This window comes from Phascolarctos cinereus, unplaced genomic scaffold (genome assembly GCF_003287225.1).
Source record: "Phascolarctos cinereus isolate Bilbo 61053 unplaced genomic scaffold, phaCin_HiC Scaffold_726;HRSCAF=1367, whole genome shotgun sequence".
In the NCBI taxonomy this organism is placed as follows: Eukaryota; Metazoa; Chordata; class Mammalia; order Diprotodontia; family Phascolarctidae; genus Phascolarctos; species Phascolarctos cinereus.
Genome location: NW_027556098.1, coordinates 375,229,963 through 375,373,524, shown reverse-complemented (window position 1 = coordinate 375,373,524; position 143,562 = coordinate 375,229,963). Strand labels below are relative to the sequence as shown.

General features: G+C 45.0%; 1 protein-coding gene and 1 non-coding gene across 2 annotated transcripts; one reads left to right on the top strand and one right to left on the bottom strand.

Annotated features, from left to right (window-relative positions):
• Positions 1 to 27,494: 27,494 nt before the first annotated feature.
• Positions 27,495 to 122,653, top strand: CLIC4 (chloride intracellular channel 4). Its single transcript, XM_020983128.1, has 6 exons — positions 27,495 to 27,737; positions 80,827 to 80,936; positions 99,513 to 99,638; positions 112,469 to 112,575; positions 120,548 to 120,729; positions 122,298 to 122,653. The coding sequence occupies exons 1-6, from the start codon at positions 27,666 to 27,668 to the stop codon at positions 122,460 to 122,462; spliced, it is 762 nt and encodes a 253-aa protein (XP_020838787.1). The 5' UTR covers positions 27,495 to 27,665; the 3' UTR covers positions 122,463 to 122,653.
• On the bottom strand, positions 101,091 to 101,218 carry LOC144454689 (U6atac minor spliceosomal RNA). The gene has a single exon (XR_013483199.1). It is a non-coding gene; the product is annotated as a U6atac minor spliceosomal RNA (small nuclear RNA).
• Positions 122,654 to 143,562: the final 20,909 nt, after the last annotated feature.

The window sequence follows — 143,562 nt, the reverse complement described above, 5'->3', positions numbered from 1 at the left end:
CTCACAGGATTGTCGTGAGAATCAAACAAGATAATTGTAAAGTACTTAGCTTAATACCTGGCACATCAGAGGCACTATATAAATGCTAGCTGCTACTACTGCTGCTGCCTTTGCTACTATTACTACTGCTGCTGCTGCTGCTGCTTCTGCCTTGCAGGCACCCAGGAGATACTTGGGGATGGGGGAGGCAGGAGAGGAGCAGAAGCCCAATGGGTGTCTGCAGGAAGGCAACCTGGGATTCTGAACTGGCTGCTGAAAATCCTCTTGTGCCCTAGAGCTGAGAGAAGTTCATGAAAGCTTACCCTGGGCTCACACAGCTGGAGTCCCATCCTTTGGAGGCCTCTTAATAACAACCAAGTAAATGGCTCAGCACACACACAGACTCATAGTGGCTGAATTTTGTCTCCCTGATTCTTCCTGCAAGCTATGAGCCTTACAAACACTTAACAAAGACTAAAAGGGGGCAGGGGAGGTAGAAATAACTCCCTTTACCTCGAGGTCCCTACCCCCAATATCCCAGAACTATGACCTTGTCATCCTCAACTCCTCACTATCACTGCCCCCATATCCAAGCTGTTGCCAAGGCCTGTGGATTTCACCTTCACACCATCCTCCAATATGCCCCCTCCTGTCCTCTGACCCTGCCACCACTCTGGTGCAAACTTTCATCACTTCAAACCTGGACTATGGCACTAGCTGCTGGTAGGTCAGCCTGCCCCACCCCATCTCCATTCTGCCACTAAAGTGATTTTCCTAAAGCTCGGGCCTGACCCTGTCAATAAACTCTAATGGCTCGGTATTGCCTCCAGGATCAAATGTAAAACCCTCTGTCATTCAAAGCCCTGCCTAATCTAGCCTTGTGCTACCTTTCCAGTTTCCTTATCCTTACTCCCCCACCTAAACTCTTTGGCCCAGTGACACCGGCCTGGTTGTTCCTCTTAGTTGCGGGCATTTTCTCTGCCCGTCCCCTATGCCTGGAATGCCCTCCCTCCTCATCCCCATCTCCTGGCTTGCCTGGCTTCCTTCAAGTCCCAACTAAAATCCCACCTTCCCACAAAGCCTTCCTTTCCCAATCCCTCTTAATTCCACTGTCTCCCCTCTGTTAATTATTTCCTATTTATCCTGTATATAACTTGTTTGTATACAGTTATTTGTTGTTTCCCCCCTTAGATTGTGAGCTCCTTGCAGACAGGGGCTTTTTGCATCTTTTTGTATTCCCACCACTAAGCACTGTGCCTGGCCTGCAAGTGTGCACGCACACACACACACACACACACACACACACACACACACACACAGAGTAGATGCTTAATAAATGTCTGTTGACTAACTCAGAATCCCACTTAATCTCAGTCTGCCCCAGGGTCTCAAGGGCAGAACCAGCATCTCTCAGGGCTACCAGCATCAGGGATGCCCCAGACCACTGAAAACTCCTTTCGAAGTCCCGACCTTCTGTCTGGTCTCTGCTTTCTGGAGTTGGTCAGTTTCACCAGGCCACCTCCTCCTCGTCAGTTTCAGTGCAATGGTGCTCCCTTGCCTTTTGCCGGAGCCATCACTGCCCCAGTGGGTTCCTCTCTGCCTTCACTGAGAGGGGGTTCTCTGAGACCCTCTGCCCAGCTGCTGGTGCTTGGGAGGAAAAATCCCCCTCTCATTCTCTATTTCCCTCAGGGCCCTGGCCCTACCTGCAGTTGCAGCTGTTGCTGAGTCGGGGTGGTGGGAGGGGGGAAGTCCCTATTCCCACACCCAGGTATGTACAGAATACCTCTTCCCATTTCCAAGTAAAGGGCTGCTCTTCCCATAACCACTGGCTACCTTACTCTTTGGCAGAGTCACCCAGTCCTCCCTAGCCATCTCCTAAGGGCTTTCCCAGTTGTGGATTAAACCTCCTACTTACTCCTGTGAAGCTGGTGTTGTACCCATTTTATAAATGAGGAAACTAAAGACTCATGCTAAGGGACGGGCTCAGGGTTCAGTCTACTCTTTGGCTTGCTAGGATGAAAAAGAGCATTTCACTTCTCTGGGACTTGGAGTCAGGGGACTGTAAGAGTTCAGATCCCAGCTGTCCTGCTAAGGCAGAGCCTTCCCCATCCCTGTAAATTCAAATGCCTTCTCTCTATTGATTATTTCCCATTTATCCTGTCTACAACTTGTTTGCACATAGTTAATTGCATGTTCTTCCCCCTGCAGCTCCTCAGGAGCAGAAATGGCATTTTACCTTTCTTTTTATCCCAAGTACTTCACACAGTGCCTGGCACACAGTAGGAACTCAAGAAATGCTTATTGAATGACTGTCCTATAGGTCCAGAGGTTGGACCTAGAATTTCATTGGCTCACCAGAGAATTACCCCAAAGTAAACTCCCTCTGCCAAAGCAGATCGGCACCTTCTTTTCAGCTGCTTCCCCAGCACTGAAAGATTCAATGATTTACCCTGGGTTACACAGCTAGTGTATGTGCCTGAGGCTGGATTTGAACGCAGGGCCTCCTGACTCCAGGGCTGGTGCTTATAGTGGTTTTTATATAGTTGTTGTTTTTATAGTTTATATAGTCTCTAGTTGTCATTGAGTCATTTCAGTCGTGTTCAACTCTCTGTGGCTCTTTCTTGGGATTTTCTTGGCTGAGATACTAGAGTAGTTTGCCATGTCTTTCTCTAACTCATTTTACAGACGAGGAAATTGAGCCCAGGGTCACACAGCTATTATGTGTCTGAGGTCAGATTTGAACTCAGGAAGATGAGTCTTCCTGATTCCAAGCCCAGTGCTTTTTTCCCAGTTCACTTTAATTTAATTCAGTTCAACATGATAGAGTGGAAAGAGATCCTGGCTTTGGACCCAGGAAGACCTAAGTTCAAACGTGGCCTCAGACACTTATTAGCTGAGCAAGCCACTTAACCTGGGCAAGTCACTTAATTCCAGTTGCTTCCCCCCCACCAAACCCCCTCCCTAAAACAAACAAACAAACAAAAACAACCCACTATAGAAATGCAAGGTATTGTTATTTCATTTTTTACTTTTCCCCAGCTTAAGGCAAGAAGTTTATTGGGGGGGGAGGGCGGGGAATGACAAATGAATGAAAAAGGGAGTGAGGAGAGGCAGGACAAAGATGCTCAAGAAAAAGAGTCAAAAGTTCCTGGAGAGGCAGCTCCCCCTCCCCCCAGCTCCTTCTATAGATCCCCAGGGAGGAGGGAAACAATGCCTTCATTGAACAATGAACTTGTTGCTGCAAAGGAGGCTTTCCTGCAGACAGAAGGGCTGGTTGTCACAGTGAGCTCATTGAGGAGGCTGCTTGGACCCAGGCCGCCTGATGCCTACGGCCCACGGGGGTGATGAACGGCTGGCTGAGAAGGCGGGGTGGGGCTGATGCAGGACTGCCATATAAGGATGCCATCTTGAACAGAGGCTTTGTATGAGGCAGCTCCCATTTGCCAATGCCTTGTACTTCACTTGCCAACGCTCCTAAAGCATTTAGACAGCTGCTTCTGGTTTGCGTTTCCCAGCTGTTGCTCAGACTTCTCTGGCTTTGTGTACCCAGGAGGGCTTTTTTATTCGATTTTGGATTTAGGTTTGCCTTTTCATCTCACATCTTGGATTGTCACCTTCTTTCTATCCCCACCTCACCCCCAAACTCTCTTGCCCCTCGAATTTTCTTTCTCATAACCTATCACTTATTTCTGATCATCAGGATGGGTCAGCTGGATCCCCTTAGGAGCTAGGGACCCATCCCTCAGGAAAAAAAAAAAAGCAATTCTAGAACATTTCCAATTAGCATCTGCTACTGGGGCCGGTCTCTGAAGCCTTCTATAATCAACTGTGCTGACCGAAGACATTAACTCTGTCTTCCACCAATTCTAAGCACAGTGTCTTGTATTTAAGTGTTTAAAAACGCTGAATGAATGAATAATGGTTTTATTATAATTCATGTAGAGTGCTGGGCCTGGAGTCAGGAAGACCCCAATTCAAATTTAGCCTCAGACACTTACTGGCTCGGTAGGTAGCCTTGGGCATGTCACTTCACCCTGTTTGCCTCAGTTTCCTCATCTGTAAAATGAGCTAGAGAAGGAAATGGCAAACCGCTCCAGTATCTCTGCTAAGAAAACCCCAGATGGGGTCACAGAGACTCAACAGGACTGAACAACAAACTTTCCTAGTTAGAATGTTAGCTCCAAGAAATATCTTTCTACTTATATTTGTATTCCCAGCAGTCAGCACAGTGCCTGGTATACAGTAAGCACTTAACAAACGCTTGTTGACATTACTTGACTTCTCAGTCTCTGATAGATTGTCTTCCTTCTCCCATTCCCTAAGGTTCATTCCTAGTGCTATCCCTGTTCCAGTGATCTCAGCAGTTCCTGTGGATTCAATGATCATCTCCATGAAGACAACTCCCAAACCCATAGAACCAGCCATAGCCTATTTCCTGAACGCCAGTACCACATCACCAAAAACCGTCATATCCAAAAGGAAACTCATCGTATTTTCCTCCAGACTCACCCCTCCCCCAAACTTCCGCATTTCCGTAGAGGGTACCACCATCCTTCCAGTCACCCACGTTTGCAACTCGGGCTTCATCCTTGACTTCTCCTCCTGCATCTGCCAGAGCCGATCAGCTGCCAGATCTCATTTATCCTATCTTCACGTCTCTTGCATTTGTCCCTTCTCCTCCACTCCTAATGCCACCATCCTTGGATAGCCCCTCATCACCTCTGAGCCCATATTATTGCAATAGCTCACTGGTTTTCCTTTCTTTCGGTCCCTTCTCTCTCTAATCCATTTTGCCTACCTGCCAAAGTGATGTTCTTAAAACACAGATCTGACCCTGCCCCACCGAAAAAAATCTTTATTGAGCCTTTATTGACTCAAGGATCAAGTGTAAAATCTGTCCTGGTATTTAAAGTCCTTCATATTCCTGCTAGTTTTCTAGTCTCATTTCATTTTATTCCCCTTTACACATTCTCCAGTCAAAGTGACCTGGGCTACCAGCTGTTACTCCATACATGATGACTCTTTTTCCACTTTCATACCTTGGCACAATGGTCTAGCATGTCTGGAATACACTCCTTCCTCACCACCACCTCAACAGAGTTCTTAGCTTCTTTCAAAGTACAGTCCAGGTGCTCCATCCTATGTAATGCTTTTCTTCCTTTAGTAATTAGAATTCTCTCTCTTTCCTGAAATTACTTTGTATTTGCTCATGTGCATATTTGTCGTATTCTACTACCCTTAGAATTTAAGCTTCTGGGGGTGGGACAATTAAACATCTGCCTTTATATGCCCACTGGGGGACACAGTGCTTTGTATACAGTAAGTGCTCAATCAATGCATGTTTAATTGCACTAGAGCATGAAAGAAATCCTAGTCTCAGTGGAGGGAAAGAACAGCTGGTCACTCTGCCTATAATACCCTCTTCTGCCCTTGGCTTCCTGTTCCCTAGGATGAACAATTCTAATCTCTGGTGCAGTTCAAAGTGAAATGGGGGCATCTTGCTGGCGCCATGTATAAGTGGAATGCGAAGGGTTCCTGCACCCCAAATATTTGACCTCCCAGACATCAGAGGCATTTTTAGAAGGGGATACGCATTTGACCTTCCACAGCCTCAAGGCCTACAGCAGGAATTAGTCTATCAGATTACTCAATCACTTTGCTGGGGCCGGAGAGAATAGGGTCAAATGTGTGTTGATGGGAGTGGAAGGAGGCTGGAGGGAGGAGCTGGGAAAGTCCATGAGCACTGTCAAAGAGAGGACAAGGAATGGAGGAGAAAATTCACAGAACAGCAGAATTTCAGGCCCGAAAAGAACCTCAGACACCGGACAATTCAACTGGTGCCTGGCAAGGGATTCCCTCTACAACACACTCCAGCCTTTGCTTGAAGACGCCCAGCAAAGGAGATGTCTGCCCCAGGCAGCCCATCCCCCTTGGGATTGGGACTGGACCTGTGATTTCTGGCCCAGAGAACTCCCAAGTGAGGGAACTTCCTCTACCAGTGTAGGTTGCCACCCTCTCCATTACCCATTCTCTTAGTTGCCAGGAGTGCTGATGCGGCCCATGGTTACATAACCAATATGCTTCAGAGGCAAGACTTGAACTCAGGTCTTCCTAGCTCCAAGGCCAGATCTCTTTCCAGTTTGCCACAGTACCTCTCTCATTGTTCTAATTCCTGGGAAATTTCCTCTTGACATCAAGCCTAAAATTACCTCTGCAATTTGTGGTCTCCCTCATTAGCCTGTGAGATCGTTAAGAGCAGGGCCTGTCTTTTGCCTTTCTTTGTATCCCCAGTGCTTAGCACAGTGCCTGGGGTAGTAGGTGCTTAATAAATGCTTGTTTCCTTCCTTAGCCCAATGCCTGGCACATAGTGGGGGCTAAATAAATGCTCGTTGACACTACAAGGGCTTGAGTGTATGCAGACTTGGATTCAATTCTGAATTACAGGAATAAACCTTTATTTAGCACCTACAATGTGGCAGGTACCGTGCTAAGTGCTTTACAAATATTTACAAATATCTCATTTCATCCTCACAATCACCCTGGGAGGTAGGTGCCGTTAGTACTCCCATGTTACGGCACAGGAAACTGAAGCAAGCAGAGGTTTAAGTGACTTGCCCAGAGTCACGCAGCCAATAATCATATGAGACCAGATTTAGACTCAGGTCTTCTTGACTCCTGGCCCAGCGCTCTATCCACTGTACCACCTAACTGCCTTTAAGTTGGGAAGGAGGATGGAAGTCACAGTAAGCTCTAGACTACAGGAGCCTTTGTATTATTTTTCGAATTTATTTTTATAATTTTATTAATTTTTAAAATTTAAATTTATCAAAATTTTATTACATTTTTAAAATAAAATTTTATTGATCTTTTGTTTTTTATGCCACCTCCATTTCATTCCCTACTTCCCCTTTCAGAGAGCCACCCTAACAAAGAAGAGAAAAAGGAGAAAAATGTCATCAAAACTAACCAACATATCCATAAAGTCTGACGCTATGGGCAGTGTTCCACAACCATGGCTCACCACTGCCATAAAGAAGCCAGAGGAGGGGTCTTCTCCTATCACTGGGCCGAGCTTGGTCATTACCAACTGAAAACATTCTGTTTGGATTATTTTGTTGTTGTTTTCCATCTTCATTGCCTATATTCTGTTCCTGGATCCGTACTTCACAGCACATCGGGACACGTAAGTCTCCTGACTTTGTACTCGTTATAGTCATCATTTCTTACAGAACAGTAATATTCCATGAGCTTCACATCTGACAAGTTGTTTAGTTGTGCCCTCATCAGTGGACGTCTACTTCGTTTCCAGTTCTTGGCTGCCCCCCAAAAAGCGCTGCTATAAATATTTTGGTATATATGGGGCCTTTATTTTTGTCACTGACCTTCTCTGGGTATGTAACAGGGATTGGCCCCTCTGATGGCATCTCCCCATATGAAGGAGCTAGAGGGCCTGAGCCTGGGAGAAATGTGATGAAATGTGATAGAAATATCTTGGAGAGACATTGGAACATATAGAGATATCCTGCAACTGATTACAGCCTATTAACTTCATGGTTAGGAGAAGTCTTGTCAATTAGTGATATAGCCAGAAGCCGCAGGGCCTTCGAAGGGATGCTAATGACCAGAGGCTGGTCCACTTTCTTTCAGATACTCTGCTTTTGGAGAAAAAAAAAATGAACAGAGCCTTTGACGCAGGGCCTTGAGAGACTTCCCAAAGGTCCGAGGGGCAGCTGTCCAAGGGTGGGGGTCCATAGCAGAGTGTGCCAGCAGCTGAGCACACTGTCTGATCCAGCCTACCTTCAAGAATCAACAGTGAGCGTAGTGAGGCAAGTGCTTTGTAGCAACTGATTCAGATCTGAGCCCACTCTCCCTAGGTACTGAGTCGGTAGGGGGGAGACTGAGCGCCCTACTGGGGAGCAAATTTTTATCCAGTGGTTCTCACTAAAACTTTTCAGTAAGCATTCCCTCGTAATAATCACTAACTGACATTAACTAATTTGCCAGTCACTGGGTCAATCAATGATATAGGAGAGATAATAACTATAACTGATAATTGATATTAGGAAGGATACACTGGAATGGGGGTTCAGGCCTATAGCTTTAGGAAAATCACCACAACCCTGTGCGGTCACCTCTATAACCCTAAAGCAGAGACAGAACCAGTCAAGCTTGGGGGACCTGCCAGCACCACTGTGAGCATGAGATGGGAGGACCCCCCAAGCCATTTACCACACACATACACACATATTTCTACATATACATACACACATATGTGTATATATGTGCATGTGTATACACACACACACACACGCATACACATGTTGTGTCTTTCCATCGAACATAAACTTTTTGAGAGTAAGGACTGTTTCCTTTCTGTGTCTATATTCTTTTTTTTTTTTTCCAGGAAATAGGTGTTAAGTGACTTGCCCAGGGTCACATAGCTAGTAAATGTCAAGTGTTTGGTATCCACTGTGCCACCTAGCTGCCCCTCTGTGTCTATATTCTTAGCACCTAGGATAATGTCTGGTACATAGTGTAAGCTTAATAAATAGTTTGATTGGGTCCTCTGAGCTCCATATCTATCCCCCTCCTTTTCACAATGCCATGTTACCTGATCTTTTTCTTTTAATCCTGATGTAGCACCCCCTCTAGGACTACTTCCCCAGCTTTCCCTGGTGCTGGTAAAACAAGTCCCTGAGGATGGACTACTCCTAACTTCAGGGTTCTATAAGGTAGGTCTGAGGGGCTGAAGTTTCTAGTACTGTCCTTCACAAGCCCCCACCAGTGTGTTTTCCACTTTAATCAGCCAATAAACATTAGTTAGCTTTTTAGCAAAGGACATTACTTACTTGAGTGGTATAGTTTTACAAAAACATTTCCTTCCAAAGTCTGAGGATAGGTTCTCTCATAAATACATGCAGGGTCTATTGTGCCGGGGGGGGGGGGAGGTGAGCACAAATTTAAGGTGCAAAAACATGTGTCACAGAGATAACTCGTAACTCCTAGTTACCTGAAGTCCTTTACTCCCTTCTTAGACTCCCCATGAAACTCCTCTTAGGGAGAGCTCTCTGTTGGGGTTCAATGGTCAGTGCTTCTAGAGAGTTCATAGTGCTTCGTTTTTCTACCATGAGGGGTCATGTTCCCTGAAGCTATTTCGTCTTTCAGCTGTCCATCTTTTTACGTTTGGATTTGTCCTTAGAGAATCCCTGAAATGTTTGTCTCTCACACTGGTGGAATGGCTGTCTCCTCCTGGTTTGGTCTCCAATATTATGAGCATGGGAGTGAAGTGGAGTATGACTACTACTTTCTCACCCCCCACTCCCACCCCACCCCCATTCCCATTTTACTGCCCTTTGGCACAAGGATCTGATCTCTCAAAGCACTCTGGAGCCTGGAGTCCTCTACTGGTTGATTGCAGTGACTGAGTGAACAATGAAATCTGCTCTTTAAAAACCCTCCAGAAGTGTGGTCAGCTTGTTCGGCTAGCCAATCGTATTAATCTCTTCTTGACCCAATCAAAGAGATTCATATTTCATAAAGAGATAACAAGGTATGAACTAGCCTGTTCACATATTTAAATCTTCATTACAGCCTCTTACAGAAATGCATTACATTAATGAGGTGGAAGTGGGTGGGTGGTGGAAGGGGGTGAAACTCCATCCCTGATAGTAGAAATAAAAAGAATTGTAAAAGTCAGAGCTGGAAGGAGCCTTAATAATAGCTGACATTTATATACTATAATACTTTAAAGGTTTGCAAAATGATTTGCATATATTTTCTCATTCCATCTTCTGAGTGATCCAATGAGCAGCTAGGTGGTGCAGTGGATAGAGCACCAGGCTTCCTGAGTTCAAATCTGGCCTCATATACTTCCTAGCTGTGTGACCCTGGGTAAGTCACTTAACCCTATTTGCCTCAGTTCTTCATCTGTCAAATGAGCTGAAGAAGGAAGTGTCAAACAACTCCAGTATCTCTGCCAAGAAAACCCCAAAAGGGGTCCCAAAGAGTTGGGCATGACTGAAATGCCTCAACAAACAAAAGTGATCCAGAGCCTTCGTAATAATGAGATGCTGGAGGTTCTACAGTCATCATGATACCTATTTTGTAGATAAGGAGACTGAAGTTTATGTTAAATGACTTGTCCCGGGGTAGCTAGGTGGCGCAGTAGATAGAGCACCAGCCCTGGATTCAGGAGGACCTGAGTTCAAATCCAGTCTCAGACACGTAACACTTACTACCTGTGTGACCCTGGGCAAGTCACTTAACCCCGTTGCCTAGCCAAAAAAAAAAAAAGATTTGTCCAGTGTCCAACAAGTGTCAAAAGTGGGGTTTGACACATCTCTCTCCTGACTCCATGCCCAGCACTGCCCTAAGATATACTTCCTCTAGAATGTTAGAATCTAGAATATTAGAGATGAGGAAATCAAAGTCTGGAGAGGAATTATAGGTGCTTAAGAGGACACATAAGACCTTCTCACAATTTATTGCTTTTGGTTTGCAAAGCAATTTCACATATGTAGCATCTGATCAACTATGCTCAGACAATTGCCTGCAGAACAGCCTATGACTTTGCATACTGCATACTAGAAGGGAGATGTGACTCCTGATTGGCTGAAAAACTTCTGAGAGAGTAGAGGAGGTAGAGTCAAGAGAAAGACTTTTAATGTCTGAGTGGAGCTGCAGATATGTAGGGTAAACTGGCATCCCACATGTCTGTCCCTTGGTTCCCGGTGCCCGTACTGCCATGGCCTGACAAGATGAAATCATTCTCTCCCTAGTTGAGCTGAGATTCCATCTCTCTCCTGTCCCAGAGCTCCCTGACTTTACCCAATCTAATCTGTATAATTTACCTATTTACTGCTTGCTTTGATAAATGTTTGCTTGTCATCTGTGATTGTCTCTTTTGTAATAAACATTTGGTGGGAGGGGATCGAAGATGGCCAAGTTTAAGCTGTTCCCCTTATGGTAGTGGACTATTTCCCACCTAGCGTGATTATATCCTGAATTCCCCCAAAGCCCCATATCTCTTCACTATAAATATCTGCTTTGTGAATTCTAGCCCAGTTCCATTCCTGAAAGTAGGATTACTCAGTCACAGTCCACACTGTTCACAAAGGTGAAAATTTCAGCCTCCCTTGGAAGTGAAATGGGGCAAATAATGTATGTACAAATATGCCTATACCCTTGGCCGCCCTAGGGTTGTAGCCCCACTTAAATTCTTAACCATACATTTAACCACATTATTTTCCAGAACCAGGAGACAGGGCAAAGGTTATTCTCCCTATTTCACAGATGAGGCAAGTGAAGTGACCTACCCAAAGGCCCACAGCTAGTTAACACCAGGTTTTCTGACTCTCAGTCTACCTTTAAGCCCAGTGGATAGAGCACTAAGCCTAGAACCAGAAAGACCTGAGTTCCAATTTGACTTCAGACATTTATTAGTTATATAACTGTGGACAAGTCCCTTCACCTCTGTCTGCCTCAGTTTCCTTAACTGGAGATAATGACAGCACCTACTTCCCAGGTTTGGTGTGAGGATCAAACGAGATAATATTTAAAAAAAATTTTTTTTTTAGGCAGTTGGGATTAAGTGACTTGCCCAGGGTCACACAGCTAGTAAGTGTCAAGTGTTTGGTCCGAGGCCGCATTTCAGCTCAGGTCCTCCTGACTTCAGGGCCGGGGCTGTATCCACTGCACCACCTAGCTGCCCCTGAGATAATATTTTTTAAAGTTTGTTTGTTTTGTTTTTTGGCTAGGCAATGGGGTTAAGTGACTTGCCCAGGGTCACACAGCTAGTACTCGTTATGTGACTGAGGCCGGATTTGAACTCAGGGTCTCCTGAATCCAGGGCCGGTGCTCTATCCACCATGCCGCCTAGCTGTATATATTTTAAAAGTGATTAGTGCAGTGCCTGGCACACAGTAGGCACTTAATAAATGCTCGGCTTTTTTTTGCCTTCCCCTCAACTCTGGAATCACGGGATCTGGGTTCAGACCCCTGACTCAGATGCTCACTCCCTATGTGGTGTTTACTCAGTCCATCTTCCTGGGCCTCAGTTTCCTCCAATGCAAACAGAGGAGGGCCATTAGACCAGACAGCCTCTCTCAGATTTAGTAGGTGATCCCAAACTCTTCCCTTGAGCAGAGGGCTGAGCCCTGGCTCAGGAAGGCCGGGCACGTGTGTGGGAGGGGGTGGGGGAAGGGGCAGGTTTCGCCTTCAGGGGGCTGGTCTGAGGGGAGGATCGAGTCACTGGATTGCTATGAAGATTGCTTCACAGAGCGTGGGCTGAGGGGCACCAACTCACTCATCACCTCCCAGCGCATGACTAACCCCTTCCCATCCTCCCCCTGCCCCCAAAAGCCTGCTGGGAATCTAACCCATTCCATTCACTTAGACTCTGTCCTGTTCCTGTCTGAAGCCCCCATCTTCTCTCCCAAACAAACAGGAGTTTTCTGTCCTGGGCAAGAGATCCTGGCAGCGGTGCCGGCTTCCCTTGAGTTTTCCCTTCCCCCAGGTTCTTCCTCCCTCCCTCTCCCTCCCTGCTGAGGTCCGTGGCAATACAATGCAGGGCCCAGGGAAGGCTGGGATCTTTCTTGGTGAATTGAGCTATTGTGAGATCAGCAGGGCGGGAGCTCTGTCAGGGCCAGGGCGCAGCAGCCAGGCCACTGGGCCAGCCCTGAGTGTTCTCCAAGGGAGCCAGCAGAAATTCCGAGGTCCCCCCGGGCCAATGCTGCAGGGATGGGAAGGGGCTGGCTCCGGGAGTGGGAGGTGCTGCCTCCGAGGCATAGCAGAAAATTTCAGTTGGATGAGGTCTTGGGGATCGCTACCTGACTCCCTGAAGAGGGGAGAGGGCTTCTCCTTTTCTCTCTACTTCCCTTCTCTTCCTCTCCCCTTCTTTCACTCTCTTCCTTCTCCTTCCTTCTTTCTTCTCCCCTGTTTTGCTCTTTGTTTTGTCTCCCCCCTTTCTTCTTCTTCTTCTTCTTCTTCTTCTTCTTCTTCTTCTCTTCTTCTTCTTCTTCTTCTTCTCCTCCTCCTCCTCCTCCTCCTCCTCCTCCTCCTCCTCCTCCTCCTCCTCCTCCTCCCTTGCTCTCTGGGTCTTTATGTTCCATAATCATTCTTTCCTTTTCTGATTCCTTCAAAAATTTTTCTTTCTCCCTCTCTCTTGCTATGTCTACATTCCTATCCCTCTTCTGTATCTTTTCTGACTATGTTTCTGCTCTTTCTGTACATTTTCTCTCTCTCTCTCTCTCTCTCTCTCTCTCTCTCTCTCTCCTCATCTTTTCCCCTTCTCATCTCTAAATCTTTATCCCTCTCTCTCCCTTTCCCATCTTCTTCCTCCTCCCTCTCCTTTTCTATATCCTTGGGCTACTAAAACCCAGCCTTGTTGGGTGCAGTGGTAGCTTCAGTAGAAGAGGGGGATATAAGCCTGGACTTGGGGTGAAGTGAGCCTGCTCATTGGCCTGGGGGAAGAGAAACAGACAGACAGACACCTTCCCCCACCCTTCACATCCTCCTGCCCTGGAGCCTGGGGAACCATGGAAAAGGGCCAGAATCTCCAGGGCTCTGAATCCAGCCAGAGTTGGCAACTCTACAACCCTGGGTCGTTTAATGTTGGCCAGCAGCCCTTAGAAAGTGTCCCATGACCTTACTCAGTGTGGCCAGAGCCCTTTGGAGCCTAAGCCTGTTTCAAGGATCCCCCTTAGAGGGGAGTCAAGTAGTGGATGTCGGGAAAGAGAAGGAGGGAGGTGGGGATAGGACTGTTTGCAGCTGAGAAATTCTTGAATTTTTCCTGTAAGCCAGCTGGCGTTCTCTGTAGGCAAAAGTGTAGTCAAGGTCCTCAACAGCTCCACTTTCTTTCCTCTCCTCCCCTCTCCCTACCCCTGCCCCCAGGCTTCCAGTGCTCTCTGGCCTCTCTGTCCCTCCTCTCTAGGAGAAAAGGGGATTTGAGTGGAAAAAGAAATGCAAACCTGAAACCCTGGACGCCAGGAGGCTTGGGTTTCTTTTCCTGCTTCAGCCACTGGCTTGAAGATGACTCCAGGTGTGTCCCTTCCCCTGCCTCGAGGGATCTTAGAGCTAGAAGGGACCTCAGGACCATTCCAGCCTCAGCGATAACTATGCAGTCAGTATTTCCAACAAGGGGGCACCCAGCCTCTACCTGAAGACATTCATTGATGGGTAACTCGCTCCCTCCAAGAACAAGCAGCCATCAGTTATAGGTAGCTAGGTGGTGCAGTGAACACAGTGGGATAGGTCAAAAAGACTGGCCCCAGGCATTTACTAGCTGTATGACCCTGGGAAAGGTCGCTTAACTTGTCTGGTCCCTTCAGAGTCCTCATCTGTGAAATGAAGGTCATGACGCCAAGGTTGTTGTGAGGCCCAAATGAGATCCTATTTGCAAAGTGCTTGGCAAGCCTTAAAGGGCTCTGTAAATGCTGGGTGTTGTTATTATTGTTAGCCCTCATCAAGGGAAAAATGGGCATGCTAATGAGCTGCTGGTGGAGTAGTGAACTGATCCAACCATGCTGGGAACCGATTTGGAACTATGCCCAAAGGGCTATAACACTGTGCATGCCCTTTAACCCAGCAATAGCACTCCTAGGGCTATGTCTCAAAGAGATCAAAGAAAAGAGAAAAGGACCCACATGGACAAAAATATTCATAGCAGCTCTTTTTGTGGTGGCCAAGAATTGGAAATTTGAGGGGATGCCCATCAGTTGAGGAATGGCTGAACAAGTTGGGGCATGATTGTGATGGAATGCTATTGTGTGGTAAGAAATGAGGAGGGGGATGGTTTTAGAAAAACTTGGGAAGATTTATATGAACTGATGCAAAGCGAAGTGATGAGAACATGGTGCACAGTAACAGCAATGCTATAACAGTAATCAATTGGGAAAGATTTAGCTACTCTGATCAATACAGTGATCCAAGACAATTCCAAGGGACTCATGATGATAAAATGCTATCTGCTTCCAGAGAGAGCACTGATAAACTCTGCCTGCACATTGAAGTATAGTTTTCTCATTTTCTTTATTTTTCTTGCTTTTAAAAAAATGGCTAATATGGAAATGTTTTGTATGGTTGATATATTGTTTCTCTTCTCAGTGGTTGTGGGAGGGAGGGAGTTTGGAACTCAACGTTTTAAAAGAATGTTAAAAACCAAATCAATAATAAATTAGAATGTTAAAAAAAATCCCTCATTGTTAGATTTTTCTTACACAGGGCAAATCACTTCTCTGCAATTTATACCCATAAAGCAATGGATGAATGAATTTTAAAAATCGTTATGCACTTACAATGTGCCAAGCACTTGCTAAGCTCTAGAGATACAAATACAAAATCCAAAGAGTGCTTGCCCTCAAGAAAATTTCATTCCAATGGAAGAGATAATATATATATAGGGGAGTGCTGTCCAGGGAGGAGCGTTTTGCTTTGGGAAGACATAGGGGATGATGAGTGGAGCAATAGAGCAATTGATTAACACCCCTTCACCAGAAGCAAAGGCATTGTTCATTTGATAACTTTCACAATCAATCAATCAATCAACATTTATTAAACACCTATTGTGTGCCAGGCACTATGGTAAGCTATGGAGAGATAGAAAGGGGACTGGGTACAGGGTCCATGGACATGGTGGACAGGGCTGGGAATCATGGCCAAGGGGTCTAGGTCTAGGACTAGCCAGAGTGGATTCTTACCAATCTATACAGTCCAGCCCTAGGAAGGGAGTTACAAAGCCTAGTGGCTTAGTTACTCTAGGACATTGTCTCTGGACTGGTTTGAAGGGTAGAGCAGCAGCAGAGTGGGTGGCAGGGAGATGGCTGGAGTGAAGAGCCCCGGGCCCAGTTCTGCCTCCTGGGACCCACTGAACAAATGGAATTCCCTATTTAGCAAGTCGTGTGGACCCTGCTTCCACAGCATCTTTGCACCTTGCGTGGAGTTTCCTATCCCCGCTGCTCCTTGCTTTGTATGATCCCCTCCTAACCTAGTGCCTGTATCATTGCAATGGCCTCCTGACAGATCTTCACTCTTTACTTCCCTCTGGCTCTCATCCGCTCTTCATACCAGGCCAGAATAATTTTTCTTACCCATATGTAGATCATCTCCTGCATTCTTCTGGCCAAAATCTCTGATGGCCTAGGAGTGAAATTTACTGGCAGAGAAAGGTTGGCATTCCAGCCCTTCTATGATAACATTCTGTTTGAGCTTTATTTCATACATTACTCTCTTCTCACACTCCATGCTTCAGTCAAACTGGATAGCCCTTTGCCTCTACTTACCCATCCTGTGATTTGCTACTTCTATGACTGGCTCATGCTGTCCCCACGTGTGGGGGCTCCAGCTCCTTGCCTTCTGAACTCTCCGTTTCGATCACCACCTCCCTTCTCTAATCCCAATTCAAGTGACCGTCCTCCTCAGACCACACAGCTGTTTGCCTCCCTCTAATACATTTATGATTTAACATCATGGATTGTGTGTTACTAAACTGTGAGTTTGCCTAGCACAGTGCTCTACATACAGTACACATTTAATGTTCACTGTTCAACATGGCGGTCCCTTATTTACATAACCCTCTTGGGTCCTCACCCCTCTAGACCAATTATTTTTAATTCCTCATTCATTCCCCATGTGGCCTAGTTTTTTCCCGTAAAAATCCTGGTCATCTCTCTCTGCACATATTACAGATCATTAATGATCTTCCCAAATGTGGCATATGTGGTTGGGGATGTCGCTTCTGTGTATCACTCAATCAGGGGTTGAAACTGGGAGGGAATGTAAGAAATAGGGTTTTTTTTTATTTCCACGAAAGTCAAGTGGAACCTTAAGGAATGCAGTCTAGGGGCTAGGTAGAAGTTGAACAAAGGCAGTTATATTAGAATAAGAAAACACTCTTTGTGGCGAATAGACTAACCTGCAGAAAACCAGTTCTGAGGTTAGTTAAAGATGAATATATCCGCATCCCAAGCAGAAGGGGTGTGGGCAGACCCAAATAAGGGCAAAAGAAAATAAGAGCCGGGTCTCCGTATTGTGGGGAGTGGGAGATGTAAACAGGGCGGACCGCACTAGGGACGTTGAGCCCTTTGGATGGGCTGTAACCTCTATAGTACCCAGCGAATGGGGAACAGGGGAAGGAAAGTAAAATGGGGAATAGAGAATAAAAAGGTGTGCATTGTTGATGCATGGCCTCACATGCATGCTCTCACACATGCGGGACACCCAGCCTTTCCAGGTCCTTAATAAAGCTTCTTCCTGATTCCACAATGGCTTCATGGAATTGGCAATGTGGATAACACCGAATTGTGGCATCCGGACCCAAAAGCAGGGTGGCTTAATGAATAGGACATTGACTTAAAATCAGAGAGTCCTGGGTTGAAATACCACCCTAGATTGTGGCTGTGTGACCCTGGGAAAATCATTTAGCATCTCCATGCCTCAGTTTTCTCATCTGTAAAAGGGGTTGGATTAGAGAATGTCTAAGGTGCCCTCTAGGTCAGGAGCTGGGATCCTAGGTCTGAACAGGGCAGGAGCCAACAGAACTTATATTTGGTTCTCCAGAACCCTTCCACCAATGTAACCCCATCATCAGTCTAGCTCCCTTCACTGCCAGGTCACAAAATGGCAGAGGGGGACTAAATGGAGACTACTGGGAAAAATGGAGAAATTAAAGCTGGAACGGCCTTGGTCTCATTTTACAATGAAAGCCCAGGGAGGGCCCAAGGTCATACCTGTAGTAAATATTTGGCAGAGCTGGATTTGAACCTGGGTTCTCTCCAAATTCTTTCCACTATTCCAGCCAGGCTGGGATCTAATGGCTTAATGGAAGTCTCAGGTGTAATCACCCTGGGTCAGGAGCAGGAGTGCTCTAAGGCTCCAAAAGAATGGAATGGGGTGGAGATTTTGGCCAGAGGCTCCTTCCAGAACTCAGCTCAAGGGTGTTCCAGCCAGCACTAGGGGCTATGCTGGCTCCGGAGGAGGCAGAGGAAGAGGGAGCAGTAATACCTGTACCTTGCCCCGCCCCCAAAAGAGGAGTCTTCCTGGGAAGCAGGATTTGGGAGCTCCTGGGGAGCTGACAGGTGGACCAAGGAGTCATAGGAAACAGTGAACAGTAGGAACCAGGCTATTAAGCCCCGATTAGTCAGTGCAGATGGTGGTAGTGGAGGACACATCAGGCCAGCTGTGAAAGCAGCCTCAGACAATGGAAGGAAGCAGCCCTTTATTCTGGCCACCACAGGGGCCCAACCTCATTGTTTGGGCTCAGGATTAGACAGGAGAGACCCAGGTACTGAGGCCTTGCCATAGTCCCCCTGTTCCTGCATTTACCACCAAAAGGCCACAGCCTTTTGGGAGGAAACTCACGCCCTGTTGAGCTTTTGCCTGCTCTGCTGGGAGCCGGGGTGGGGGCTGGGGGCTTCTCCTTTCACCCTGCCTCTGAGGTTTGCAAGAAGAGCCCCAGCCCAAGGCTTCTGTCTAAGGAGGAGTCAGGCACCTGGGCCCAGGAGGGCCCTTGGCCAAGCTGGAAAGGGATCCGCCTTTGTCTTCTGGCCCTCCCCTTTCCTTTCAGTATCTCCCCTGGAGCACCCACCTAGGGCCCTGAGCCACATCCTGAGGTGAGCAGACTCACTGTGCTTCCTCTCTCATACCGAGGGCACTTACTGCCTGGTCTCTGAGATCCCTCCCGGCTCTCGATCTCTGACGTCTGTGTCAGTAACTGCAGATCTACGTATTCAGCCCACGTTACCTGCCTCAGTGCTAGATCAGTGGCACTGACTGCCCTCATCTCCATGAGGGTGCCTCATAGACCGCACCCTAAATCAGGCCCTCATCACCTTTCACCTGGACTATTGTAACACCCTCCCAATTGGTCTTCCAGCCTCTCCTGTCTACTCCATCCTCCACCCGGCTGCCAGATTGATGGGTCTGACCATCGATCCTCTGTTCAGGAGACTCCCTCTTCTTTCTAGGGCAAGGGGTCCCAACTTGGGATCCATAGATAGATTTTAGGGGGTCCTAGAATGCAGGGAAGAAAATGACAGCTTTATTTTCACTAAGCTGTACCTGGGATTGAACATTTCCTTCGGTTATGAACATAGGCAGTCAACCACAATAAGGTTTTGCCGATCTGCAAAGGCATCTGTGCCACACACAGAAAACTAAGAAGCCGTTGTAAGATCAGACCCAGACTCCTCTGTTTGACATTTAAAGCCCTTCACAGTTTAGCTCCAACCTGTCTTTCCAGACTGATTTCACAATACCGTATTTCCTAGAGCTCTTAATTCTAGTCAAGCTGCCAGCTTGCTGCTTCCTGCAAGCCAGCCCTCTCCAACCTCTGCCTTTGCACAGGGCTGTCACCCATGCCATGCATGTGCTCCTTCTTCCCTTCTGCCCCTCAGAATCCCTAGTGCCCCTCGAGGCTCAGCTCACGTTACCTCCCACAGAAAGCCTTTCCAGAGCTCCTCAGTTCTTAGAGACACCACCTCCTAATTACTCCATTATCCTAGCACTGAGCCTGGCAGGATGCTTCTTCTGCTTGGGGCTGGGCCTCATGGGGAGATCAGCGCCCGGGAAGGGGCTCCCCTGCCCCCTCTCTCCACCCTCCAGCTGGAGTCTGCAGCAGCTGGCAGGCAGGGCCTCTCCCATCCAAAGCAGGCTGTCAGCTTGCGTTCAGCAATTCTCTTTAGGGCTCCCTCCGCTGCTTGGGCAAGAGACAGAGGAGGCCAGAGATGCCCAGAAAATGGTATCTGGTTGGATCAGGAGCTGACTGGCAGGAAAATGCTAGGAGTGCCAGGTTTCATTAGTTTATGGGGGGGCAAGAGAGAGCCTCTCTCTCCTTGTTGTTACTGAGGAGTCTTTCATTCTGAAGAATGGGGCTTAGATTGCACTTTGTAAACTGTAAAGTGCCATAGTAGATGATTAATAAATGCTCATTGCCTGACTGATTGAATTCACCTAATAGCCTACTTCTTTCTATATTTTCTAAAAGAATGGAATGAGAGACTCTATCAAATGCATGGCTAAGACCTTGGGTAAATTGCATTTAGAATGTTTCCCAGTTTAGTAACTTGTTGACTAAGGAAACAGAGTTAGTATACCGTCCTTGACGAAGCCATGCTGACTCTTTGTGATCACCAGTTTGCCAAGTGCTTTCTGAACATTATCTCCTTTGCTCCTCACAACAACCTTGTGTGTTATTACACCTATCTAACAGATGAGCAAACTGAGATCCAGATAGTAAGAGCCAGAGGCAGTAACCTAATCCTGGTTTCTCAACCATTCCACTACTCCATACAGCCTGGATGTTTGCTGACCATCCCTTTAACTATACATTCTAGATTTTGCCACCAATCAGCCTAAAATGGATCAGGCCCCATTATGTTCTCCTCTGGAAAACCAAGACAACAACTGTTTTTTTTTTTTCCTAGTCTCTGTTACTTTCCCATTCTCTGAGACCCTGACAATGGCTCAGCTGCCAAAGCTGTCAGTACTTTCGACCTCCAAAGACGTCCTTCACCTGGGCCAGGTGACGTGGACTCATCCAGGGCATCTTCGAGCTCTCTTAGGCTTTCCAAGACCCAGAGAAACTCAGAGAAACCAGTTTCACCAGCAGATGTTTTCATTTCACAGATCAGGACACATTGGGAGCTATTTTGTAGAAACAACTTTCGGGTTAAACATTAGTCAAACCTTCATTAAGCCACAATTAGTACAGTGAAAAAAGGAAGCGAATTCATGCCTCCTGGAGTCAAGAAAAGGGACAAGGCACAACGGCCATTTCCTACACTCAGTTCGTAAGCTGCAGGGGCAAGTGAACGCCTGAGTTTGGGAGGCCCTGGAGAATACAAAGAATGAAACAACTACCGATGGCCTCCTAAATAAAGCCCAAGCTTGTTAGGCTGTCATTCAAGGCCCTCCGGTGTCTTCCCAGCATTAGCTCATGTTACTTCTCTCCTCGGACTGTGCTCTAGACAAACTGAGATGTTACATACTTTACACCTGGCATGCCTCACCACTACCTGCCACTTGTTTAATTAATTAACTAATTAAACAAATCAACCATTCACCAGACATTTATCAAGTGCCTGTTACAGTCAAGTACTGGGGATAGAAAGATAAACTGAACCAGGCTGCCCTCTGGGAGCTGGCATTTTGGAGGGGATGGACTATGTGAACAGGGGGTGAAATGTTCATGAACACGAACTCACAAGATGAAAGAGTGCAAAATATACAAAAAGGAAATAACCAGGTCATTTTACAGCACTGTCTCGAAGGAAAGCAAAGATTTCCAGAAGAACTCTAGGATTTGACAATCTACCTGGGGACATAGGTAGGCATTCCTTACTACATGGAGCTACATAACCAGTGGGGTGTTGCCCGAGCTTTGTCCCAGGCTGACAAGTGGACACACTTCCTTCTCCTGTGGTTTGGAGTTTAATGTCCCTATGCCTGGAAATCTTCCACCAGCCTGTACCACACCCCACTCTCTCTTCCTCTACAGGTACAGGGGAGGAAAAACCAGAGGCATGAACAGGTAGAGATTAAGGAATGAGATCAGTTACCCGTGGTCAAACTCTGTGCTGTCATGTTGCCCTACTCCCTTACTCTACCCCCCCCAACTTTCCTTCGGCCACCCTGCCCACCCCCTTCACCTCAGGACTTCAACACCAGGCCCTAGCTGCCCTATCATCTTGGAGCTTCCCCAGTGCCTGGAAAGGAATAGCCCTTCCCTTCTTCCATTGGTCAGTTCCTTTGCCGGTCTTCATTTTGGGGACTGATCTTCCGTCATTCTCCTCCTGGCTCTGTTTCTGACTCTGTTGCTTTCATGCCCTGCTGGGGGTACCTTCCCTCCCCCTTCCCTTTCAGCTCCTTTTTGTGTATTTTCCCCTATTAGAAGGTAAGCTTCTTGAGGGCAGGGGCTGTCTTTCTTTTGGCTTGTATTTGTGTCCCCAGGGCCTAGCACACTGTCTGGCATGTCGTAGGTGCTTAATAAATGTTTCTTTTCCTTTCATTTTTGGACCTGGGTGAAAAAATTCCTATTTATACTACCGATTAGACAGATACTAGGTCAGGGGATGTGAGTCCTTCTTCTATCAGTGCACCCCACAACCTTTCCTCTCCTCATCCTGTGATTCTAAATGTATATCTTTCTGAAAATCTTCTGTAAAAGATTCACCCACTGCACAGAAAGACTTTCTTTGCTTCTTTCAAGATTTCAGCGGGACCAATGTAATCAGTGCAATGCCCGTCTCTCAATCTCACTGCATAATTGGCCCATGTAAGACAGCGAGAGCAGTGAAGATCAGTCTTTTCTGTAATCCTCTCAATTCATGATCTGCTTATGTCTGCTTTCAGTCACACAAGTCTTCAATTTTGTCCTTCAAGCTACTTCTCAAGGGCAAGTCATTGTTGGTAACAATCTACAGCATGATTCCCCCTACCATCTTTCCATTGTCTATGAAGTTTTGAACATGTGTGTAACCCCTGCTTCAAAGTCCATTTGCAAAAGACTCTCCTCACTGGTGGAGAACAGATTGCTCAATGCTTTGCCCCTCCGGTATCTACCAATGAGGAGAACTACCTTTGAACCCCACCTTACATATGTATATCCCATTTTTTCTTCCCTGATATAGGAATATAGAAAATAGAATATAAATATATATATGAAATAGATATAGGAAAAAGGATATAGGAAATAGAAATAGGAAATAGATATAGGAGATAGGAAATAGAAAAAATAGGTCAAATAAAAGTGCATACAATATAATACAAGGTAGTTTAATACATGAAAGACAGCTGGGCCCACTGGAAAGAATGATGAATCTGGAGATAGAGAGAATCCTGATTCAAATCTTTACTCTGATACTTATTATTTATGTGACCTTGGGTATATCAAGTTACCTATCTTATTCTCATCTATAAAATTAAGTTGGTGCTGCTGGGCACATATCTTCAGGAGAACAATGACTGGAAAAAAAAGCTCCATATTCATACCCAAATATTTATAGCAGCGCTTTTTTTGTAGTAGCAAAGAATTGTAAATAAAGCAGATGCCTACTGATTAGACAATGGTTAAACATGCATATGAATGTAATATGATCAGTACAGAGAAACATGAGAAGATTTACACAAACTGAAAAAAAAACAGAATCAGGAAAACAATATGTGCTATGACTACTATCTCAATGGAAAGAACAACCCCAAAATTGGAAAATGAATATTGCAAATTTGTAAATAACAAGCTTGGCCTCAGAGAAGAGCTGTGAGAAGACATTTCTCCATCCTTTTGCAGAGGCGGGAGATTCACACGGGGATGTGTGGGTAAATGTTTAATAACTGCTTCTCCAGGAAAAAAAAAGTATATAAAACATGCTTTTAAGTCTAATCTGAAGCATTAACATTTTCTCCATCACTTTCTTAAATCTGGATAATCAACCAAAAAATAACTCAAGTCCTGATTGGTAGGTTGCTCAATACTCATCTCTTTTTGGTAGGTTTTCAAAACTCATATTGAAAATTAAACAATTTCCTCTCTTGATCTGGTATGAGCTGGCTCCAAAACATCTCCAAGGTCATGGGTGCACAACATTGCATACAATGTCATATTTTTTTCAAATGTATTGATTAGTTTGGCTGATTTTTCCCCCCTCTTCTTCCTCTTTTACTTAAAAAAAATTCTTTGTTATACAGCATGATTTTCTGGGAGAAAGGAAAGATGGGATATTGGGAAAATCTAGGTGACGTGAAAAGAAAAGCTACTAATAAAATTTATTTTTTATTCCTTTTCAGTGAGGCAATTGGGGTTAAGTGACTTGCCAGGGTCACACAGCTAGTAAGTGTGAAGTGTCTGAGGTTGGATTTGAACTCAGGTCCTCCTGACTCTAGGGCCAGGGCTCTATTCACTGCCCCACCTGGCTGCCCCTAAAATTTATTTGTTTTAAAAAATGAAGATATTGAACTAGATTGAATTCAGTTCAACACGCACTTATGATATGCCAGGTGGTACTGTGTTAGGCTCTAGGGACATAGAGATGAAAAAAAACCAAGAAAATGAAACAGTCCTTGCTCAATTCTAAGGATCAGAAGAGATGGGAAGGGGGGAAAAGCTTGATATCTGAGGTGTCTATCCCCCTAAGTGTCAGGGGAGCTTGCAAACAGTAATTACAAAGTTCAGAAGACGAAGAAAATAGACAGACAGATAGGCAGACAGACAGACAAGCAGATGAGTCAAGTAGTCTTTTTCAGACATGGAGAGGACAGTATGGGCCAGGATCTTCAGGGAGGGCTTCCCAGAAGCTTTGGCACACCCAGAATCTGGTAAACTTGGCTCCGGGCAGGGCTTCATCATTACAAGAGCCCAGAACCAATCTGTTCCCAGCTTTCTACCTCCCAGTGTGTGACTCCAGCTGGGACTGGGAGACTCCAGTCTGGCTTTGGGTCCCCTCCCGCCTCTACCATGCTCTGGAAGCCAACAGCCCCTGGGGGCTCTCTAGAGCAAACCTGCCTGGTGTGAGAAGAGGGAAACTGTTTGGAGGGGGATGAGCAGGCATCCCTTGCATTCCTGCCATTGTTTCATCTCTAAGATATGTTTAAATAACCTCTTCAGACTCATTTGCTATGAGACCCCAGGCACACCTGGGTCAGTTGAGGCCTCCTCCCCTTAATTGGCTTTCAAAGCAGGACAATAGGAGAAGCATCACTTAGATTCAGGTCAGCTTGGAAGGCTCTTAGGCCATCCCATACTTGTTGGATTCACTAGCTTAAGAAAATAGAAAGGCTTTGTTCCAGTTTGAACTGGTTTGCCCATTTTTTTTAAACTTTGGGTTCAGTAAAAACATTAACATGTGAGGTCAATTCAGGGCTTAGTCAATTAGGGCAGTTTATTCTGACATTTTTTGTGGTTGTTATTTGTTTTTGTCCACAGTTCACTTTGGTTCAAGGCCTTGTCTGAAAGGCATTTAAGCCTTCACTTGGGGTCCTGGTTTAATTGGACACCCTGTAGTGCTGCCTGGAAACTAAAGTGAGCTGTGGATGGCTATAGAACCCAAGACAGGCAGTTCTAGTGGACTACTTAGTAGGCCTATCCAAGGAAAAACAAGATGTCAGACTTTAGGAAGAAGAGAGCCCAGGAGCTATGAAGTTACCCCCTCCTGAGAATTTTCTGAAGAATCATAGAGTATCAGCCCTGGGAGGTACCTTAGAACATTGAATGGCAGAGCTACAAGGGACCTCAGAACACAAAATGTCAGAGCTGGGCAAGACCTACAATACAGAAGATCAGAAGAGCTGACAGGTGCCTTAGAACTAGAATGTTAGAGATGGAAGTGGCCTTAGAACACAAAATGTCAGACCTGGGAGTGATTATTGCTCTTTCTTTCCCTTTCTTAGACTTATTTGTGAACAGGTTATATTCTTGTCCCATGACTCCCAACTCCCTCTTCCTCTCCCATGTGAAAAAAAAGAGCAAAGGATCATCAGTCTTATTCCTGTTCAGTAAGTATGATCAAACTGTTCTGTACAAGGTTGGGGGTACAAAGATGAAAACCAAACCAGGGCAGTCCTAATTCTGAAGGACATTTTAGGAGGAATGCAGGGAGGGTAGGACCAGAATCTGAGGAGGGAGAGAACAGGAACAGCTAGCGAAATCCAGCAAGGCTTCCAAGAGGAGGTGACAGCTGAGCTGAGCCTTGATGAAATCCAAGTATTATAAGAGGCAGAGATGGGGAGCTAGTGAATTTCAGGCCGGTGGGATGGCAGCCTGTGACCAATCTGGCTTTCTTTTTCCTTCCCCGGGATGTGTGTCCATCCTAAGGAGTGCCGAGGGCAGTGCTAGCTGCACGAAAGCGATACTCTCAAAAGCAAAAAAAAAAAAAAGCAAAAAAAAAAGAAAAGGAAGGGTGGAGAAGGGCAGGATGACTCCGCAGGCAAAAAGCCACATTCGGGAAGGGGGTGGGCTGGGGTTACTGGGCTTAAAGAATTCCTAGGGTCTCAGGTTCAGCGGGTGGTGGCGGAAGGAAAGGGGGGAAGGGGGGGGTGAACAGCTTCTTCCTCGGCCAGGAGGGGCCTCCTCAGACATGAGGTCACTGGGCACAGCCCCAGCAGCAGCTGCCGAAGGAAGGGCGGGCGTTGCAGCTGAGGGCAGAGTTAGGCTCCGGGCCGTTTGGGGAATTTCCCTTCCACTCCCGGGGGAGAGGCGGGAGGGGGACTCCAAGAACTGGCCCTCTCACCCCGAAAGCATTGCCCACCCCTCTGCTAGGGAGGGTCCACACCCCTAAGGAAGGGGAAGGGGAGCAGATGCTCCGGGCAGCTCCTGGGAGCCAGCTTGGCCCTGGAGAACAATAGCGCCAGAGCGCCGGCCCCACCCCTTCCTCTCTATAACGGGGATTGGGATGGGGATGGGGATGGGGAGGAGAGGGACCAGCGCTGGCTCCCGCCGCAACTCCAGGAGACCACGCCCCTTCTGAGCCAGGAGGGAGCTGGGAGGGACCGGGGAAAGGGAAGGGGAAAGAAAGGAGAGGATGGTTAAGGAACAGAGAAAATCTCCCCCAGTCCCCAGCTAAAAGTGATCTCTCCTGTTTTTCTAGACATTTTGTCCTTACCTCTCCCATCCTACCCTACTTATATTATACTTAGCAGTGTACAAATTGTACCCCTTCCTGTCAGTCAACAAGCATTTGTTAAGTGCCAGGCACTGTGCTAAGGAGCGAAACAAACATTTATTAAGAGTCTGCTACGTGCCAGGCACTGAGCAAAGCGATGGGGATACAAAGAAAGGCCAAAAAAAAAACACACAAAAAAACACCAAACCAAAAAAAAAATAAAGAAAACAAACCAATCCCTGCCTTCAAAGGCCCTCCCAGTCTAATGGGGGAAACAGCAATGTATAAACAAGATAAATTGGGGGTAGTCTCAGAGGGAAGGCATTAAAATTGAGATACGCGAAAAGCTTGCAGAAGGCAGGAGTTAGAGAAGGAGGAGGTCTGAGAAGGAAGGGAGAGAGAGAGAGAAACAGAGAGGGAGAAGAGGCAGGTCCTGGCTTTCTTTTAGCTTGTATTGGTATCCCCACAGCGCTTAGCACAGTGCGAGGCACATAGTAAGCTATTAACTCTTGTTGACTGAGAAAAAGAGAATGAAGGAAGTGTGTAGAGGGGGAAAGGAGAGAGGAAGAGGATAACGGAAAAGTGGTGGTGGGAGTTTGGGAAAGAGGATGAGGAGAGGGAGGGAGACGAAGGGGAGAGCCGGGAGATTGTGGAGGAGGAAGATCGAAGGGAATGGGGATGGCGAGCGTAAGGGAGAGTGAGGAGGGGGACGTGGAGGGGGCAAGTGGAGCCGAGAGGAGGAGAAGGAGGGGAGGAGGACAGGAGGGGCGGTACCGAGCAAGGAGAGGGGTGTGGGCGGGACCAGAAGGAGGATGGGGCGGGGCTCGGAGGAACCTCGGCGTGGGGATAGGCGGAGGGGCGGGTAGCACGAGGCGCACTGGCCCCGCCCCCGCCGGCCGTTAGAGTGGGCATAAACGCCGGCCGCCGCCTCCTTTCAGTCGCGCTGTGCAGGCAGAGCGTCGGGTTGGTCCGGGAGGGAGTCCGAGCGGCCCGGAGGGAGCGCCCGAGCGAGTGCGAGTGCGGGAGCTCGAGCGGACGGAGGCGCGCGGCCGGACCAGTAGCTAGCAGCTCGCGGAGCCCGAGGACCCGAGCCCGGCCATGGCGCTGTCGATGCCGGTGAACGGGCTGAAGGAGGAGGACAAAGAGCCCGTCATCGAGCTCTTCGTCAAGGTGAGGGGCGCCCGGGACCCGGCACGAGAGACGGGACGGGAGAGACCCTCGGGGAGCACGGCGTGGGGCCCAGCGGGGCCCCTTCCGAGCCCGCTCGCCCGCCCAGCCAGCCCATTGTCTCTGCGGGGCCGCCCGCCCAGAGCAGCTCCGGGAGACCCAGCCCGGCTCGGCTCCTGCCTCGGAGCGTGGGGGGCCCCGCTGTGCCTGCCCCCGGGGCCTCGTCCCTCCTGCCCTCCCCCATTGAAGGCTCTTGTCCGACGGGAGACCACCGGGGATCCCTGGACTCGTGGGCTAGAGGGAACCTTTGTTAGAACGTGGAGAGAGTGTGTGTGTGTGGGTGGGTCAGAGAGTGTCAGAGCTGGGAGGGCCCTTAGGACATGGGATGTCCGAGCTGGGAGGGCTCTTAAAACGTGGGTGTCAGAGCTGGGAAGGATCTAAGAACATGGGATGTCAGAGCTGGGAGGGGCCTTAGAACATAGAATGTCAGGGATGGGAGGGCCCTTCGAGCACAGTATTAGAGTTTGGATAGCCCATAGAACGCAGACCCTCAGAGGCAGAAGGAGGGCTCTGGCACATAGAAGTTAGGAGCTGGAGCTGGCAGGAAGCTGGCTCTGAGCCAGAGCTGAGTGAGTAGACCTTAGCTATTAGTGTTAGAAGTGGAAGGGCCAATAGAGTCCATTATCCCACCTTTCGCACTTCCCCCATTTTGCGCATGCTAACCTTGTGACTTCAGAGGTATCAGTGACTTTTCCCAAAGTCACAATTAATCAGTGAAAAAGAGATTCAGACTTTGGTCTTTTAACACAAAGTTCTAAACTCTTTCCGCTGTGACAGAGTTGTGAGGGAGGTTTGTGGGTGGGTAAGATTCTTTCCCCAAATAAGAGTGTTTAAGGTGAGATTCTATTAGGAGCACCTTGTGGAGATGGGAAAAGCCTCTGTGATAAAACTGTTCCCCAACCTCTCCTGGTCCAGCCCTCTCCTGAGGCAACTGGGCCTGGAGTCAGGAAGACCCTGAGTTCAAGTCCAGCCTCAGACACGTACAAGCTGTGTAATCATGGGCAAGCCATTGCACTCATTGCCTCAATTTGCTCAACTGTAAAATGGGAATAATAACAGCACCTACTTCCCAGAGTTGTTGTCTTCAGTTCAAATGAGATCTCTGTAAATTGCTTAGCGCAGTGCCTGGCACACAGTAGGTCCTTAATACACGCTTGTTTTCTTCCTTTTCTCCCTTCCCGCTGTTTTTCTGAGAGCCCTTCTGTGCAGGGTTCTTCCATGGCTTGTTTTCCTTTTCCTCTGGTTAGGGGATTCCCTGTGGTCCTTAGCCCACTCTCTGCTTCTTTCTAGCTTTGCTGAAAGTCACTAAAGCTAAAATGTGCATTTCTTGACAGCTCCTATCGCCTTGGAACCAAGGGGAGCTTAAGATAGACACAGAATCGGTAATATCCAGCCAAGACACTTGTGAGGCGAGAAATGTTTTTTGAGAACAAAACATTTTAGGAAATGGCTATCTCGTGGAAAGATTTCTAGGTTTAAAGTCAGGAGACAGCTGAGTTCTAATCTGGCTTCTGACACTTCCTAGCTACATTACTGAGCTGAGTCACTTGACTTCTCTGAACCTTCATTTCCTCATCTGTCAAATGGGGATAAATGATATCTCAGGTTTCTACTTCATGGGGCTATTGTGACCCTCAAATGAGATAAAGTCTATTCAGAGTTTTGTTGACCTTAAAAAGCGCTGTGTAAATATAAGTTATGATTCATAGCATTAGAAAAAAAAATAGTAGCTTCCGTAGCTTTCTTATTGAGCTATTTTGGCTGGCTGGGATTAAAATATAACTTTTTGAAAAATTGCTATAAAATTGATTCATTCCCTGGCCTCTGGAAAAGATAATAGAACTTTGCTAGTTAATTCTTTGACCATCTGGTTTTCTTCTTTCTCAAACATCGACTATTTGCATGATTCAACATTTTGGCCATGGTAGCGTGTGTTGCTATCACATGACCAATTGTGTGCTGTCTTTTGTTTTAGCAGAGAAATTGTGATGGCAAAAACATCCTTAGCCACTGTGGATGGGGGTTTTACACTATTATTCTTTTTCCCTTGTTGCTTCACAATTTTTTGCAGTTTCTATACTACCTGAATAATTATTCATAACATCTCTTTTTTTTTTTTCCCCAGTTCTTGATATTTTCACTCTAAAATGGGAGGGGAGAGGATTTTTACAAGTGTCCGGGTCTGGGGTCAGCCTTTTTAAAATCTTTGAGGTTTTTAGCCTAGTTTGTTAGAGAACAAAAGATTTACTTAGATGTTAACAGCAATTAATTCAACATTCACTCATTCAGCAGACTTTTATTAATGATGGCCAGTTGTACACCAAGTTGTGTTTTAGGCCATCTTAGGAGGGAGATGTAACATTTAGATAACTCTTTCTGCCCTCATAAGGCACAGGTCACTGTAATATATATCACATGACAAATAAGTTCAGACCTAGTGCTGTGAGAAGATGGCTGGGGGACAGGTTATGCAGGCTGGCCATCATAATTCCAATGACAACATAATTTGAAATTTTGAATTTATATTTCTCCCTCTCAGGAATTTTCTGAGTGAAAAGCAGGGAAGGAAAAAAAGGGAAGAAAAAAAAGAGTGAAAGGTTTGGGAGAGAGGGTGCTGTTTTGCAAGTGATACAAAAGTCCTCAAATGGAAGATTTTCTTTCAGATATGGTTTTACCTTTTGGTTCAGAGAAGGACCAGCCAGTTAAGCAGCTCCAGGTCACTCCATGGTTTTGGAGGTATTTGGGGTGGCAGTTCTTCCCTTCAAAAGGATCTGAAATTAGAGAGAAGGAAGTGTTTGGAAGGAGGACAGGGACAGGTTCTGAGCCTGGATTTGGAGACAGAGAATTTGGTTCCAGTTCCAGTTCTCTGCTACTTATGAGCTGGTCAAGATACTTTCCTGAGCCCTAGCTTCTTTATCTGTAAAATAAGGAATAATAATAATTATCCTGTCTACCTTGTAGCTTACTGAGGAGCCACTGACTTAGTTCTGTGAACTGCTGCGTAAATGCCACCTATTTAGGATGTAGAACTAGAAAAGACTTCAGGGCTCTTATTTTTACAGGTAAGGAAACTGAAACACATGGAAAGGAAGTCCTAGGCATCATCCTAGGATCAGGAAGCTTGGAGCTGGCAGGGGCCTCAGAGGTCTCAGCCTCATTCCCTCATTTATAGTGGGAGCAGACTTAGAGAAGTAAGGTGAATCAGGAAATGTACATCAAGGAGGAAGAAGGAGGATTTGAATACAGGTCTCTGGATCCTCTGTCTTTAAATCCTGTCTTCTTTTCGTTATTGATGAATGAATGAAAAAGGATTTTAAAATGCTTACTATGTATGTGTCAGGCATTTTGAAATTTTATTTTTAAAAATAGTTCCCAGTTACATGTAAAAATCTTTAACATTCATTTTTTAAAATTTTGAGTTCCAAACTCTCTCCCACCATCCTGACACTCCCTCCCTCTTCCTTGAGAAGGCAAGCAGTTTGGTATCGATTATACATGTGAAGTCATGCAAAACATATTTCCATATTAGCCATGTTGCAAAAGAAAAAACCCTAGGGGAAAAAATAAAAACAAATCATGCTTCAGTCTTCATTCAGAGTTCATCAGTTTGCCTTCTGGAGGTAGGTAGCATTTTTCATCATGAGTTCTTTGAAATTGTGTTGGATCATTACCTTAATCAGAGTAGCTAAGTCTTTCACAGCTGATCATTGTATAATACTGCTGTGACTGTATACAGCGTTTTCCTGGTTGTGCTTATTTCACTTTGCATCAGTCCATATAAGTCTTCCCAGGTTTTTCTGAAATGATTCTGCTCCTTATTTCTTATAGCATAATAGTATTGTATCACAATCCCATATTACAACTTGTTCAGCCAATCCCCAGTTGGTGGGCATCCTCTCATTTTCCAATTCTTTGACACAAAAAGAGCTGTTATAAATATTTTTGTACAAATAAGTCCTTTTCCATTTTCTTTGATCTCTTTTGGGATACAGGCCTAGTAGTGATGTTGCTGGATCAAAGAATATGCACAGTTTTATAACCATTTGGACACGGTTCTAAATTGTTCTCCAGAACAGTTGAACTAAGTTTACACTCCACCAACAATTCATTAGTATCTCAGTTTTTCCACAGCCTCTCCAGCATTTGTCCTTTTCGTTTTCTTTTAGCCAATCTGATAGTGTGAGGTAGTATTTCAGAATTGTTTTAATTTGCATTTCTTTAACCAGTAGTTATTTAGAGCATTTTCTTCATGTGACTATTGAGAGCTTTGCTTTCTTCTTCTGAAAACGGTGTCTGCCATTTTTCTAAGTGAATAGAAGCAGGTAAGACAGTTCTTACCCTCAAGGAGCTTACATTCTAATAGGGCAAGACTATACAGATTGTGGAGTAATGGTCTTTATATTAGGAACTAATATGGATTTAACATAGAATTTAGACATTTCTCATTTTAAAAATGAGAAAACTAAAGCTCAGATATCCATTGAGGGGAAGTCTACTCTTTTTTTTTTTTAAGGCAATTGGGGTTCAGTGACTTGCCCAGGGTCACATAGCTAGCAAGTGTCAAGTGTTTGGTCTGAGGGCAGATTTGAACCTCAGGTCCTCCTGACTTCAGGGCCGGTGCTCTATCCACTTCGCCATCTAGCTGCCCCAAAAACCTGTTCTTTCCCAAGGATGCCTGTTCCACTCTGGCTGAGATAGCTCCACTTCTTATACCAAGCCACTATCTTAATTTCACCAACCTTTACCTGTTTTTCCTAGTTTTGCCTTCAGGAGGCCAAACAGACCAAGTCTAATCCCTGTTGCACGAGATAGTCCTTCAGATGCCCTAAAGTGGTTCTCGTGTCCCTGGGACATCTTTTCTTTTCCAAGCTTCCTTCAGCCCAACATGGCTATTTCCACATAGAATAGTAAGGCACCAGTGCAGTCAGTCAGTACAACCCTCCTTCATTAAGTGATCGCTGTGTCACTGAGGAAGACAGAAGGTACGTGAGAAGTAGGCCATCCTCTGAAGGGGGAGTTAAGAGTCTATTACCCAGTTCATGTGGGCTCTTTGTGCCTGACCTGTGGTGGAGCGTTCCGAGCCTGCATTGGTCTGATCAGCCACAGTTGGACACACTGTACCTTGGCTCTAGCTTAGTGAAGTCATTTTGGTCCTCTTTGAGAACGAAGGACACCCAACAACCCAGTATTACATGGACAGTAAGTGTATTGGGTGACCTTTAGGCCTTCCTGGCTTGTGCTTGTTCAAGGGGATAGAATTCTCTAGGCCTGCATGGACTTCAGGCCCTCACCATCCTGTTTGCCCTGCTACGAACATTCTGCAGCTTATCAACGTCCTACCCCAAGCATTGTGCCCACCAGTGACCACCATACTCCAGCGGGGGTCTTGCCTGGAAGCCACACATCTCCCATTGCACCCCAAGATTGTGCTGTCTTTTTGGGCGGCCATAGCACCTTGTTACTCCTGAAGCTTTCAGTCCAAGATCCACAGCCCTTTAACTGCAGATTAACTGCTGTCTAACCACATCTCCCCATCTTTTACTTGTGAAATTGAGTTCTTGAACCTGAGTGTTAGATTTCGCATTTGTCCCTGTTGAATTTCATGTTAATCGGTTTATGAACCTGACTTTTTAAATAATAACTTTGATTCTGTGCTTCCTCAGCTTTGTGTCATTTGCAGATTTGAAATGCGTGATAAACACCGTGACCAGCCCGGGGGCCTGCCCCCAGCAGCCTCCTTTGCGGTTGCAGCCTCAGGATTGCAGGCTTGGGGGTACTTTGAAGTCTTCCTCCCTCATGGTTTGTCACTTGTACCTCACTAATATCTCTTGCATCCAGCACCGAGTTCAGGTCCTCATTCCCTCTTCCCAGGACTGCTGCAGTAATCTAATTGGTCTTCTTGCTCCCTAGTTCATCTTTCACACTGCTGCCAAAATAACTTTCCTGGGACACAGCTCTTCTGTATCACTTCCCTGCCTCAGAGTCTAAGGTGGCCCCACGGTGCCTAGGACCAGACAGACTCCTCCGCCTGCTGTTTAAAGCTCTCTAGATCTGCTTCCAACCTACCTTTCCAAATGTAGCTCCTCTTTTCTCCTGCATGTACGGCATTTCAGCTCGGTTAGCCTGATGGCTGTTCCCCACACTCCTCATTCTGTTTCAGCTGCCTTTGCTGCCCATGCCCAGAATACATTCCCTCCTCACTGCCTCCCAACCTTTCCCCCCAGTCAGGGGACCCTGCATTCTCCTTCCCTAAATTGTCTCGTATTTGCTTGTCTGAATCCACATGATTTCCCTCCACTAGTAAAATGTGAATGCCTTGAGGTGAGAGACTTTCCTTTTTTGTCTTTATGCAGTCCATGGTACACCCTCATTTCGCCTAGTGTATGTGCTTAATAGATGTTTGTTGAATTAAATTGAACTGAGTGCCTAGGAGGGGGCAGACCATTCAGAAGAAAGAGGAAAAGCCAAGAATGGCCAGGGGGCTGGCTCTTGATATCAGTTAGAGGCAGGAAGCTGGGGCAGGATTGATAGCCTCGTAAGGAAGAAGGCTGAGGATGGGAACAATTCAAACTTGTGGTGCCGGCCAGGGCTGCCGACGACTTGGAAAAACCTCCCTCAGCTCCGTGGCCCCAGTCTCAGGGTGCGGCCTGCTTTCTGGATCTCTTTTCCTAGACTGTCCTGGTCACTAGCAACTAGGACTGCACAAATGGCTGGAGCAGACAGGACTTTACCAGGCCCTACCCTATCTCAGTGATGAGGGGATGGGGGCAGCTAGGTGGCAAAGTGGATAGAGCACTGGCCCTGAAGTCAGGAGGACCCGAGTTCAAATCTGGCCTCAGACCAAACACTTGACACTTACTAGCTGTGTGACCCTGGGCAAGTCACTTAACCCCAATTGCCTAAAAAAAAAACCCACCCCAAACCCTCCCCCGCCAAATGATTGAGGGGATAAAAATCTCCTGGGAGAAGTTGGTGAAATAACTGAACCGAAGACACCCAGGTCAATTTAAGAGAATGTTACCTTGGAGTTTGGCAAACTGTTACTGAGCTTCTTGAGGGAAAATTCAGGCTTGTAAGCTTTGTATTTCGTGCTCCTCAGTGGGAATGGCAAGGATCTTTTTTTTTTTTTTGCCTAGACTACCTTTGAAAGATTATCGGTGGTTCTTTTAATGGAGCTAAAGTACAGGATTGGTTTTTTAAAGGTGGGAGAACTCAGGAGAAGAAAAGGTTTTAAACTCTCATTCAGTTTAGTGAATTGTGAATTCACCATCTCAACATTAGAGCTGGACTGACCTTTGGAGGTCCTCCAGTCTGTTGCTTTCACTTTACAGATGAGGAAACTGAGGCCCAGAGCTATGACAGAGACTTGCCCAAAGTGGCAAGTTCATTCTAAGTCTTGGAAGCAAAATAACAAATGAGAAAATTTCTCTCCTGCCCCCATTCTATTGAAAATTTCTAGTAAAGAGGTAAGTAAGAGGAAAACCTGGATATAGTGTGCTAAATGAGACTCATGAAGGGGGGGCTTATAGGAGGCAGGAGGGTGATGACTGACCTGCCCACTTCCTGTGCGCTTGGAGCTGTGGAGTCACAGTGGCTTGGGTTTTCTTGAAGAGGGACTAGAAAGGCCATAAAAGGGAATTGCATTAGGCAGGACAGGAAGTGATTAAGGCATGAATAAAATTTTCTTCCAAGTAGGGGGGAAGTCAGGATGGGTTTGGCAGTTCTAGAACTGAACCACTAAGCAGCCTTGCAAAGGATGCAAATATCTGATGGAAAGTAGCAGCCAGCAGCCAGGTCATGATTGCCTTGGTTTCTAGCTATAAACTGCCTGTGTGTGATTAAATAGGTGATGCAGTGAATAGAGCACAGGGCCTGGAGTCAGGAAGACTCAACTTCCTGAGTTCAAATCCAGCCTCAGACACTTACTAGCTGTGTGACCCTGTCATTTCACCCTGTTTGCCTCAGTTTCCTCATCTGCAAATGAGCTAGAGAAGGAAATGACAAACTACTGCAGTGTCTCTTCCAAGGAAGCCCCAGAGGGAGGCATGGCGATGTGTCCTTAGCCTGACTCCCAAGTCTAACTTTTTACCTTGTCTCCATTTTTTTTTAAATCTGAAAATTAGCTTTAACTAGCCTCAGATCCCAGTCCCAGACACTGGTAGTGGAAATAGCAGTTAGCCCTATTTGAGTCCTCTTTCTGCTATTCCTTCATTCCCTTTTCTCTTCTGGTGGTGTTTTTTTAAAAGCACAGCTCATCTAATTGCAGCCTTGTGAGAGCACTGTTCAGTGGCAACAAAGGAACCTGCTGGGAAGGGCCATTTGGGTGCTGGGGAGGCCTGGAGGAGCTCTGGCCTGAGCCCAGAATGCTGTCCAGGCTGACCAACCCCCCCCCCCAAGAGGGAGCTCTTACTGTCCCACCTTCACAGTGTTCACGTTCCGAGCTGGGGAGCAGCTCCTGCGGCCTCTGCCCTTCTCAGCAGCCTTCTGTGTCTCCACGGGATTCCTGAGGCATCCGTGCTGCCTTCTCAGCTGCCTGCAGAGGGGCTTGCAAAGGTCTCCAGTTACAGTCACTTAGCTGTGGAGGGTGCACATTTATCTAGCATTCGTGGGCAAGATGTCAGCTACTGCCCTCCCACTTGTCCTCCTTCTTCACAAGTTGTGACTGTGTTGGACTGATTGCTAGTACTCTCTGGTCAAGTTAGATTCTGACCTATTCACAGAGAGAAATCAAGTCCGTTAGGGGACATAGAGGGCAGAAGTGGGGGGAACAGGGGGAAGACGTAGAGGTGGATGATAAAGTCAACATGAAAGGGCTTTATCGCTTATGATTATTTGGAAGTACTTTCCAAGGGAAGCTTCAGGAGAGAATAATGATTCACAATTTTAGGTTTACAGTGTGTTTGTCCCACAACACTCCTTCGTGTTGTCATCCTGAGTTTGACACTTGCTTTCCCCTTTAGTAACTGCGTGACTCTAGGCAATGTCACTTTACCCCTTCTAGCCTCAGTTTCCTCATCTGAAAAATAATGGTACCCACCTCCCAGAGTTGTGAAGATTGAAGGAAAGGCTGTTTGTAAAGGGCTTAGCAAACTTGCAAGGACCGCTGTTCTCTTTTACTCTACCTCACTGCCTTCTCGCTCCTTGGAGGGCTTTATGCTGAGGCTAGATTCTTGGAGCATTCTTACTTAGGAGTGATTTGTACTTTGAGGTCCCTTCAGATGCCAAGATTTTATGGAGCTCTGACCAGGAAGTGAAGTTGTGTGGGCCACCTGTCACTGAGGTGGTATAGTAAATGTGGGGAGATAGGGAGGAGGAAAGAGTCTGAACAGTGAATGGAAAATCAAGTAATTGGATAGATGCTGAAGTAATTAAATATTTTTAAGTGGCATCTACTGGAGGAGCACAGATTTAGGGCTAGAAGGTGCATGTAAAAGGTCGTTTAGTCAAACCCTGGTATTTCATAGATGAGAAACCTTAGGCCTGGAGAGCTTCAATGATTTCCCAAGGTCATGGAGTCAGCAAGGAGGAAAACTGGGATTTGAATCTGAGTAATTTGCTTTGGGAGGACAGGTAAGGAGAGGAAGATCAACGTGGAATTTTGCTAGAATAGGAGATTGCCCTTGGAGAGCAGGGACTGTTTTTTTAATCCTTGTATTTTCAGAGTCCAGCCCCAGTGCTTTGCCCATAGTAAGTGCTTAGTGTGTGTTTGGTTTGGATTGTATTGAAAAACAAAGTCATGATACTGGAATTTTCTTTGACCCCTATGTTAAACCAAAGGAGAAAGAGCTGGCCTAGGAGGCCAGAGACCTGGGTGTGAATCCTGGCCACTAGTTAGCTGCAGAAGGAGGGAGCCTAGGGATCCTCTAATCTAACCCCCTCATCTAGCATGTTGAAGTGACTCCCCCAAGGTGACAGAGATAGAGAGCCACAGAGCTGAGATTATGCTCCAGGTCACTGACTCCAGAATTCAGTGTGCTTTCTTCTACTCCCATACCTCCTAAGCTTTAGTTTCCTTGTGTGTAAACGAGGGCCTTGAATGATGTATTATCCCTGTGATCCCTTCTCTCTCTGATGACAGATGATTCTAAGCTAGTGGAGCCAGAAATGCAGAAGGGATGCCCAGGATTGCTGCTCGTACCATGATGACAAATAAACCTTCTTGGTTTCTTTCCCTCCTAATTTAATTATGGGAAGGCTTAATTTAAAAATTTTTTTTGGGCCCTGCTCTGATTTGGGCCTACACTCTGGTGTAGATGACTCCTCTGTGGCCATGACATTCACACCTGAGGGTTAGGGTTGCCCAAGGACTCTCAGCAGGTTAGGTGACCTCCCCAGGGTTCTTCAGCCAGGACATATCAGAAGCCTATTATCACTGTCCCCCTACCCAGCTGATGCCTCTTGGCAGTTGGACTAACTCACCTTTTAATTACTGAGTTACATATTGGCTCATCATATCTGGCTTTCCCTAGAAAAGTGATGGCGTATTTCCCTCTGCTTTCTAGCCTGGGAACAGGTATGTAGTATTAACTGAGAGTTTACTCAAAATATTTGAAGGCTTCTCCAGGTGAGAGTGAATGGAGAAAAGTAGCTAGCACAAGAAAAGAGGGAAGAACTCAGTTAGATGTGGCATGGTGGCCCATTCAGGACATGAGCTCTTCCTTCTTTTTTATCCAGTCAATTGATTATTTCACCGAAAATTTTACAGTTTCTTGTTTAAAGATGAAAACATGTATGAAATCGAGGTGCAGTCTGGATGGGTTGGGATTAGTGTTCAGGCTACTTTAGGTGGGCTTTGGATGTGTGGCTACAGATCTGCTCTTTGGACTGGAGAGGATTTTTTAGGCCATCTCCGCCAGTCTGGAGGGGAGTTTGGCGGTCCTGACAAATGGCCCTCCAGGTTTTGTCTGAAGATCTCCCGGCTCTCTCTTCTTTCCCAACTGAATTAAAATACCTTGCTTTTCTGATGTTTAACTGGCTGTGAAAATGGGAATTACAGCCTGGAAGATGATTGACATCTTTCCTCATTGTCTCGGGAGAAAGGAGAGGTAAAGGAGTTCAGGCTTTTTAGTTAAGGCATTTATTTACAGACACGCTCTTATTTCTTTGGGCAGCACAATTTTACTGCATGAAAAACAAAACACATGATGTCCTTTAAAAAAAAAAAAAAGACAGCCTAATGGCATAGGACGAGTATACCAACCGTAAATGTCCGGCTTGACGAGATCACTGATTTCGAGCTGGACGGGCCTTCAGAGGCCACCGAGTCCAACCCTTTCATTTCACAGTTAAGAATGCTTTACTTCAGTGGTGCTGAGCCAAGTTACAGGCTCTGATTTTTATTTAAGCCCAATTTAGTCTGCTAAGCATCTGTTTCATAGGTTGCCATGTCAAAAAACAAAAGCAAATTTCCTGGTAGTCAGCCGTTTGGCTCTGCTGACATTCTGCCTTCTGTAGGAGGCTGTCCTTTCTGAGATCACCTTCCATGTACTCTGTCTAGATTCCCAATGGCCTAATTATTTCCATGGCGTTTGCCCTTACAGCATTAGGGGCTTGAAGGCAAGGACAGTTTTTTGCCTTTTTTGTGTGTGTCCAGGGCTTAGCAGAGTTCCTGGCTGTTATTAGATGATTAATAAATGCTCTTTGACAATGAGGTCAGATGATGGATAGGGTCTGGGCACATTCTTGGGCCCTTTCCTTTTGGTAGAATTGACTAGAGCTCGGGCTTGAAAGTCAGTCCAGGGCCACCTCTGTACCCTTCTCCGGCCTGATATTGAGGGTTGTAATCTGCCAAGTCTAAGCAGCTGCCCTCCCTGATGAAGTGACTGTGTTGGATGTGGGCCTATATGCTCCCCGCCCCCCAGTGACAGAGATAGCAGACCACCCAAGTAGTCTCATCTTTACTACCGTTGTCCATTTTATTTTGTTTTATTTTGGGGGAGGGGGATGAGGGAGAGGAGATAGAACCAGCTCATGATTCCCAGTGAGGAGATGCAATCTCTGCAAATGATATTGGTACTTACTTTGCCATTTCTAGTTTTAGAGTTGCCTAGGTCCTGAGAAGGGTTAGGACTTGCCTGGAGTAACAGTGCCCTAGTTTGAAAGAGTTTGGACTTGAATCTGTTGGTGATTTCCTCCCTGTAGGTAGCCTTCACCTAGGAATTGCCCCTGACAGGCTTTCCCCCCAATAAAACGAAGTGGATCAGGGTCGTGAAGGATGAGAATAGTTGAGTGGTTTACAATCTGGGGGGAGGGGAGCCTGAGCCCCTGGAGTTCTGACGGATGTGGACCCATATTTGACAGCCTCCCTCTGACTCTAAAAGGCTGTGCCAGGGAAGCCCAGAATCTTCTTTGCCATTTATTGGTCATTTTTTTAGAGTTATCTGGGCACTGAAAGGTTAAGCTGCTTATAGCCCTGGTATGATTATGAGCCAGGACTTCGCCCCATTTCTTCCTGCCTCAGAGGCCTGCTGGAACTGACACCTCTTGTATAGTATACATACAAAAAAATCCACAGTAGTTTCTTTTGGTGGAAAGAAATTGCAGCTAGTAGTGATCAGGAAAGACCTCATGTCAAAACTGGCACCTGGGCTGAGTCTGCAAAGTGGGGCCCCAAGGTGGGGAAGAGAGAAGGAAGGGAAACCCAGGTGTGGGGACCGTTTCTAAGAGCTAGAACATTTTTGTTTTGAGCCAAAATTCTCTTAACTTCTATCCTCAGGTTCTGGTTCTCCTCTCTGGGGCCAAGGAGAACAGATTATATTCCTCCTCTTGAGCAGGCCAGCTCTTCAAATGCTGGACTACAGCTATCATCTCCATCTCCTGCACCCCCCCCCCCAATTATTTTCTTCTTCAGGCTAACCCTGAATAACCCCATTTCCTTGAGTTGATACTTTTAGGGCCTGATCTCCAGACCTCCTGTCTTCCTGGTTGCCCTCATCTAGACGTACCCCACCCTGTTGACATTCCATGTCCTGATGACTTGAACAAAACAGCTTTCCTTCATTCTGGATTCTGTTCTTCGTTTTCTCAGAGGGTGGCTGACCCTGACTTCTAGATTGAATCAGTCAGAGGCAGGAACTTTTAATGGAATCTCAGACTTGGCCCGCTCTTCTGGCTGCCATGTTGTGCTGTTGATGTGCTTTGAGCTTGCCCAACCTGCCTCCTTGACCTTTTCAAGGTTTTCCTTGAGCTAAGTGTTGGGAAGGTTCATTCCCTCTGGCCAGATTTCATTTCCCCCCCCCTCTGTTTCCTCTCTTATTTGCTCTCAGGTGAACTAAGGAATGTTTGATCCTCATTCTCTGTGTTTTTAGGGATGCTAGGAAATGATACCCACACTTATTTTTCCTGATTCTGTGCCCAGCGTTGCCTCTTCTTCACATCCACATGCCCTGGGCCAGTGAAGTATATGGTAACAGAATGGTAGAATGTGGCTAGAAAACATTAGCTGGATAGGAAATGACTTGTCCAGGGCTCTAGAGCTAGCAAGTAACAGAATGAGAATTTCAAGGGAGGTCATCCGTTTAAATTGTGGGAAGACCCAAGTAAAAGTTTAGCTTTTGTGCAGGAAACAGTTGATCAAACCTAACTTCTATTTTCCCCCATCCCCAACCTTCCTCTCCCCAACCCCCCAAGCTAGTCACATAATTGTGAAGTTACAGGCTTAGTGTCGACTGGAAAGGAAGGAAAACTATGGCCTAGTGACTCTGCTGTATTCTTAGCATTTATCAGAGGTAACATCCTGGCCCGATGCTGTTGGACTTAAAACCTGTTAAGAGTAAGAGCCTTCACTACTACAGAGACGGAACTCATTTATTATTGTTCTTGAAAGCGTGGCCTGATTCCTTCTTGCACTTAAGCTGCTTCTCTGGATAGGGCTCCTTGCAGATGCTGTGTGCCTTCTCCTGAAGTTAGTGCCAGACTCTGCTCTTGAAGATAAGCTTATCGTGGAAGAAGGGCATGACACAGTCTTTTCTTGGGGAGGGCTCTTAGTTCGAGGATAATCTTCTAAGAATAATGTCTTTCTGCACCTCAGAAATGACACTGGGTCATGGGTAAAATGAATCTGTTTGACATGTCTTCCTAAGATATGTGCTGTCTTCTTTGCTGACACCTTGGAAGACTTCTGATGTTTCTGGTGCCTGTTTTTCCTGCCTCTTTGTTTCACCAGTCGTTGTTACCATCATCATATTAATAATTATATAGTGCTTTCACATAGAGGTCATCAATTTAAATTGCAGGAAGACCCAAAGTCAGAGTTTGGCTTTTGCGCCAAAAACAACTGACCAGACCTACCCTGTATCCTTTAGTCTAACCCTCCCCAACCCCCTCCCCTCAGAGAAGAGGAGTAACTGGCCCAAGATGACAGAAGTGGTAGCACCAAGACTTGCTCTGAAAGCCCTGGAGAAATGGCAGTTACCATGTTGCCTGAGATTTCCTGAGGGATACCGATAACTGCTGGAGGGCTAGAATCACGTCTGGGAGAGCTGGAAGAGACCTTGGAGACCACTTGATGTGGATTCTGAGAGAACTCTCCTTATCCCTCCGGCCCCAATGTGTGCTGCAGAGGGAAGTGAGGGCAGGGAACAGAAGATGAAGATGCGTCGTTCAACTCCCCCAGCATTTCTTCAGCACTTGGATGCCAGGCACCGTGGTAGGGACCAGGGACTCAGTCACCAAACAGCGCCCACCCTAAGGCACTTCTTTAAACATCTAGTAGAGGCCTCTGGGAGTGCTGAGTCAGGGGGCAAATGCTGGGCAGGAGCTGAGGCTGGTGAGGGGAGCTCAGGAGGGCCAGAAGGGATTTTCTGGCACTCCGCTGGGGGCCAGAGGACCGCAGGAGGGAGAGGAGAGAGCTGCCGACAGAATCAGGGCCCAGCTGCTGATCCCTTATTCTGAGTCTGGCTTCTTTGCCAAGGAGAGTGATCTTTGGACCAGAAAGGGCAAGCCAAATGGCTGACTGGGAATTTTTATGCCCAAGATAAGTGAGGAGACATAGTAGTGGGAGACTTAGTAGCCTTTGATGAGTTCAAGTCATGTGGCCTTGATGAACTTCACTGAAAGAACTTCTGGGTATGATTTGAGTCATTCACTCTTGGTGATCTTTGAAAAACTGGAGAATGGCAAAGGTCCTTTTGATGGGTGTCCAGTCCTAATTTTCATAAAAGGGAAGAAAGTGGAATCTCTAATAGACTTCTGAGTTCTTCCGAATCCACCTAGCCTCAACAAAGCCCAGCTCTGATTTCTCATTTTGGTGTGAAGGTTCCCTTGGCTTATTGAAGGCTATGCTAGCAACATGTAGGTTCTGGGGGGTTTTGTCATAGGAAAGGGAAGAGAATAAGTATTTGTAGAGTGCTCGTTGTGTGCCAGGCACTGTGATAAGTACTTAAAAAAACGTGTCCTCTCATGTGGTCTTCACAGTAGCCTTGTGAAATAGGTGCTGTTATTATCCCCCCTTTACAGTTGAGGAAACTGAGGCAAATGGCAGCTAAGTGACTTTCACAGGGTAGCACAGCTCAGAAGTACCTCAGGCTGGATTTGAACTCGGGTCTTCTTATTGCAGGCCCAGAATTCTATCTGCTACACCATTTAGCTACCCCTTTGAGTAGGGGAGTGCTACCGGATTGTTTTCTAAGGACCAGCTTAGCTAGTACAGAGAGGCAGCTTAGCAGGAGGCCAGCCACTTGAATGAATCCTTTGGACATGTCCCTGAGGAAATAAAGAGAAATCCAAAATAGCCTCTAGCTAGCATCGTGGACTTCTGTAAAGAGGGCTGCAGGCTGGTAGAAAAGTAGACAGTAGTTGCTGAGAATCACTTAGTGTGAAATTTAGACTCTGCACAGACGTTAGCTTTGCAGTTGCTGCTCTAAATGTGAGATTCCTTTTTCATTGACCAGTGTGTGGCTATGGAACTGGAACATGACAGAGAAAAGATGCCCCTAAAATCTCAACAGGTTCGAATGCTGGCCTGAACCTGATAGAGTTAAATGTAGATACACAATTGTGTTCACAAAACCGACTCTCCAAGTACAAGGTGGGGAAGACACCACTGGACAGTTGGTCATCTGAAAAAGATGTGTCCCTCTGAGTGGCCTGCAGGCTCAGCGTGCAGTTAGTGGTGTGCTAGGGCCTCACCAGAGCGAATTCAGTCTTGAACCCGAAAAGCGTCAGCCTGCTGGACTCTGTTCTGGACCTGAGGCCAGAGAGCCTAAACTGGCTTGGCCAAGGTCAAATAGCTTTTCATCCTTAGAAATCTTAGGGCCAGATCTTGAACCCAGGCCCTTTGACTCCAACTCTGGCATGCTTTCTGTTGTGTCTGCTGTATCCTGCTGCATCAGACAGAGGTTCCTTTTGCCAATTAATTACTAGTATTCGAAACCTCAGATGGAAGTTAAGAAGGGGAAATCTTTTCTCCAGCCTACCTGCTTTATTTGGAATGGATGGGTTCTACATAAACTTGTACATTTTCACTGCATTTCTTGCTAGTGTGAGATGGGGTTAGGGCAGAGAGTCTCTTTAATGGTATCATTCCAGTGGGGGTTGGGAGAAAGGGAGAACTCATGATTGTTTGAGAATTGCTGCTTGAATGTGCCCATTAACTTCATTTTGTGTTGGAGGCCAAAGCAAACAGCTGAGCAGGAATTGCATGGTGATTTGTACAGTTTAAATGATAGATGAATGTTTGTCTTAATGAGTCTTGATTCTAGCCCAAAGGGTGGGACGGGGGGGGGGAGAAGGGGAAACCTCCTTTTCTGGTTATCCAGATTATCTTCCAGCCTTTGAGATGAAGGAATATGGGTGCACAACAGGCAGGTGACCGAACTGCACCCTTGTGTCCTCCAAGCCAGGAGAGCCCAAAGTCAGCACAGTCTTCTCCTGCATTAATGTAGGTGGAATGAGGGAGGTGATGGTCCTCGTCAGACCTCATTGGGAGCAAAGTTTACAGACTAGCAGCTTTAGCAAAGGATGGCTGGGATTGGGAGAACACTTTTTTTAAATTTTATTTTATTTTTTAATTTTATTTTATTTTTTGTATATAAATTTATTTACTTTTACCACAAGATTTTGAATTCCATATTTTCACCCCATCTTGCCCTTCCCCCACCCCAAGATGGCATGCATTCTGAATACCCCTTCCCCTAGTCTGCCCTCCCTTCTATCTCTTCCCCCCCTTCTCTTATCCCCTTCCCCTTCTGTTTTCCTGTAGGGCAGGATAGATTTCTGAACCCCATTTCCTGTATTTCTTATTTCCCAGTTGCATGTGGAAACTTTTTTAAACATGTGTTTTTAAAACCTTGGGTTCCAAATTTTCTCCCTTCCTCCCACCCCACCTCCCCTCATAGAAAAAGCAAGCAAGTCAATACGAGCCATACATGTGCAGTTATGCAAAACACTTCCATAGTAGATGTGTGGTGAAAAACTAACTCTATTTCCCATAATCCTATCCTGCCTCCCCCCATTTATTCTATTCTTTCTTTTGATCCTGTCCCTCCTCAGAAGTACTTCCTTCTGATTACCCCTTTCGCAGTCTGCCCTTCTCTGTATCATCCCCCTGCTCTCTTGTCCCCTTCCTCCCCTATTTTCCTGTAGGGTAAGACAGATTTCCTTACCCAATTGAGTGTGTATGTTATTCCCTCCTTTAGCCAAATCCTATGAGAATAAGATTCCCTCGTTTCCTCTCACCTTCCCCTGTTTCCCCACCACTGTAAGAACCTTTTCTTGTCGGTTTTGTGCAAGATAATGTACCCCATTCTACCTCTCCCTTTCTCTTTCTCCTAATATAATACTCTCTCACCCCTTAATTTTATGGGAGAACACTTAAAACAGCATTCTAGAGAGAATCTGTTGGAATCCCTGGGAATGTTCAGGCTGAGGAAAGGAAGCTGTGAAGGATTGTTGTCTTCAGGCATTTGAAGAGTCGCTGTGCAGGAGAAGGGGTAGCTTAAAACTCATTCTGTTTGGCTCCAGAGGTTAAAACTAGTAGATGGGATCTGTGGTGAGGCAGATTTAAGCTCAATGTAGGGTCAAGTCCAGCGGCCTTTTATGATAGTTAGAGCTGACCCTCAGTAGAATGGTACTGCTTTGTCACTGAAGGTTTTCAAGAGGAAGTTGAGTGAAGAACTATCAGGTTTGGGGAAGCGGGGACAACTCACACACGTGTGTGTATATATGCACACACTTATGTATGTATATAATGTTATATGTCATGTGTATAAATCAATATCTTTATATAAACTAGTGGACTCCCAGGTCCCTTCCAATTCTGAGACTTCTGACTTGTTTCTGATAGTACGAATTATAGGCCATGCCCTCGAAGCTTCCTCCAAGTGGTCAATAGAGGACCCTGTTCTTAGAACATTGCTTTTTTAGGGCTAACAACCTGATAGATGCCAGCATTTTTTTTTGCTTTGTTTTAAGAAAAACACAGATAAAGCAATCTATGAGCTCTCAACTAATGGAATCAGAGCATTCTTCATGGAGGATGTGGCATTGAGTTGAGTCCTGAAGAATGAGGACAGTTTAACAGAATTGGAAGGTGAGCATTCCAGGCATAGCTGAATAATGTAAGCAAAGGTTTGGTGGCAGGAAAGCACAGGATTAAGGGGGATTGAATAGTAGTTGAGTCCAGCTGGAGCATGAAGTACGTGATGTAGTATGGAAGGGAGCCGTGAGTGAGATAGGCCAGAGAAGGCAGGTGGCACCAGATTGTGAAGCCCCCAAGATGGCAGCTAAGGAGAAGCTTATGATCTGTGATCCAATAGGTACTTAAGAAATCATTATTAAGAAATAAGAATACGAAACAGAAATCTGTTACGAAGCCTGCATTGGTGTAAGCGAGAGACTGGGGCCAGGCTGACTGGATTTTGTGATAGTTGAGTAGTCTAGTTAGGCAATGATGGGATAAGTTGAGCTAGAAAGGAGGAGGCATGTGTGAAGGGGAACACCATGGCCTGCTTGGAGTGGGAGGGTGAGGAAGGGCGAGGAGTCAAAGGTACATCAGGTATGAGCAGACAAATGTGGTAGCTATTGAGAAAACTGGGAAAAACCAAAGGAGGAGTAACTTTTGGAGTCAGGGAGCTCGTGGTGCATTTAGGGTTTGAACATCTGTCTGGTGGCTCTCCAGGGGGGTTGGGTATAGATTTGGGAGATACAGAGTTAGGCATTTCTGATGTGAAGGAATGTTTGTGATCCCTGTGTAAGGTCCTTACGCTGTCAAGATTAGGGATCTGTAGACTGAAAATTGTTATACAAACTTACTGATTGTTCATTTCTCTGGCAGACGGGATCTGGAGCTATGTCATGATGCGTGAGGCTACCACAGGCCTATAGGAGAGTGTCTTGAGGGAATCAAAGGTTATCTTGGTGTTGGGCTGGTATTCACTTTACCTGCCCTTTGTATGTGGGATGATTCAGGAGAAGGTTCCCTGGAGAGGATATTTTTGTTGCTGTTTCACAGCACTGTGGGTTCTTTTGGGCTTTGAATAGAAGTGTTTAGGGAGTTTCCTCTACTCTGAATTGGAGCAGATTTGAAGGCTCAGCACAGATGAATTCCTGGTTCAGTCTTGTACATATTGCTGATATGTGGTTTGTAAACCCTGACCCATCTGGTGCTCATTAGGTTGCTTAGGAAAGCAAAGTTAGGTTGGAGTCTGCAGCCTCCCTTCCTAGGGCAGCTGCATGGATGGCTCCTTTAGACCTTGTAGCAAGGGATGAAAACATCAACCGTTAGTTTAATCGGCAGGGTGGTAATTTTCTCATAACGAGAGAACAAAAGAGAGAAACCTGGCATGTTCAGGCCTTGTCCAGTGGCTTGCTTGTAGCACGTTGGGGGAGTAACAGCTCACCTATCTGTCTTACTTGATAGCTCACAAAAGAATTATGTCTGTCCCCCTTCTGAGGTAATTAGTACATTTTCTAGGTGGAGAAACTGAGGTTTTGGGAGAGGAAGTAACTCTAGGACTTGACCCAGCGTGGCATAATTCCAAGGCCAGTGTCCTTTGTCAGCTGCATGCCTGGCCATTCTGGGGGCCCTGGCTTTGGAGCCAGAAGGTGAGGGCTTGAATCCAGGTGCTCTTTTTTGTCAGGCCCCTCTCTGACCTTCAGTTTCCTCATCATTAAAATCATGTGAAAGCCTTGCCTGACTTACCTCTCAGGGTGGTTAGTGGGGCCAAATGAGATAATCTGTTGACAGCCATTTTGTGAACCTTAACATGCCATATAAAAGTGAGTGTCATGATGATAGGAATGGTGGCGATAGCCCTAATGATAAAAAGCCTTGAGTCTATTGAGCCTACTTATGACCCTGAACAGATCACATTAGATAACTTGGATCTATCTAATGCCTTTTTTCCCAAGGCACCCAGGCATCTAAAACACTTCCTTCATTCTTAACATCATAGTATGTTAGGGTGAGGTCAGATTCTCTTAGCCGGGATTCTGAAATTCCTCTCTCTGATCAGAACCTCCTACCTTTCGATTTCTTCTTCCAGACTGACTTTCCGACTGCTGTTATTCCAGACTTCTCCACCCCCCACCCCCTAAGGGCATGTCTTCTGGAGGAAATAGGTTCTTCTTTAATTAGTTCATTTTCTCATTCCCACACCTGGAAGCTCCTCTTCATCACCATCTTTTGCTCCAGCCTCTTTGGAAGAGGTGAACCTTTTCCTTGTCAGGACTAACCCTTTCTTGGGTTTTGATCCCATCTCCTCCTGGCTCCTTGCTTTCTAGGCTTCTGTAGACACTTGTGTTTGCACTCAGCAGCTCGTTGATGCAGTGAATAGAGTCAGGAAGACCTGTGTGTGTTCAAATGTGGTCTCAGACACTTACTGGGAAAATCACTTAATCTGTGTCTCAGTTTGCTCAGCTGTAAAATGGAGATAACGTTCACATAGTAAATGGAGATATTTCTCAGTATTGTTGGGAAGATCAAATGAGATACTGTTTGTAAAGTGCTTAACATAGCTCCTGGCACATAGTAAGCACTTAATAAATGCTTGTTTCCTTCCTTTATCAGAAAGGCTTGAAAGTCTTCTGTTCCACTAAAAGTCTGTTTTTGCCCCTGTGAGATTTGTCTCTGGCTTGTAGGGTAGGTTATTCTTGGTAGTAAGACACAAGCCCTTTTCTTTTGTATTTTTTTTTTTTGGAATATTATATTCAAGGATTTCCTCTCATTTATAGTAGAAGCTGACAGGTTTTGTGTAATCCTGATCGTCACTCTTTGGTACCCTCCCTAAAAATACTTCACAGTATTTTTTCTTTCACATGTGAGATCTGGATTTTGGCTGTTCCTGCTGGTCTGTTTTTTCTCAGACTTCTTTGTTCATCATCTTCTTCCTCTCCATCAGGATCTCTGTCTAGGCCCTCTCCTTCTCTCTGTGCATCCTTCTGTATGTCTTGTATGTAGGTGTGATGGTCTTCGTGTCTGTTGGCTCAGTAACCTGTGTGAGGGGCCTCCCGAATCTCTAAGCCATGTTTTCTCTTTCCCTTTGACTCTTAGTTTCATACCACCACTGGCCTTGCTGGAAAGCTCTGCCTGGACATTTTGTTAGCGTCTGAAGCTCAGCATGTCCAGGGTAGAACTCATCATGTTTCCCTCTGACCTGTCCCTCTTCCCCATTTCTCTGTTTCTGTCAAAGTCACTACCACACTTCTAGTCACTGTAGTTTACAGCCTGATTGTTATCCTTGACTATTCCCTCTCCCTGACAGTTAGTTGCCAAGGCTTGCTGATTCTTCCTCCCCCGGATCTCTTGGATTCATCCCATTTTTTTCCATCAGTACAGTTACTGCCTACTGGTTCTCATCACTTACCACTCACAGCTGTAATAGCCTGCTAAGTGGTATCCTTGCTTCCAATCTCTCCCATCGCTAATCTCCCTTCTTCACATCTGTCGTCTTTATATTGCTAAAAGTCTGATCGTGCTTGGTCACCATTCCCTCTCTTGCAAGACTTCAGTGGCTCCCTGACATTTAAAACCCTACACAGTCTAGCTCCCATAGATATTTCCAGTCTGATTTCCTCTGCAGCACACTCAGACTGTTTAAAGCAGACTGTTTCTAGCACACAGGGGCCTCGTCTTGTTCTCTGGGTTGTCCTTGTAATGCCCTCCATCCTCCTCTCCACTCTTGAACTCTCTAGCTGAAGACTTGAAAGCCTTTTCTGACCCTCTAGTCAGAAGGAGTAGTAGTTAGTACTACTCTTTATCCTCATGTGACTTTTTATTTACATGTTTATGGAGCATGTATTGATTCCTGAGAGCATATCACCTCTTTATTTTTGTCCTTGCATTCCCAGCATGTTGCACAGTTCAGGCACAGAGGCACTTGATCAGTGTTTGTTGATTAATTGATTGTTTATCCAGTCAAAGTCTAGGCCAGGTTGTTTCCCCCCTAATGTGTGTGTGTGTGTGTGTGTGTGTGTGTGTGTGTGTGTGTGTGTGTGTGTATGTATTGTTTTTCTCTAAATATTTGTTTGAATCTTGAATTTTCACCTTATTGGTGCTCTCTTAATTTTATTTCTCTTACTGGATCATTGCAAATCATATTTGGAGGCCCTGTGATTTTATTGGTAGAAGTGTTCCTTTTGCCAGTGTAAACCCCTGCATGTGTTGGTCAGTTTTCTTCAGAGTTCCTGTGGCTAGTCTGGGGATGAGCCCTTCTGAACTCAGCTGGTGTGAACCACTAATGCCAGCACATGCACATTCTTCGTCAGATCTATGGTCAGAATCTTCCAGCTTTTCCAGAACCACCAGAACTTGTGTCTGACTGGCAGAGCCACAGTGAAGCATCAGAGAACTTTGGTGAAGGCTAAAAACAGGAACAAAGCACCAAGGCCTCATGAAAACAAGTCAGGAGAGTGTTAAAGCATTCGCTGGCTTAGGCGAATGGTTGGCGGCTTCTTTGGTGGCTAAGGAAGCCAACTGGAAAATTCCATTACTTTGCTTGTGTGTTCCCAAGGCCTGGTTAATTAGGGTTTTGTAAAGGCCTTTTAAGTACGTATAAAGAGACTGGCTAGTAGCCTCTACCTTGAGTGTGGGATTTTCATTTGGTGGTCAGGGTACTGTCTTTCTGACTTGGAGATGTGGGGTCTTGCTGTGGGAGGGAGCTGCCTGTTTATTATTGGCAATCTTCTCTGCAGGGTGTTCTTCTGAGGAACTCAAGCTTAATCCTTTTATTGTTGACAGAGAGCCAAGCAGTTTCTTTTTTTGGATGGAGGAAATGCCTATCAGTTTGGGACTTTAAATATCCATATTAGGTATAAACTAAATATAGGAGTGTAGTCCGGGGTGAAGTCACATCTGTGAAGTTTCTTGAGCTTGGCTAGTGAGATCAGTGGGTACTTTTGGGTCAGCTTCAGATGTTTGTCTCCCCTCCTTTTGGCTCATTGCAAACATCCCCAACCTGGTGAACCCTAGAGTCTGATTCCTTCTATTGCTTCTTTGGGGAGAATAAAAGAAAGAGAGGAACCAAAAGGGAAAATCCCCAGAGTAGATTTTAGCAGCCTGGTCTAGGGGCAGGAGCACCGCTCAGACAGGGAGCCCAGGTGCCAGTGCAAGTACTCTGTCCTTGTGAGTGGGCCCTTACTCAAAGCCACTTCCTTTAGATGTCGGGGTCCTGGGATAAATGGTGTGCCCTTTTTAGTTCTGATAGTTTCCAAGTCAGAGCTCCCCTCTGTTGTGTCCACATCACCACATGTTTGAGGTTTGTTTTTAGCTTTGTTGGATTTCTTGGCAGTTCGGTTTCCTGTCAGTCTGGGCACTCCTGTTTTGAGCAAGCAGCATTTGTGCTGCTCAGTGGTGCTCTTGAAATCTTGTTCAGATTTAGGCCCTCAGTGTTGCTAAGTGAACGCAGCATTCTCCTGATGTGGCTGGTTGATCAACTAGTTAGAATTAGAAATTCTGCTGGAGCAGAAAGGCAGTGAGCCTCCCATCTGGAGTCAAAGCATATATGCTACTCAGCTGGCACAACTCATTCTGTTACAGAGCTCCTCCCCTTTTATAAGCTTGCTAGAAGTTGCAGGATATGCTGGTGTTATCTGAAGAGCTGCCAAAGTGGTGGGAGGATCCCTGGCCACTGCCATGACTAGTGAGTAGGACCTTGGGCCAGTCATTTTATTTCTGGGTTTGTCTCTTCATCTCCAAAGTGAGGGAGTTATCTTAGGTGGTTCTCAAAGGGCCTTTCTAACTCTGCATGATTTTGTGACCCAGGATTAACAATTCCTGCTCTTCCCTGCTCTTAGGGTGTTGTGAAGAAAGCTCTGGGTAATCCATCAGTCTCTAGAGCGCTCCACGAATGTTAGCTGTGGATGGGATTCTGAGAAGTGTAATAGCTTGTTGTGTCTGATTTGCAACATGTATATGAACTTGATGAAGCCTTTAGCTGGGCGTCTTCCCAAGCCTTTGGCACAGTGCTTTACACAGAGGCACCTAAAGATGTTTGTTGAGTGACTGACTGAATCTTATTTCAAGGACTTCCTGGGGACCATTGAGAAATTCCACCAGACCCTTAGGTCAGCCTTTATGTGATGTGAGGGAATGGTGAGAGTTTCTCATTTTTAAAAGGTGGAGGACATAGTTCAGTGCTGGGAATTCTTCATTTCAACCCTGTGGCCTTTGAATGGTTTAGGGCACAAGGAAGGAGTAGGATTGAGTTCGTTGAACTTAGGAGCCATGCAGTTTGGGTTTTTATGATTACTTTTATGTCCACTGCTCTGGCACCATTGGCATAGTGGGCCCAGAGGCTGAACACAGCCCTTCTTTCAACCATCACTGCTTTCCTTTTAGTTTTTCATCTGTTTTATGGAGTAACATTGAGGGTGTTTTTCTGTCATCGGATGATGGATGATCGTGTAATAATGTTGTCTTTAATTTATGTACAAAAGCAAGATTGCCAGGAGGCAGTTGGTGTAGAGAGAAGAGACTGCTTTGGAGTCGGGCATTTTGTCCAGAGTCTTGGCCACACTACTTGGCAGCTATGTGACTTGGGGTTCTTCTGGGCCTCGGTTTTCTCCCGAGAAAATTAGGTTAGGTCAGATGGTCTTCTTCTAACTCTTAAGTTTTATGTTCTGGAGGAACTGGAGGAAGTTCCCTCCGGTTCTGCTCTATCTAGAGCCAGAGTCCTAGTCCAGGCCCTCTATGATGGCCTTTTGCTCACTGCACTCCATCTTCCACTTGATTGCCCAGGTGATTTTCTTACGGGGTGTGTAGGTCTGACCATATGGTCTAAGAAGACCAGTAAACTCCACTACTATCTATTACCTCCAGAAGAATGTCCACTGTTGGGTGTGGAAAGCTCTCCGGCACCTGGCTCCATCCGACTTTGTCAGCTTCACACTGTCCTGGCTGGGCCCTCTGTCCTCTTGTGCTCCAGCAGCACCGACCTCCTTCGGTCCTCCCTTCCCTAGTCTTGGCACTGGCTCTCCCCATTCCTGGAATGTGCTGCCTCTTCACCTTCCTCTCTTAGTTTTCTTGGCTTTCTTCAAGACTCAGTTCAAATCCCGCCTTTTGCAAAAAGCCTTTCCAAGACCCTTCCCCCTTAGGTGATCTTCCTTTTGTAAGCACTGAATGTCTCCTCCATTAGAATATAAGCTGCTGGAGGGCAAGGACTGTTTTTGCCTTTCTTTGTATCCCTGGTGCCTAGCACAGACTCTGAAGTAGAGACCTGAGCTCCCAGAAAATCAAATTGTCATTAACGTCCACATAGTCCTTTAAGATTTGCCACGCACTTTCCCAGTAAGTTTCTCAGCTAGATTTCTTGGCGTCCTCACGTAGTTCATGGCCACTGTTTCCTGCAGACCTCAGTGTTCGCCACTGGCATCTTTTCCACGGACTGGTTAATGCAAACAACCCGTTAGAAATGGGCCCTTTGGAAGCTTCCTCCAACAGAAGAGAATGTTTGCTGCTGTGGAGGCTCCCTCAAGAACAGCTTGTTTGTCCTCAGGAAATAAGCTAGCGGAGGCATGGCTAGTTAAAGAGTGGGTCATCTCTGGGAGAAGACATCTAAGGGACGAAGCCTGGACTGGATACAGCCATGACCCAGGCAGGGTATGAGCGGAACCAGAACAATACAGTGGAAGGGCCCCAGCCCTGTGCCCCCAGGACACCAGGCAGAGCAGTCAGTGCTGTTGGGGGCTTTTTGGACGGTCTTTGGTCAGCATTGCTGTGGCACCGTGTGCTGGTCCAGTGTTGGAGGGCCCTTCAGCTTTTGGAGTTATATCAGATTTGTCTCTTTTCTGTCATCATCACTATGTCATCCTCCAGCATCAGCCCCCTCCTTTTAATTCATTTCTAATCTGTTGTGGGATAGAAAACCAAATCCCTAGCTTGTTAGAATTCTTACTAGGTCAAGAATAAACACAATGGGAGGGCCCCAGGGATTTTTAGGGACTTTGGTGCCTGGCCTTGGTGGCATCTGGTTTGACTGCTCATAGGGTCTGGGCTGTTCAAGCTCGGTGAGATTGCTTTATAGATGCCACCCCCACCCTGAAAAGTCAGGTATTATTATATTAGGTTGTATACTGAAGAGTTCTTGTTCCTTTCTTTTCCTGCCTACTAATTTAGGGGCAACTAGAATTTGAGAACTTTCCCCTGGTCCATCCTTCCCTTCAGAGCAATTTGTAGGGAAGCACCATTTTTCCTATGGGATTGGTGATGATTGGAGATGATTCCTGAGGCCCAGCAGCCCTGCTGAGGAGAGGTGGTAGTCACCACAGGGGGCCTTCGTCTCCGGGGCTCATTCCAGGATCCCATTAACTGGTTCCCAGACCTTCTGGGAGACATTTTGATTAGAGTGAAGCATAGTTATCTAGGAAGGGGAAATTACATGAAGAGGTGGGGGGGATGGGAGGAAGGCTTTCCTTTTTCTTTGCCCATATAAAATATGTATCCTCCTCAGAAAACATAATGGAGATGGTTTTGTTGGTTGCCCTGCTAGTCAGGCTTTTGAGGTGATCTTGTGGGTTGCAGTTTTGCTGGTGTTTAGATTATAAATCCAGTTATTATAAAACTGGAATTTTTGCTTTTAAAAATGTTTCTGGTCAAAGCCTTTCAGATTGTTAGGGTTGGTTTTTTTTTTTTTTTAATTGTGGACTGGGCTCTTTTGTTGTTTTGACCTTTAACATCTTCCTTACATGGTACAGCAGAGAGTTCTTTTAAGTTCTCAATGGTCTCGGCCTCTTGTGTCATTCATTTTCCATCCCAGGTTCTTGAATGTTTATGTTTAACATTGTGCCAAAGGCAGCGAGTGACATTCAATGCCATTCACCAAACGCCTTTTTTAAAAGCACCTACTGTGTGGAGTGTTGTGAATTTGGAGGTGGGACCCTGGAACAACAGGCAGAGAGAAGTAGAGTGGTTCCTGTCTGTAAGAGGGACCTCCCGTCGAGAGAAGACCTGCAGGCTGGTGGGGCTAAGGATGATGGCCCAGGGAGAGGACGGGGATTCTTAGATAAAATAGCACCTGGCAGCTAATGAGATATGAAGACGGGGAGAAGCCAGCATCATCAGCTGCAGGATGGGGCCAATGACAGAAAGCCAGGAAGAACATTTCTAGGGGGAGAGATCGGCAGGGCCCCAGTCCCCCGACAGCAATAACATCACAATAAAGAAAATGGAGACAGTATGTAATAAAGCACATAGCACAGGGGGCTCGGGCTTTTGTTTTGTCTGGAGTTGTGATTTTTATCACTGTGGGTAGCTCCTGTTTTGGAAACTTTCATGTAAATCTTCAACTGAATTGTAACTTAGGTTGAGTCATCGAGCATTAATTATGTGCCAGGCCCTATGCTAAACTGGGGATATAAGGAAAGGCACAAACAGTCCCTGCCCTCCAGGGCCTCGCCTCTGATGAGGGAGACGTCCCAGCTAGCTATAGACAGGATAAATTAGGGATAATCGGCAGAGGGAAGGCCCTAGTGTTGAGGGGGATCATGATTAGTTTCTGGTGGAAGGTGAGACTTTAGCCCTGGAGGGAGCCAGGGAAGCCAAAAGGCCAAGATGAAGAGAGAAGATGTTCTAGGCACAGGAGAAACCAGGAGCAGTGAGAGCTTATTGGAGTCAGAGGCAGGACCTGAGAACCCAGGTCTTCTTGACTCCGTGGCTGGTCCTCTCTTTACTCTGACATGCTGCCTGCCCTTCACTGTATGTGCAGAAGAGTGGGAGGTAATTATGAAAGATTGATTGTTAGCCAATTCGAAATTAAAATGCTAGCGTATTAACCATGAGAACCTAAGCCATTGGTCTAGAGTGTCATGTACCAGGGCCCCAGTACAGGGGATGAGTTGACAGCAGAATGATAAAGGGGCTAGTGTGCACAGATCTTTTAATTTGGTTCTTTTGAATATTGCTGATGTTACAAACATCCAAGAGCAAAGTCTCACAGTATCATGAGGAAAAGAATTGTGTCCAAAATCAACTGAGTAGCAAAGTGACCTTTTGAGAATGGGGGTGGGAAATTGGAAATTGGTTGGGGTTTTCTTTTACTGTTTTAGTATTTTCCTTACTCTTTTTCACGGTGGTAGACATTCGTCAGGCAGGGCTCTGAACAATATTAATGTGTCTCTTCTGGTTTGCTAAGTTTGCTTTCTCCAAGGTGAGGGGGTGAAGCTTTAAATTAAGATTTAGATTTAAATACCAAGCAGAAAGAATGAATTGAATTAGCTTTTATGTTAACAGCATATTGCTTGATATTTCTTTAAGGACGTCAGCATAGTACTTTGGAAAAAGTGTTAGATTTAGAGTTAGAAGACAGGTTAAAATCTTGGTTCTGCTGCTTACTCCGATTTCTGGCAAATTACTAAAACCTCCTGGGGCCTCAGTTTCCCCACTTGTCCAATGAATTCTTTGGTCCCTTTTATTTGTATCAATAATAATCTCACATAATCCTGTTTGCTGAACACTGTGTTTATCTGAGATACATCTTCTATCTTCTAGCATCTTCTATCAACAATATGAAACCCTACAAGATTGGTTACCTAAGACAGTCCACTGCTTCATGTGACTTATCTATTAAACTTTTTAGAAAAAGTTATAATAACATGTTACCTCAAATGCAGTGTTCGATTAGAAAACATCTCTATTTTCTGATATCTTTGAATATTGTTTTAATATATGGTAATACTCTCTGTTTAAAAGGCATTTTATGAGAAAGTTAAAAGAAGCCCATGAGTTTTTTGTTTTTTACTTGTAGCTGCCCAAGAGCACACAGAACGGCATTGCAAGTCTGTTGAACATACAGGGTTGCTGGGAACCCTGCCCCCTGCTATGGGATTTTTCTGGGGCTGGGTTCTTTTTTTATTTTGTTGTGACTGGGCTTCTTATGCTATGTTATCAGCAGCCTGTGTTATGGGAGCTGCAGACTAGAATGATCATGCCATGGCACTTGACATGTCTGTAAATGGATCCCTGGGATTCTCCTGGGTTTACTGAGATGGCTTGTGTTGTGCGCAACTCTTAGCAGGATCAGCACTGAGTACTGTTAATTTTGCTTCCAAAGGTTCTTGCCTATGGTGTGAGTTTGAGGAGAGTGCCTCTGGATGGCACTAAAATAGGGCATTTGTCTTCATCTGGCCTGAGGAGGGACAAGGCACTTGTGCCACCATGTTGGGCTGGTCAGTGGAGGCTTTGAGCCTTCCCCCGACACCTGCTCTGCATTGATGTCATTTGTGCATCATCTGGACCGTAGAAGATGGTGTTCATGAGATGCTAGAGCTGAAAAATGTGTTCTCCTGCAGGCAACCTAGCCGTGAGCCTCTCTGAGCTTAGCTCAGCTGGTCTGCAGGGGACAGAGGTACCTGGGTTTGCGGCCGCAGCCAAGGCCAGACTGGAGGGGCTTGCAAATCTATCGACCCTGCTGGAGCTGGGCTCCATTGGCACAGCCTTTTGGAAAACCCAGTTGCCTCCACATATTAAGGAAGTTTTGGAGGAAAATTTTATTGTGGAATACAATTTGACCTTTCACAAAATAAATGCTTACACACATATCTTGGAGAAAATAATTTTTTAGTGCATTTATGTTTTAGAAAGGTAATATTTAAAAGTGTTCCTCGTTGCAATCCCGGTATGAGTTGCTGTGGACATCTGTCTCCTTTTCCCGCTGATGCCTTTGCATTTGGGCTTAGAGGCTGGTCATTTGTTCCTGGCTTGCCTTCGGCTGAAAACAGCTACTACGAAGAGAGGGAGATGTTCAGGTCGCTGGACAACTGAGCAGAGTCCAAATGGTATCAGGAGGAATTCAGAGTTAATGAATAAACCCTCTGCCATTTCAAATGCTTTTGTTGCGTTTTCTTCCTTAAATCTGCCTCTGTCAGCCTCCTGCCCTTTTGTAACGTTGTCTTCCATGTTCCTGTGCGGCCTCTTTCTGCCTTTCACCATGCCTCCTGGCTCTCTTCGCTCCCAGCCCTTTTCCACATATGAATGTTTCTAAAGCACAGCTGTGACCACAGCTTTGCATCCTGGATAAAATTCACACTCTTCATGGAGTATTTAGAGACCTTCACAGCCAGGTTCCAGGTCTGTTGGATGGCCAGAACTTCCTCTATGCTCCCTAACTTACTGCAAAAGTGTCCTGCTTGCTGCTCCCTTACCTGGCCTTCTCTCTCCCCTTTGTGTGCCTCTGCACACACACGGCCTCTCCTTCTTCAGGGAGCCTGCTCCCTCACATTTTAGGGCTGCTCCTGATCCCCCCCCCCACATTTATTTTTATTCATTTTGTACATGTGATCTTTATTCAGCTGTGCGCTGTTGTGCACAGGAGCACCCTCTCTCGGCTTCATGCCCACCCCGATGATCTGTGACCTCTGGGGCAGGATGAGTGGTCTCTTATTAGCCTTTGGTGCCCCTTATACCTGGCACAGAGCCTGCCACAGAATGGGGGCTTGAGGGGTGCTTGCTGAACTAGTGGAGGACCTTGGGCATTGTGAACATTTGATTGCAGGCATATTGATGATGACTTAAAAGTTCATTTTCACATAATTCTTTAAGGTTTTCAAAATACTTTCTTCACAACAGCCTTGTAAAAGTTGTGGGTTTTATTCTCCTTTTACAGATGAAAAAACCGAGTCTCAGTGTGGTTAAAATAACTTGCCCAAGGTTATGTGGCTAGTGACTGGTGCAGAAGGGACTTGAAACCAGGCTTTCTGTTCCCCAGTGTGGTGTTCTTCCCACTGTACATTTCTAATCTAGATTTTGGGCAGAGTAGAATTTACCCTTGTGTTTCCTCTCAGAGTTGTGTTGTGGAAAGTGGTTTTGGAACGCCAAAGCATAAACCTGAGTTATTCTGCTTTCTTATATTTAGACTCCTAGCCACAAGAGCCTGCAGGGCAGAGCACATCCCTGGCCTGGATGAAAGGGAAGCACTCAGCCTTCCCTGGGAAGGATGTGAGAGTCCGTTCAGCCCAGCCACCACTGCATTTAACAAGTGTCACCCACCGTGGGGAGCCCTGGGCCTCCCAAGTCCACTTCTATTGTTGTTCCTAAGTGTTAGGAAATATTTCCTTTCCCCTTCTTGTACCTCGTTCTGAGGGCTGGGCAGAGCAAAGCCACCCCCAATTTCTGGTAGCAGCCCCCTAATTACCACTGTAAGACCAGAGAGTAAGACTAACTTTATATTTCTGCTCTTCCTGTTCCCGCGCCCCCCCCCACCTCCCCAACACACACTTTGTTTGGATTAGAGGCAGCTGACCTCTTCATCAGACCCCCCTTCACGCTGCTCGTGGCTCCTGTCAGTGCAACCTAAAGTCTCGTTTATCCACACAGACCTGTTTTTCCCACATTGCTCTAAACCAATCAGAAGGATCACCCGAATTTAATCCCCTATGTTCTTTGACTTGTACCCCTCTTATCTGGCAGGCTGGCCTCGCTTGGACATGGCTGTCCGAGGGCTTTGCAGCGTCCTGCCTTTGGCTGTGTGTGGTTTACACTGGGAAAGCTGGGATATGGAGATTCTTCCATTCTATGCATGCCCTTTGACTTCTTCAGTATTTATTGGTTACTTTTTATGATTTGCTTATGGTAAGAAGACAATGCCTCCTTTGAGATAATGGCCACCCTTTCCTTCCTTTATGAGACTTGTTAATCTCAAATGAGAGAGTTATTTTTTTTTTCTGAAAGCACATGCCCCAGTTCAGTTTTTTAAAATGTACCAACAGGGCAGTGACTGAAAACCCTTTTTTAATCCAGCAAGCATTTATTGAGTGCCTAGTGTGTGCAGGGCCAAATAAAGGAAAGGAAGGACTGGGAGCTTCCTTCTTGTCTCTGACCCAGCAGGTATGATTAAGGATCATGGACAGGAACTGAAGCCCATGTTCCAGGAATGAATTCTCTGTGGCAGGCGAATAGTTTGGAGAGCCTGCAAGGCTGACATTCTGAGTTCTGCACAGATAGAATCACAGGGTTTCAGAAATGAGGGGGCCTCAGATCTGAACCTGAAAACAGATTTCCTCTCCCGTATGCTTGACTAGTAGTCAGCCATTTGTTCAAAGACGTCAAGTAAGAAGGAAGCTGCTTTCTCCTGAGGCAGCCCTTTCTACTTCTGGATGGCTCTAATTGATAGGAAGGGGCAACTAGGTGGTGAAGTGGATAGAGCACCAAGCTTCCTGAGTTCAAATTCAGTTTCAGACACTTACCAGTCCTGGGCCTGACCCTGGGCAAGTCACTTAAACCCGATTTGCCTCAGTTTCTCATCTGTAAAATGAGCTGGAGAAGGAAATGGCAAACCACTCCAGTATCTTTGCCAAGAAAACTCCAAAAGGGATAATGAAGAGTTGAACACAACTGGAAAGGGCCAGAGAAATGGTGCTTTATCACTATCACTATTATTTTCACTCACATTTTAAAAAACATTTTATGGTTACAAAGTTCTTTGCATATAAATATTTTGTTATAACAAGTGTTTGGAAACCTAACAACCCAGGTAGCTAGATGTTCTGGTGGATGGACCACCAGCCCTGAAATCAGGAGGACCTGAGTTCAAATCCAGCCTCACTTACCAGCTGTGTGATGCTGGGCAAGATGCTTAACCCTGTTTACCTCACTTTCTCATCTGTAAAATGAACTGGAGAAGGAAATGGCAAACTACTCTAGGATCTTTGCCAAGAAAACCGCAAATGGGGTCATGAAAACGGAAACAATTGAACAACAGCAGCAAAAATTGTTAGGAAGCTTTTCCTTGTGTCCATTCTAAATTTGCCTCTGTGGAGCTTCCACCCATTGACAGCTGAACAGAGCTCAGTTGGGTTTTTGCCCTGGGCAGTAGAGTGGACTGGTCTTTCTGGGTTCTCTGCATACATATATCTAATAGCTACGTTGGCCCGGACAGTTGATGGTGCTTTTAGCAGTCTGTGCCACTTGCTGCCTCCCAACTGGTCAGTGGCAGAGCTGGGATTTGGCCCCAGATATTGTGGTTCTAAACTCACTGCTTTTATTTTATTTTTAACTGTATCACATTGCTAGTACAGAATGGAAGAGAAAGAGAGATTCTACCTGTGTGATCTTGGTCAATTCACATTGCCACTTTAGGACTCAGATCTTTTCATTTGCAGTTCTATTGTCTTTAAAGTCCTGTCAATTCTAAATCACACAATCCCAGGATCTTTTGTCTTGGTTTGAGAAAACCCATCTAACTGCATAGATACTTCATTCCCCTGTTCAGTCCTGAGCTTCTTTCTTCCTCCTTTCGTCTCCTTCCCTTCCTCTCCCTTGCCCCACAATATTTTAACCTTTCTTGATAGGTTAAGCTCAGTTTTCCAAGTGAGCAGTCCTTTAACCTTGAATGAGTAAAACATTAAAATATTTATGGCATCTACTAGTGACCCCCTCTGTACTCTGGGCAGTGCTGGAGTTAATCCATTGGCCTTTGGTTTCATCCTAGTATTGTGCAAATTTGAGTAGGTATTACAACATCCTTTGGAGAGTGTGGGTGGGTTAGAGTTAGGACTGTGACCCTGACAGTTAGTGGGTGTCAAAGAGAAAGACCATGCGGAAAGATTTTTGAATTCTTCTTTAAGTCCTAGGAATCCAAAAGAATAATAGAATCTCAGAGTGGAAAGAGACTTTAGAAATTATCTAGTCCCTTACATGAAAAAGACTCCCTTGGACAACTTCCTTGACAGTGAGCCTTTGCTGTGAAGGCTTCTGGTTATGGGGAGTCAGTTATCTCTAGTGGCACTCCCCAGTCCACATTTGGACAGTGATGATTGTTAGGAAATTGTTCTTTATGTAGATCTAAAATCTGCCTCCACTGTGGCCCCTGGGCCACGCTGACCACGTCTCATTGCACTTCTGTTTGGCTGTCCTATTCCAGCTTCCAAGCCCCACTGAGTAGTCTTCATTCTCACTTCCCGCAGAGTTTCTAGCTCTCTCACTGTCCTGGTCAGCTCTTCTTTTTAGCTGTAAAAGATTATTGATATCTTTTGTTTTTACATTGTCCGTATTTCCCACAGTTTCTCCCAGAGAGCTATCCCATCTGATGAAGAATTTTAAAAAGGAAGAAATCAGAGCTCAGCCCAACTCGCCTCTATCATTGTGGAGGTGTTTCACAGCTGTGCTCCCCTGCCTCTGTGCAGAAGCAGGGAGAGGTGACTTTGTGACCAAGGGTATTTATTATACTTTGGTAGCATTCGGTTTCCGTTGTTTTGTGGTGGTTGTTCTTTGCATTTACATTGTTGTAGTCATGAGTGTATTGTTTTGCTGTTTCTGTCCACCTCACTTTGTATCCGTTAATGGTAAGTCTTCCTCTGCTTCTCTGCCTTCATTGTAGTCACGGCTTCTTACAAAACAACAGTACTCTGTTACATTCATGGACAACAGTTTGTTCCAGTATTCCCAAGTTGATATGCATCTTTTTCGTTTTTAGTTTTTTGCTACCTCAGTAGGTGTTACTGCAGATATTTTGGCATTTATGGGACCTTTTTTTTAATTGACTTCCTTGTATTATATGCTGAACAGTGAAATACCTAGTCACTCTCTTGGCCTAATTCTAATTTGTTTTCCAGAATATTTGGATCAATTCACAGTTCTAGCAACAGTTCATTAGTGTTCCCATCGTCCCTCACCTACTCCAGTGATTTAGCTTTTTAAAGTTTTTTACATTGTGGCATAAACTTGGCTTTTATTACTGCTCTCCCTCCACTTTGTGATGTAGCCTCATTTGCCCTTCTTGCTCTTCCTTCCCCGTGACACTCCCATCTCCTGGATCCCTGCCTTTGGACTGGCTGTCCCCTGTGTCTCAAATGTACCCTCCCCTCGCCTCTATCTTTATTTCCTTAAAAGCAGTGCTCAAATGATGCCTTCCAAATGAAACCTTTCCTGATGTCCCTCTCCAGCTTCCAGTGCCCACCTCTTGTGCTGTGTCCCCTAGCAGAATGTAAGCGTCTTGAGGGCAAAGGCTATTTTGCTTTTCATTTTTGTCTTTGTATTCCTAACACCAAGCAGAGCACTTCCCAGCATACAGTAGACCTTTAATAAATGCTGGTTGATGAACTGATGAAGCCCAGGGGTTGTTTGAACCCAAGTATAAGACTGAATGCCTATTTCTCAATTCTGACTTATTAGAGAGTCAACCTAGTTTTTTTTAAAAAAAAATTCTGGCTGTGTTGAAGATGCTAATTTTCCCTTCCAAAACCTTTAAAAAATTTGAATAAATAGTAACACAGTTTTCTTAAATCAGAAAGTGTTTTTAGGCCCCGCCCCATAACTTTACACCCCCAAAATACTATTTCAAAAAGAAAAATTTGGATTTCAAAGTGTGTTGATAGTAAGACTAGCAATAGGTCACACTTTCAGTGCTTCATACCATAGCAGTCATTTTCCTCATAGCTGCCTGCTGAGAAAAGGAGATGGGTGGGCCATATTGGGGTCACAGGTCCAGGCATGCCAAGTGTCTCTTCGGTGGAGGACTCGAGGGTAGCCAAGGGCAGAAACACACGTAGCACAAAGCAGGGCTGGGTCACGCTCTGCTTGGGAGAAGAACACGCCCTGAGCAAGGGATACAGCGTTCTCTACCCCCCTGCAGCTCTAGGTGCTGCCCATGGGATTCAAGTTTGTTTTACGGATGAGAAAGTGTCCTTGTCCTCAGTCACATGCTGGGGCCCAAATCCAGGTCTTTTACCTGGAGGACGATGCTCTGTCCTGCCGGCGTCTAGGAATAGGGAGCTGGAGTTTGTTCCCAGGCTTACTCTTGGCTCAGACCAGATCTCTCTTCCCTGCACTATCTTGACCCTGGGGACCCAGCAAAACAGTGTTTGAAGGGTTTTGTTTTTTCCTTTGCCTTTGCTTTTAATCTCCACCTGATCACATCCTCAAACTCACCCTTTCCCAATGCTGGTCAGGCATGTGACAAATCCAGATCATAAAACGAGGGCCCTTCTTAGGGCTCTGAAACTTGACTTCGGAAGAGGCAACTTTCCATTATCTGGAAATAGAACTTTGGATCCTGGGCAGCATTTCAGAAAATGGATGTTTATTTGGGCTAGAAGCAGAATGCTGCAACCAAAGAATTGTTCTACAAGTTCTTAAGCACTATTGTTCCCTTTTAAACAAATGCCATTTATGATATAGGCTTTTGTTTAAGAGAATTATTTCCAGGGCTCAGCAGCCAGCCTCTGGTAAGAACTGCTTTGCTGATGGGATGTCAATGATCTTTATAAATAAAAAGTCCTGTAGGGCAGACAAATATAGTAGCCCATGCTCTATTGGGGAAGATCCTCTCGTGGCTGGTTTATTACTTGTTTTTTTTTTCTGTTTTTAAAATAAATTTTTTTCAATTTACATGTAAAAACAATTAAAAAAATTTTTTGAGTTTCCAAATTCCTCCTTTCCCTCCCCTTTCCTGAGATGGCAAGCAGTTTGATGTAGCTTATTATACACATGCAGTCACGCAAAACATTTCCATATGAGTCATGTCGTAAAAGAAAACACAGATCAAAAAGGAAAGAAAGAAAGAAAAGAAAAATTAGAATGCTTTAGAATGCTTTGATCTGCATTCAGACTCCATCAGTCCTTTCTCTGGAAGTGGATAGCGTTTTTCATCATAAGTCCTTTGGAACTCTCTTAGATCACTGTATTGCTGAGAAGAGCTAAATCATTCGCAGTTGATTGTCACGCAGTATCGCTGTTACTATGTACAGTGTTCTGGTTCTGTTCATTTTGTTATGCGTTGGTTCATGTAAGTCTTTCCGGGTTTTTCTGAAAGCATCCTGCTCATCGTCTCTTATAGCGCAGCAGTGTTTGTTTTTTTAAAAATGTATTTATTATTTATTTTTAACATTCTTTTCTTTTTAAATTTTGAGTTCCAAATTCTGTTCCTCCCTCATAGACTCCCCCTAGCCATTGAGAAGGCAAGTAAAATGATATTAATTCTACATGTGGAATAATGCAAAACATGTTTCCCTATCAGTCATGTCACAAAAAAACGAACAAGGCAGAAAACTTACACCGTAGTTTGCATTCCGAGTTCATCAGTTCACGCTTTGGCGGCAGATAACGTCTTTTCGCTGAGAGCCCTTTGGATGTTTTGGAGCATTGTATCGATCAGGGCAACCAAGCCTTTCGCAGTCGATCGTCCTTACAACATTGCCATGACCGTGCACCGTCATCTGCTGGTTCTCCTCACTTCACTTTGCATTAATTCGTATAGGTCTTTCCGTGTTTTTTATAAGGCCACCCCTCATCATTTTTTTATGACACAATCATATTCCATCACAATCAGATGCGGCAGCCTGTTCAGCCATTCCCCAATTGATGGGCGTCTCCTCAATTTCCAGTTCTTTGCCCCTGCAAAAAGAGCTGCTATAGAGATTTTTGTACATACGAGTCCTTTTCCTTCTTCTTTGATCTTTTATTTTGGGGGGGGGTAAAGACTTTTTTTTGGGTCAGAGAGCATACATAGTTTTATAGATCTTTGGGCATAGTTTAAATTCTTTTCCAGAATGGTTGGATCAGTTCATAACCCCACCAGCAGTTTATTAGCGTACCTATTTTTCCCTCATCCCCTCCAGCGTTTGTCATTTCTGATAGGTGTGAATTGATACATCAAGAGTTGTTTTAATTTGCATTTCTGTAATCATTGGAGATTTAGAGTATTTTTTCATATGACTATAGATAAATTTGTTGTTTTCATCTGAAAACTTCATGTTCACATCCTTTGACCATTTATCAAGAAGGGAATAAGAGCCATTTTTCTCAGTTCCTTAAACGTTTGAAAAATGAGGCCTTTATCAGAAAAACTTGTAAAATTTTTTGATACTACTTCAATGCTATGGTACCTTTTATCAAAATGTAGTTTACCTGATTATCTCTTGTAATTAATTCTATTTTTGCTTTTTCTTTGTCTGAGATTATTACCTTTGCCTTTTTTTTTAAAGGTCAGGTGAAGAATAATAGATTCTTCTCCAGCCCTTTATTTTAACTTTGTGTCTTTTTGTTTCAAGAGTGTGTCTTGTAAACAACATATTTTTGGATTCTGGTTTCTAATCCTTTCTGCTATCTACTTCTGTTTTATGGGTGAGTTCATCCTATTTGCATTTACAGTTATGATTACCGTGTATTTCCCTCCATCCTACTTTTTTCTATTTATCCTTCTTTCCCTTTTCATCTTGTTGCTCCTCAGAAGCCCATTTTGCTTCTGACCACTTACTCCCTTAATCTGCCCTGCCTTTTATCACCCTTCTTGTACCGGCGCCCCCCCCCCCAATATCTCTTATCTCCTTCCCCTTCTATTTTCCTGTTGGGTAAGATGGATTTCTGTACCCAGCTGAGTGCACACATATAACATTCCTCTTTGAACCAGTTTAGATGAGTGTGGGGTACAGTCGCCGCCCCTCCTTTCCCCCTCTTGTTGGTGTGCTTCTGTTACGTGAGTAAAACGTCCCTCTTCTGCCTCTCCCTTCCGCTTTCCCCCAGTGCACCCCTCCTTCTTGCCTCGTTTTTTTGAGACCGTTCTCACATAATCAGTTCACACCCATGCTCTCTGTCTGTGTAGATTCCTTCCAACTGCCCCAATAATGATAAAGTTCTCTGAACGTGCACGTATCATCTTCTCATGTAGGAATATAAACAGCTTAACTTTATTGAGTTGCTTATGATTGCTCTTTGGTGTTTACCTTTTTATGCTTTTCTTGAGTCTTCTGTTTGAATATCAGATTTTCTATTCAGCTCGGGGCTTTTCATCAAGTGTGCTTGAAAGTCCTCTTTCATTAAATGTCCATTTTTTTTCTCCTGAAGAATTATACTCAGTTTTGGTGGGTAGGTGATTCTTGGTTGTAATCCTAGCCCCTTTGCCTTCCAGAATATTATATTCGAAGCTCTCTGCTCCTTTAATAGGGAAGGTGCTAAATCTTGTGTGATACTGATTGTGGCTCTACAGAATTGTGATTGTTTCTTTCTAGATGCTTGCAGTATTTTTCCTTGACCTGAGAATTTGGCTTTAATATTCTTAGGAGTTTTCATTTTTTACCTCTTTCAGGAGGTGATTGGTGTATTTTTTCAATTTCTATTTTACCCTCTGGATCTAGTGGCAGTTTTCCTTTTAATTCCTTGAAATATGATGTGTGGCTCATTGTTTTTTTATCATGGCTTTCAGGTAGTCCAATATTCTTAAATTATCTCTCCTTGATCTGTTTTCTAGGTCAGATGTTTTTCCAGTGAGATGTTTCGCATTTTCTTCTATTTTTTTCATTCTTCTGACTTTTTAAAAAATTGTATCTTGAAGTCGCATGGAATCATTAGCTTCCACTCGCCAAATTCTAATTTTTAAGGAATTATTTTCTTCAGTAAATTTTTGTACTTCCTTTTCCATTTGGCCTATTCTGCTTTTTAAGGAGTTCTTTACTTTAATGAATTTTTGTGCTTCTTTTACCATAAGATCAATTCTATCTTTTAAGGTGCTGTTTTGTTCAGTACTTTTTTTGTGGTGCTCTTACCAAGCTGTTGGCTCTCTTTTCATAATTTTCTTGGATCCCTCTCATTTATTTTCCCAATTATTCCTCTACCACTCTGTATCTCTTTCTTGAACTCTTCCAGGCATTCTTGTTGGGCTTGGGTCCAATTAGCATTTTTCTCTGAGGCTTTGCTTATAGCTGTTTTCACATTGAGGTCTTCTGAATTTATATCTTGGTCTTCCTGCCACCACAGTAACTTTTTATGGTCAGATTTTGTTGTTGTTGTTGTTGTTGTTGTTTGTTCATTTTTTCAAGCCTATTTATTTTTTTACTTTCAACTTTGTGTTAAAGCTGGGCTTTGCTCACTTGGGGGTGAGGAGGCACTGTCCCAGTCTTCAGGCTTTTTTAGTGCTGCTGTTTTCAGAACTAGTTTTGGGTGTCTGAAAGTTTTCAGTGCTTCCAAGGTGGTATGATCTAAGGAGAGATGTGGTCACTGCTCTCCTGGTCTTTGCCCTGGTCTCTACCTAGGAAGAGCCCCTGCTCTCCTACACTAGCATTTCTCTTGGCCCTGGAACTGTGGTTAGGTTCCCTGTTCTCCTGCAAGAAAAGAGAACTTGGCAAAAGATGTACAAAACCTTACCAAATAAAATAACTGCTTGAAAATTAGAACTGGCCAAATGGAAGCTAATGACTCAATGAGACAGTAAGAAATAATAAAACAAAATCCAAAGACTGAAAAAATAAAAGAAAATGTGAAATATCTCATAGGAAAGACAATTGAATTAGAAAACAGATTGAGGAGATCTAATTTAAGGGGTCACTGGTGAGCCTACATATCATGTTTCAGGAAATCATTAAAGAAAACTATCCTGATATCTTAGAACCAGAGGGCAAGTAGAAATGGAAAGAATCCATTGGCAATCTTCTGAAAGAAACCCTAAAATGAGAACTCTCAGGACTATCATAACCAATATCCAGAGCTCCCAGGTGAAGGAAAAAATACGCAAGTAGCCAGCAAGAAAGATTCCAGGTACTGCAGAATCATTGTCAAGACCACACAAGATTTATCAGCTACCATTATGTGGGAGCTGAGGGCTTGGAACTGGGTATTTCAGAAGGCAAGGGATCTAGGCTTGGATCCAAGAAATATTAATTGCTTATGGGTAGGCCAAGCCAATATCATAAAAACAACAAACTGCCTATATTAATTTACTTATTCAGTGCCTTACCAATGAACTACCAAAGAATTACTTTATAGAGCTAGAAAAAATAACAGAATTCATCTGGAGGAATAAAAGTTCAAGAATATTAATGAAAAAAAATGGGAAGGAAGGGTACCAGATCTCAAATTTTACTACAATACTACAATGCTGTAATCATCAAAACTTTTTAGTACTGGGTAAGAAATAGAGCGGTTGATTAGCAGAACAGATTAGATATACAATATATAGAAGTAAATGAGCACAGTACCTTTGTATTTGATAAACCCAGAGATCCCAGCTATCAGGGCAAGAACTCAGTATTCAACAAAAACTAGTAGTCTGGCAGAAATTAGGCATGGGCCAACACCCGACACTACACATCAAAATGAACTCGGAATAGGTACATGATTTAGGCATAAGGGATGACATCATAAGCAAATTAGTGCAACATGAAAGAAATTATCTGTCATATCCATGGATAAGGAAAGAGTTCATGACCAACCAAGAGAAAAACATTCACAGGAGACAAAAATTATTTTGATTACATAAAATTAAAAAGATTTTGTACAAACAGAACCAGTGCACCTAAAATTAGAAGAAAATCAGGAATGGCAGATAAAAACATCTAAGGTACATTTGTCACCACTATATTGCATCTCCAAAACTGGACTGGATTAATATTAAAAATAGTTGTAAATTGATGGGTTGAATTAACCACATGGCTGCTTTAACATGGGTAAATTTTCCTACATTGTTGGGGGAACTGAAGCTTTCTGAAGGGCTCCTCCAGGTCACCTAAGGACTCCTGGCCTGTGTCTGATGAGAACTTTGCTGCCCTTTCTCTTCTGTCCCATCTACCTCCACCTCATTCTCAGACAAGTTTCCAGGTTTAGAAGAGAAGAGGGAGTTTATGTCTCTGGCCCTTGACAGTTGGCACAGTGGTTTCATCCCAGTCCTGTGGGGAAGGGAGCCAGGGAGGGGAGGAGGGGGAGCGGTGTTTACTGAGTGGCTCATCCTGGGCTTGCTAGTCTACTATGTGCCCATTCCTCTTTCCTTCTTTCTCTGGTAGGCAGTGAAATGCAGTGGAGAGCATGCTGGACTTGGCACCAGGAGACCTCGGTTAGAATCCCTTCTCAGACCCTTTCTAACTCTGTGCCTTCACGAATTTGAGCCTCAGTTTCCTCATTCTCCAAAATGAGGGTGATGAACTGCTCCTAAATGCCTGACCTCACTGAGTCAGGTGAGGAAAGCACATGAGCATCTTTAGAGCACTATGATCATCGAGTATTATGTTTGCACACGTTCAGTGGAAGGGGAGAGCCTAGGGCTCCTTGTTGTGGACTGGGACACAAGGAGTTGATAGGACCAGCGTAGCTTTTTGCTGGGTCGAGAACTGTTTTAGATGAAAAGTTGTTGGAGAGCTTGTTTTCTCTTGGTGAGGACATCTAGTGAAAACATTGATGCTGTTGGGTCACGTGGTGGGGTGAGAGAGAGAGAGAGAGAGAGAGAGAGAGAGAGAGAGAGAGAGAGAGAGAGAGAGAGAGAGAGAGAGAGAGAGAGAGAGAGAGAGAGAGTGTGTGTGTGTGTGTGTGTGTGTGTGTGTGTGTGTGTGTGTGTGCGCGCGCGGGCGCACACACAGGAGGCCCATGCAGGATTTGTGGGCTACGACATGCTTTTTGTTTTGTTTCCATTGGATGTATATGTACATGTGAAAAGAAGGCTGACCTGCTCAGCTACTCTTCAGTTTGAGTATGTTGTCAGAGTTTCTTTTCTAGTGTTCATTTTGTCTCCCAGCAAATGTACTTTTAGAAAAGAGTTTATTTAGAAGAGTCTAGGGAAATTTAATCACTCTCAGCATAAAGGATGATAGAGAATGGATTGTTAAAAGTGTACTCAACAATTTATTTCTTCTTTTTTTCTTTTCTTTTTTTTTGGTTAGGCAATGGGGTTAAGTGACTTGCCCAGGGTCACACACAGCTAGTAAGTGTCAAGTGTCTGAGGTCAAATTTGAACTCACGTCCTCCTGACTCCAAGGCTGGAGCTCTATCCACTGAGCTACCTACCTGCCCCCCCTCCAAGGTTATTTGAAAGTTGCTTGTGCAGCTACAGTTTGAACTCGATTCTGACAAAGTTGATGTGCCTGGAGGGTATTTGGAAGTACTAGACTCAGTGTTGTTGAGAGGTGACATTCTGCATTTGTGGTATGAAAATGCTTTGGTCATTGTTAAAATGTTAAAAAATAGTAATGGCTGTATTGTTATTAGCCAAAAAGTTTTGGGATATGCTTCTGGATCAAAAGCAGACCAGTCTGACCCTGTATACTGTCCCTTTCAGTGCTTAGATTTTCTGAATCTGTGAACATTTCCTCAATGAAAAGTTTCAAGTATCCAAGAGTTGGTGTCAACAAATCTCACACATATGCTATAACATTCACTGTTTCTTTTATGTGGGATCTGTCATATGCTGGTGGTATCTGGTCCAAAACATCATTTTAATAATGATCCTGATTAATTCTGTGGACACTGAGTCCATTCATAGCATCAGAATTTTAATTCTCTTTTAGGACCTGGAGTATGTTTCTATTTCATATGAATGGGGAGAAGTTTTATAGGTGGAGTGAAATGTTTTGGGTAGGAGTAGTGCCGTGTCCTACACCTAGGGTCCTTTCACGTTTATCCTCATAACTCTGTGAGGTATATGTCCAAGTGCACAGTATAAAGAGAATCAGATAATAGAGACCTCTCACCTACTTATCCAGCTGTGTGGCGTTGGGCAAGTTCTTCACCAATCTGGGTCTCAGTTTTCTCATCGGTAAAATGAGGGGGATTGAATTTCTGGCATCTTCGTTTCAATCATGCCTCCAAACTCCTCCTCTCCCAGTGTGAACGCTTCCACACTATTATGACATGGAACAGGCAGATGTTATTTGTATATGTAAGTTGTAATAACCTTGAGTTATCTGCAAAATTATGGACCAAGAATTAACATTATCCAGTTCCTTTTCTTCCTGTGACTGAGTAACCTTGAGGAAGGTATCGTGCATGATATAGAATAATTTTTGTAAGGCTATTAAGAGAGCAACTTTAGTAGTTAAGCTTTAGGATACTTTTTTAATGTTGTATTTCAACAATTAAGTGATAAACCAGAACGAAGCATTTGTATCTCTGAGAACCACAAAGTGGTGTGAGATGAACATTTGGCTTCTTGGTTCAGTGATTGGCCAGCTCATGTGGGAAAGGCTGCTAAACTGAGGTAACCATCTTTCCCTTCCCTAACTTGTTAAACTACTTAGCTCATTAGGACTGCCTGTGGTAGAAGGGGAGCAGCAACTTTGAGGGCCTCGTCTTGAGTGTAGGGTGGTTGTTACATGGGATAATCACTCAATCAACCAAAGAGAATTAAGCTCCTGTGCAGGGATGTGGCCCTAACTGACCACTGTATGGTTTTAGGCTATCATCTCCCAGTAAACCATTTCAGGGTAAGATGCAGTTATCAGTCTGCATTATTTGGGAAACAATTCTGACAGACAAACAGCCAGATAGTCACAGACAAAGTGGCAGCAAGATAGAGGGGAAAAACCACTGGGCTTGAAGATGAGCTGCCTGAGTTTGACATTACTAGTTGTGTGACCAGCTATAGGCAGAAGGAAAAATTAACTAGGTAGAATAGATTGCAAGGTGGGTGAGAGAGAGAGAGAGAGAGAAGAGAGAGAGAGAGAGAGAGAGAGAGAGAGAGAGAGAGAGAGAGAGAGAGAGAGAGAGAGAGAGAGAAGGAGCCAAGGAATGACTGAGGCTGTGGGCTTGTGTAAGAGGGATATTGACACTGCCATTGAAAAAGATAGGGAACAATTTTAGGGGCAAATCTGGTGGTCCTTGCCCTCATGAAACAGCAGATCTATAGAACTGCAAATTGTAGACATTACAATTAAGAAAAAACATAAAATGTCCAGTAAAGTGCCTAGCACATTGCTTATCACAAAGTAGGTCCTTAATATTGGTTAAATGTAATCAAGTCAGTCTGCAAGCATTTATGAAGCATCTACTACATGCCAGGTCATGTGCAAAGCCCTGAGAATACATAGGAAGGCAAAAGCAGGGACTCACATTCTAATGGGGGACAACATGAAAAAATGGTAATGTACAAGATACACATACAAGAGATATGGGATATATATGTGTATGTACATGTATATATATGTACATGTGTACATACACACACACATACATAGGAGGAAATTTCAGAGAGAAGGCACTAACTCTAGCAGAAGGTGAGATTTGAGCTGAGTCTTGAAGAAAGCCAGGAGCTAGAGATGAAGAGGGGAGAGCGTCCCAGGAAAGGGGCACAGCCAGGGCGAAGAGAGGGAGTCTAGAGACGGTGTGTCATGTTTGAGAAGCTCCAAGGACGCTGGCTTTGCAATGTGTGGTGGGGAGTTAGGCGTAACAAGCCCAGAAAGCTGGAAGAGGCCGGGTTGGGAAGGATGTGAAATGCCCACCAGAGGTTGTCAGGTTTGATGCTGGAGATAATAGGGAGCCCCTGGAGTTTATTGACTGCAGCAGGTGTTCCACGGTTAGCCCTGTGCAGTAGGAAGGTCACTTTGGCAGCTGGGTAGAGAATATGTCAGAGTGGAGAGAGGCGAGAAGTGTAAAAGTCTACAAACATGTGTTAAGCACTCACAGCATGCCTAGCGCTGTACTAAGTGCTGGGAGGACAAATTAAGCAGAAAGAAAGAGTGCCTCAACTCTCAAGAATCATACATTCTACTAGGAGAAGACAGCACATGAAAAAGGAAGGGGAGGGATGAGAAGGTACCCGTGCCATGGTGGAGAAGACTGGATTGTCAGGAGCAGACCTGGGAGAGGAGTAAGGAGTGAACATGGCTGGCCTGCGCACTTCCTCAAAATGGTGGCTCAGTTAGGAACTTACCAGTGAGAGGATGGGGCCTCCAGGGTGGAGGGATCTTCCAAGATGAGAAGGCAGCTGGGCATGATGGAAGGCTGTTGCAGTAGTCTAAGCAAGAGATGAAGACCTGTACAAGGGTGATTGCTTTGTGAATGGAGGAAAGGTCATGTGCAAGAGAGATACTGTGAAAGTAAAAAATGACAAAACTTGGCAACAGATCGGACATACAGGGTGAGTAAGAACGAGACATCGGGTGACTCTTAGGTTGTGAGCCTGGGTGACTAGGAGGAAGGTGGTGGCGCCCTCAGCAGTTAGAGGAAAATTGTGAAGAAGGTGGAATTTGGGAGCGTGGTTGGGGAGAAGGAAATAAGTTCTGTTCTGCACATGATGAGTTTGAGATGACTGTTGACTGACTAAATGTAATTAATTAGGGAACTGTGTGCCACTGGTATTGCCTATGGCTAAGATGATTCATAGGCTGTTCCAACTGACAAATGTATTGGGTTCTTGCAGTTCATTTGTAAGATAGGTATTTGGAATGCTGAACACATTTCCGTAAACAACATCCTAAATGGTGGCTAGCTTCCCAGCCTAGCCTACAAAGGCTACAGAGAACACTGTATATTTGCTGTTTGGAGGAGAAGAACCTGGTAGAAAACAATACAGTGGAAGGCACCCTTTCCTTTTAAACACATAAAGCATGCTTCCCTCTCCTAAAAACACTTTCCAATGGCTTTTCATGGTGTGGTGGTAACTGCTTTCTCCAAGGCTATGGCAGCAGAGTGCAGCGTTTGGCATTTCCTACCAGGCTGCAGAGGCATTAAGTGTGGACCCGCGACAGACTGTATGTCTCCCCTTCTGAAGACCAGCCTAGCTCGGCTGGGGAAGTGTGTCCAGCTGTGTGAGCTTGGGCAAGTCACTTACCTTGTCTGGGTTGTGATTTATGGTAAGATGGGGATTGGATGAGTGGGGGGATAGAGCAGGTTTGGGAGAGATCTCCATGGTCTCTTCTAATTCTTATTCCTTTGATCCATATCATGGGCTGCTCTTGAGGTGAATAGCAGTGGTCGCTGGGTAAGCTGTGTTCCCTGTAGCCCGGGTGATGGAGGAAATTCCCATTGCAGAGGAGATTTGTGTTCATTTTGTAAGAAGGAGAAGTAGAGGCTGGACTTTGGAGGGGAGCCTAGGGGGGCCCACCCAAGGGTTGGCCATAGAAGCAGCCCCTTATTGGTATTTTGTTGCCACTGAAATGGGGTATGGAAACAGGTGGTATTTTTACTGACCCATCTCATTTGCAGCTGGCCTGTGTTTCATGGGTATAGTTTAGAAGGGGCTAAGACCTGCATAGACAACTAAACTTAAGCTTATACAATTATCATGGGAAGATAGTTGTGAATTACAATTAATAATTAGAGCAGCAATAACTCACCACTGCTCTTATTTGTACAATGTAGCTCTTTACTATGTTATTTTATTGGCTCCCTTGACCCGGCTTTTTTAGTTTAAAGCCTTTTTGATCAGATCTGCGAGACTCCAGGCAATAAGAGTATTTAAAACAAATTTTTTTTTTGCTTTTACATCATCTGTATTTCCCAACTCATCCCTCTGTCTTATCTCTCCCAGGGAGCCCTCCCTTTTAATGAAAAAGAAAAACATTTTATTTTATTTTTATGTACGTTTTAAATTTATTTATTTTTAGTTTTCAACATTCACTTCCACAAGATTTTTTGAGTTCCAGATTTTCTCCCATCTCATCCCTCCCCCACCCCAAGATGGCATGCATTCTGCATACCCCTTCCCCTAGTCTGCCCTCTCTTCTGTCTCTCCCCATTCCTCTTATCCCCTTCCCCTTCTGTTTTCCTGTAGGGCAGGATAGATTTCTATACCCCATTTCCTATAAGGAAAAACATTTTAGCAAAACTGACCAGCACATCAAGGAAGCTGGACATTTATCTGCAGTGTGCCACATACCTTGTCCCCCCATCTTTGTAAAAAAGGGAGGGAAGTGGCTCCTCACACCTCTTTTTTGGGTCCAAGTTTGGTTATTATAGTATTCAGTTTCAGTTATTTAAATGATGTCACTGACAGCCTTTGTTAGGTACCCTCCGTCTCTGGCAAGGAGTCTGTTGTTTTTGTATTTTAAGTCTTGTTCCAGATATCCAAATCTCATTTTTAGCCACATCTTCTCAGATAGTTTGTGTTCTTCCAGTTCCTTCCTCCAGAGCTTTTCTTTTTCTTTTTTTTTTTTTTAGGCAGTTGGGGTTAAGTGACTTGCCCAGGGTCACACAGCTAGTAAGTGTGATGTATTTGGTCTGAGACTAGATTTGAACTCAGGTCCTCCTGACGTCAGGGCCGGTGCTCTATCTGCTGCTTTTATTTCTTTTTAAATCCCTTAGTTGAATTCCAGAGTTTCCAAGGTCCCCATCCCTGTCGCTGGACATGGTGAGAGACAGCAGTCTGGTTTGCCTGGGCGGGTGCTGCCTTTGGTGGCTTCTTTTCCTTGTGCTTGTGAGATTCTGGTTGTCTTGTTGTGTAGTTCTGGGGTAAGAGAAGTCACCTATTGCAGTGTGCCATTGGGTTTCTCTCTTTTTAATTTAAATCTTATTTACTTTTGTTACATTTCAAGTTCCAAACTGTCTCCCTCCCTCCCCCTGCCCCCTCACCCCACACTAGAGAAGGCCATCATTTGACAAAGATTTATAAATGTGTGTAAACCACGCTGTTCACACTTCTGTTTATCAGTTCTCTCTCTGGACGTGGGCAGCATCCTCCTTCATAGGTCCTTTGTAGCCGGTTTGACTACAGCTCAGTCGTTCACAGTTACTCTTTGAACAGTATTGTTTGAAATAGTATTGCCCTTACTGTATGTAGTATTTTCTTGGTGCTGCTCATTTCACGCGAGTCTTTCCGTGGTTTTCTAAAATCAGCGTGCTCATCATTTCTTACAGCACAGTAGTATTCCGTCACAATTGTATGCCACGATGTGTTTAGCCATTCCCCGATTGATGGACTTCTCAATTTCCAGTTCTTTGCCACCAAAGAGAGCTGCTGTAAATATTTTAGAACATGTAGATGCTTTTCCTTTTTTCCTGATCACCTTGGAAAACAGGCCAGAAAACAGCAATAGTGATATTGCTAGGTCAGAAGGTATACACAGTTTTATAACTCTTTGGTCATAATTCCAGGTTGCTCTTTAAAATGGTTGTTATCAGTTCACAGTTCCACCAACAGTGTATTAGTGTCCCAAGTTTTCTTTTTAAAAATTTTTTTTGTTAATTTTTTTTGATTTATCAACAATCACTTCCATAAGCTTTTGAGTTTAAATTTTTTCTCACCATCTCTCCTCAAAATGGCATGCAATCTGATGTCGGCTTTAAATATACATTCTTATTAAATGTATTTTCACATTAGTCATGTTGTAAGGAAGAATTAGAACCAATAGGAGAAACCACCAAAAGAAGAGGAAACAAAACAAAACAGAAGAAAAAAAAGAGCAAATAGTATGTTTCGATCTGCTTCAAACTCCATAGTTCTTTCTCTGAATGTGGATAGCATTTTCCATCAGGAGACTTTTGGAGATGTCTTAGATCCTTGCATTGCTGAGAAGATCTAAGTGTATCAAAGTTGGTTACTGCACAACATGGCTGTTGCTGTGTGCAACATTCTCCTGGTTCTGCTCACTTCGCTCAGCATCAGTCCATACATCAGTCTTTCCAGGTTTCTCTGAAGTCTACCTGCTCATCATTTCTTATAGCACAATAGTATTACATTACATTCATATAACACAACTTGTTCAGCCATTCCCCAATTGATGGGCATCCTCTCAATTTTCAATTCTTTGCCACCACAAAAAGAGCTGCTATAAATATTTTTGTACATGTGGGTCCTTTTCCCATTTTTATGATCTCTTTGAGATACAGCCCTAGAAGTGTTATTGCTGGGTCAAAGGGTATGCACATTTTTGTAGCCCTTTGGGCACAGTTCCAAATTGCTCTCCAAAATGGTTGGATCATTTCACAACTCCACCAACAATGCATTAGTGTTCCAGTTTTCCCATATCCCCTCCAACTTTGTCATTTTCCCCTTCTATCATTTTAGCCATTCTGTTAGTTATGACATGATATCTCAAAGTTGTTTTAATTTACATTTCTCTGAACAATAATGATTTAGGGCATTTTTTTCATATGATCATATATAGCTTTGATTTCTTCATTAAAAAACTGCCTGTTCATATGCTTGGTGAATGACTATCATTGGATTTCTTGATCATTATTTGATTGGGTACAAACTTCAGGGTTTTGCTGGATTAGGCTTCTGGGAGCTGGGTGGCTTCCATCCAGGTAGTGGTCTTGGCTAGAAGTCCTTAACAAACCATTCACTTCCCAGTCTGCTTTTCTCCTCTGTGACCCTTGTTTTGGTCAGAATCAGTGTTGAAAACACCACCTGTGCCCCTAAAGAGGTTCAGCTTCTCTCCAGAGACTTTGATTCGTCCTTAGCAGTGAGTTCGAGTATTCGTAAAGCATGTGGCTGCACTAAAGGCGAACTTGAAAAAAGTCATTTACTCCAAAGAGGTTGAGTGAGATAGAATTATTGATTTATAAATACCCCACAGCTTTCATTTGTACATTCTTTAGAGGGAGCAAGAAATATGCTAAGGAACAGTTCTTTCCCATCAACTCAACTTGAGAGAAATTTCCTAAAAATCACAGTGGAGTAAGCTTCATGAATTTTCCCACTGCTGAGCCACCGCCATCACCACTGCATCAGTGAGGTGGACGTGGAATACCAAGAGTAGGTTTGCTGCAGGAGAAAGCAAGTCCTGCCCAGTTATCATGGTAGCTTTTTGTTGTTCAGTGTTTTCTCACACAAGGATTGCTAATGGCACGAGTGTTATTGTGACAGTTCCCCCAAATATTTAGTATTGAAAAGGCGTCCTCTTCGTTGGCGTGGTGCAAAGAATTCCAGAATTCCAGTCTGGAGACTGTGTTTAAACACAGACACTTAATAGCTGTGTGACCAAAGTCACTTAACCTCTTTGCATCTGTTTCCTTGCCTGAAAATGGAAATAAAATGAGGATAATAATACAGGCTAAAGGCCTGCCCCAAGTGAATTGTAAGCTCTGGCCATTCCTACCAAATTGGAAAGTCTTCAACGGCCTAATGGGGGACTGGATCAACCTAGCTAAGTTGAGGCTGCAGGATGGTGTAGTTTCCAGCTCCAGCAGCTTTCGCTGACATCACCTACTGAGCCTAGGGACCATGGAAGGAGGACCCTCACAGCCAAGCCTTCAGGTGGGGGCATAACAAAATTCCTACCCATAGTGAGGAAGGTGCTTTATAAAATCTTAAAGCATAAATGAGTTTTTGTTTGTTGTTATCTTAGCACAAGGAAAAGACAATGGGTAACTTAGTCTTTATATGGCACATGCAATTACATTGCTGCTTCATAAAACCTAAAAATACAGTTCTTGCCCTTAGGGAGATAAAAAGCATGCCCAGAATGGCCAGACTTGGTTTTTACGCTCTCCCCCTGTTTATTTACATCTCTCGTAACTGGGGAGTGGGAGGAATGGCCTGGATCTCCCACCCTTCCTTCCTCTTTGTCTTCTCTCTGTTTGCTACTGTTCCCTTAAACTTGATTAAACTGACTAAGAGGCAGCATGGTGTGGCATCCTGGAGAGAAAGCTGGCCGTGGAGTCAGGAAGACAAAGGCTCAAGTGGGACGTGACACGTGTTGCCTGTGTGGCTCTGCAGAGGGCCCCAGGCAGCTCTCCCCAACTAAGCTGCCAAGCCAACTGATCACCATCGGTGGAGACAGTTCCCTACCTGGGCATCCTGTAGAGAGGAAATTGTAAATCACAAAACAAAACACCTCGACCCCTATGACGCAGGCCATTCCTTCTGGTTTCTTTTCCTCTTCCTTTCCTGTATACCTTACAAAAATACTGTACAAGTGATCTTCTGTCAACTTCAAGGATGACAATGTGACTCTCTTAGTAAAAAAACTCTCTATGGTTCCCTGTTGTCACCAGATAGAATTCTTATTTCATCGCCTGGTATTCAAGGCTTTCATAATCTGGGGTCACTTTGCCTTAACACACACTGTTTCCTTTCACAAGCTGGAATGGTGTGATACTAAGTTTTGAACTTGAACTAAGCCCTGAGACCTAAGTTTTAATCCCATCTCTGACTCTTAGTCACTTAATCCCTTTGAAACCTCAGTTTCCTTATCCATAGAAGGAGAGGGTTAGACTGGATGTTTCCTGAGTGCCCCTTCTGCCTCTGATTCAGGGGTTCTTGGCCTTTTTTTTTTTTTTTTAACATTTTGGCAGTCCGGTGAAATCCGTGGACCTCATATCAAAGTAATGTTTTTTAACTCATAAAATAAAACACATAGGCTTCACAAAGAAAACCAATTCTATTGAAATACAGTCATCAGACTATTTTCAAAAAACAAGACAAGTTCACAGACCCCAGGCTAAGAACCTAGCCCCACCTCTGATTTTATGATGCCCGAACATATAGCATTCTTTTTCATCTCCATGTCTTTGTTCATACAACTCCTTACGCCAGCCATGGATGCCCTCTTCTCCCCAGACCCCTCTCCTGACCATCTTTGCCTGTTGACATTACACCCATTTTCCAACTCTAATGTCACCATTTCCGTAGAGCTTTTCCATGCCTGCCCCACCCACTTAAAACCTGGCAATAAATTTTCTCTCCTGACTCATGATCTCATGGCACATTGCGTTACATTTAAATGGCAATTGTGTTTTAATTTGGGTCTCTTTATCTGTGCGTACACTTCACCTCCCCCGTTAGAGTAGAAGCTCCTTGAGGACAAGAGTATATTGCAGAGATAATCCTTGTTCAGGTGTAGGTTGGACCAGTTGCTGGCCCCTGAGATTCCTCTGAATTCTGAGGTTCTGGGTTTTGTCTGTCTAGAATGCAGGGTAGACTTGTAACAAATGGTGGAATTGTGTTATTGTTGCTCTGAATGTGCTGTCTCCTTTCCCCTTAATCCGGTGGTAACTTTTGACCTGATCTTGGTCTCTTGTGTTTCCCAGGCTGGCAGTGATGGTGAGAGCATAGGAAACTGTCCCTTCTCCCAGAGGCTCTTCATGATCCTTTGGCTCAAAGGAGTGGTGTTCAGCGTCACGACTGTAGATCTGAAAAGGTAAGGAAGCTCGGCACTTTTCTCTAATAAACTTCAGCTCTCCTGAGTTACTTCACAAACATTGCTTGGTTTAACATCACAGGAGGACCGCTTTGCACGGATTGGAGCCTCTTGGATGCAATCCCGATTCAGTCTGCAGAATCAGCCACTCATACATCTCCTCCTGCTAGAAACTGCTCTGGTTCTGGCCCAGTTTTATCGAGCAGCTCTTTGGAGCTGAGTTTGAGCTTGAAGACCATGCATTCTTTTCGAGGATACTTTCCAAGGACAGCAGGGAACCCATAAGAAAGTGGCTTTCTTGCCAGGCTCTCTGGACACTCCAGCAGAGGCTGTGAGCTTCTTATACATCGCCCTTGTGTCCCTGGAGCTCCTTACTAAGGAACAGAGGCCAGGTGGTGTGGTGGGAGAAGTACTGGACCTGGACACCCGAGGTCTCCCTCGTCCTGGCCCTGCCACTCATTGGCCCTCTGGGACTTTGGCTGAGTCACCCCTCCTCCCTGGGCCCCACCTTCTTCATCTGCAAAATTGTGGGGGGGCTTGAGGAATTTCTTGATCGACTCCATTTCTAAAATGTGCAGATGGAGAAAATGAGGACTGGGTGGAGTATAGCCAGAATTATCTAACCTGTGACTTGAAAGGGGTTTGGCTTGTGTATGTCATGTTCAAATAAGAGTCCCTATCCGTGGTCTCACCGATCATGTGGAGGGAGCTATTTTTAGCGCCTCCTGGAAGGGTCTTGGCAGTTAGTCAGGAGGCACGTGCAGTCCGCTGAACAGTGGGTCTGTGTGCTTAGGGGCTTGTCCTGGTACAATCTGGTAGTAGACAAGCTTGAGGTGGGAATGCGGGCAGAATCCCAGGGCAGCTTCCAACTGGCCAAGACCACTGTAGCCATCAGGGACTGTGTCCAGAGGGCCAGCTGTGCGAGACACCGCATTCATGTCAGCCAGCTTTTTGAAGAATGGTGAATGATGAATGCAGAAGTGCACACTGGGACACTGTCAGTGTGTCTGTGACAGTTGGGGCATGTTCTCGTGGGGTCTCTCTCTGGCTTCAGTCTCGTTGTGTCATCTTCTTGCTGTAAGGACATGCTCTGTGAACCCTCACATCATCTTAAAATGGGTGTGGTGGTTTGAGCTGTCCCAAGGTGGGGTATGTCATGCCCAGCTGTCCTGTGTCACCCAGAACCTTTGTTTGTAAAGCTTGCTATAATCAGGCTGTCCGGCACATAATCACCTGCCTTCCCTCATGTTTGGCAGATGGGAAATTTTATTTACAGCAAATGGGTGAGGAGGGCTTGCAGGTAGTTTATTTTTATGGCAGTGATTTAGTGGCTCAGTTTGCCCTCACTTACCTAATGCTTTTCCTTGATGCTGCTATTGGGAGTCCTGGGAAGAAATCTCTTCTTGCTGTTACTCCTGCTTTCACAGGAAGGCAGCCTTGGGTTGTAGAAATGGAGAAGGACTCCGAAGGGCCTTTATAATAAAGACAGCCACGGAACGAGAAAGCGTGGAGTCTGTGAGGTGGATCAGAGAAAACCCTCTGTAGAGCATCAGGGGCAGGCGGGCCTCAGAGAGCTTTCCTCCTCCCAGCTCCATGAAGTTCTTGATGCTGCTGTTAGCTCACTTTTACAGATGAGGAGAGTGGCTGGGGTCATGCAGGTCTGAGCCTAGGCTCTGTATGCTGGGGTCTGGGCCGAGCCACGGGTGGGAAAGCAAGCATTAACCACCCGCTGCCAGAGGGGGATGACCTCACCGTGGAGCTCTTGGAGGAAGGCAGCCATCAATGTGGCCACCCTGCATTTGGAGTGAGTTTCCTCTACGTTCAGATCGTTCAGGGAGACCCTGAGTAGAACTGGACAGATCCCAGCCCCAAAAGGAAACATCCCAGGACAGCTCCTAAGAATAGACACTGCTGCCAGGCACACGCCCTGACTGCGTCTGAAAATACTTGGATTTTTCCTATCCCATTTTTGGCCTGGAGCAAGTGAATGGGCTGCTTTACTCCATACAGTGCTTGATTGTGATACTTTCACCAGGAACTCTTAATTGAGCTATGGAAACCCACAGCTCCAGAAAGGACGTGGCCCCAGCCCTGGCCCAGGTGTTTGAATAATGCTGCCCTGGCCTCTGTGTTCTCCACCCCTCAGGTAGATGAGGCAGCACTAAAATAGGGGCGTATTTGTGTGCTCAGGAACTTGCACAAATGTTTCTAACAGGAGAACACTGTATTGGGGGAAGTACAGCTTTCTAGTGGCTTTTCCCCTTTTTTTTTTTCCCTCAAATTCTTGGCTTTGGAGATCTTTCTTTTTCCTGGTACACTCACAAAGTAGCTCTTAAGCACAATGTGATTTCCACAGGAAAAGTGAAGAAGTAACTAACACACACACACACACACACACACACACACACACACACTCTGCATTGCTTTTAAAATCCAAATTCAGTGAAATCATTTAAGAGAAACAAACTATCTCATTGCCTTCAACTGCTCCAGTATATCAGTGCAGTGTGGTTCCCTGATCCGTGTGCTCTTGTGTCCTTGGCACATCTGACCCGTGTCCTTCTCTCAGTCTACCCATTGAGTTTTCTTCTTGTTCTTTAATGGGGGAGGAGAGGAGCTGCTCATCTATTATCCCCTCCTTTTCAACACGCGATTGACCTTTTCTGAATAATCGTGTCTCTGGTAAGGCCCTTTACATCACAGGTTAGGTGCAAGGTATCATTGGTGATGTATTACCAGTATGGCCCTTTGGCTTTCTGAGATCATGATGGACCATGATTTGCAGCCATGGTAGTATTACTAGGAGAGAATACTGATTTTAAGGAGATGAACTTTTGCATCAGTGAGGACTTTTGGATTATTGAAAGTGCTGTACAAAGAGCCTAAAATGTCTTTTGTAAAATGTCTTGGGCTAAAAAAATTATGACTATTTTTTTGCAAGTGTGTGGGTGAAAAAGGTCTATGGTGTACTCATTTTCCTGCCTTTAAGGATAAGTGCTCACTTCTAGAGGGTTTGAAACAAAAACAGTCCCCTAAAGAGACCGATGGGGAGTATCGGGCTCTTAGAAATCAGTTCTACATGTGGATAAAATGAATGTCACATGACATCTTATCTATAAGAACAAATCATTTCCCAGCTGTGGTTGGCCCTGTGGGACATCTTTTTCGAATTGCTGTCTATGCTAATAGCTCTGCTGGTATTCGTAGAACCCTATGGAGTCTTTGAATTAATTTCCTTAGCTTGATTGCCAGTATAAACATGACTGGTACCTTGAGTGCTTTTGTGGGAGTTGTTTCTATGAAAAAGAAAAAAGTAAATCCAAACCTCATTTTCTGTTCATGTTGCATACTGTATTTAGAGAACTGAGAGGGAAAACAGATCTTAAAGAATCAAAAGCTCCAAAAGAATTGAGAGTTCCCCTGACATGATCAGAATCTTAGGCTGCCCTTGGCTGCAGGAAAAAGGGTAAAGGGACACAAGCTGCCGGATGCTGCCTGCCCAGTGTTCTCCCAGTGCTGTTAGGCTTTGGCAAGTCTAGAGCCCTGGGCTCTCAGAAGGATCAAACTTGTGGACGACTCCAGTGGTTGACATGGGCTGGGCTGTAGCATGTCACCAGGGAGGATTCGTGTATGAGAATGTTCAGGATATCTGTGTTGAGGATCCGTAGGACGAGAAAAGTAGGGGGGGCTGGGCCCCACAGCCCAGGAGGGAGGCTTCTGGTCCCTCCTCTGTGAAAGGTTTGGGAGAAGGAACAGGGAGACTGGACGTGCCTGGTGGGAGAGCACTCACACCTCTGCTCCTGCATCCATCAGAGTGTTAAAGCATGAGGGTGAATATTACTTACTTTCCTCAGATGTTGTAGCAGTACCAGGGCTGTACAGGACTTGAGCTTTGGTTATCAAATGAGATGATATCTGTAAGGTGTTTAGCACTGTGCCCGCACAGAATAGGTGCTTAAAGTGCTTGTTTCCCTCTGTCCTTTCCTTCTTCCTTCCTCCCTCCCTCTCTCTCTCTCTCTCTCCACCCATTCCTCTCTTCCTTCCTCCCTCCCTCTGTCCATTCCTTCCTTCCTTCTTCCCTCCCTCTCTCCATTCCTCCCTTCCTTCCTCCCTCCCTCCCTCTCTCCATTCCTCCCTTCCTTCCTCCCTCTCTCTCTCCATTCCTTCCTTCCTTCTTCCCTCCCTCTCTCCATTCCTACCTTCCTTTCTCCCTCCCTGTAGTTCCCTTCCTTCTGACAAGTGTCCATGGCAGTGATCCAAATTTGGGCTCAAGCTCTTTATACAGCACCCTGCAGCTTCCTGAAATTCTCCACATCAGTTATCAGTAGCCTTTTTATTATCTTTAGTGTCACCAGAAGGCACAGATGAGTACTATTGACAGACTTAAGAGAAAGAACTACGACCACTGGGTAGAAGCTACAAGGGGACAAACAAAAGGGGGAAAAATCCTTAAAACTTAGGAGACGTTCCATAATGAAATGAGCTGCCCAAGGATGTAGAGCATTCTCTCTCCCTGGAAGTTTTCAAGCAGACTCTGGATACTGGGCTCTAGGGGAAGCAGAGGAGAGTCTTTATTTAGTTAGGGTCTGGGCTAGGCCCCTTTTAACTGAGAGTCTGATTCTAAGAAAATCCTAACACTGCCTTGCATCCCTAATTAATAAAGGATTTCCCTTGCAATAGGTTAGGGAGTGCAAGGATAGTTCTTTTTGGAGAGGATAAGGAGGTTGAGACCTCCTGGGGTTGAGTGTAACTAGTCTAAGGTCATTGAGCTAGCAGGAGGCAGAACTAGATTTGTATCCAGATTTTCTTACTCCCAAGGCCAGGGGATAGGGGGAAAGGTCAGGGCCCAGGGAAGAGCTGCTAGGACATGGTGGAGGGATGGTCTTATTGGATCAATTACACTGGTTTTGAGAAATGAGGATTAGAATGGCAATTGTTGTGTATACAAGAGATCCATCCTCTTTCAGAATTGTTGACATGTATGCCATTGCTAATGGGAAACTTTCTTTTGTTGTTCCAGATTAATCAGGATGAATAAGGGAAGAAGTAATAGGGTTGTTTGGTTTGGGTTTTTTTGGTGCAGAATCAGAAACAAAGCTGGCAGAGGCCACCTCTTTCAGTGTTATCTCTTTGCATGGGCAGGGCAGTGGAAGTGGGAGAAGCTGGAGGGAGAGGTGATCTCGTCCTCTTTGCCATGCCTTGGACTTCCTTCCTCTCTAAAACCAAACATCCCATTAGAGACTCCTCGGTGCATGGGCGGACCAGTTGTTTCTGCAGTAGTAGGGTCAGGTTCCAGTTGGCTTATTTGAAAGGTTACTCATCTGCCCTAAATGATGATCACTTTAAGGTGCTTCTCTTAGGGTTCATTGCCTCTGTCGTCATCCCAGCTGGTTCCCTGGTGGGTAGGGGCAGGACCCTCTGAGTAAAGGAACTGAGGTGCGAAGGAGGATGTTTTCAGTGTGAGCCTTTGTGAAGCACCTACTGGGGATGTGAAGGTAGACACACTAGATGCTATTCTCGAGGGGCTTGTGGTCTAATGGGGTGGGGAGGCATGATGGCATGGGACAGGGGGCTAACTGTAGAGGGGAGGCCCAGGGAGAGAGCAGGGAAAAGTGTAACAGAGGGGTGAGGAAATGTCCTTTCCTGATGTGGGAATGAGTAAAGGGACAGAGATAGGACAGGGCAGGACAAAAACAAGGGGTAGGAAATTCTCGTGTGTTTGGTAAGGGGAGAAGTATGAGCATGAGGCTGAGGGATAAAATTGGAGCCAGATTGGACAGGGCCTTGAATGCCAGGATCAACTGAAAGTTCATGCATTATTGAGGAGGATGTGAAGAGCCACTTAAGGCATTTGCCTGCTGATCGTCTAATAATTCTAGCACTCCCAGAACTGCTGGAACAAACAGGAAAGCGCATGGCATTCCTTTCTTGTGTGAACCCTGCAGGGAGAGTCAGTGAGACGGCACACAGCCGCCTTGCAGAGAGACTTCAGCTTGGCAGCACACAGGCTCCATTCTTCTCTCAGGCACAACTGCTTGTTAGGGCAGTCATAAAATCCCCAGCAAACATACTTCATAACTACATTGGGAATCGCCACCCCGTTTTGGGTATGCAGCTTTCACAAAGTCTGCATTGTGCTTTCACCTGCTCCTGGTCCCAGAGGTGGTATTTATTCCAAATCGACACGTCCGGCAGAGGTGGCTGGGATGCCGGAGGGGAGGGAGCACTCCACAAATTCCTTTTTTCAGTGCTTCTCCTGCTGGCCTGAAGAAGCAGTGTCTCCAGAAAGCAACCAGAGTCCAGCAGGGAGGCAGAGTGCTGTAGAGGGAAGAGAAGACCAGGCTCCTTGGCCCAATTCTGCTGCTTTTTGGCAGTGTGACCCTGGATACATCACTTACTTTCCGAGACTTGTTTTCCTCATCTGTAGAACGGGGATAATCCCTGAACTGGACAGGATTGAGGGTGAAATGAAATAGCGTGTATAAGGTGCTCTGCAACTCTAACACTCAGTGACTTTTCGGAGGGGGATTCCTTGCAGAGATAACAATAACAGTGGCAGAGAAGACGTGCAGCTCACTGGAGCAGAACTGGAGGAGGTGCCTGGGGCCCTCCCTGCGCAGGGAGGGCATTCTCTCTGATTAGGCCCTGCTGGGCAGCACCGTCCAGAGAGCTCAGTTCCCATCTTTGGTGTCAGTGACTCCTCTGGACAGCAGTGCCTGTGCTATGTCAACTTGTGAAACTTAGACAAAAGTCAGTAGGAGATGGCTTCTTGTGCCAGATGGGGTGCTCTGGATTCCATCTGCTTGTGACTGACGGACGAGATTGGAACAGTGAATTCCTGTAGAAGATCAGGCCCCATCTCCCAGTGACTTGGGGCCTGGCCTTGGGAAGCACACAGCCAGTTTCCTGTAGCCATACAGAAGGCTCCTCTGACAGTGTTTTGCAACAGACGGCATTCATGGCAGTGTCCGGGTTCCTTCTTAAAGGCTCCGTGAGGGCATCGATGCGGTGCCTGCAGTGACGCCACTCCTGGTGGCCGGAGGAGGGTCTCTGACCCATCACAGGCCCCAAGACAAGTCCTTTACAGCTTGCCTGCCAGAGCTTTGGCTAACCTCCTCCTGTTTGAGACATTACTGATATTAGTCAAAAAACCCGTAAAGTCAGATCTAAGTGTCTCAACAAGAAACTTCACCGTCTTTTACCATTCTGAATGCAGTTGCTTCTGATTGGTGAACTCCCCCACGGAGAATTGGTTTCCATGTACAGGGCTCGGTTCTTGTTCATAAGTAGCTGCCCAGCAGGAGCACAGTTAGAATTCAGGAACCAAGGGCCTTAGTGGAAATGGCTCTGAAAGCCGGGCCGTTTGTCTCCTTTTGCCGCTTGCAGGGTTTGTTGCTTTATGAGATTTCAGGGTTTTTGTTAGTGTTTCTGAGTTAGCCAGATTTTCTTGGAATGTTAGAGCCAGAAGGGACCTTAGAGATCTTCCAGGCCAACCCTCTCATCTTATATGTTTGCTTAAATTCTAAACTTGACCACCAGATGAAATCAATATTTCCACATACACTTTAGAACAAGAGATTGTACATGAAATTGTGTTTTGTTTGCTTTACTTTTAAAGTATTATGTAGATCATCCCCTCAGCATCCCCTCACCACCCCCTCACCACTCCCACCCCCCAAAAGGGGACAAACAGAAGGAGGACCAGAAGGAATGACAGTCAGGACAGCTTTGTCCAAAGGTGGAATTGGCCCTTTGAGAATGGTAAGAGCTGCCCGACTTCCCTCTGATTCCCCCTGGTGTTCCTTCTGCTTTCTTCTCTCTTTGGGGAGGGGCCCAGCTGGAGAAAAAATAAAAAGAATAACAGAGCTCTTGTACCAATATTCATAGTCAGGCAACGCGTATCCAGGCGGTGGCTGTGTCCACCAGCAGGGCTTGTTCGGCATCGTGAGTCTGTTGCCGTCAGGAGGTGGTCCCTGTCCTTCCTGGTCCAGCCTCTGGAGTGGCACTTGGTCAGTGCCCTCACTGGGCAGAGCTGTTTTTCTTTACAATGTATTTGGTCATAAATTGTTACGGTTCTGCTCAGGTCACTGCACCAGTTTACACGAGTCCTAGTTTTCTCTGAAATATGTTTCTTTCATCGTTGCTTAAAGCAAAGTATTTGTCCATTCCGTTACTGCGGCCGTGCTTTCTGCAGCCTCTCCCTAGTGGATGGACAAAGAGCTGCTGAAAGTAGTTGTGTACTCCTTCATCTGACAAGGAGAAAGCAGGCCCAGGAGGGGCTGGGGCTGCCGTAAAACGACTTGACAGAATCGATGCTATGAGGGAGGTAGCTGAGCTGGGCTGTAACGGGAGGCCGGTGTCCTCTTCACTGTCTAACGTAGCTTCTTCAATGAGCCAAAGTTGGTCCCCGGCCTCTACCTGAGGGCCTTTGGGCAGGGGAGTCTCAAGGCAGCCCTCGCAGGCTTGGATGGCTCTCAGCGACAGGAAGTCTCTGTCGATGTCAAGCCTATGGTGGCTTCTCTGCAGCTTTCCCCTTTTCTTGCTGCTCCTGCCTCCCAGGGCCGAGGAGAACAAGCTTCATCTCTCTTGGAGGGGCCTCTGCTGTCTCAGCCCTGCTCCCACGGGGAGTGAGAGTGTAAATGCTGATGTGTTCAATGAGAAAGCTGAGTGTTAGAGAATGCTCCCATGGTGGCCGCCGAGGCTGTCACTGACTGTACACAGAGCAGAAGAGTCTGAGCAGCGCGTCTGTTTGGCGGTTGGTCGGAGGCTCTTTAAAGGTGCTAGACTGATGCTGAGACTGATGTATCTCAATGAAGCATTGCACGTAGCCTGCTGAGAGCTCTTCTGACATTGCCCTCTCCAGGCCTTGTTCCTGCTGCTTGTCCCTCCCCTGCTTTAGAACATCGCTGGCTTCCTCTTTGTAGGTTAAATGGAAACTGAGCCCAGCTATTAAGGCTCTCCATACCTTTTCAGGCTTTTTCTTTCATGCTTTCTTGATTCTATTTCCTTTCTAACATCTTTGTCCCTTCTCACTGACACTTTGCCCTCAGACAGAACCATCCTTTGTTACAAATAAATCGAGTCAAGAAAGCACAAGAGCACATGGACTGTGCCTGGGATGCTTTCCTCTCCCCAGGCATGTTGCTCACCTGTGGTGGCAGGCGCTTTCCTCTGTAGTCAGGACTCTTTAGCTTTATTTCCAGCCACACGGGACTACTCACTCTTTCTCTGGCTTGGCACCCTAGCTCTCATTTCCATGTCTTTGCATAGGCCTTCTCAGTTTCTCAAAGGTTCTGCCTCCTTACTTCAGCCTATAGAAGTCCTTTTCTGTAGATGTCACCTCTGACCTGAAGCCCACCTCTTCTTGTCTCCCCACAGAAAGCATCATCTCCCTTTTCCTGCATCACTTTTGTTGAGATCCATCTTTCTTCATCACGTTCTAGAGCCCATCATGCTTATCTGTAGTCATGCTCCAATAGATTCTCAGCTTCTGGGCAGGAACTGTCATTCTTTTCATCTTTATGGTGGCATTTATTGTACCCTCAGCAGTGTGCTTAGATTTGGTTAAAATCTGTTAACACCTTTAAAAGTTATCTCGGAACAGATGAGTGCAAAATGCATTTTGATCCCTTTGAGACAGACGTTTTTTCAGTACGATCACTTACCAAAGCCCTCAGTGGAATCAGGATGTTGGATGGATGACTTAAGCAATAGAAATAGAGTGCTTTTGCACATTAGTCCTTGAGTCTAGGGTCCTATTAACTTTTGTGTATCCATTGTTTTAGTGGGTTTGCTTTTAAGATATGGAAGAATTAGGATGGAAAACATCCCTATTACATTACGTTAAGTGTTTGTCTTTCTTCATTTGGAGGACTGATCAGCTTCATTAGAAGGCTTGGAACTGGACTAGCTGAAATAGGACACCTGGAAGAGTGCCCCCCTCACAGCAACTTCTTGTGATTGGTAGAAATACCCTGAGCTGAGTTTTCATTGAGCTGACATTTTCTAGCCCATTGCTCTCCACCTCCTTCCCCCACTCTTTTTTTGCCTTTCCATCTTTGGGCTCCCCCTCCTCCATCCTTCAGTCTCTTCTTCTACTTCTGTTGACTTTTCTTAATCTTCCTTTCTGCCTCATTCTCTGGCTATTCTTCCCCACCCTCAGTCTCTCCTTTCTTTTATTCCAGAACCAAAGCAAAGGGAAAAGGATAATTTATTCTTCTAGAATTTTAAAACCAGGAACAGCCAGACCATGGGAAGTAGCTGTGCTCTTACTTCAAGGCTTGAGTTCTCCTCCCTGTGTCTTTAATAGTTGAGACACTGATAACAATAACTCACACTGCTGTATCACTCTAAGGATTGTAAAGTGCTTTTCCTGACCCTAACAATAACCCTGTGAGATGCAGAATCTCAGAATTGGGAGAGTGCTAACTTGAAACAGATGCTTTCTGGTCTAACCTGTATCTGAACAGATTTGCCTTCACAATATCAGAAGCAGAAATGGCCATCCAGCCTGTCTGAAGCCTCTATGCCATGGCCCCCAGGAAGGGAGAACCTTATTACCTAAGTCTCTTCCTTAGGTCAAGCCTAAATCTGCTTGTTGTCAGTTTCTACCTCTTCCTCCTAGTTCTGTGCCCTAGAGCCAAGCAAAACACATCTAGGTCCCTGTTCCTCATGACAGTCCATGCCCAGGTCTTGTTTTCTCCAGGTTAAACATCCCTGGTTACTTAAGCCAATCCTCATAGAGCTTGGGATGAATTCATCGCCTCCTCAGGCCCTTGTCACCTCCTACCAAGAGACCTGCTGATTGGTTTTCCTTCTTCCAGCCTTTCCCATTACCAGGATATCTTCCACATGGGCACCAGTATTATCTTCTCAAGTCACAGGCCTGACCATATCTCTCTCTCCTGCTTAAAAACCTTCAGGGCCTCTCTTGTATCAGTAGGTAAAGACCAACTAAGCTGGAGTTTAAGGTCCCTCTCCCAAGTCTGGCTCTATCCTCATTTCACCTTATTCTCTTCACACACTAGTCATTCCAGCTTACATGTACTGCTAGCTGGTTCCCAGACTTTGGAGCTCGTGAATGTGCCTATAGAAGGAGCATGGGAGCATTTAACCTGGAGAAGATAAACTTCGGGGTATGAGAATGGCAGAATGTCTGAGGGGTTGTCATATAGCAGAGGGGTTAAAGGAATGGGTGGAAGTAACAGAGGCCGAAGCAGATTCGATGCCAGGAAGAATTCCCTGCCTAGAAGCTCTGTCTGAACATTAAACGAGCCACTTTGAGAAGTAATGGAGACGCTGTTGAGGAGCTCAAGTGGAGGCTGGACAGGCAGCTCATGAGGTGGACACGAGGACCACTCAGCCTCCTTCCGACTTTATAAAACACTGCTGTGTCTAACAATGTACCTTGCACGGAAGAGGGCTTTAGAACTGGTCCAGAGGTCCCTCAGCATGGGTATGTACATAATGTAGATATCATTTTGCCTCTTGTCCTAAAAAGAAGAATTTAGGTGTTATTGTTCCCGCATAGCAAATTCCCGACCAAGCTGCAGGTGAGTGAGTATAAGCCGTCAGACCACATATCCGACGATGACCCTTCGATGCTGCTTGCTTCTTAGGGAAGATCACCTGAGTGTCCCACACATGGGAGAAGTAACAGGTCACATCCCAGCCAGTCGGCCCTAGACGTGTCGACCCTCCTCTTTTCCAGGAGCATTCACATTCGCGTTGCCAGGAGCCGGAGGGCTGTCCTTATCGCTCCAGAAATCCTCAGACCCTTCTAGTCTAGTTCCATTGGTGCGATTCCAACCTGATTCCTGAGCCCGCGGTAGGAACTCGCCTTGGCTGATGTTGAGCTGTGCACACCAGTTGACAGGCTCATATGTGTATTTGTCTCTTCTTTCATAGGCTGATAAAATCACAAAATTTCCAGCAGTCCTCAATGTTACTTTCAGGGGCTAGATTACAGTTTTCCCAGCTACGGTTTTCCAAGCAATCTTCTAGCCCACCCTCAGTGGATAGATCGCAATATACCCAGCTTCCATTTGGCAAGCGAATATGAGTCGAGTTCCATTTTCCCCTATACTGAGCACAATGAATGTGCTTGCATCCACTTTGCACACATTCGCACTCCAAGCTGTAAGTCCAATTACAAATGTTCCTTCCTACTTTGGGGCTGAGGCCGGTTTGATTAAGACAATATTTGCCCACGGTGCTGGAGGTAAGGGGCCGTGTATGTTCTTCTTCAGGCCATTTGGGGGTAGCATTAACCCTGACTTCAGTCTTTTTACTCAGAAGCTATTTTGGGGCCAGAGGGAAAGCCACCCATGGCCACTTATCCTCTGTTGGTCCCCTTCCCCCAACAATTAGTCAGGTTAAATGCACCAGCCAAGGCCTCCTCAACATGTAAGAAGAGATTTTGGTTCCCTGTTGAAGGTGGAGCTAGGGGTGGGACTGGGATACAGATCCCATTTGTGATGCAACTCAATAAGAGAATCCAGGTAACTCGAACCATTTTCATCTTGGGACAGTAGGTAGGCCTGGTATCGACTATCCATTGGCAAGATGAGGAAGTTGGTTTCTTCGAACCCTACTCTTCACCTTATCATCCAGTAACACTCTCTACCTATTCTTATGTCTGCTACTTGGACAGCTTGGATGTTCACTAATGCCCCACTAGGTCTTTCAAGGGGGTCCAAATTAAGGAATACTTTGTATTTATATCTAAGCTCTTCCCAAGCCTCCTGGCTACAGAATTCTGGGCCAATCGTCCAGCTGTCTGGAAGCAGAGAGAAAAGTTCTAGGACTCTCTCCCACGAGGTCCACCTGGGATTGTCTTTCAATCTAGGGTTCAAATCCCATCAATAATTCCCTATGAATTTACAATGAAAATGGTTCCAATTGTTGGGGAAAAAGGCAATTATATTCCAGAGCCCACAAGATAGTTAAGACAATGCTGACAACTAATACTAAAGCCGATTCCAAGCCCTCACTCCCTACCATGCTCTTACTAACACTTTTTGATTAGAGGAGTCTCCTCTGTTTGTGGTTCTGTTCTATGGCAGTTAGATACTAGAAACAAACAAAAAAGAATTAGCAAAGCAAAGTAAAAGTGATAGAATAAAAATAACCAAGACTCCATCTTCAGGCATCCCCTTTTCTCCTTCCTCAGGATAACCTTAAGTGGATCAGGATGGCTCTCCACCAACTGTTCTTGGGGTTCCTCTACAGGTCCTTTAACTCTTGTATAATTAGTCCAACCTTTCTCCACCATCTGAATGGCAGTGTCAGTGGTCAATAACACCTGGCATGATCCTTCCCAATCATGTAACATGGCTTCCTTCCAGGACTTGATCAATACCTGATCTCCAGGTTGGTATTGGTGCACCGCAAAAATCAAAGGTGGAGTCTGTGCCAATAACCTCCTCTGTCTTAGTCCTGCAAGAATATTAGATATAGCCAGCACATAGTTCTTTAGGAACACATCTTTACTCTCAGAGGGAGGGAACTCTCCCCTCCTACCCATATTAGGAAGTCCAAATAACATTTCATATGGGTATACTCCAATGTCAGATTGAGGGGTTGTGTGGATTCTTAATAAGGCTATAGGTAAACATTTGGTCCTTGGCAATTTAGTCTCCAAAGCTAATTTAGACAAATGCTTTTTCAAAGTTTGATTCATCCTTTCCACCTTCCTTGACAAAAGGGGGTGCCATGGGGTATGGAAATTCCAGTTAATATCCAATCCCTTCATGACATCCTGCAAAACTTTAGAAGTGAAGTGACTCCCATTATCAGAATCAGTGCCTTCAACTAGGCCATATTGGGGAATAATTTGTTCTAGCAGTATTTTTGAGGCCCCATAGCTGTGGTATTGGACAGGAGGTATGCTTCCACTCAATGAGTCAAATGATCTATTTATAACTAGAAGATATTTGAACTGCCCCACCTTCAGGAATTCAGTGAAGTCCAGCTGTATGCTCTGAAATGGTTGGAGGTCAGGACTCTGCCCTCCTGCAGCTGATTTCCTCATTACTTTATTATTTACTTTTCTACAGATTATACACCCCTCACAAATTTGTCTTGCCACTGTGTAGATACCTATACATCCATACTCTCTTTTTAAAAATTTTTTATTTTTATTTTTTTTATTACACCCAAGAACCCCAGTGGCCATCTTGGTGGAGAATCTTCAACAGTTCTCTTGCCACAGCTTTATTAATCATCTTCCTTCCATCTGGAAGGATCTATTTCCCTTTTTCAGTCTCAACAGCCCCAGTTTCCCTTAAATGCTCTTTTTCTGATTCTTTGAAAGAAGGAGTCATCCTAATTTCTGATATGTGTGGAATTAGGACTTGCATTTTTGTAATCTCAGCATCACTGGCAGCTTCCTTAGCTTTTTCATCCTCCAGTCTATTTTCTTTTGCCTCAAAGCTACCTCTCTTTTAGTGTCCAGGCGTATGCACAACAGTGCAGCTTCAAATTTTTCAACACTTCTTTGATCATTTCTCCATGTACCAGTTCTTTCCCTTTGCTAGTTATGAATCCTCTTTCTACCCTAAATATTCCAAAGACGTGCACCACCCCATATGTATATCTGGAGTCTGTGTATATGGTTCCCTCTTTGTTGTTTAAGAGCCTCAAGGCCTGATTTAGAGCAAAGATTTCACAAGTTTGAGCTGACTACGAAGCTGGCAGTTTCCCCATTTCTTTTACTGATCTACCCATTCCATGTATAACTACATATCTCGTCTATCTTTTCTCTTCTGCTGCCCAGGATGACCCATCCACAAAGAGACGTTCCCCAGCAGGGAGGGGACTGTCTGCTAGATCAGGTCCGACGTTGGTTTGATAACAGATAATATGCAAACAATCATGCTCTATGTTTGGTGGAGTACCCCCTCTCCTTGACAGAGAGGAGTCCAGATTCACGTGAGATTCCGTACTTAACACTAAATCATCCTTTTCAATCAAAATGGCTTCATATTTTAGGGTCCTGCCTGCCTTTTGTTTCAAAATATTACTGACTTGATGGGGAGTGGAGACTATTAATGCTTCCCCAGCTGTTAGCTTTCTGCTTTCTTCTACTAGGGTGGCAATTGCTGCTACTGTTTAGACACATTCTGGCCATTCTCGGGAGACTGGATCTAGCATTTTTCTACCAGTCTCCTCATTCCTCCCCAAGTTTGGGCCAACACCCCCAATGCTATTCCTTTTTCCACCATCACAGATAGGTCAAAAGGTTTATCAAGGGAAGGGAGATCTAGAATGGGACTTGGGTTAGAGACTGCTCCAGGTTCTTAATTAGTTCTAACTCTACCTGATTAGATCTGGTTCTTCATCTAATAATTTAGAGTATAATGGCTCGGTTCTCTGGGCATACCAATCTATCCAGAGCCTATAATACCTGACCATTCCCAACAACTTCCTGAGTTCCCTCTTGGATTTTGGGATGAGGGTTTCGATAATTCCTTTAATTCTTTCAGGACCTATTTTTCTTTTCCCTTCACTAATCAAATGTCCCTCATTTCCCACAAATGGTAACTTATTCTTAGATATCCTTAACCTCTATGATCCTAAGAAGTTCAACAGTTGTACAGTAGCTTCAGCCGCTTGTTTTCTCTTCTGGCCTGACACCAATATATCACCTACATACTGCAACAAGATAATTCTACAGGGAATTAGAAAATTCTCCAGCACTCATTCCAAAACTTGCCCAAATGAATTGGGGGACTCTGTAAAACCCTGAGGTAAAACAGTCCACTGGAATTGCTGTTTTCTCCCTTTATAAAGATTTTCCCACTCAAAAGCAAAGAGTTCCCTACTTTCCTTTTAGAAAGGACAAGCCCAGAAGGCATCCTTAAGATTGACTACACTGAACCAGTTATCCTCGTAAAGGATTTTTCCCATCAAGGCATATGGATTTGGAACTACAGGGTGTCTAGTGGCCACAATTCTGCTCACAGCCCTAAGATCCTGTACCAATTGATAAGAACCATCAGGCCTGCCCAGGTAAAGGGGGGACATAGGAAGGCAGGAGGTTCTTAAGGGGTCCCATAAGGACTCCTTCTCTTTGCTGGGTCCCCCTCCTTCCTTCAATTTTTAGAGGAAAGACCTTGGAGGTTGCCTCCCCTTTCCAACAAGAGGCATAATCACTCTCCTCTTGACGAAATGGTTTCTTTTCATTCATATTGATATTTAATGCTTGCCATGTCCAGTCCTCATTGGCCCTATACTTGGGCCAAAACACTGCTGGATGCGTAATGCTCTCCTTAGGCCAAATAACACAAAGAAACTTAGTCATCTGTTTCCCATTCTTACCTTGCTCTGTGCACAGACTTGAGCAGTAGCCACAGTTTTTCTCCCATTCCTCACTTGTGTCTCTCTGCCGTGCTCTAAATTGAAGTCTTGAGTCTGGGCAGTCAGAAGGGAGGACACTCACCAATGACCCAGGAAGCCACTGATCTTAGCGGGGCATGCCTCTCTGTCCTTCGGTTGGCAGTTGCCCTCTTCCTTTGTTGCTTCAGATTCTGGACGAGCCCCAAAATTGTTAGAAATATCTTCTATAGGAAAGACGAAGACTCCCGGGGTAGATGAGGCAAGCTTATTTGTTATACATTCTTGCAGGAAGCTGGTGTGCTGCTAGAGGCAGACACATATGCAGAAGTGAAAGCAGTTATATCCCTGGAAATGCAAGGTCCCTCCCTTGTTTCTCCATTGACTAGATACTTTGAGGTATATAACTTCCTGGAATGCCTACTTCACATTGCTCCTTAATGTGTCTTCCCCCACTATATACGTCACATGTATGACAATGGTGGATGGCTCCTCCTTAAGGGAGAAGTTAATATTCATATCCCAATTAACATGCATAGTTGTTTTTGGATTGAGATTTTGTCCTGCTTTCTACATTTTCAACCACACTGCTGGTTTCGGCTGGTTCCTTCTGATTCTACATATTGCTAAAAACAATTCTGAGTAAAATTGCTCCTTTTGCCCCTGTAGACACTTCTGAGTTCTATGGTTAGGACCACTTCCTCTGCCTCTGTGGAAACATAATTTTCTATACCTCACAAGTGGAAAAAAGAAAAGGGAAAGCAGGTGGTCTTAGTGATAAGTGAAAGGGACTAACAAACTGCAGATGCCCCTGATTAGGAACAAAATGATTCCTCTCTAGAGTACCTGTGGTTTTCCAGCCCCCTCCCCCCCAGTTAAGTATAAGTTTACACTTATATGGTGCTTTGTTATTACAGAGTGTTTCCCGTATCCTATGTCTTTTGATCCAATAGCTCCTAAAAGTAAGTGGCATGAGTATCATCTCCATTTTTCCTAGAATAAGAGAGTCTAGAACCAGACAGAACTTTTTAAAGAGATAATTTAGGTGAAAAATAAGTGGCTCCTGGTACTTAGCTCACAAAAATCCTGTCGTGTATTATCATCTGCGTTTTACTTCATGCCTTCTGGATTCCAAATCCAGTGCTCCTCCCACTATATCACAGAAAACCCAGGATCAGAAAGATGCAGTGTCTGCTCATGTTACACGGCAGAGTTTGGGGAGGGAACTACTCATATCTCTGAGCTTCCCAGTCTAGTAGTCTTTCTACTATCTCATGTTACTTCCCAAATAGTGTACCTGGAAGGCTCCTTTCTGTTTTCTAAATCCAAGATTCCTATTTTCCCAAAATTTTGCATTGGATTTAACTTGTCATACCACCTCAGCTGGTTACTTACCTGTGTGACCTTAGGCAAGTCATTTAGCATCCATGAGTCTCAGCTTCCTAATCTGTAAAATGAGGGAGTTTAGAATGGATGCTTTCTGAGCTCCCCTCCAGTTAAAACATTTTGTGTTCTAAGATCCTTTTTCATTTTAAATCTTCTCTCTCTCTCTCTCTCTCTCCTCTCCGCACATACTCACACCCACACCCCACATGTATACTCTGTATATGTGTACATATGCACACACATATAATATTTCAAACAGCACATAATGAAAGTCATGGTTAAAGGAGGTGAATAGAAAATCAAAGAAAATGATAAAATTTTGAATTTTTAAAAAGTAGCTGAAGACTAGATTCTATAAAATTTGCTGTAAAAGTTTTGTTTTCTTGATTTGAGAAAAGGGGTATGGACAAGCATAGCCTAAGTAGGGGACTGAATTAACAATGTTATCTCATTTCCTGGTAAGGTATGGCTGTCAAAGATGAGGCACTAGCTAGACCAAATGGTGGTATGATGAAGGATAAATAGGACCCAAATGTTTATGTAGGGACTATGCAATAAAGTACTTTTGGGGGAATTCATTAGGGGCCATCAGTTCAGTCCTGAAAACTCACATAATGAAAAACATCACACCTTCATAATGGGCTCTCTTCAATGTAATGTAAATTTGTTTTTAATCCGAGTGAAGTTGGAGGTAGTTCACTTAATTAAAGAAGTAAATTTCATGTTATCATTATCTGTAACTTAATCACTTTTCTTTGCGAGGACTGTTTTCTGGGGAGCTGGAGACTATTCCAAGTCTCTAAGAGAAGGAATGATTAGGTTTTGACACTCTCCCCCCCCTTTTTTGTCCACTAGGAAACCTGCAGACCTGCAGAACTTGGCTCCAGGGACTCACCCACCATTTATAACTTTCAACAGTGAAGTCAAAACGGATGTGAACAAGATTGAGGAGTTCCTTGAGGAAGTCTTATGCCCACCTAAGTGAGTATCAAAGACAAAATGATGCATGGAAATAGTGCCACAATTTTCTTTTCTTTTTTCTTTTCTTTTCTTTTCTTTTCTTTTCTTTTCTTTTCTTTTCTTTTCTTTTCTTTTCTTTTCTTTTCTTTTCTTTTCTTTTCTTTTCTTTTCTTTTCTTACTGGATAGATGGAACAACTGGTCTTTGAAAAAGAGAATCCTGTCTCCTGATACATTAAACAGACTTTACATCTGGTTAATGTGCAAATGCCAAATTATTTTAACAGTAGTCATATTAGGAGTAAATAAGAGCCTTTGCTCCCAAAGTATTGACTTTCTGTTGAATGTAAGTGAAGGGTTGTCTGAACTGGTGCTTAGACGGTGGTGGGATGAGCTACATCAGGAGGGTTGGCTGGACCCAGGAGAGGGGAGGGCCTGAAGTGTCAGGGCAGGTGGGTCTGAGAGAAGGACTTGCAGAAGCCTGAATTAAAGGCAGGTTCAGAGCGGAGTCCATGGGAAAGGGAGCAGCGGTGCATAGATGTCATTAGCTAAAGGCCCAAGCGGGGCAGCCGGTTGGAGAATGTCCATCACACAGCAGTAATCACTTAGGCTTCTACAATGCTTTAAACATCACAAAGTGCCTTATCCACCACTACCCTTTAGTGAGGTCATGCACATGTTATTATCCCAGTTTTATGTGCAGTTAGTTCACATTGGGTAATTTACTCTAGCTAGAAGTGGTCTTTTCCTCATCTCATCTTTTACCCCTTTATTATATGCACCCATTTATATTTGTGTTCATGTCTTGTCTTCTTTTTCTCTTCCCCCTACTAGATTATAAGCTCTGTGAGATAAGGACCAAGATTTATTTATCTCTGACTCTTCCTTGCCTAATACATAGTACTTAATGTTCAGCTGAATAATTTAAATCTGTAGATAATTTCAGACTTTAATTTAAGTGATAGCTTTGGTGTTCTCTAATAAGGGTTTTATTGGTGCTACTAACAAAGAGCATCATAGAAAGTCCGAGCTGGGAGGGGCCTGAAAATGTACATAGATGGTCAGAGTTGTAAGAGACCTTAAAATATAAAATAGCAGAACTGATAAGACTTTAGTCCAGAGGCTGTTAAAGGGGACCTTAAAACATGCAGTGTCAGAGCTGGAAGAACCTTTAGCCCATAGAAAGTCAGAGTTGGAAGTGTCCTGATTCCAAACCTTTACTCCTCAAGCCCTCCCTGTGCCCTCCTGCTATCCTCCTCAACACCCCTTCCTTCCCCCAGTCAAGGGCTTTATTTCTTACTTTACTGAAAAAATTGAGTCCATTCCACGTGGCCTCCCTCTTCTCCCATTCTCTCTATTTTAGATTCCCTTGACGTCATCTCCCACTTCCCTTGTTTGTGACAGAGGTGGCTCTTCTTGACAGGGTGAACCCCATTACATATAACTGTATTTCATCTTCTCCCATCTCGTGCAGTAGATTAACATGGTTAGATGCCATAGAGTAGGGAGCAGTGCCGTAACTGTATATGGGTTGTAAAGGCCATTAGGACCTCCTCCATCCTTATCACAGGGAGTGCTAACCTTCTCTCCATGATTACATCTTCAGTCACTTTTCCTTTTTCTAGTCTTCAGTCAGTCAAATCAGTAAACATTTATAAAGTGCCTACTATGTGCCAGGCACTGTAGGGATACTGCAAGAGGCAAAAGATACTTACTGGCTGTGTGACCCTGGGCAAGTCACTTAACTCCAGTTGCCTCGCCAAAAAAAGAAAAAGAAAGACAGAGGCAAAAGACAGTGCTTTTCCTTGAGGAGACAACATGCTAACAAATATAAACAGAGCAAGCTCTGTACGAGATAAATAGGAAATAATTAGTAGAGGGGAAGCACTAGAATTAAGAGGGGTTGGTTGGGAAAGGCTTACTGTAAAAGATGGGATTTTAGTTGGGATATGAAGGAAGCCAGGGAGGTCGGTAGATGAAGCGGAGGAGGGAGAGTGTTCCAGGCATGGGACAGCTAGAGAAAAGGCCTGGAGCAGCCAGGAGACCAGTGTCACTGGATTGAAAAGTATGTGTCAGGGAGTAAGGTGTAAGAAGACTGGAAAGGTAGGAGAGGACTGGGTTAGGAAGGGCTTTGAATGGCAAACAGAGCTTTTAGTATTTGATCCTGGAGATAGTAGGGAGCCACGGGAGTTTATTGGGGGGCAGCAGTTGATATGATCAGATCTGTGCTTTAGGAAACTCACTTTAGTGGCTGAATGGGGGGATGGATGGGATTGGGGAGAGACTTAAGGCAGGCAGACCCACCTGCGGGTTATTGCAGTAGTCCGGGTGTGGAGTGATGGGGGCCTGCACTGGGGTGGTAGCAGTGTCAGAAGAGAGAGAGGGATGTATTGGAGAGGTTTTGCAAAGATGGAATCAGGGGACTTTGGCAACAGCTTGGATGTGAGCGGTGAGAGAGAGTGAGGATCCAGGATGACTCCTAGCTTGAGACTGAGAGGATGGTGTTGTCCTCCATGGTAACAGGGAAGGTTGGAGGGGTGGGGCAGGGGACAGGGAGGGTTTAAGGGAAAGATCATGAGCTCCGTTCTTCACCCTCTCCTGGCGGCTGAGGCCTTCCAACAGGCCAGCTTCCCCAGCCTTAAAAAATGCCCTCTGGACATTCCCTTCTCTGCATGCCTCCTCTTCCTTCATTAATTATCTCCACTTGTTGCTACTTCTTTTTTTACATGATCCTCAGTCTTTTGCAGTGGGACTTCTGACCTCATCACTCAGCTGAAACAGCCCTTTCCATAATTATGGGTGATTTCTTAGTATAGGCTTTTCCCCAATTACCTATAAAAATAATTTTTAACATCAGTTTTTTTTAAACTTTTGAGTTCCAATTCTTTCTCGCCCTCCCCATCCCCCTCCCTAAGACGGCAAGTAGTTTTATATAGGTTATAACATGTTAGGATTGAAAGTAGCAAATCATGTTACTGGCGAGTGGGGGGGTTGGGGCTTCATCTGGGAAAATAAGGCAACTCAAGAAAACAAGTTCAGGGGCCCCCTCCTTAATGTGTAGTCATTAGCATAGGCTCTTTAAAAATCATATATTTTTATTGTTTTCTAATTAACAAACAACAATTATTCTCCCCCCCCCGCCCCTCCCTTTTACCCCAATGGTAAAAGAGAAAGGAAGCCCTTTTAACAGCTATAGGTACTTAAAAAAAGAAACAAACAAATTCCTTCACTGGCCATGTTCAGAAGTATTATTCTGTATCTTGAGTCCATCCCCTCTCTGTCCAGAGGTGGCTAACATGCTTCATCATTGGCCCTCCAGGATCGTGGTTGGTGATTACAATAATCAGAGTTGCTGAGCCTTTCAAAATTTTTTGTCTCTACAGTGTGGTTGTTGTGTAAATCATTCTCCTTGTTTCTGCTCACTTCACTTTGCCTCAGCTCATACAAATCTTCCCAAGTTTCTCTGAAACTTTCCCTCTCATCATTTCATACAGTGCAGTAATATTCCATGATATGCATACACCATCCTTTGTTCAGCCCTTCTCCCAATAGAAGGAAACCTCCTTAGCTGCTAGATCTTTGCCACTACCAAGAGTGGCCTAATTTTTGTTCATGTGGGTCCTTGTCCTCTTTGTTTGATCTCTTGGGAGGCTGGGGAGGCACAGGCCTCATACTGCATTGCTGGGTGAAGGCTATGGACAAAGGGCTTTTAGTGCATTGATCAGTTTCTAGACTGAACTTGGTGCTACCTGGAGTCTGGTCCCCATATTTATCCTTAGCTTCAGGTCAAAACTATGCACTTCATGCCTACCTCCAATTCAGAGGGGTTCCCTGGTCCAGAACCCATAATGTGCTTGGGCTTGTAGAGTAGGTAGATCTTGTCCTGTCTCTGAAACCAGCTCCAGAGAAGACTCCCAAAGTAAAAAGATCTTGCCTTTAGGGCAGGGGTGGTAGCATGTCTGCTCTACAGCAGTGAGGTTTTCCAGGCTGCAGGGGGACCTGAAATTCCTGTTCTCCCTCTCCTACGCAGCTAAATGTATCATCCATTAAACAGAGCCACTTAAAAAAGAGGAACGGATTTTTAATGGCCACTTTCTGCAGAATTCAGAATAGAGATTATTCGCTTTGGCGTGTTTTTACATCATAGGTGGTAAATACCTATACCAGGTGAAACCGTCCTCCTGATAAAAAGCCTGTTCTGGGCACAGATTGTGAGGTCCTGTTATTTAATTGTTACATTGTATATCTTTCAATAACATATCTGAAAGATATTCACTTGCTTGGCTAGTTACAGTAGTCAAATCAATTGACTTAATAGCTAGCAAATAATTATTATCTATGATCCACTTCATCCCCTGTGGACATAATCAGAGATTTTTGGAAACAAATGAAATATATTCAGTCATCTCACTATTAAAAAATATGTTAGAACAAAAAAGCCTTTTATATTATTAATAAAATAAGAAAGTAAGAATATTTAAAATATTTTATCATCCTTTAAAATGTCCATTTTGTATGTCTTATGATAGAGTATAATATAATATAATTACCTATTAATAAACTGGTACATGTATGTAATTTATAAATACACACATATTGGGAGTGGGTGCTGAAACCTTTTTGTCCAGTCAAAACATGGGACCACTTAGAGGCTGTCCCTTCTGCAGCCTGTTTTCCCCCCTCCTCCTCCCTGAGGAATCCTCACTCCTGTTCTGCCTCAGTCACCCTCCTTTACTCAGAAAACTCCAGTAGCCTGCTGGCTTCCAAATCCAATGATCCTGGCACTTAAGGGCCCGTGTGGCCCCTGGTTCCCGAGTACCTTTCTAACCTCGTGCTGTGTTGTTCCCCTTCACACATTCTCTCTTGCTGCCAAACTAGATCATTCTCTATTCTCTGGCCCACCTCCTAGTCTGAGCTCACGCCTTCCGTTTGCCTGGAATAAATTTCCTCCTTCCCTGCTCCTGCCAGCCTCCACCTTTCAGCCGAGGGCCAGCCGAGGAGCTGCTTCCTTCAGTGCAGGCTTCCCTAGACCTAGAAGCCGCCTTCTTTCTTCAAGGGGAGGCATTATGGCACTGTGCTTAGAGTCAGCATTTTGATGACTGTACTTGTGTCTGAAAATTACTAGCTGTGTGACCCCGGGGCAAGGCAGTTTAAAATGGAGATAATAACACTTGCATTAGGCTACCTCCCAAGGTTCTTGAGAGAAAAAAGTACTTTGTGAATTTTAGACCACTATGTAAATGTGCATTCACTCGCATTGATGATTCTTATTCAAGATCCAGCTTATGTACTGTCTCCTACGAAACCTCTTCTCCCTTGCCTGCCCTCTTTCTCCCAGCCACCCCCAGCTCAAAGGGCCTTCTCTCTTCTCTCATTTCTCATACAACTTACTTGGACTGTTCCTGCCTATCCTCCTCTACCATCATCTCCCCAGACTCCCACTAAGTTGTATATGTTTCTTATTCCCCAGGAGAGTGTCAGCTCTTCTTCTGTGTTGAGATCCCAGGGTCTGCCCCACAAGGCTTCAGGGCCCTGATGAACCTGTGACCTCATTGATTTGGGGGCTTCCTGCAGCAGTGTAGACTTCGTTCTCTTCACACCTTCTCTATCTGGGTGGCCCTTGTCTGTGTCCTCTTCCCCCCGCATTCTGGGAGCCTTCTCTGGCCTACTCAGCTGTTGTGTGGCTTGTCCTTCGTTCTTGAAGAGGACCGTGACATCAGGAAGATGATGCTATGACTTGCAAGTGAATTGGATTTAAGTGAGAGAGGGCTGTGCAAGGTCTCTGGCCTCACGTTCTCCTCCTGAGCCTTCTGGGTCCATGGCCAGATATAGATCAGGACAACTGGAGATGGCCTAGGATGCAGTGGGAGACCTTGGCCTTTTTAAGCTACAGTCTTTCCGAGTTTTCACTTTGACTGAGGCAACACCCATTCAGTGATTATTGCTGTTTAAGAAGTGAGCCAAGGGATGGCCCCTTTAATTAAAAAAAAAAAATCAAACTGGGAGAACCAGACTCTCAGAGTTGCTCACCAAAAGAGAAACAATTACTATTTACCTTCACTCTGATCCGTCAGGGCCCAAATAATAACCATTAAGTAGTGCTTGGGTAAGGACCTGTTGTGGACACCAAGGGAACACATGTACTGTCTGCCTGTTTCCCAAGGTGACCAGCCCACCTTCTTTTCTGATCATGCATTTCTGTGATATCAAAACATCCTAGATTCAGAGCTGGAAGGGTCTCATCTTTATGGACGAGGAGCTGAGGCTCAAGATGGGGCAGTCACTTGGCCAAGGTGACCAACCTCTGAGCAGGAGAGCCAGGTCCTCTCCCTGCAAGCCCAGTGTTCCTTCCCTTGCTCCCTCTGAGCAATCTTCCTTGGCCATTGTTGCAGCCTGATCGTGGGCAGAAACCCAGTCCCACATACGAGGCACTTAGGAACTGACAACGGAATTCCAGCAATAGAGGATATTGCAGAAGAGAGAAACAGAGACCAAACTTCCCAGATGAGATTTGTGTACTGAATTGAACAAAAGAGATGTTTTTTAAAAAGCATGTCAGGGTTGAGAATGTATTTACTCTGGCTAGAATGCAGCTGTTTGTGTGGAAAGCTGACCAAATAGTGTATAATCTTTGTCCTGCTCGACTCTCTCCTTGGAGAATGTGCAAGAAGAGGAAATGTTTCTAGGAGCAGCACAGTGCGCCTTCTCTGGACCATCCTGTCCTGGTGTTAACCATTGCTCTTCCTTCTTACAAACTCTTTCCCTGTAGCTTTCTCATTCTTAGGGTGTGGGGTGGGGAGGAAAGGCACCCATCCTAGCTTCCAACGACTGAGCTGGGTGTGTCTGGTCACACTGGACAGGACTCCTGTCTGTTTCATCCTGGCCGCTGACAACAGCAGGCGGAAGGGTCAGTGGAGGAGACTGACTGGGAGTGATTTAAGAGACAGAGGAAAAGCTCTTACCAAAGCCTTCTCTCAATCTAGAAGGAACCAAATTCAGGCCCTTGGTGAAAGAGCCGACCTCTCTGTGTAATTACAGGTTTGACCACAGACTCTTTTTTTGTCAGGGCAGTGAGTTCTCTGCTCTGGGGAAAGGACTTCTCTCTCCACCCAGCTGATTCAGAGAACATTTGTGGCTTGAGTTTGGGGCAGAAGCAGGCCTGCTTCCACCATGGACTGGTGGACAGGCCACCGAGGTCAGAAGAAGGATGGGGCTGGCTTTTCTGCAGGGTCTGTACATAGACAGAAAATGGAAGCAGGATGTCTGGCACTGTTGTTTAAGGCAGCATCCGCCGGCCTTCACTCTGGTGAGAAGTTGAGAAAGGAGCAGATCTCCAGCAGTGCCCCAGAGGGCAATGGCTAGAAAGGGACCCTACAGGTCACTTGGTTCAGTCTCCTCATTTTACAGAAGAGGAAACTGAGGGAGGGGAAGCAGGTGTTCAGGTTTGTCTGGCTAATGAGGGGTAGAACTGGGCCTCAGGCTGCCATCTTTTGGCTCCAGGTGCGGTCAGTGTTTGCTGTTTCCAAAGAGAATATGAATGAGTAGAGTGGCTAACCCTTTGAAAATCGCAGTCAGCCCAGGACACTTGTATTAGCTGTGCTGCTTGAGTCATGTAGTGCTCTTCACAGTAATGCTAATTCATAGGTGTGGGCCTTAAGCAGATAGAAAGGGCGAAGGAAGCCCTGCTCACCTAATGTGGATGGGCTGTGATGATATAGGGGTTCCATTGGTTGTGGGGGTGCCAAAATTCTTGGTTTCTAGTGACTGTTTTGGTATAGAAACTCAGACCACGGATTATGGACTGAAGCTGGAAGGGCCTTCTGGCTAGCTGGTCCAACCCTCCCATTTTACAGATGAGGAAACTGAGACGTGCGTTAACTAAGTAACTTGCCCAAGGTCACACAGATTAGTGGCAGAGCCAGTGTTTTTTTGTTGTGTTTGTCCTTTATCGTGCCTTGACCCCTGAATCCAAGCAGACTGTTCCAGTAAATTTCCCATTTACACCGTCCCCCACTGTTGGGGGGAGGAAGGAGTGTCTCCGGAGGTTAGATCTATTTCTGTCCTGTTCTTTACCCTGAGCATCCCCCACCCCCAAGAAGCCTCATGCTCCTAAAAGTGGTGTTCACACCCAACATCCATATGACCTCCCATGGTCCACCAGTCCTTGGTTCAACATCTTGTTACTTGGCATCCACATATTTAGACTTTGTGATCATCCATCATCGTCAGCTGAGCTGATTTACTTTCAAGAAGCAGCAGGTTAGAGTGGTAAAAGAAAAACAGACCCTAGGTCTGTACTAGGAGTTAGAAGGTCTCAGTTCTGGTCTTGGCTCTGTTACTAACCAGGCGTGTTTCCTTGAATTAGTCACCTCTGTTCTCAGGGCCTCAGTCTCCTCATCTCTAAGATGAGGGGTGTGGTGGAAAATGATTGTGCTGTAAAAATGGTGAAGGCAGTGGTTTTAGAGAAACTGTGGAAGATCTATATGAGCTGATGCAGAGTAAAGAGAACAGAACCAGATCAGTTTATACAATGTCAACAACAATGTAAAGATGAGAAACTTTGAAATGGTGGAGAACTCTGATAGACACAATGACCCTCCAGGATTCTAGAGGATTCATGACATAGAGGTGACATAGCCAATATGAGAATTTGTTTTGCTTATTTATGCATGTTTATTATAAGAAATTTGTTTTTTCTTTTTAGAGGGGGAGGTAGGAGGAAGAAAAAAATAGATTTGTGTTAATTGAAAAAAATTAATAAAAAAAGACAAAAAAAAGCAAGAGATCTGCTTAGATCATCTCTAATGATCCTTCTAGTTCTAAAGTTCTGTGAATGAATATTTCAATACTACAGGCTATCATAATTTCCTTGGTATGGGTATTCCTTGTAGTAAAGCAGATAGCAGCCTCCCATGCCTCATGAACACATGGTCCTCATGGGTTCCTTATGAGCTTGTCTGTTCTTCTCTGGGCTGGTCCTCATTTTATAGGTGGAGAGGTCCCCACCATTAGCATGCCTGTACTGACCCCTTCCCAGCTTGCTGTCTGCTGGACTTTGTGTTTGGCTCTGTAGGCACTGTTTTTAAGACACCAGGGTCACTCTAGCCCTTAGCTTAGTCTCTTCCACCCCCTCCCCAGTTTATTCAGCGAATGACTTTGAGCAGGTTCTTAGGGAATGATCAGTAGAGGACAGGGGAGTTGTACAGTAAAAAGAGCCCAACTCTAGAGTAGGAGAACTTGGGTTTGAATTCTGCCTCTTTTGCTTGTTACCCGTGTGGCAATGTGCAAGCTGCATAGCCAGGCTGGGCCTCAGTTCCCTTGTCTGTAAAATGAGCAGGTTGGATTCATTGCCTGGGCCCTGAGGTCTCTTTCAGCTATAGATCTGTGTTCCTGAAGCATTTATCTGGTTATGTAGAGAAGGCCCAAAGACACCCTGCTTGGAGTCACAGGTGTATTCTTGAAAGGAACAGCCTCCTTAGGCACCTAGGCACACTGCTGCTGAAATCCCCGCCCATCCCTTGGTGCCTAGCTCAAATGCCACCTCCACAAGTTAATTGAAGAAGCATTTATTAAGATCTGTTAATTACCTCTCTCTACCCACTTCTCCACATAACTCTGTTCAGTGCACTTACCAAGTTCCATTTTGTATTAAAACTATTTGGTTATGAGCCAGTGAAGGGCAATGATGGTGTGTAATTTATCCATGTATCTCTCCCAGAACTGAGCAGCACACTGCATTGCACGTAGGAAGTGCTTGATAAATGTTTGAATTAAATATCATGTAATATTATCAGACTGACTTTCCCTCTCAGTCATTCTGAATTAATGAGGTCTTGCCAATTTGAGAAAATTAAACATAGCAGAATTTTGGTGGGCTAGGGGAGGAGGAGGGTTGTGGAATCTCGGCTGGAGACAGCTGCAGATGTGTGGAGACCCCTATGTCCTTGGCACCATCTCTGCTGTTGTTCCCTATTTGGAACGAGTCGGTAACTACATTGTCCATCATTGATCCAAACATGTCAACTGAAAGCCAGCTATTTACTTGGAAAGGGGGAAACAACCTCATGGTCTCAGGGAAGGAGATGAGCTGCCTCTTTCACTCCTCTCTCTCCCCTTCCCTGAGCAGTAAGCCAGGAGAGTAAGGGCTTCATGTTTAGACTGGCATAAAAGGAAGTGGAATTTGCCTGTTGAATTTAGTCATTGATCAGTTCCTTATTGGCTGCATGATCTGAGGGCAAAGGTCTCTTCTCTAGAGAAAATTGAAACTCTCTGGAGGAAATTAAAATAAAGAAAAAGGAGAGGGTTTACTGACTTGCCATTTTATTTTATTATCTATCTATCTATCTATCTATCTATCTATCTATCTATCTATCTATCTATCTATCTATTTTTTGTGAGGCAATTGGGGTTAAGTGGCTTGTGCCAGGTCAGAGTTAGTAAGTGTTATATGTCTGAGGCGGGATTTGAACTCAGGTCCTCCTGACTCCAACCCAAGGCCAGTGCTCTATCCACTGCACCACCTAGCTGCCCCTTGACTTGTCGTTTTATAGAATTATGGACTCTCCGAGTTGGAAGGCACTTGAGGGGTTTTTAGTATTATCTACTCCAACCCAAACCTGAGCAGGAATTGTTTCCCCCCACCCCCACCCCCCAAATCTGACCTTACTCCATCTCTCCGTAGCAGGGAGCAGGGAGAGGTAGGCACTGGGAGGTAGGAGACCTGTGTCAGAATCCGGAATCTTCCAGGGCCAAGTCCTATTAGCAAGAATCCATTTTTTTTGTCCTTCCAGATTTGTGTTTTACAAAGTTCTTCCCTCACAGCAGTATTGTGAGGCTTTGAGTACTGTGTTTTTATCCCCATTTTACATATGGGGAGGGGGGTGGAGAAGGCTCAGTTAAGGTCAGTAGGCATTTATTAAGCACTGTGTGTCTGCAGGTACTCTGCTAAGTGCAGGGGCTATAAAGACCACAAACCTTCCCTGCCTTCAAGGAGCTTACCTGCAGCTGTTGAGGGAGCTGGGAGATTGGCATATGCACGGACAAGGAAATTGTCAATACAAAGTCATGGAAGCTGGGGACCAGTTCATGGAGAGGGAATCTCCAGGCCCAGGGTCACACTGCTACTGTGTCCAGACTAACCTTAAGCCCGGGGCTGCTCACGTCTGGGCCTCCTGTGGATCTCCTGGCATTATAGTGTACCTGATAACCAAGCCTACCTAAGGTCTGAGCTACGCTCTCACTCACTCACAGACTCCTGGCTTTCATTCTGAATTTAAAGGAATTTAAAGGAGAGGAAAATCGCTTTGGTAATGTCATTGGGAAGAAATAGCCAGTTGTCATCCAGGCCTTTGGGGAAGTCTCTACTGTATTTGTGCTGGTCCTGGAGCTGGTACATCTTAGATGACTTGGGTGTCTGCTGGTTCCCTAGCCCTGAATCCTGGAGGCCCCATCCCCAGCCCTGCTGTGGGGCCAGAAGATGGAGGGCAAGGCCAGGCTGGTCCTGCCTGCCAGGCCATCCCTCAGCCCGGCCAGGGTTGGCACCTCCATTTCAGTGTCCAGGGAAGGGTCCTTCTTGTAGTCTGACCATGAAGAATGTGGGGGTCATGTCCAGCCTGGTGGGGCAGAAGTACAGGAAAGTGCCTGCTTGTGGTGGCACATTGTCCTGAGTGTGGGCACAACTTGGGCAGCCAGAGTGATGCCTCGCTCCTTAGGGCACAGAGCCCTTTCACACAAATGGGCTCCTAGCCTTGCTGACTGGCCTGCTAGTCACCCTTGTTTCCCATTCACTTCCCCTCAGTAGGTGATGCCCAGATGTTGATTTCTATCCCCAGCCTGTCTCTGAGCTTGAGACCCAGTCACCCATTAAGAGGACAGCATGACCTAATAGAAGGAGCCCTGGACAAGGAGTTGGGAGAGCCACGCTTAACATTTATCAGAGGTGGCAATGAGAGTTCTGGCCTTACTCAGGGTACTTCCCACCACCTCCCACTCCCCTGGGCCTTCATTGCATATATATTTTTTTTTGATTATGGGATTGGACTTGATCCTTAAGTCTCTTACAACTCTTAGTATCCTTTGTCCTCCCCCATTTTACCCAGAGCAATAGAGATCCTTTTTACCCTGGTGGTCACAGTTCCCATTTAAATGGAGCCTTGGGGTTTAGAAGGCACTCACCTCACCTGTGGACAGTCCACTGTAATGGATAGGAAGTTTCCCCTTATGTTTAGGGTAGTGAGTGTGGTCTGAGTGCACTGTGCCCCTGAGCGAGCCTTTGCAATCTCTTCCTTAGGGTTCCAGGGGTACTCCTAGGGGTTGGGATGTCTGTATTACTAATGCTGCGAGTTCCTCTACTGATTGCCAGCGGTGACTAGCACCCTAGTTCCATGTAACTACTTAAGGCCTGAGGCCCGATTGGCATTCAGGGCCTCCTGACTTTAGGCTTAGTGCTGGCTCTGCCAGCTACAGCAAGGAGGGCAGTTTTGAAAGTAACATGTGGAATTAATTGTATGCGGGTTTTTTTTCAAAAGTAAGCAATATGAAATGGAAATTCATACTTTAATACATAACTTCAGTTGTGTATTTCTGTGTATATGGAAATATTCTTCTCTGGTTTTTAATTTCAGAATTTTAAAAAATCAGATGAGGTAATTTTCAAATGGGGAGGGAAATTAGGGAAAGCTTCATGGTGAAGGTGACATTTAAACAGTACTTTGAAGGATAGCTTGAGTGACAAAGTGAACAGCAACGTGAAAATATGGGATTTGTTTGTGAACGAAATTATTTGTGCTGAAATACAGCGCTGAAGATTCTTTGGAAATTGTATAAACCAGAATACCTTTTTTCTCCCATGCAGATACTTAAAGCTTTCACCAAAGCACCCAGAGTCAAACACCGCTGGAATGGACATCTTTGCCAAATTTTCTGCATTTATTAAGAATTCAAGGCCAGAAGCTAATGAAGGTAAAAAAAAGTACTAATTATTATGATAATAATGATGATGATGATTATAAGTGAGTACTTTGAATCCAAAGTGTCTTATGACTTCTTAAAAGCTGTGTTTCTAAGATGATTACCAATGTAGATGAGCCCCTTTTTTATTTCCATAAACCAGCCATGACCTTTTAGTAGGAAGCTGCTCTAAAGGTAAAGCTAGTGCAAAGAATTTGGGATTCGATGGAAACAGCACTGGCCTGGGAACCCAGCTGCCCTAAATTCTAGCCCCATCTAGCTCCCACAGTTCATAAAGTAGGTTGTGTTTAAAAATGTGAAAACTCTTCTTAGCCTGTGGGCTGCACCAAACCTGACAGCATCCCCTGAATTAGAATCCTCAGCCTTGAGAGTGGTATGGTTATGACTGGCTTTGGTAGCAGGTACTGGGGTTCAGCTCCAAGCCTGAGCTAACTGTTGACTGAATCCAGCCTGAGCGAGAATCAGTCAGACCAGCAGTTGGCCTGGTCAGCCTGTTGGGCTGTGTGAAATTAAGCTTTGCCCCCGCACGCACACAAATTTCTCACCCATGTTAAAGGTAAAAATTTTGAGGATCCTCTTTTTTTCTGTGATGACAGTTTCTTAGAGTTAAATGCCAATACGGTATCTTTTAAGAGGGTTTGTGAATGAAGTTTCTGGGATTATGGAATATGAGAGTTAGAATTTAGAACAAGAAGCTCTTGTAGCTTCATATTGAACCCCTTCATTTGCAGAGGAGGAAACTGAGGCCTGGAGAGGGGAGGCTCCTGGCCCAAGGTCCCCTAGCTTGTCTGAGGACAGCACTGGGCCTTTCTGCCTCCCAGGCCGGTGCTTTGTCTGGTCTACCCCAGCTGTGGTGGTCTTCTCCCTGCCCCGCCTCCATTTTGACACACAGACTTATCCTGTGTAAAGTTAACTGGTTCTTCCAAAGCACTAGTTCCATAGGACCGGTGTTACGGCAAAGATTAAAAACGTGTCTGTGGAGTTTGGTTAAAGGAGGTTGGTGACGTATGCAGAGACGTCTGGGGGGGAGTGGACAGGGTGTTATCTTGGGGGTTGGGAGCCCTAGGAGACAGTCCCAGCTCCCCTGCGGTACCTTGGGTGAGTCACTCCAATGCCTCAAGCCTCAGTTTCTTCCTTTGTAAAAAGGGGGAGTTGGACCAGCTGATCTTTAAGGTCCCTTTCAGCTCTAAATCCTGGGACCTGAAAAAATGTTCGTAAATCTCAGTTTTGTGGTTTTCACCTCCTGTTCCTCTTGTAAGGCCCCTGGCATGGGCAGCATTATTGTTGGTCAGGACAGACTCAAATCAGCTCTTTTCATCTTAAACTATAAACACTCAGCTTCATCCAGAGGATGAGCTAAGTAGGGGCCCTCTTGGGTGCCAACTTCTGGCATCATCCCTGGCCATGAATGGATTGAAGATGCTGAAGAGTGGGGCTGCTCACAGGGAGCGAGGGGCTGGCTTTTAAAGTAAGCTTGGCCCTGTCACTTGCCAGTATTGGCTCTCAGGCCCCTCCGTGGGCGGGCAGACATCCAGACTAGGTGGGCGGTTCTTGTCTTGATTATTAAGTAGTGTTCGTTTTGTTTAGGACTTCTCAATTTGGGGATTGAAGCTCAGCCTTTATTTAAGAAATCCATTTCATGAGATGTTTTCCCATAATCAGAAGAAAAGGAAAGAGTTTCTGGTGGCCAGCCTCACTCCCACTTATTAACCTTGTTCTAATAGCAGCTTGGGTTTGAGTCATTCGCTGACTAACATTGGCCTTTCTGATGAGGGTTTGTGTGCCGACCGCTCTGCAGACATGTCTGCCAGCCCCCCTTCACACCCTGGGCTTGCTGGGCCTCACCCACCCCACCCATCTTCTGCTAGCATGTCAGGCCCCTTCACAGACTTAGCTTTGGACCCAGAGCTGTTCCCTGCAGCTTCGGCCCTCTTGTCATCCCCTTCTCTTCTCTGTGAGAGTCCAGTGCAAGGCACCTGGCTTTCATTCCCAGCACTGACACTGACTAGAACTTTGGGACCATGTACATGGGACCTCAGTTTCCTTATCTGGAGGAGGAGGCTTCATTAAGATCCCCTTCAGTTAAAGAATTCTATGATTCTTTTCATTATTGTCCAAAATTTCAGCTGTTCAGCCTTCCCTTTTTCACATTTTAATTACTTTGTCTGACTACTGGGATTTTAAAATGGTGTTTATGGTTTGGAGTGTAGTTGGATTTCATCTGATACTAAAAAGAAAGCCTTTTCCCACCTTTAGAAAGAATTCCCTTTGGGGGAAGGTGGGGAGGAAGTGACTCATGTGACTATAGGTTCTACCATATTCTATTCCCCCTGCCCCAGATTAGTGTGCTGCTGCCTGAAGTCGATTGCGGCCCCCCCCCCAAAGGACTGAAAGGCCTTGATATTCAGTTACCTATTAGTAAATAAGAGTGCACAGTTGCTAAGTAACCTCCCACCCCAGGGACCTGTTAAGTGCAGCGAGACTTCAGAAAACAGTCTTCTGGCCCACTCTGGGGTGGAACAGGGCTCCCTCGTAGACTTTTGTTTGAAGGTCTCTCTTTTCTAAAATGCAACTAGAATCCTTTCGTGAGCTGAGCAGTCCAGGAATTCCCAGAGCCCTCCCCATCCCCAAGCACAGTCTGAAGGATGTCCTGCGTTCCTGCAAAGCTTCGAGGTGTGCTGGGCGGATGGCTGTCCTGAAACAAGACCCTAAAACTTTAATGAAAGAATGAAGCCTTGTCTGTGCCTCAGATAAAGAAGCCTTGTTTTTGTGTGATGGCCTGTAAACTGGTAAAGGTCTTTCCTCATGGGTTCAGATCCTGCTTCTGATACATGGGTGGTCCTGGGTAGGTCCTTTCCCCTCTCTTGGACTCAGTTTTCCTCATTTGTAAAATGAGAAGTTGGACTGGAGGGCCTTGGAGAGACATCCAAGTGTCCCCCACCCCGGCCCTTCACCACGTGATTCTCTTTAGCCCAAGTGAACAAGGAGCTCTTGTCTGCGCCTGACATCCCCCTCCAGGCCTTTGTCCAGACTCCTTCTGGAGCGCTCCCCTTCCTTCGCTCAGGTTTTCTGCACACTTCTCATCTCTCCCAGCTCCGCTCCAGTTGGTTGTTACCTTGTCCAGCTTTCCGTCACGTCTCTCCCTCTGCATGTAGCATTGCTAGAGCCGTTCCGTGGATCTCTTCTTGACCCTCATCTCTCTCAGCTTTTGATTGTCTATCTTGTGATGCATGTGGTGTCCCCATGGGTAGAATGTGAGCTCCCTGAGAGTAAGGACTGCCTTAGTGTATCTCCACCACCCACACTAGGTGCTTAATACATGTTAAATAAAGAGTTTTGACACAAGAGATCACGTTAGTCTTACTGAAGGGTTACAGAGAGATGCAGCCCCTCTCTGGGCTGGCACTAGTGTGTCCTTGCCTGGAAGCAAAGGGATGTACCACATATTACGATTTAGGAACAGACATTGGGTTCATCTAGTACTCCTTTATTTTACAGAGGAGGAAACTGGCCTAGGGAAGGTAAAGTGACCAAGTCACATTTACATTTATAGAAATGGTAGAGCCGAGATTCGAATCCATGTCCTCTGACTCCAAGTCTGGCGTCTTTCCTGCTGCACCATGTGGCCAGTTACTCCCTCTGAGCCAGACTTGGTGCTGAGCCCTGGGGTTGCCACAGAGGGCAGAGGGTGCCTGTCCTCAGGGAGCTGACTGGTCCATTCAGGCTCTGCCTTGCACTGCTTACAGGGACATTGGCCACTCTTTGAGAGGCTCTCTGGCCATTTCCTGCCTGAAGTAGGTGGTGGCACTGTACCTCTTCCCCTCCCAACTCTTGAGGTGACTCATGGGGGATGTGGTGCTGCCCAGGCAGCTGTGGAAGCAGCCATGGCCAGCGTCCCCACCGTTGTGTCACCTGGCCTTTAAGGAGGTGGTCCATCCTTGCCCTTCACTCTTCAAAACCAAACAGAACCCTGGTGGAGTGGGGTGGGGGTTGTGTTCCATGTTTGCCAAGTGCTTGTGTTTATTTTTAACCAGGAGGTGTGAGGATTCTCATGGACTGTAGGCTGCTGGAATGTGGTCCATAGAAAGGAGCTGCTCAGAGCTCTCCAGGCCTCTCACCCCCCCCTCAGAGTCTTTATCATGCCCCTCTTGAAATCTGCCCCAGCAAACAGAGGCATCTGTCCTGTACACTGAAGAGTTTGGTTCGGGTTTTTTTCTGGGTCTGGGAATAGTGTGTGGACACCAAGGCCTCATTCCAGCCTTCCTCTGTGTGTTATGTGCCCACCTCCTTTTCTAGAACTCCATGTTGTGAATGACTTTTATACCCCTAGTGCTCACGTGGGTCTTTATCCTTTGGTGACTTGGAGCAGAGATGCTAGGCAATAATAGCTGTGCTTTGGGCTAATTATTACAAAGGCCATCCACCAGCTAGAGGCCTGTTATAAGTCTTCTCACCCTGGTTGACTTTTAAATGATAGAATTGCCTACTTGTGAAGCAGTGTCCTGCCATGGATAGAAGGCTATCCTGGGAGGCAGGAAGCCCTGGGTTCAAGTCTTCCCTCAGGCACATCCTGCCCCTGTGGCTGTAGGCGAGGTGCTGAATGTCTCAGGGCCCCAGGAAGCTCCCCAAGACTTCTGAGTTCTGGAGAGCTGTTGATTTGGGTTGGTGGAGGGAATGTCCTTAATCCCATGAAATCTTAAGTTGACACTGTCCTCCACCCCCACCCCAACTGCCTATGACAGAAAATGTCCCTTTGTAAGTGGTTCATGCGTCCTGCCCCTGCCAAGCCCCGGTGCTCTCTCCATTGACCAGTCCTTTTCCTCTCTCGGTGCCCCAGGAGGACACTTGGAGGCTTGAGGTGGCCAGCGGGTTAGTGCCAGATGTGAAACTCAGGTAGGAATGGGGCTGCAGACTGGATGTAAAGACCACCATGCTGCACGTGGACTTCGAAGATCACATTTGAGTACTGTTGATGTCTTAGTGTATTTTTGTTTATTCTGTTAACTGTTTCCCAATGCCATCTTGATTGGGCTCAGGAAACCTGGGAGGTGTCAGTAGGTGGGCGGGGTGTTGGATGCCTCGGGGCTAGAGAGGTTTTTCACGAGGAGCTCCCAGTGAAGAGGAAGTCCTAGGTCTGGATCCCCGTCTTCCCCTCCCCCAAAGCTCATTGTCTTCTAATCTCTGTGTTCTTGCCACTTCCTCTGATAAGCAACTGAAAGGCACTTTGTCACTGTGAGCTTTTCTCTGGGCAGAAGAGATTGATGTTGCACAGATGTTGTTTTGGTTTAAAGAATAGTGGGTGGAGGCCTTTAGGAAAGCTGAGAGCCAGGAATATGGAAGGCCCTTTTTTAGGGGGACACAGGAGAGGGCAGGCTGAGCAGTAGGGTCAATGCCTCCATGTTCCCCATCCAGGCCTCTCTCCAGAGGCCATACTGCCTCCCACAAGCTCCAGTGTGCCCAGTCCAAGCGGGGTCTCCCTCTGCTCTGTCCTCAGCAACTCTGGTGGTAATCAGTGACAAAAACCATCTTCCAAAAGGCCAAGCATCTGCGAAGTAAAACACCCCCCATTCACTTGGGGAGACCAAGGGAAGGAGTGTCAGATGGACGGTGCATTCTTAACAAAACGATTATAAGGCTAGAATTAAATGGGGATGGAGATAGGACTGAACTGATCATTTCATTGCTGTAGGGCAGGGTATTCCCAGGGGAGGAAACTCCTTCTACTGGAGCAGAGGCATCTCTGCTCCATCCTGAGGGTCACACAGCCCGATGTGTCAGAGTAAGGACTCTAATCCAGGCCTTCTTGGTTCTGAGGCCAGCTCTCCCTCTATGAGGCCATACTGCCTCTTTCTAGAGGGTTATTTTTTTTGAATTGGAGAATTAGAAGGGAACATTCTCATCTTAAGAGAAGGGAGGGCCCAAAGTTGGTCAAAAACTGTGGGCTTAGGATCAGAGCATGTAAAAATTGGATTGAACTTCAGAAATCATTTAGTCCATTTTGTAGAGGAGAAAACTGAGGTTCAGGGAGGTTCAGCATCTTGTTGTGAGGTCATATCTGTCATCAGTGGCAGAGCCCAGGCTCAAGAGCTGGATTTTCCAGGCTCTTTACAACATACAATGGGGCCTTTCTCACTCAGGTAGCTTCCCGGCATCACTGTCATAGCCGAGAGCTGCTGGCCTGAGATGTGCTAGTTATGTTCCAGGGTAGGAAACATTAGACCCTTCCCAGGCTGGGATTGGACCAGCCAGGCAGACTGGCCTTCCTTAGCTCTGCATTTCTCCTGGTAGCCGCTCACTGATGCTACCTCTGATGGTGGTCAGGGAGCCACTGGCCCGTTCTGCCCATAGCCCTTGGGTCCTAGCAGCTCTTCTCTCTCAGATGTTTGTGTGGTCAGCTGTCTGGGGTACTGCCTGTTCTCTGTAGAAACCTTGTTTTCTTCCCTGTTGTTTCTTCTGACGAAGGCATTTAGCTTTACGTGTGGGAGGAGGGCACAGTCAGCTGCCTAGTTTGAATAACTAACTGTGTATGGTGTCAGGATACCCTCCACCATGCATTGATTAAGTGTTTGCATCCATCATTGGTCACTGCTCAAGACTCAGCTGCTACCTGCCAGAACCGTGGAGTCCCTGAGTCCTGTGCAGTCCTATACCAAGACACACTCTGCCAGCTGGGCCTTCTGCAAGGTAGGATGTGATCCAGGGAAAGAGGAGATCCCCCCAAGAGCTATAGGAAGATTGAGGAGAGGGAGGCCACTGTTAGATAGGAAGAAGGAGAGTCTTCCTGGGGGAGGTATCACCTGGGCGGGGCCTTGGAAGAGAAACATTTCATCAGGTGTCTGTGGGGGTATGGGGGACGTGCTGCAGGCCCTGGAAATGGTCTGTGTGATCATAGGCCTTTGGGGAGGAAGGAGGAGGCCAGCATGGTCAGAACAGGGAGTGAGACAGGAATTAATGGGAAGGAGGACACAGCCAGAGGCGGGAGGGCCAGGAAGGCCTTTGTGCTTGCAAGAACAGTAATAGTCTCCATTGCCCCATAGGTCTTTGAGCTGGGTTTCCTCCTTTCCCTGTTTTGAGCTCTCTTCTTAACCTAATGTTGTTCTGTTATATTTAGTGATCTCTAGTGCCCTCTGCTGCCTTCAAGAGAAATAAAGGTGCTGCTGTTTTCACTTCCTCCGCTGGTCCCTGGGTCTGTTGTCTGTTATCATCAGAATGGCGGGAGGGGGAAAAGGGGGAAGCAAGAGGGGAGAGTGACGTTTGTTTGAGGGCAGCATTGTCGGCCAAACCACGCCTTTCAGGAGTAGCACGGGCTGTTTGGGAGCTGTGACTGTGGGCAGAGCCCGGGGACGCAGAACTAGATTCTGACATCACTTCCAGCTCTTGTTGTTAAGTCATTTCAGTCATGTCCGATTCTTCATGGCCCCATTTGGGGTTTTTGGCAATGATACTGGAGTGGTTGCCATTTCCTTCTCCAGTTCATTTGACAAATGAGGAAACGGAGGCAAACAGGGTGAAGTGACTTGCCCAAGGTCACACAGCTAGTAAAGTGTCTGAGGCTGGATTTGAACTTAGGTCTTCCTGATTCCAGCCCCAGCGCTCTACCCACTGTACCACTTAGCTGTCCACTTCTAGCTCTGTCCTGTGATTCTGCTCTCTAACGTTGCTTATTTGGTTTGTTTGTGTTTAGCATCATGCATTTAAAAATGTATTTTGTAAAGTCATGTATTTCAGAAGAGCATAAAGTGGGAACGAGGAAAAAGAATGCCTACCCACTGTAAATGAGCGCAGAATGCTTATAGGTGCCCATGTTCTTGCTCATTCCTACTTTATTATCTTCATACACTGGCATTCCCCTTCCCCAGGTTGAGCGCTAATGGCATTAGGCCGTAGTGTGTTTATCTACAGAGAAATTGCCAGCGTCTGCTGCATTCCTCTTAAAAGCACGATGTTCCCTTCCTTCTTACAGCATTGGAACGAGGTCTCTTGAAAACACTGCAGAAACTGGATGACTATCTGAATTCTCCCCTTCCTGATGAAATCGATGAGAACAGCATGGAGGACATCAAGTTTTCCACCCGTAAATTCCTGGATGGCAACGAGATGACATTAGCTGACTGCAACTTGCTGCCCAAACTGCACATCGTTAAGGTGAGCCTGTCGCGTCTGCCCCTGGCGCTGGGCTGGACCCTCATCTCCCTCCGTTAGAGGGTGTCCTCAGGGAGCCCTAAATGGAGGTCTCAGACAAGCAGAGGCTGACTCAGTAGTAAGAAAACTTCCTAATGATTCACCACGTCTACAAGTATAAAGGAGTGCCCAAGGGGGCACATGGAAGTCCAGGTGGTGTTCTCGCCATCCCATAGGTGAGAAAGTCCAGCGGCAGAGGGGGTGGACACTTGGCCCAGAGCTGTGGCCCTTCCCCCCGGTACTCTGCTCTGCCTTTCCCTCCCCCATCCCCTTCACGAGGTCCTCCAGGAAGAGCTGTGCAGTCCCTCAGACGGGAGGCCACAAGGAGAGGTCCTGGCTTTGCAAGGATAGAGATGAGTGCATGTACTTATCCCTGTCATAAGGGATGCCCAGGCCCTGCTACTTGTTGATGGAGCTGAGCATGCCCAGAGGAAAGGTCACCCTAGCCCTGTTTTCTTTGTGTTTACTGCAATGATGCAGTTTAAGTTGTGGCATGAGGTGGGAAAAAGGCCCTGAATTTTGAGTCAGAGGACCTGGATTCAGATTCTGGCTCTGCATGATCAGATGCCTACCTTTCTGGGCTGGATCCTCCTCTGTAAAAGGAAGGGATTAGATTAGATAGTCTTACTTGAAGAGTTTTCAGCCCTGGATCTATGTATGTGAGGGCCAGGGGTGAACTCGTGGACAGAGGGAACGTGGTCCCACTCCCAGCTGACTGTGTGGTTTAAGACGGAGCTGGGCTCACTGCCCTGGGTCATGGATTCCTCAGCTGCCAAATAAGGGTTAGAGGTGAGGGTGATGCTCAAAGGTCCCTCCCAGATCTGGCGCCCTGGGCTCCCCGAGAAATGCACATCAGCGGATTGGATTTGGGATCTATTTTTAGTATGCTATTTCTGCAAATGTGTTTTTCTTACGTGGGATTCCCCCGTGACCTGCAGGAATAAATCTTGATTCTGAATGGGAAAAGCTATGGAGTGGTAATCGTTACAACACACCATTCCAAATATATCTTTTCCTTTCCTGTTTCTCCATCTCGCCCCATGCTTAGATGTCCAGGGGCAAGCATTTGTGCTTGCACATGACTCTTTGGGGCTCCTGCTGGCACAGAAGGAACCACATTTCTCCAAGCAGAATCAAGTCTGGAGGATCCATACAATTAGTACTTGAATGTGGAGGACAACAGAAAAGTGGTTTATCTTTTGATACTGGAGTACTTCAAGAATGTGTGTGGGTGCTCCATGCTTCCCAGCCCTGGAATAAACAGTCTTCATGAGTTGCTGTGGTTAAAAAAGCAATTTACCTTCTGCTAGCCAGCTCCCTGACCTGGAGCCTTTCCCCGTCAGTGCTGACCCACCTCTGTAAGCCTTTTTTACTGGCCTGACCAGCCAGAGCTTGTGCTGCCCTGGCATGGCCTTGGAGAATCCAGGGCTTCTCCATGCTGTGGAGGTGGGGTGACATGGGAGGAGGACTTTAATGGACATGGGAAAAGCGAGTCTGCTAACTTGGGCTGTCGGTGTGTTTTTGTGTTTTAGGTGGTGGCCAAGAAGTATCGCAATTTCGTCATCCCGAAGGACATGAGTGGCATCTGGCGCTACTTGACTAACGCGTACAGCCGGGATGAGTTCACCAACACCTGTCCTAGTGATAAGGAGGTGGAGATAGCATATAGTGACGTAGCCAAAAGACTCACCAAGTAAAACAGCCTCGGGAGAGGGATGGGCTTCCCGTCCTCCCCCTTTAACAGAACACGCTTCTTAACAGAATACTGCTCCTCTTCCTATCACATAGAGGTCATATTGTGCATGAATATGCAGTTACTCAAAATTAGGATAAAGGATAGACCAGGTACAGTAGCTATGAAAAATATACACTCCTACGAAGTGTTGAAGTGGTCTTTTTTGGTGTGTTTTTTTAACCCCATTTTTTCCTGCCCCCTCCAAATTCTGTTGAGTTTGGAGACATTCCATAACAGCAATGTATTCATCTATAGGCGGTTATCATCTTTTCAGGGCACTCACTCTTGTGTCTGTTCCATGTGGGTGGCACAGAGTTACAAAGAATTGGATTTACCTTTATTAAAGTGGTGATGGGAACTTCACAAGGCAGCCCCGAACTATCAGACCCTTGATACGTGCTCCATGGAATACGTCTGGATTTGGGCTTTCTGAATTGTTAGCCAGATTGCGCAGAAAGGCTGCTCCTCCATCAGCGTCCAGCTGTACCCCTCCAGGCTCCCTGAATCTGTATGAAAGGAGACCCTTTTACAGACTAGCCCTCCCCAGCCTTGTTTTGTGCAGGAATCTTTTTTCTTCTTTGTTCTCCCTAAAAGCATTTATCGATTTCTTTATTCTGGTCGTAACTTCTCTGACAAAATAGTACAAACAGAATGTTTGTAGGGAGAGTTGGTGGTGCTGAGACCTTCCCAAAATATTGTATCATCACGATAGGAGGAGCACATGGGCATCTGGTATCCTTCAGCTCAATCTAACTTTGCATTTTTAGTCCCAACAGTAGAGCCTGACACCATTGGTTTGGAAACAGTACTGAATTCTCCAGTTTGGTTTGAATTGAAATTGGCTTCTTCAGAGGTGGCCAAGAACCTTTGCTCTTTATAGGTCTTTTGTGAAAATTTCTATGAGTAAATTCACTCATAAACTAGAATCTTGGTGATGTAGATAGAGACACCGTGTAGACAGAAGTGCAGTGAGCTGCAAGGTGAGCCTGAACACTTAAGGAAGGCTCAGAGGGGCCCCTCGGGAAGTCTCTGATTTGGTTTGGTTTGGTCTGGGGAGTGTATAGGCTGAGTGACCTTGCCTGAAGCGACAGGAGGCACCATTGTAGATCTCCCTGTCCCGGCCCAGGAGAGAGGCATGATCATCCCCTTGGGGACGTCATCGAAGCCACCGCCAGTGTGTGCCTGAGCACAGGGAGATAGCAGTCTGGCATAATCGTGATCTTGGCTCTTCTGTGAATCGTCTCACTGCAGCCACACTGAGAAATAGCATAAAAACCACCGAGACCACCCCAGAAAGAATCGACTTTCTTCTAAGTTAAGGGTCAGTTTTGTTTTCCTGAGAGATGAAAAGCAAGTGGGTTAGGGGCAGGGTTGGGGACATTTGCAGTGTTTATTAATCTAATTATTTTTAAAGCTGGCATGAGTGCTGCTCCAGAGAGTATGACTATGGTTAGAAAATGATCTGGTAACAGCTTTCTATATTTTATAAAACCTGGCAGTGCTGTTTCTGCTAGGCTGTATTGTGGGGATTTTCAAACACACGGCTTAAAATGGCGACACTCTCCCCCTTCTATATGCTGACGTTTCATAGACGTTGGCTTTATGGGAGCAGCCTGACTCTTCAAAGTATCCTGCATTTTCATTTTTTTGTGCTACTTTACATACCATCAAGGTAACTCGGTATAGGAAAATAACAACAACAAAAGGTCTGTTTTGTGTCCAGTTGGCTCAGAAAAATGCCTCGGTTTCGCCTTGCTTATTAGCCCTGCTGCAGATCAGGTGTTGGCAAATGGGTTGGGGGTTTTTTCCTGTCTCAAAAACCATGCATGGAGACTCTTGCAGTTCCAGAAGAAAAAAAACTGCAGATCAGTTCTTGAGGACTGATGGGCCCTTCTCATGCGCCCTGGGTTAGAGGGCCTGTCTGCCCCCGGGCACCCCCACAAACCATCACCCTCCCTTGTGGGTTGTGGCATTGCCCCTCCCATGAGGCATAGGGGGTGGAGGAAGGAGGCAGGGAATGGGAGAGCAAGGGAGAGAAGGGACATCAGATTATTTCTAGGCAAACTGAGGGCTGATAAAGGGAGAGAGGTGGTTTCATGGTTGCTGTGGCCAGAAGCTGTGAGTTCTTTGATCACACTCGGGTAAACTGGTCCTTGAATCCCAGCAGATGCAGTCATGTTGTCGCCAGGTTAGTATAGGACTGGCCAAGGCTTGTGTCCCCTGGGCACAGCTTTGGAGAGCCCGGGGTCACTTCTAGTCTGCAAAAGGAGATAAGGAGACAGTGAAAGAGGGTATTGCTGGTGAGAGAGCCTCTTCATTCTTTGTAGTAAATCCAGCCTTTTCCATCACCTCTGACCCGCCCTTCTTCGAGGGAACTTAACTGACCCGATGTGACTTACGCTGGATCTAGATATCTTTATGTAAGAACATATGTTTCATCACTTTTAGCTCTCTGTCTAAACAAGGATATTATGTAGTCCAGGAGAGTTGAGACTTTGGTAAATAAATTCAAGCTGAGAAACAACAAAATTGTAGGGCTGTTGTCCATAATCCTAGTCATGAGCCTTCTGCCATGCGTCTGGCCTCTCTCTGTCACCAGAGGTGCATGGCATTTACCTTGTCATGAAGGTTACTGTTGAAAGGATCAGTCCTGGGTGAAAGCGCAGCTTGGCCCTTGGGTGTCTCCGCCATCAGACTCTCTCCCCTGGATCCCCCCCCATGTATGCAGAGCCTCAGGAGGGAGCCCCGCTGTCAGATGCACCTGGAGGCTCTCCCCACTCTCGGTGATGCTGGAGGGTGGTTCACGCTCAGCCCAGAGGAGCCTGAGCACCTGCCTGGAGTGGCCTTTTCGTGAAGTATAGTCTGCCTGTGGCCCCCAGCCTGTCAGCTTTTGTAACGTATTTCCTGACTAGACCTTCTCTTTAAGGCCCGCGCCCCTGCAGAGACGGAGGACTCTGTCCATGGCAGGGCCTCCTCATCTTGTTCTTGCCCTGCTGTTGTTGAGTTTCCCTGGAGCTAAATGCAGTCGTCGGATCGTTTTTATTTCCCTGTAGCTAACATCCATTTAAAAACTAGCCAAAAAAGCAAAATTTAGAACCAATAGATGTCTGTTTTGTTTTATGCCTTTTTTGATGGCTTTGATCATCTTGTGGTTAAGTGTGCTGATGAACCCATTTCTTGTGCTATTTATAATCAGCATTTGATTTCAAAGAGAGGTGAGTTTGTCATGCTGTAGGTGCCATACCTCAGCCCTCCATGGCCACGTGAGGCTCTTGCCACCAAGCTTATGTTTTTGCCATGGAAATAGTCTCAGCTCCTGAAGCCATAGCATTGGACAGAATTGGGATATTTTCTGCAGAATTACTTGAACAGTTCAATGAAAAGATGCATTGTAGCAGGCCTCTGTCTTCCTTTCTCTCTGGAACTTCCTTGACAGATATACAGTATACTGCTGGCAGCTGTTGTTTAAAAAAATAAAGTTATATTTTCACTACCAAAAAACGTGCCGCTTTTTCTTTTTCCCTGTGGCCAGAGAACAAAAATCCCGCAAAACATCTGCATCTTTCAAGACGTCATTGTTTTGTGATTAGAGTAGCTGTGGGATTAAGAGCCATGGTAAGCTTAGGCCCCCTTTGTAATTAGCAGTGTGACATCACCTCTTTGTTTCTCTTAAAACGACGGGGACCAGCCGAGTGCCAGTGAGGCTCCCTCCTAGCACTGACATTTCATGCAGGAATAAGTGACGTTTTACAGTTGGGATGTTAAATCAACATGTTGGAATAAAACCGTAAATGAGCATCACTGGTATAAGAACATAACACTGGAATATCGGGAAGGACTTTCCCAGAGGGGAAGTTGTGTTGGGGAGCTGGTCCAGCCCTCAGTAATTGTCTCTGGATCCATCGCTTAGGTTCAGGGTGTCCCGGTATGGGAAGGACTGAACAAAGGACCTGGTGGAGTACTTACCAAGTACTTATTACACCCCAGGCAGTAAAAGTGGCGAGGGCTGGGGACACACAGATGAGGACCCAAGCCAGTCCCTGCCCTCCGTGCATTTACATTCTCTTGGGGAAAAGAAGCCAAAGGGGTGAGGGGTACCAAGCCCTGAATGGTTTGGAGCTGGTGTCTGGGAAGGAAGGCCATGGCTTGGTTCATGGTCAGGAGAAGGCATCAGGGTCACTTCTCAGAGCCAGGGCAGGTCCTAGAAGGGGATGGGAGAGTCCACATTCCTGGTGCAGAAGACGGTCAGAGCAAAGGCAGCGTGCTTGGAACTGGTAAGCAGGAAGCCATCCTCGAGTGAATGTTGGCCCATTTACCCCACCTCTCACATGCTTTACAGTCTGGGGGCTGGAGAATCAGGAGAATTAAGTCAGAAAGTCAGACATAAATAAACTCAGTGGCATTTTTTTCCCTTCTATTGTCGAATTCCCTGAAATACCTTATCTATTAAACTGTAGTCCTCTCTGTGGACTCTGGAAAATTTACAGATAATTATTTTCGGAGTCCAGCTAAAACCACAAGAATGGACCCAGTACATGGGGAGAGCCAGGCTTCCCCTGCTTCCTCTTCCACATCCTTCGCTGTAATTACAATTCTCACAGCTGCCAAAACATAGGTTTTGGTGCAGAGGTTACAGACGATCCCTTGCTTCCCCACTAATCACTGTGATGGGAAACAAGGAAGACCGGGGAGACGTCACTGACAGAAGGTCACTCTGTGGCTGCATCCTCCTGAGTGGATTCAACATTGCATCTGGCTGTCCAGAAAGTGGAGATGCTTCGAGAAAGACACCTCAAGATTTGGAGCATCCCTCTTCTCTAACCTTCTTGAGGCCTCGGTTGGTGGTAAATGTCCTTTGGGGGCAGCTAGGTGGCACAGTGGATGGAGCACTGGCCCTGGAGTCAGGAGGACCTGAGTTCAAATTCAGCCTCAGACACTTACTAGCTGGGTGTCCTTGGGCAAGTCACTTACCCCATTGCCAAAAAAAAGAAAAAAAATGTCCTTCAGTACATTTGAGGACGTGGTAAGTTCTATACTTAGAGTGCTGGTTTTCTTTCTTGCTGTGACCACTGGTTTACCCCCCCCCCCCACACACACACACTCATTTAGAGAAGCATTTAGTGTAATAGAAGAACCTGTACTGGTTCTTTTCATTTTAAGAACTATGCTTTGAACCCCAAATAGCACAAGTTCAGTAATGAATTTGCACTGGATCCGTAACAATCTCATATTCGTGTAATGCTTAAGATTTCTAAAGCACTTTTTTCCCTCCACTCAATCAACATGAGCTTTTTAAGTGCTTCATATGCAAGTCCTAGGCACTGAAAATAAGAAGACACAAATGAAACTATTCCCACTGTCACGTCCCATGTTCTGGGGTGGGCGAGAAGTGGAGAAACACATAACAACAAAAAAATCAGAAACCCAGCAGAGAGAGAGAGAGAGAGAGACACAGAGAAATTCCATTTAAAATACAGAAGGTACGAGATTCTTGGAAATCTGCCTGCCAAGATGAAGTGGGCCGTATGTGAATGCAGCCCCGACTCCATACACGTGTGAAGATGGGCCCGAGTAATTGGAGGAATAGGTGCCTGGGGTAGCCAAGTCAGCCTGAGAAAAATGACACCAGCACCTAAATTGACTTATTCAGTGCTGTGCCAGTCAGGCTGCCAAAGGATTTCTTTATAGAGCTGAAAAAAATAAAATTTTATTTTACTTTTTGTAAAGGCAAAAAATCTCAGGGAAAATAATGGGGAAAAAAAGTGGGAAGGAAGGGGGGGGTCCAGTAAGGTGGTGGTAGCAGATAATAATAATGTTTGTGTCGAGCCTTGTATTTGCTAAGCACGTTACAAATCTCTCAGCTGATCCTTACAGTGACCCTGGGAGGCAGGTGCTGTTAGTATCCTAACTTTACAGATGAGGAAACTGAGGCAGACAAGTGACATGTCCAGGATCATACACTCCTAGAGATCAGCGTTATGCAGGAGATAGTATTCAAACTCAGTTTTAAAGAGAACTAGGGATTCTAAAAATGGAAGTTGAAGAGGAAGTGCCTACCCTGGACATGGGAGATTAGCTGGAATATACAAAGCATTAAGGGAAGTAATGTAACAAGCATTTATTAGTGTGTGCCAAGTGTTTCACAAGTGTTTGATCCAAACAACCACCCAGGGAGGTAGGTGCTCTTATCATCCCCATTTTACAGTTGAGGAAACTGAGGCAGATAGAGATTAAGTGACTTGCGCAGGGTCACACAGCTAGTCTCTGAGACTGGATTTGGATTTGAACTCGAAGATGAGTCTCCCTGACTCCAGGCTTGACACTCTAGCCACTGTGCCTTCTAGCTGCCCCTCCTACAGTTGCAGAAATGGTATTCCTAAAGCACAGGTCTGTTGATTCTCCTGCTCAGAACACTTTAGTACCTACTTGTCTCTAGGATAAAATATCAACTCCCCTGTTTGGCACTCAAACCTATTTACAATCCGTTACAGTCTGTCTTTCCAGACTTGTATCATAGGCAGCTAAGTGGCACAGGGATAGAGTGCTGGACCTGGAAATGAGAGAACAGAGAGGAGATGGTCTCCGGCAGAGGCTCATCAGCATTGCCAAATGCCACAGAGGCTGAGAATGGGGACTGAGAAAAGGCCTTTGGATTTGGCAAGAAGGTATCTTTGGAGAGAGCATTTTCAGTTGTTTTGGGATTGGAAACCAGATTCCAAAGTTTGAAAAGGAAATAAGAGTTGAGAGAGGAAGGGCAGGCACGAGAGTAGATGGGATTTTCAAGACATTTGGCAAAGGAGACAATACCTTGAGAGAATGATAGGCTCAAGTGAAAGTTTCAGGATGATAGGGGGCAGCTGGGTATGTCTGTAAACAGCAGGGAACGGGAAGATTAGAGAAAGGAGAATGATTGTGGGGACACTCTGTCTGGAAGAGACAGAGGGGATGAGATCGAGGGTACAGAGAGAGGCATTGACCTTGGCGAGATGGCCCACCTCCTCATCCAAGACTGGAGCAAAGCAAGAGAGATTCACTGGGGGTGATATGGCAGGATGTTAACACTTAGGATAGTGGAGATTAGATAACAAACTTAGAGTGGGTCTGGTCAACAAAATTATGTGACCTGTTGAACAGAGCTCCCAGGGGAATTTCTCAGTTACTGTTTCAGCCTAAATGGAAATTTGGGCCTGTGTCTTCTGTAGTTTCCATGGTGGTGAGGGAACAAGAGTTCCTAATGGTCACTCCCAGTATCTTGGGCCTTAATATCGGCCCTCCTGCTGAACCCTCCTTGCCACGTGACACGAAGTTAAACGTTCTTTGATGTTTAGGTACTTACTAGTGACCCTGGGCAAGTCATTTCACCTCTGTTTGCCTCAGTTTCCTCATCTGTAAAATGGAGACAATAATAGTACCTACCTTCCAGATGGTTGTGAGGCTCAAATGAGGCACAATATCCTGGCATGTAGTAAGTGCTATACAATGTTAGATATTATTGTTATTCATTATTATTTTAATTGCTATTAGAATATAAGTTCGTTGAGGGCAGATAGGATCACACTTTTGTGTTTAGATCCCTGGTGCAGAACACAGCGCTTCATACGTAGTAAATAATGAATAACATGCGTTTTCCTTCATTCGTTCATTCCTCCAGCATGTTTAGCGACGTGTAAGTAGGAGTGGAGTTGATGGTGGGGGCAATCTGAAACTTGTCAAGGTGTGAGCTGTTAGGGGAAAGGCAGAGGACACTGCCCCTTGTTGTATCCCCATTGCTTGGCACACAGTAGGCGCTTAATACCTGTTTAGTGAATGAATGAATGAACAGGTAGCTTTCAAACACAGTTTTCTTACTCAGTCCCTCTGTGACTAATAGCACACCAGGGGGCCTGGCTAGGGTTAGGAATACAGTCTTTAGCTGTGAAATAAAGTGAAGCCTTAGCGGGGTGCTGGTCCAGCTCCATCCACTGTATGACCCCTGAGTGAGCCACTTCACTTGTCTGGGCCAGAGTATCCTCACTTGGAAAATAAGATCAAATGAGAAATGTAAAGCGCTTTGCAAACATTAACCTGCAAAAGCAATACCAGCTAGATGTAAAGTGCATTGATATGGGGACTCTCTCTAACTTGGGGGAGATAAAGGTCCTGCCATGAGGGGAGGGGCAGAGTTGGTGAGTGCAGGAGAGAGAGTTTTGGGTTCTCCTCAAGCTTAGAGGCTCTTTGGGTGTCAAGCATTTCTAGCTTCCAGCTTCGAGAGAGATATGGAAGATGCCAACCTCACTTTAAGTTACTGAAGGGAGAATAAGAAACTGACATGAGAGGGGAAGGTGGTCTCTATCATGTCCCTGTCCCCAGCTTGCTGTACTAGACACTTTGGGGAGCTTCCACTTAAGTGAGAGTGAGGACTCTTTCTCTCTCTTGCTTGCCATGAATTACCCCACGCCTAATGGGAGAGCTCCTTCATTCTGTCTTGTCTGGTACACACTCTACGTTTACTTTCTCCGATTTCTGTTTTGCTGCTGATTTGGATAAGTATGTTTCTTGGTTAATTGCTATATGCAGTCATTGTGAACTGGTATTCAATGGGAAAAAGAACAAAGCCTTGGATTTAAAAGTTGGGGTCCTGATTCCCCCAATAATGTGCTAGTGCCTGGAGTCTTCCACCTCCTGCTTGGTGCAGCTGCTTGGAGCCAGGCTGGGCATCTTCCATCCGCCCCAGAGCAACCCCTTCCATCTGTAGCAGCACAAGGCATCTTCTCTCTCCCTCTGCCAGCCTAATATCCCATCTGAGATGTGGAGAACAGCCAGCAAAAAGAAGAGCAACCCTCCCTTGACTTCAGGCTTCCTGTCTCCTGCTACTCCTGTCCTCTGAGGGGGGAGGAGTCACACCTTCTACCCTGTGATGAACATTCTCACACCTGGTCATATCCTTCCCATCCCAGTGACTCTGAACTCCTATAGATCATTCAAACCGCCCAGCTGTTCTTCCTGGGTCCACCACACACATATGGTGCACAACCTCACCTGGGCCTCACTCTGCTGGGCAGTCCCACCATACCTCCCTGACCACTCACTATCCCACTCTGCACAGCAGCTCTTCCAAACCTTTTCATCCCTCCTCAGACCTCTCATGGTTCCTCCTCCCCCCACCACTGAGAACCCTGCCTCATATTTTATAGAAAACATTCAAGCCATTTGCTGTGAACTCCCTCTTCCTCATCTCCTATCATTTAGATGCCTTCTGACCCTCTCCTCCTTCACCCCTGTCTCAGTGCAGCGACAAGGTTAGAAGCCGGATTGTAAGGGATGGAGATGATAAAAAGTGGAGGGATCTATTGTAGCCTTTTCAAGGGGTTTGACTACAAAGGGCAGAAGAGATATAGGATGCTGGTAAGCAGAGAAGGGGAGACAACGGGCATGTTTGTAGGCAGCAGGAAATGAGCCAGTAGAAAGGGAGATTGAAAACAAAGGAAAGGCTTCCGGGAGCCAAGATGGCAGAGTGAAAAGGTAGTCGCTCTCATTCTCCCCTATCAACCTCTGAAAACCTAGAAAATATCACCCCAGAAAAAACCCTGAAACACCTGAACTAGAAGAAAGACAGGGAGCAGCAGTGCAGCAGCCCAGCAAACGGGTCTCCCAGTGCCTCAGCAAAAACAAGGGGGCCCAGGCAGATAAGTACCCTCGGCATTCATCTGAAATGAGGTGAAGAAAACAACCTAAAGGCTTCCTAAAGCCCCGCCTTGCTGATTCCAACCCAACACCAGGTGAGCTGTAGGAGCCCTCCTGAAGCCCAGGTAGTAGAGCAGGCAAACACCAACACCTGGACCTCCGAGTGCCTCAGTGAGGGCGGGGGGAACTGGTGGAAAACAGCTCAGAAAACCACCAGGAGTCTCGGCAATCCACCACAAAGGAATCTCCCAGTGCATTAGCAGAAACGAGGGAGACAACACTGCAGGGGGACCCAGGCAGATAAACGTTCTGCTGCAGCCCATCTAAAAGGAGCGGAAGAAAGCTAAAGGAAAGGAAAAGCAGGCAACCTAGAATTGCCTGAAAGTTCCAGCCTTGCTGATTCCAGCCCAACACAAGGTAAGCTGCCAGAAACCTACAGCCTCCAATTCCCAGCATAAGAGGCCCCAGAACGCAAAGCCAGTGACCAAGACCTAGGCTCCCAACGCAAGAAGCTTGGGTCAGTACCCTCTGTTCCCCAGCAGGAGAGCTCAATCTCTTTAAAGGCCAGGGAATAAAGAAACACCATGAGTAAAAAGAAACTACCATAGATTCATATTACGAGAAGAGTGAAGATCAAGACAGAAATTCTGAAGAGGACAACATTGTCAACAAACCCACATCTGCAACAACAAAAGGGAATATGAACTGGTCTGAAGCCCAAAAAGCCTTCTTAGAAGAGCTCAAGAAGGATTTTAATAGTCAAATGAGAGAGGTAAAAGAGTCCTTCAAAAATACAATTGGCCAGTTGGAAAAAAAATACACTGAAGAAAACAAGTCCCTAAAAAACACAATTGGCCAATTGAAGAAGGAAGGACAAAAACTAACAGAAGAGTACACTGAAGAAAACAAGTCCCTAAAAAACACAATTGGCCAGTTGAAGAAGGAAGTACAAAAACTAACAGAAGAAAACAATCTGTTAAAAACTAGAATTGGACAAATGGAAACTAATGTCTCTATGAGAGAGCAAGAATCAGTCAAACAGAAAAAAAAAATGAAAAAATGATGAAAATGTAAAATACCTCATCAGTAAAACAACCGACCTGGAAAATCGACTCAGGAGAGACAATTTAAAAATTATTGGACTACCTGAAAATCATGATGAAAAAAAGAGCCTGGACAGTATCTTTCAGGAAATCATAAAGGAAAACTGCCCAGAAGTCCTAGAACCAGAAGGGAAAATAACCATAGAAAGAATCCACCGATCACCACCTGAAAGAGATCCCAAATTGACAATGCCAAGAAATATAATAGCAAAATTCCAAAATTACCAGATGAAAGAGAAGGTGCTGCAAGCAGCCAGAAAGAAAGAATTTAAATATCATGGAACCACAGTCAGGATTACACAGGACCTTGCAGCTTCTACATTAAAAGACCACAGGGCATGGAACATGATATTCCGTAAGGCAAAGGAGCTTGGAATGCAGCCAAGGATCAATTACCCAGCAAAAATGAGCATCATTTTTCAAGGGAGGAGGTGGATATTCAACGAAATAGGAGACTTCCAAACTTTCCTGATAAAAAGACCAGAGCTCAACAAAAAATTTGATCTTCAAGTACAGGACTCAAGAAGGACTTAAAAAGGTAAATGGGACAGAAGGATACAATATGTTGTTAATAAGGGGGGGTGTTTAAACCCCTACAAGGGAATATGAGACTTGCAACCCTTGAGAACTGTATTGTTATTACACCTTGTTAAAGGAGTATACATAAAGAGGGTGGATATTAGTTGACTTTGATGTAATGATAAAAAAAAATCTAATCAAGTGGGTTAAATGGATCCAAATAAGTGGATCAATCTGATCTTAGAAAATGTACTGAGAAAGGAGGAGGCAGACAAGGGTAAATTACATTACAGGAAAAGACACAAAATCCTATTACAGCAGAGGGAAAGAAGGGGGGGAGCATTGTTTGAACCTTACTCTCATCAGATTAGGCTCAAGAAGGGCATAATATAATCAGTTAGGTATAGAAATCTAACTTGCCCTATAGGCAGTAGGAGGGAAAAGGGAAAGAAAAGGAGGGGGAAAGAAAAGGGGGGGGAAAGAAGGGAGGGAAGCAGCAGTAAGACTAAAGGGGAAGAAAAGGGAAAGGGATAATAAAAGGGGGAAGGGACTGAAGGAGGCGGTGGTCAAAAGCAAAACACTAGTGAAGGGGAGAAAGGAAAAAGGAGAAAGAAAAGCATAAATGGGGGAAAGGATGGAGAAAAAGACACAGATAGTAATCATAACTGTGAATGTGAATGGGATGAACTCTCCCATAAAATGGAAACGGATTGCAGAATGGATTAAAAACCATAATCCTACAATATGTTGTTTACAGGAAACACATTTGAAAAAGAGTGACACATACAGGGTAAAGGTAAAAGGCTGGAGCAGAATATATTATGCATCAGCTGAAGTAAAAAAAGCAGGGGTAGCAATCCTGATCTCAGACAAAGCAAAAGCAAAAATAGATCTAATCAAAAGAGATAAGGAAGGAAACTACATCCTGCTAAAAGGCACCATAGACAATGAAGTAATATCATTACTAAATATATATGCACCAAATGGTATAGCATCCAAATTCTTAGAGGAGAAGTTCAGGGAGTTACAGGAAGAAATAGACAGCAAAACTATACTAGTGGGGGACCTGAACCTCCCCCTCTCGGCACTAGATAAGTCTAACCACAAAATAAACAAGAAAGAAGTTAAGGAGGTGAATAGAACATTAGAAAAGTTAGGTATGATAGACCTCTGGAGAAAACTGAATGGGGATAGAAAGGAATATACTTTTTCTCATCAGTACATGGCACATACACAAAAATTGACCATGTACTAGGGCATAAAAACCTCACAATCCAATGCAGAAAGGCAGAAATATTAAATGCATCCTTTTCAGATCATGATGCAATAAAAATTATATGTAATAAAGGGCCATGGAAAGATAGACTAAAAAATAATTGGAAACTAAATAACGTAATCCTAAAAAAGACTGGGTCAAACAACAGATCATAGAAACAATCAATAATTTCATTCAAGAGAATGACAATAATTGAGACAACAACCAAAACCTATGGGATGCAGCGAAAGCAGTTCTTAGGGGAAGTTTTATATCTCTAAATGCTTACATAAATAAAATAGAAAAAGAGGAGATTAATGAATTGGGCATACAACTAAAAAAACTAGAAAAAGAACAAATTAAAAATCCTCAACTAAACACCAAATTAGAAATATTGAAAACCAAAGGAAAAATTAATAAAATTGAAATTAAGAAAACTATTGAACTAATAAATAAAACTAAGAGCTGGTTTTATGAAAAAACAATAAAATAGATAAGCCTTTGGTTAATTTAATTAAAAAAAGAAAGAAGAAAACCAAATTACTAGTATCAAGAATGAAAAGGGTGAAGCTACCACCAAGGAAGAGGAAATTAAAACAATAATTAGGAATTATTTTGCCCAACTATATGCCAACAAATTTGACAATCTTAGTGAAATGGATACATATTTACAAAAATATAAATTGCCCAGATTAACTGAAGAGGAAGTAAAATACTTAAATAACCCCATCTCAGAAAAAGAAATTGAACAAGCCATTGATGAACTCCCTAGGAAAAAATCTCCAGGGCCAGATGGATTTACATGCGAATTCTATCAAACATTTAAAGAACAATTAATTCCAATACTATATAGACTATTTGGGAAAATAGGTGAAGAAGGAGTCTTACCAAATTCTTTTTATGATACAAATATGGTGTTGATACCTAAACCAGGAAGAGTCAAAATAGAGAAAGAAAATTATAGACCAATTTCTCTAATGAATATAGATGCAAAAATTTTAAACAAAATACTAGCAAGTAGATTGCAGCAACTTATCACAAGAATAATACACTATGACCAGGTAGGATTTATACCAGGAATGCAGGGTTGGTTCAATATTAGGAAAACTATCAGCATCATTGAGCATATCAACAAAACCAACAGAAACCACATGATCATCTCAATAGATGCAGAAAAAGCTTTTGATAAAATACAACACCCATTCCTATTAAAAACACTAGAAAGCATAGGTATAAATGGAGTCTTCCTTAAAATAATAAATAGCATTATCTAAAACCTTCAGCAAGCATTATATGTAATGGGGACAGGCTAGAAGCATTTCCAATAAGATCGGGGTGAAACAAGGATGTCCATTATCACCACTGTTATTCAATATTGTACTGGAAACCTTAGCTTTAGCAATAAGAGAAGAAAAAGAAATTGAAGGCATTAGAATAGGCAAAGAAGAAACAAAGCTATCACTCTTTGCAGATGACATGATGATATACTTAGAGAATCCTAGAGAATCAAGTAAAAAACTACTTGAAATAATAAACAACTTTAGCAAAGTTGCAGGCTATAAAATAAACCCACATAAATCATCAGCATTTCTATATATTACCAACAAAGCCCAACAGCAAGAGATAGAAAGAGAAATCCCATTTAAACTGTAGAGTCTACCTCCCGAAACAAACCCAGGAACTCTATGAACACAATTACAAAACACTTTTCACACAAATAAAATCAGATCTAAATAATTGGAAAAACATCAGTTGCTCATGGGTAGGCCGAGCTAATATAATAAAAATGACAATCCTACCTAAGCTAATTTACTTATTCAGTGCCATACCAATCAAACTACCAAAAAATTATTTTATAGAGTTAGAAAAAATAATAACAAGATTCATTTGGAAAAACAAAAGGTCCAGAATATCAAAGGAACTAATGAAAAGAAATGCAGGGGAAGGTGGCCTAGCAATTCCAGATCTTAAATTGTATTATAAAGCAGCAATCATCAAAACTGCTTGGTACTGGCTAAGAAATAGGGAGGTGGATCAGTGGAATAGGTTAAATATGCAAGACACAGTAGTCAATGACTATAGTAATCTATTATTTGATAAACCCAAAGACCCCAGCTTCTGGGATAAGAACCCACTCTTTGAAAAAAACTGCTGGGAAAACTGGAAAAGAGTATGGCAGAAACTAGGCATAGACCCAAATCTCACACCATATACCAAAATAAAGTCAAAATGGGTTCAGACTTAGATATAAAGGCTGATACCATAAGTAAACTGGGAGAACAAGGAATAGTTTACCTATCAGATCTATGGAGAACAGAAGAATTCATGACCAAACAGGAGATAGAGAACATTATGAAAAGCAAAATGGATAATTTTGATTACATTAAATTGAAAAGTTTTTGCACAAACAAAGCCAATGCAACTAAGATTAGAAGGAAGGTAGAAAATTGGGAAAGAATTTTTACAACCAGTCTCTCTGATAAAGGCCTCATTTCTAAAATATATAGAGAATTAAGACAAATTTATAAGAACACAAGCCATTCCCCAATTGATAAATGGTCAAAGGATATGAACAGACAGTTCTCAGATGAAGAAATTAAAGCCATCTATAGTCATATGAAAAAATGCTCTAAATCGTTATTGATTAGAGAAATGCAAATCAAAACAACTCTGAGGTACCACATCACACCTATCAGATTGGCCAACATGACAAAACAGGAAAATGATAAATGTTGGAGAAGATGTGGGAAAATTGGAACACTAATACATTGTTGGTGGAGTTGTGAAATGATCCAACCATTTTGGAGAACAATTTGGAACTATGCCCAAAGGGCTACAAAAATGTGCATACCCTTTGATCCAGCAATAGCACTTCTAGGGCTATATCCCAAAGAGATCAAACAAATGGGAAAAGGACCCACATGTACAAAAATATTCATAGCAGCTCTTTTTGTGGTGGCAAAGAATTGGAAATTGAGAGGATGCCCATCAATTGGGGAATGGCTGAGCAAGTTGTGGTATATGAATGTAATGGAATACTATTGTGCTCTAAGAAATGATGGAACAAGCTGACTTCAGAAAAACCTGGAAAGAATTATGGTCTGATGCTGAGTGAAGTGAGCAGAACCAAGAGGACTTTGTACACAATAACAGCCACGTTATGCAATGACTAAGATTGTTAAACTGAACCCTTCTCAGCATTATGAGGATCTAAGACATCTCCAGAGGCCTCGGGATGGAAAATGCTGTCCACATCCAAAGAAAGAACTATGGAAGTCGAATCATCTCTTATTTTTACCTTCTGTTGAGTTTTGTTTCCTCTTTCTGATGGTTCCTCCTATTGGTTTTAATTTTTATTTACAACTTCACTAATGTGAAAATATGTTTAATGGGTATGTAAATGTAAAGCCTAGGTCAGATTGTGTGCTGTCTTAGGGAGGGTGGGGGGGAGAAAAAAGGGAGGAAAATTTTCAACTCAAAAGCGTATGGAAAAAAAATTTTTTTTTAAAAATTAAAAAAAAAAAGAAAACAAAGGAAAGAGTGGGGAAGACAGAGAGGGGATAGAAAGGGGTCATTTGAACAAGCAGAGGAGTTAGCCCCTGCCTAGCACATTCTCAATCGTCTTTTCCAACTTCTGACCTTTCAGGCTTCCTTTAAAATCTCACCTTCTATAGGAAGCCTTCCCTAAATCCTCTAGTGCTTTTGCTTTTTAATTTATTTCCTATTTATCTTGCACATAGCTTACTTTGTATATATTTATTTGCCCATTGTCTCCCCCATTAGAGTGTAAGCTTTTTGAGGGCAGAAACTGTCTTTTGTGTATCCTTAGCACTTAGCATAGTGCTTGGCAGTAGAAGGTACTTAATAAGAGTTTACTAATCAATGAATTGAAACAGTGATTAGAAGTTAGATTGAACCTGAAAATCATATCACCTTATAATAATAGCTAACCTGTGGTGCTGACTTTGCCTGGCACTGTGCTAAACGCTTTGCAGTTATTATCTCAGTTGATCCTCACAACAGCCCTGAGAGGTGCTTGATTATCCCCATTTTATAGTTGAGAAGACAGAGGGAAACAAAGTTTAGGTGACTTACCCAGGGTCACACAGCTAGGAAGTGTCTGGGACTAGATTTGAACTCAGGTCTTCCTGACTCCTGGCCTGGCACTCTATGCGCTTTGGCACCATCTAGCCGCAAGGGAGCAGATAGATACAATCTTAGCTCACTACCCCCTCTTTCTAAGGAGAGCAGAGTCGTTCTTGGCCCCAACCTCTTGCTTACCCTCCTGGCAAGAGTTGAAGTCTCCCTTGGAAAAAGGCAGGAGGAGAAGAGGCTAGAGATATCCATTGTGCCTCCCTTGGAGTCACATGGGGATGCCTCCACACACCGTGGGGGACAGCTGTTGCTATAATTACAAGGGAATGGCCTGGATCTTATAGATAAGACATCCAAAATTTCCTTGGATTTGGGAAGAGGTGGGAATATGCCTTCTGGGCATACAGTCTTAACTAGGTCCTAAATGTAGAAGAGGTAGCCTAGTAATGGATAGAGGGCTGGCCCTGGAGTCAGGAAGACATACTGGCTATGTGACCGTGAGCAGGTCACTTACCCTCTTAGGGTCCAAGGCAACTCTCTAAGACTGACTTGTAAGTAAATTGATGATCTGCATTGGGTGAAGGGAATTTCCACACTGGGAGCCCCCTTCCAATCTCTCTATATGAAGCATGATTTAGAATCCTAGGGCTAGGTTGGGATCTTGGGTTATTTGATCCATTTTTTAAAACTCAAGGCAGAAGGACTTCAGTCCACCCAAGTGAGCCTGCTTCAGCCAGGAATTTGGAAGCAAATTGCATTCCAGAAGTTCTTCCCAGAGCTATGACAAGTCGGGGCTGCTCAGACCCAGAGCAGCTAGAGCAGGGGTGGGGAATCTGCAGCCTCAAGGCCACATGTGGCCCTGTAGGTCCTCAAGTGCGGCCCTTTGACTAAATCCAAACTTCACAGAACAAAACCTCTTAGTAAAAGGGTTTGTTCTGTAAAACATAGAAAGTCAGAACTGGAGGAGACCTTAGAACATAGAGCTGGAAGAGACCTTGGAACATAGAAAGTCAGAGCTGCAAGAGAGCTTAGAACATAGAACTGGAGGAGAGCTTAGAACATAGAAAAGCTGGAAGAGACTTCAGAACATAGACAGAGCTGCAAGAGACCTTAGGACATAGAAAGGCAGAGCTGCAAGAGACCTTAGAACATAGATTGTCAGGGCTAGAAATGACCTTAGCACCTGAGAACATCGAATTTTAGAGGTGGAATAGACCATGGAATGTCACCTTGGAAAGGACCTCATAGAGCATTCCTCCTTTAAGTGTGAGTCTCGTTACAAATTCCCTAAGAAGCAATCTGCCTCCAACAGCAGGAACCTTACTCCTTGCCAGTCTGCCAGGCAGCCCCTCCTGTTACTGGCAGCGAAGTGCTGGCACACTGCTCCACATTGAGCTGAAATCCCTGCACATCTTGGTAATGGATGATTCGAAGCAGTTTTCCAGGGGATGACACTGGTTTTAGTCGTTGATTTTAGTAAATTATTTCAACAACTGGACACCTACTGTGGGTGAGGCCTTGTGCTAGGCCCTGGAAGAGCCTGTCCTCAATCCCTTGAGTTTAATTTACTAGTTAATCAGGATTAACTGTGCTCCTATGGACGTGGCATTATTCTAATGAAACCTGACAAACTGCCTGTTGTTAGCCTGTGGCACTGGGATGAGAAAAGAAGCCGAGCTCAGCCTGGTCGAGGTGTCGGAGCTGGGGGCAAAGATCACTTCTAATTTGTTAACAGAATTTGGCATCTAGTACGGAAAAGTCTATTTTCCAGGGGTTTGGTGCTGAATGGTTATATTTTACTTTGGTGTTAAGAATTAATCTCCCTTAATAATTGAGATGGATATTTCACTTGCAGCCTCAGCATCTTTTTGCCCCCCTTGGCTTTAAAACCTGTTTATGATGTGACATTATTGATGAAAGACCTTGATTTCCTGCTGCAGCTCGGTTCCCTTGGTCGTTAGCAACAGTTTTAGTAGGCCTGCAGGTCCTTCTGTGCAGAGAAATTAAAATCCATTGGTAGCCAAAAGCTGTCGTCATATTAATTAGGCAACGGAAGCCCTAGCACCAATTTCTTCATGACTTCCTGCTTGGTTCAGTTTTCTTTTTTCTCTTTCTTTAAATAAAGTTTGGGGTTTCAGCTTCCGGGAGATATGACCTAGGAAAATTTTAATTAATTATCCTTTGGAGCCTTGTTCTAACATGCTCTTCTTTGGAAACAGCTCAGTGTGTTGTGGGGCCATCTCCCGTCGTCGTCCTGATCTCTGTCTGGCCTCTGGACCCAGATGGCTCCGGAGAAGAGGGTGAGGCTGGTGGCTCTGCACAGCCCTGCCTCACTGTAACCCAGTTCATTGGAAGTGATGGCATCACCTTCGTGACGTCACGGTCCTCTTCGAGAACAAAGGACAAACAATCACTCTCTGTGTTAGAGTAGGGGAGAGTCACTGTTGGTTGTCTACCAGGCGTGTGACTTGACCCACGTATAATCTGATCGGAAGGGTAGCGAGGGGTTCCTTAATGGCGTCTTCTTGTAACTAGAGAGCGAAGCCCGAAGCAGCCAGCTCTCACTCCCAGTTCATAAGCCCATGAACACAGCAGTCATTCATTCATTTATTCATTTACAGGGAAAATCTACACCGAGCTCCTGCTTGACCCTACAGGAGAACTTGCTTTTAGGTTTAAGGTGATTTTACAGCTGTCGGGGCCACAGATCTCAGATGGGCCTGTTCAAGGAAGGACGTTTCCTGCACTGGTCATTTTTGTGCTACTCTGAAGCCGCTGCGTGGTCAGCTATTCCCCAGGCCCTAAACCCTGGCTACTGTTATGCATCTATCAAACAATAATAGTTCACGTTTAAATAGCACTTTATCCTTAGACAGTACCTTCTTCCCAATCACCTTTTTTTGGGCTGGGCTGGGAGCATTTTTTAAGAGGGGGGAAAGGGGTAGAACTAGGATTTCTTTTTTAAAAATCATTAATTTATTTTTAACATTTTTCTTTTGGCTAAGCACTGGGGTTAAGTGAATTGCCCAGGGTCACACAGCTAGTGTTATGTGTCAGAGGCCAGAGTCAGGTCCTCCTGACTCCAGGGCAGGTGCTCTATCCACTGTGCCACCTAGCTGCCCTAGCTGCCCATAGTTTAACATTCTTTATTAACAGTTTGAGTTCCAAATTCTCTACCTCCCTCCAGCCCCTACCCTACCTGCTGAGAAGACAAGCAGTATGATAACAATGATACTTGCAAAATCATACAAAATGTATTTCCAATATTAGCCGTATCATAAAAGGGAAGAAAAATAAGGGAAGTGAGAAAGCAATACTTCCCTTTGCACTCAGAGTTTGTCAGTGCTCTGACTGGAGGTGGATTATTTTCATTGGCAATCCTTTGGAATTGTCTTGGATTGTTATATTGATCAGAGCAGCTAAGTCTTTCACAGTTTATCATCATTACAATATTGTTGTTATTGTTCTCCTGTTACAGTGTTCTCCTGGTTCTGTTCACTTCACTTTGCATCAATTCATATAAGTCTTCCCAGGTTTTTCTGAAACTCTCCTGCTCAATAATATTCTGTCACAACCATATACCACAACTTACTCAGTTGTTCCCCAGTTGATGGGCATCCCCTTGATTTCCAGTTCTTTGCCAACAGAAAAGAGTTGCCATAAATATTTTTGTACATGTGGGTCCTTTCTCCTTTCCCTCTTTTGAATACGGACCTAGCAGTGATACTGCTGGGTCAAAGAGTATGCCCAGTTTTATAGCCCTTTGGGCATAGTTCAAAATTGCTCTCCAGAATGATTGGACCAGTTCACAACTCCACCAACAGTGTATTAGTATAGCTTTTTTTCCCTCTCATCCCCTCAAGCATTTGCCTGTGGCTCCACGATATTTGAATTTTTCTTTCTAGCTGCTTGCAATATTTTATCCTTGACTGTAAGAATTTGGATTAATATTCTTAGGGGGTTTTATTCTGGGATCTCTTTCAGGAGGTGATCAGTGGATTCTTTCAATTTCTATTTTATCCTCTGGATCTATGATATCAAGGCAGTTTTCTTTTATAATTTCTTGAAACATTATGTCTAGGATCTTTTTCTTTTTTAGGTAGTCCAGTAATTTTATTTTCTAGGACAGTTGTTTTTCCAATAAGATATTTCACATTTTGTTCTGCTTTGTCATTCTTTAAGGAATTGTTTCCTTCAGTATGTTTTTGTACCTCCTTTTCCATTTGGCCTATTCTGCTTTTTAAGGAGTTGTTTTCTGTAGTGAATTTTTATGCCTCTTTTAGCATTAGGCCAATTCTGTTTTTTAAGGTATTTTCTTCAATATTTTTCGTCACTCTTTTTACCAAGCTGTTAATTTTTTTTTCATAATTTTCTTATATCACTCTCATTTCTCTTCCCAATTTTCCCCTTACCACTTTAATCTCTTT

Excerpts from the sequence above, each read along its gene's own strand:
- CLIC4 (XM_020983128.1), top strand. The coding sequence starts at position 27,666 with ATGGCGCTGTCGATGCCGGTGAACGGGCTGAAGGAGGAGGACAAAGAG. Across the intron at positions 112,576-120,547 it reads AAGGCCAGAAGCTAATGAAG|CATTGGAACGAGGTCTCTTG; the intron begins GTAAAAAAAAGT and ends TCCTTCTTACAG. Across the intron at positions 120,730-122,297 it reads CCAAACTGCACATCGTTAAG|GTGGTGGCCAAGAAGTATCG; the intron begins GTGAGCCTGTCG and ends TTTGTGTTTTAG.